This window comes from Cibotium barometz, chromosome 47 (assembly GCF_041138505.1).
Source record: "Cibotium barometz isolate CiBa-2024 chromosome 47, ASM4113850v1, whole genome shotgun sequence".
Taxonomy (NCBI): Eukaryota; Viridiplantae; Streptophyta; class Polypodiopsida; order Cyatheales; family Cibotiaceae; genus Cibotium; species Cibotium barometz.
In genome coordinates this window covers 19,270,305-19,414,483 of record NC_141092.1, presented here as the reverse complement: position 1 = coordinate 19,414,483, position 144,179 = coordinate 19,270,305, and the positions used below count along the sequence as shown (strand labels likewise).

The 144,179-nt window shown below is 42.6% G+C and overlaps 4 protein-coding genes across 6 annotated transcripts; all 4 read left to right on the top strand.

Annotated features, from left to right (window-relative positions):
- The first annotated feature begins 17,952 nt into the window (after positions 1–17,952).
- On the top strand, positions 17,953–18,770 carry LOC147611474 (uncharacterized). The gene is made up of 2 exons (XM_086784562.1): positions 17,953–18,277; positions 18,430–18,770. The coding sequence occupies exons 1-2, from the start codon at positions 18,075–18,077 to the stop codon at positions 18,668–18,670; spliced, it is 444 nt and encodes a 147-aa protein (XP_086640688.1). The 5' UTR covers positions 17,953–18,074; the 3' UTR covers positions 18,671–18,770.
- A 3,685-nt stretch (positions 18,771–22,455) lies between these two features.
- On the top strand, positions 22,456–23,162 carry LOC147611473 (uncharacterized). The gene is made up of 2 exons (XM_086784561.1): positions 22,456–22,768; positions 22,921–23,162. Exons 1-2 carry the CDS (start codon positions 22,566–22,568, stop codon positions 23,159–23,161), a joined length of 444 nt encoding a protein of 147 aa, XP_086640687.1. The 5' UTR covers positions 22,456–22,565; the 3' UTR covers position 23,162.
- A 3,804-nt stretch (positions 23,163–26,966) lies between these two features.
- On the top strand, positions 26,967–90,944 carry RH1 (RNA helicase 1). 3 transcript variants are annotated; one of them, XM_086784560.1, is made up of 10 exons: positions 27,146–27,259; positions 27,412–27,726; positions 49,067–49,301; positions 67,154–67,411; positions 67,948–68,054; positions 68,145–68,328; positions 87,380–87,567; positions 88,153–88,357; positions 88,505–88,610; positions 90,048–90,944. In XM_086784560.1, exons 3-10 carry the CDS (start codon positions 49,230–49,232, stop codon positions 90,104–90,106), a joined length of 1,179 nt encoding a protein of 392 aa, XP_086640686.1. In that variant the 5' UTR covers positions 27,146–27,259; positions 27,412–27,726; positions 49,067–49,229; the 3' UTR covers positions 90,107–90,944. The 3 variants fall into 3 exon arrangements, with proteins under 3 accessions (XP_086640684.1, XP_086640685.1, XP_086640686.1); XM_086784558.1 differs by lacking the exon at positions 27,412–27,726 and having other exon boundaries at positions 26,967–27,259; XM_086784559.1 differs by lacking the exons at positions 27,412–27,726; positions 67,154–67,411 and having other exon boundaries at positions 26,967–27,259.
- Positions 90,945–108,574: 17,630 nt separating this feature from the next.
- LOC147611471 (ras-related protein Rab7-like) lies at positions 108,575–111,107 on the top strand. Its single transcript, XM_086784557.1, has 7 exons — positions 108,575–108,776; positions 108,906–108,932; positions 109,018–109,114; positions 109,247–109,393; positions 110,296–110,382; positions 110,478–110,605; positions 110,695–111,107. Exons 1-7 carry the CDS (start codon positions 108,718–108,720, stop codon positions 110,783–110,785), a joined length of 636 nt encoding a protein of 211 aa, XP_086640683.1. The 5' UTR covers positions 108,575–108,717; the 3' UTR covers positions 110,786–111,107.
- Positions 111,108–144,179: the final 33,072 nt, after the last annotated feature.

Genomic DNA, 144,179 nt, shown 5'->3' with positions numbered 1-144,179 from the left:
TGAGAAACTACGAGTCCAATCAGCATCTGTGTATCCATGTACACATATCTCTGTCCCAGTTTCATAAAATAGTCCACAATGCAAAGTAGACCTCACATACCTCAGTATGCATCTCAATGCATCCAAATACGGCTTTCGAGGAACCTGCATAAATTGACTCACCAACCCAATAGCATAGCTCAAATCTAGCCTGGTGATCGTCATGTAGATCAAGCTTCCTACTACTATGCGCCTATACATAATAGGATCCTCCAAAATCTCTCCTGAATTTGCACTCAACTTGCCATTCTGATCCAATGGCACTGAGATAGGCTTACAGCCTGTCATACCATACTTGGAAAACATGTCCAAGCCATACTGTCTCTGTAGTAATCCAATATCATGTGGTGACCTAATCACCTCAATGCCCAAGAAATATCTAAGCTCCCCCAGATCCTTCATCCCAAACTTCTGTCTAAGCAAGATCTTTACATCAAAGATCTCTGCATCATGGTCCCCCGTAATGATCAGGTCATCTACATAGATGACAACAAGCACAACCCCTCTATCACTGTGTCTCACATACAGCGAGAAATTTGCATTGGCTACATGAAAGCCAATAGTGAAAAGATATTCAGAAATCTTGTCAGACCATGCTCTTGGTGCTTGTTTTAAGCCATACAAGGCTTTCTTCAACCTGCAAACATGCTAGGGGTGACTCGCATCCTCATAACTAGGTGGCTGCAACATATACACCTCTTCCTGCAAATCCCCATGCAAGAATGCATTCTTTACATCCATCTGATGTAAAGACCATTTCTTTGACGCAGCCACTGCTATCACAACTCTCACTATTGCCATCTTAGCAACTAGGATGAAAGTTTCCTCATAATCAATGCCATATGTCTACGCATATCCTTTGGCTACCAATCTAACCTTGTACCTCCTTATGCTTCCATCACTGTTATGTTTTACTTTGTACACCCACTTGCATCTAATGGCTTTCTTGCCTTCAGGCAATTGCACTAAATCCCAAGTCTCATTTCCATATAGTGCATCCATCCCATAGCTTTCTCCCAACACACATTTCCAACAGCCTCATCAATGCATGTGGGCTCTACAACCTATACAACTTTTGCCATGTATGCGTAGTGATGTGCCACATAACCATCATATAGGTAAACCTCTGCACAGGATTCTTCACTCTCCCAGATCTTCGCAGCTTTGCATTCATGGCTTCCATAGCCTTCTTTACACCAGGTGTTCTCATAGCTGGTATCCCAAGATCCTCATCAAGGCTCATCTCTCAGCCACTAGACTGTCCATCAACATGAGAATGCCCTGCAGAAATGTCAGGCATACTAAGGGACTCAACCACTTTCTCTTTGCCTTTATGTGATGTACTAATCACATTTGCAGGACTGGTATTATGACGCGGCCTGCCACTCCATGGTTTATCAACTGAACCACTAGATGAGGACTCTCCTAGTCCACTCAAAGACTGTGATTGCTGACTTGCATTCTGTGCAACCACATTTCCACTCACATCAGCCCCAACAGCTTCTTTTTCAGTAGCATAGCAACTGCTCATCTCATAAAAAACAACATCCCTGGTTACCCTTAACTCACGTGTAGCAGGGTTATAACTTCTGTATCCCTTTTGCTCAAGGGAATACCCAGTAAACACACATTTTCCAGCTTTTGGATCTAGCTTAGTTCTCAGCTCATCTGGCACATGCACATATGCAATGCATCCAAAGACTTTCAGCAGATGAGACAAATTAGGTTTTCTGCCAGTAAACCTCTCCTCTAGAGTTACATCATCTATGGCTGCAGTTGGAGTCTTGTTCATGATGTAAACTGCTGTAGAAACAGCCTCAGCCCAATAGCTATGCGGCATATTCTTCTCTCCCATCAATGCTCGTGCAATCTCAGCAATGTGCCTGTTTTTCGCTCTCAGCAACTCCATTTAGCTGCGGAGTGTATCTGCATGTAAACTATCTCCGAATACCATTCTTCTTCAAAAATTCAGAGAACTCATTGGAGAGGTACTCTCCCCCTCCATCTGACCTTAGGCACTTTACATATCTCCCTGTTCACTTTTTAACCATAACTCCGAAATTCTGAAAATGAGTGAACACCTCACCCTTCTCCTTCATGAAGTATACTACATTTCTGCTCACATTTCTGTCACATGGAATTACATGCTTTGTTTGCTTTCCAAATTGGCATGCTTCACATATTTTCTACATACCTTCAACTTTAAACTTTGGCAACCCTGTCACAATTCCTTTAGTCTGCATAGACTTCATTCTCTACATATTCACATGTCCAATTCTTTTATGCCAAATGTCTATGTCTGCAACAATTCCTGAACCATTTGCAAACATCACAGCACTCACCTCAGGCATGTTTATATTCAATGTAAACATTCTGCCCACTCTGTTGCCTTTTGCAACCAACCTGCACTTATCTTTAAAGTCTTCAACATAACAACCATCAGGATTAAACCGAACCTACAAACCCTTCTCAATCATCTAGCCAATTGAAACCAAATTCTTTGTTATGTTTGGAACATGAAGTACATCTGCAAGGTACTTCACTTTGCCATCCTACAGCATAGAGAATGGCACATCTCCAACATGGGCAATTGGATGAGCAGTGTCATCTCCTGTTTCCACAAAACCTGGTCTTTCAAGGTTTTTCATCTCCTTGAACCACTCCCCATGACTTGTCATGTGGTTCGAAGCACCTGAATCAACGTACCATACATCATCTTTATGTGCTACTTCAACATTTTCAGACATGGCATTAATGACACGCTGCATAACAAACAACCTTTCATTATCCTCATTATTTCTACTCGAGAATGCATAGTTGTTTTGCTGCAATTTTTCATTTTGCATGTCAGCCTGCTTCTTATAACAATCTGCTTGCACATGTCTAGGCTTACCGCAATAAAAGCATCCACGTGTATTATTATGCTGCCTTTGCCAATTTTTCCACGACCTCTTTGACTCCCCCTGCCTCTGAATTGGCCTCTTTCACCTGTGTGTTGTTGTTGTTGTGAATTCTGGGACTGTTGTTGTTGCTGCTACTGGCCATAATTCTGATTACCTATTCGGCCACCTCCTTGGCCGCGTCCACGGCCTCCTTTACCTCGTCCTCTTCCTTAACTTGTGTAGAAGGCCTGTTGCTCTGAACTGTTTTTGTTTTGTGAAGACTGTTGGTCTTCACCCAAGCTCTTCTCTTCTATAATCAACATAGACACCAAATCTGTGAAATTAGGAATGTTTTCCCGAGTCTGAATACACGTCTTGAATGCCTTGTATTGTGGCCCGAGACCACGTAGACAGAATTCCACCTTATCATCATCATCTACTGAAACGCCAATAGATGCAAGGGGAATGATATCCACAATACCCTTGATCTTCAATGCATAGTCATTCATAGTCATACTCTTTTTCTCCATAGTATGAAGTTCATTCTTCAACTGTATCTTTCGTGCCTTGGTATTCGTTTTATAGAGTTTTACCAAGGTGTCCCCCACGCCTCCTTGGGGGACTTGGCATCCTGTATGTGCCAAACCATGTGGTGTCCTGTATGTGCCAAACCATGTGGTGTCCTGTATACTGATAGAGAGCCAATACATAACTTTTCTAGCTCCTTGGTTCCAATCCTTGAACTCCTACACATCTGCAGCAGTCGGATTGATCTCCAGTATCTCCGATGCCTCTTCATGCTCACCTTCTATATAGTCCGAGTAACCCTTTCCCATCAGGAAATTTGTCAGCTTGAACCTCCAATCATGGAAGTTGTTCTTATCAAGCTTCTCAGCAACAATCTAGTTTATGCCATCATTTGACATCTTGCCAGACACACAAATTTACCAAAAATAACACTCTAGTTTGTCCTACACAAATTGCTGTATTTTTTGCAGCGGTACTGTACTACACTCAAATGTCACAACCAGTGACCTCAATGTGTATACATACACCTAATGGCAACTGTTGACCTCCTAGCACACACAATGTCTGCACAACCAATCTGCCTTCCTACAGTTCTTAAAACAGAGTTCTACAAAGAATCGATGACTTACTCGTCTCGCAGTGCTCGAAATCACGTGCTTTCTGAAAAACGGAGGTTGTAACGCGCTCGAAACGCGTTTTCGGTCCAAAAAATGTAGTCCGATAGGACAATACATTTGCCCTATAGCTTTACTCTCGCAAAGAAAGCTCCTCAATCAGAGATCGTTTGCCGGTGCCTCCCTTAGAGCTCCTGACAAGGGTGTAGGCCAACACAAATAGGGAAGAGTAGATGAAGCTCTTACCCTCGTACCGCTTCCTGTGCTTCTCTTGCTTGTAGCTCAGCCCTTAGCATGAACCAGGCTCTAATACCATAAAAAGATGCAGGGGAGAAGAGAGCTTGAGCTCTTGCAAGTACACACACACTCACAAAACCCTAAAAGAGAACACACAAGGTGAGAGGCTGAAAATCTTCTTCTTCTTCACTCAACACTCAACACACCATATACAAAGATAAGAGTACACACTATATGAAAACGTACTCAACCAAATACATACTAGGGTTCTCTATAGTGTGAACCCAACTAAATGAGCTAGTGCTATAACTATGCCAGTCTCTAGAATGGCTGTTACATAGCCTGTCATCCCACTGGCCGCATATCACCCATGATCTCACCAACCATGCTAGTGGTGTAAGTGTGGGGCCTATCGCCCAGGCGGGTCATCAGTGTCCACCGCCTCACTAGATGAGCTCGATATCTCAACATTGGACACATAGAGAGAGAGAGAGAGAGAGAGAGAGAGAGAGAGAGAGAGAGAGAGAGAGAGAGAGAGAGAGAGAGAGAGAGAGAGAGAGAGTCAAGGGCTATGAGTTTAGCGACTTGAGGCACTGGTCGCAGACTACCAAGTAAGAGGGAAACTTGGTATAGGGTCCAGGTGTGCTAGGATTATTCACTTGAGGGGAGGTGTTGAAATATACAAGTGAATAGGGTGTGTGTGGGAACAAGCCCTTAGCAAGAGGCTGTAAAAGAGAATCTGTAAATGAGAGAGAAGCTGTGAAAAGGTGAGAAGTATCTATTGGGAGAGAATAAAGGGTAGCATGAGAAGATTTAGGAGGTGTGGAGATATTCTGGGAAGAGGTGGAGAGAATCAAGCAAAAGAGGTGGAGTGAATCAAGGAGAGATCAGTGGGATTAAATGCTTGGATGTAAACTCTATAAATTGAGGCATTGGCCTAATGAGAATTTGCTGGTTGAATATTATCCATGCCTACATTAAGCTATCAGTTAATTGCTCACTAATCACATCTTAATTATTGCTAATGATGTTGATTCTTGCATTTGATCCACCACCATAGCTCATCACATTGCTGCAAATTTAACACTTGTATGGTTGTGTAGAGGAGTGAGAGAGAGATGGCCTGTATGGTGGTGCGAGCGACTCTACGATGACAATGTGGAGGTGGATCTTAGAGGATTGGAGCTTCTCGAAGTGAGCTTGGAGACCTCAAGGGACATGAGCTCGAAGCATTGGTAAGTTTCCTATGACGGTTGTGATCTATTGCTTCTTCCAATGATGAATGCTTAGAGTTCCTTCTTGGGAGGTGTGGTAGCCCATAACAGTAGGCGATGGCATTGGTCAAGCAGAATGGCATATTAGGATACACATAGGTTCCCCATTCCATAGCAAATGAGGTCATGTATTGATAGATTGGGTCAATCATCACATGGTTGTAGCTAGAGAAGCCATCCAAGAACCATGCACCATGGTGGCATTTACCTTTTCAAGGTTAACACGCACTCTAAGCTATATGAAGCATGTGGCTCTCCACCTGAGCTTCTTTGAGCCTTCACATTGTGTACCACGTTGTCTCCACGCTATCCTTAATGTTGTAGGACTTAAAGTACTTAGGTCTTCCTCTCTTGAGCTTTTTTCCTTTTTTACCCTCGGCCTTAACTTTATTGATCTTGCGTCATGCAACTCGGCCATCTAACTCAGTAGAACTTGGCTTGATCAAAGCTTGTGAGCTCCTCATCACCTTTATAGACCAATATCTTAGCATGTATGATGACCTTGTTTAGGTCATCTTCCCACTGTCTCGCGAGTGTAGGTTTCATGTGAATCTGCGGACTCAACATAGCAAAGCAATTGAAGATACATCTCCATGGGGAGAAGATACTTCTTAGGATTTCTATATGGTTTTCTTCTTCTTGGTCAAGTGACTATGGGTAATGCAAAAGTTGATCCTTTTATAGAGGATTTCTCACTACATGAATTACTAGATACTCTTGGCTTGAAGTCATTGTTGGCCTCTCAAAATGGATGCTACACTAAGAAGCATGAACATGGAGGTTATTTCCATCGCATCCAATCATGTAAACCTTGTTCCAAGCTTCTTTGAAAGAGTGTCCATGGTTACCAAGACATGGACCCAATCCTCATAGTCGTTAGGCTATTGGAGAGGCTCACAGTCCTAGTTCTCATCTTCAATATCCAACAACTTGTTTGCAACATTTACTTATATTGATGACCGGAGCGGTTTGGATAGCACTTTTAGACCCATTGGTGAGAATGCCTTGACCCATGGGATGATTATTGTTTATCTTCACGTTTATCTTTAAGGATTGGTTACCTTTATGTATATAAATATGATTGATTTCCTAATCATAAACCAACCTTGCTTCTCTCAAGTTTATCTTTAAGACTGGTTTCCTGAGGGTTTTCTTTATGTATATAAATGTGATTCATTTCCCAATCATAAAACCAACCTTGCCTCTATCATGTAAAGCCTTTGGAGGATCATCCTAATTGGTTTCCCAATCATAAACCATACTTGCTTCTCTCATGTAAGGCCTTCTGAGGATCATCATGTTTGACCCTCTTCTTTAAAAATCCATTACCATGAATATGTGGTGGAAGCTTAGTTTGAAGGTCTTGATCTTTGAATATTGTAGGATGCCTAAGGTTTTTGTTTGCAAGCTCAAGGCTCCTGCTGCCTATAAGTGGTGGGTTGCCCCAAGCCTTTCAACAATCCTTGGGATTATGTTGATACTAGCACCACCATCTAGATTACAAAGATCGTAAGTCCCTTCTTGTACACCATGGCATTAACCCCTACCCTATGGTCAACATAATCCCAAGCCTTTCAACAATCCTTGGGATTATGTTGATGCTAGCACCACCATCTAGATTACAAAGATCGTAAGTCCCTTCTTGTACACCATGGCATTAACCCCTACCCTATGGTCAAGGAAACTTGTACCACAAGTCTCTACAACCACACCAACAAAAGTCAAACCAAAGATCGATTGGAGACCTAATGTTATGCCTCTGACACTACCCCAAAGTTTAAGCACGAATGGAGAGCAATGGCTACCTTAATTCATGAGCTGACACCACCTCCGAGAAAGTCAAAAGCTTTAGTGGCACCAAGTAGGAGCAACTATGCCCATGTGATGTGGTTGTATACCTAACTCTGTTCCCATCAAAGAAGGGCCACCTAGGTGTGATATCAAGGCTCAAGGTGATCAGCACGGTTCCTAAACACTCCCACGTGCTATGCCATAACACCAACTTGCTAGTTGGATCTGGAAGGGTAAAACTTAATCAAGCGCACCAGTGATGCCAAATCTTCTGTTATGCATGAGCAAGGGGGTTTTTCCTTCACTCATTGAGCTCACAAGGTAAGATGAAAACCTTAAAACCCACTTATATGCATATATAAGTGGTTTTCCACCTTTGCTCATTAAGCTCACAAGGTAAGCTAAAAAACTTAAACCCCAATTGTACACACCTTGCTCATTGAACTAACGAGGTAAGCCATACAACTTAAACCCTAGTTGTACACACATGTAACATAGCACCTCCTATCAATTTTGCATATACTTGGAAACAATGGAGAAAACTTTTATTTAAAAAAAAACAAAACCAAAACACTCCCCTCTATCCAACCACAACTACGCGCACATGTACACCCGCTCTCGACACACATACATTTAAACCTTAAACCCCAATTGTATGTACATATGTAACATAGCACCTCCTATCAATTGTACAAAAACCTTAAACCCTAATTGTGTGTACATATGTAGCATAACACCTCCTATCAGTTGTATAGAAACCTTAAACCCTAGTTGTGTAACGTAGCACATCCGATCAAACCCCAGTTGTATATACATATAGAACATAGCACCTCCTATTAATTATACAGAAGCCTTAAACCCCAGTTGTGTAACTTAGCACATCCTAGTTGTATGTACATATGTAACGTAGCACCTCCTATTAATTGCACATAAACCTTAAACCCCAGTTGTGTAACATAGCACATCCTATCAAATGTATAGACACATGTACTTGGGAATGATGGAGAAAACTTAAAAAAAAACAACGTTGCACATCCTATTAAATGCACATGCACATGTACTTGGGAATGATGGAGAAAACTTATTTAAAAAAAAAAACCAAAAACACCCCCCTTTGTCTAAACACAAACACTGCTTGTACACACTCTCTTCACACACTTACTTGCACACACACACACACACACACATTTTGAAACAATGCATATAAAAATTAACCCCCTTATAAAACTCCCCCCCACACACATGCAGGTGCGTGTATACAAATTTTGGAAACAACAAACCCCCCCTTTAATTTTCACCCCCTCTCTCTTTTAAATTAAGCCCCCCACCATGAAACTAGAATAAGATAGAAAGTAGAAAACAGGGAAGCAAAGGAGAAAGAAAAGGAGCAAAGAAGAAGAGCCAAGAATGAAAGAGAAAGAGAAGAATACACACAAAAGGGGGAAGCAAAGGAGCAAAGGCTGAAAGAGTAGGAGAAGAATACACATAAAAGGCAAGAAGTGGAAGAAAAAGAAGAGAGAGCTTTCCACGCACCATTGAAACGGATTCTAATAAAGCCAAGGGCACATGATGACAACCCAAGTAAGAAAAGGATAACAAGAAGAGTCAAGAGCTCAAAAGTCCCCCACCATCAATCAAGCGAGCTAACATGCAAAAGATTCCAAAGCACGCATCCCAAGATCACTCTCACACTCGATAATTCCAAGAACCAAGGTAGGCCGCAAACCACCATCAAGTAATAAAGCTTCCAAAGTGCACATCCCCTAGATCACTCACATTCCATAATTCCAAGAACCTTGGTAGGCTACAATTTCCAAAGTATGGGCTCACCCAAATCACCTTCATAGCCACCATTCGAGATTTGCTCAATTGCCTCATCTTCGGCATTCAACAAAGTACAAAACAACAATTCAAGCACAATGGAGATTAAATTTTTAACCCTACTCTCATGCCGTCAATAAGCTGGTGCTCAAGCTGCCATCCAACAGTGCTACTTTCACCTCGTTTTTACTCATGTCCCTTTATAGTGTCATTGTTTATGCTTGAGTCTACCCGCTTCTCCCCACTGAGTACTTCACACAAATCACATGAGCACACACCTCATACAAGGAGAGGAATACAATAGATGTAAGAAGATTCTCAATCAAGCTCACTTTAAAAAGAAGCCACGATATTCCACAACTAGGAGGCTAACCAAAGAACATGGTCGCACACTTAAAGCTAAAGTGCTACAAAGGGTGCAACCATTCAAGTATATTTCTTAATGGGGGGGATGTGGTGGGTAAAAGCATGGTCCATGGTATGACTCATTGCCTAGATTTATTTAAAAGGTGCAAGCCCGAGGGGTTGTTCTCACTAGTATTTTGGATAACCCACATGGTCACAGCGAACCAACCCCTCAAAAGACAAACCTTGGCATCAAAAAGCCCTTCATTTTTCCCTCACCCAAAGTGAAAAAATGTCCAATAAAGTAGAAAGAAGAGTCACAAGCAAAAGGTAGCAAGTTCAATCTTTTTACATGAAGAAAAACACACAAGAGCACACCTTCAGCCCTCATAGATTTACCATGAGATCTTGAAATCCTCACGTGGTGTTACAACCAAACAATTCTCGACCACCATCAACCATTGCTAATCAAATAAATGTGGTCTTAGCACAAGAATCCACAAAGCAAAGCTGCAAGCCATCCTTCTTTATATGGGCTCAAACAAATCACTTCGCCGAAGATGACACCTTGCATCGTAACTTTGAAGATGAGGCCTTGCATCAAGCCTTTTTTACATCCACATTACACCACATATAGCCTTGACATGATTCCTACTTAAGGGCTCATCAAACTCTATCTGTAATTGGCCCCAAAACACGTGGATTGGTCTTGTCACGCTGACTACATCTTTGACCACCAATAACTCTCCGAAATCGATAATATCTTCACCACCCAAGCTTTGGTGACACAAGGACATTGTCACCATTAGGAAGGGAGCTCTCATTCACCAGTTAACATACCTACCATAAGGTATATGCCTTACCATCTTTGTAGAGCAAAAGCCTATCTCTTGCAAGACGATGCCAGACTTTGTAAAACGAGCTTACCTTGAGCTTAATGTCAAATAGATATGTAAGGATAGAAGTAGTGGCCCATGACTATTTTTAAATTATAACCGACCAAGTATGAAGATTAGCCATTTGTATGTAAGTATTTTTTAACATTGAGCAATACACATTCATTGCCTTGCAAGATAATACTTGTGAGGTCTCCCTAACCTCTTGCTTATGTTCTATTGAATCTTACTTGCTTGATGGATGTTTGCTTAGATAGGTTTGATTATAGGATCTCTTTTATATGAGCTTCTCCTCTTTATTCACCTCTTGTGTGATTGATCCATAGTGTAGGTACAACCTTCTACTCACTCCATCAATTTGATTAAAGGCTACCTTCACCCCCATAGGAAAGGAAGTCGTGTGACAATGAAGTGATTAAAGGCTACCTTCACCCCCATAGCAAAGGAAGTGGTGTGACAATGGAGTGGCAACATGATGAATGAGATAGCACACCCACATTGGGAAGTTATATTTATGGCTCTAAGGCAAAGACCAAACGTTACTTATTTTTGGCAAAGGCTAAGGTAAGCTCTTGAACAATCATAATATGTAGGATACATGACAATTGGTGTGCATGCAAACAATCCATGGCTTTCATACTACTGGAAAGATCTCTTAACACATTTTGATTCTAGAATCAATGAAAACTAAACAATGATTGGTTTAAGTGTATCTCTTCAATATGTTTTCATTTATTCTAAAAGCAATGAAAGCTATGGGTTGGTCAAAATGTCTCTCTTCAATATGTTTAAAAATAATGCCAAAGTAATGAAGCCAACACAAAGTTGCACACCTCACAAAGTAAGATGTGCTAGGATAATAACATAAGTGACAAAAGTCCACAATCTACATCAATGGATTCAATAATTAATTTCAAGGAGTTGTGCAATCTTATGACATGTGCCACTTGCCTAGCAATAAAACTTAGTTTCAAGACATCCAGATATGTAAATGGCAACTTAAAAATAAGCATAAACACCTTGGTTATTCACTTGTAAGCTCAAATAGCATGCTTTCTTATTAAAAATATGCTAAAGTTTTAGCAATAACTTGTTATTACAAGAAGGATTATAAAAGAGATCCTGAGCAAAGATGGGCATCATGAATGATGAGATAGACACATTGCTATATAGTGTATAAGGGTTATAAGCTTAACAATTATTGAGTATAAAAATTATCGATATTTCAACATATGCTATACCTCTTATATAAAAAGAGTGACATGAAAGCAACACACTTCTTGTTAGCTTATAGAATGGAGCCAGACTCACACACAATGTTCAAAGACAAGAACATAGAGGTGTAGAGTGTGAGAGAGACTAGCAAGCTCAAAGGAGATAGATGAAGCTCTCTTTATAAGTATAAAGAGAAAGTACAAATGAGCAACAACCCTAAACTAAGGATGAGGTTGCTTATATACTAGCTAACCCTAAGGTGCCCGTTTACATCTGGATAGCCATAGAAAAACACATTGGGACAAAAGTACGCATGGCATAAGTACATGGCCTCACATTATAGTACTACCATAAATCTAACAACTCCCCCCTATATAGTACAAATGTGAGGTTTATGGAGATTTCAGATAAGTCTTTGAAAGGGAAGTGGCCCAAAGCTTTGCAGAAGGCCTCAAACTTTTCACGTGATAAGACTAGAGTGAAAAGATCCGCCATATTATCATGTGTACTATTATAGATCTCTCTGGCATGGAGCCTCTCTCTGGCATAGTGGTAATGTTCTTCAATGTGCTTAGTCTTAGCATGAAAGACATGATTCTTTGTAGCTTTGCCATTACGCTCTGACTATCAGTGTGGTGAGAATATGAGTTGGGGTGTCTGAAGGACACAAAGATCCTCTATCAATCTTCTTAACCATACACATTCAACTGCATAGTGAATGTTACTCTATATTCAACTTCACAAGATGATGTTGCCATAGTTGGTTCTTCTTATTGAGCCAAGATATGTATGAATTATTGATAAAGAAGCAATTTTCCACATGTGTTGTCATATATCGTAATTGCCTGCCCACAATTAGAATCACTGAAGGTATGCAATTTTAAATAACCACTTAGCATAGAACAATCCAAGAGCTCGAGTACCTTACAAGTATCTAAAGATACGTTTGATTGCCTACCAATGCTTAGTGCCTAGACAATGCATGAACTTTGAAAATCTATGGCACACCATATTGGATGTGTGGCCATGAGTTGCACAAATAGATTAGTCATCCAATAACTTGATTATAAGTGGTTATATTGAATGGTTCATCAACATCTTGTAGACTAAGCTTTACACCAGGTTCCCTTGCTATAGAGATTGGTTTGTAACTTTCCATATTGGAATTTGGACCTCTTGAGTAGCACTTTAATTGCTTAATGATTGTATCATAGTCTTGCTATATAAATTGCATACCTAAGTGGTAATGTAAAACACCAAGACCTCACTTCTCAAAATTTGAGGCAGGGTCACCCTTGAAAGCTGTAATGAAATCCTCATTGGTTCCTATCACTAGCATGTCATCTACATAGATAATGACAACAAGAAAGTCAACTTGTCCTTTTTCACCTATAAAGTTCTTTTCATAGGACTATTTTGAAATCCCTTTTGAGTCAAATAAGCATGAATATTTTGATACCAAAGCTCCGAGATCTTGTTTCAAATCATATAAAGCTTTATTAAGCCTACACATACCTTCTATTCTTGACCACGTTGGACAAAATCAGCTGCTGCTATGGTTGACTCACATAAACTTCTTCCTATAAGTCACCATTCAAGAATATTGTTTTAATGTCCAATTGGTGCACTTCCCATCCATGATGGCTGCCAAAGCAATAACAAATTCGATAGTGGTCATACGGGAAGTGGAAGCAAAAGTTTCATCATAATAATCAATCCCTTTCTATTGGGCATAACCTTTTGTAAATCTGACCTTAAATGTGTCAATGGATCCATTAGCCTTTCTTTTGATTTTGAAAACCCACTTAGTACCAATAGCTTTCTTGCCAAGCGATAGATCCATAAGTATCGTTTTTTTTGAATGGCATGAATTTCATCATGCATGGATTTTACCCATTTTGGATATTCTTAAGCCTCTTCAAAAGACTCAGGTTCATCCACGTTATGTAAAGAATTAAGAAATATAAACTCAGGAATATCTATTGAAGAAGTGGTTCTAGTATCATCTAGCTATTATGAAGTTGGTGCATCAAATCCTTGAGCATTTTCCCCTTGCAACAAACAAGGATCAGTAGGCAATATCTGTTGACAATCAACAAACACTAGCACATGTAATAACCCATCAAACATGTTTGGAGAATCAACATAGGAATGCTTATTAAATTTCATCATGGGATAGATAAAATCCTTTACAAAAGTGGCATCTCTACTAACAATAATCTTCTTTGTGAGAGGATGGATAGACAAAAAACCTCTACAACAACAACATCCCTATTAACAATATTCTTATTTGTGAGAGAATGGTAGAGACAATAACCTTTGCTTTCAAAACTATAACTAATAAAAATGTATTTCATTACCTTGTTGTCATTATGCTTAGTGGTTCTGCTTTGTGCTGGGCCACATGTACATATGCCAGGCAACCAAAAATGTGCATGTATTCAACCTTAGGTTTTGGATTGAACTAAGCCTCATAAGGAGTTGTAATTTTCAAAGATTTCATGGGGCACGTGTTCAACACATAGATAGCACAAAGAATTGCTTCCATCCAAAACTTATATGGAAGCTGCTGACATTTAACCATTCGTCGTCTAGCCATCTCCATGAGAGTCCTGTCTCTTCTCTTAGCAACACCATTTTATTATGCTATATAAGGAGTTGTACACTGATTCTTAATGCCTTTTTGTGATAAAAAATCTTTGAATGCATTAGACATGTATTTCCCTCCTTTGTTTGAATGGCAAGTTTAAACTTTTAAGCATGTTTCATCCAGTTTCATTTTCAAACATAGCAATAAAGTGTTGAAAACAAGAAAATACCTCTAATTTTTGCTTCATAGTGGTAAGACTAGTTGTACTTTGCTGTAGTCATCATCAATGAATGTAACAAAGTGTTTCCTCCCAAAGACGTAGTCCTCATTGGACCGCACACATCATTGTGTGCAATTTGTGACCAAGCTCTATTTGCTATATTCTTTGGAAAAATTTGGTAAGAAAGTTTGGCAAGGATGCATCTTGGTGGTGGATCAAGTTGAGGAAGATCCTTTAACATCTTATGTTTCTACAAAAGCATCAAACTTGCAATAGAAGTGTAGCTAAACCTAGCATGCCACAACTCGGAATTTTTTATTGCATTAGAAATGTCTACTAGACAAGCAATATCACACTTGTCATATTTGTCCAATTTGTCCAAACCAGAGGCAAAACTGTTGGAACCCTCGTTGATTCCTTTTCCTTCTTTTACTTATGTTGAAGTTCAATTTCATGGTTGGGCTTCTTGTATTACCACTAAGTCACCTTCGTTGGTATTTTGAAATCACCCTTGGTGTCAGAAGTTATGTTTGAATTGGTCCTCCATTAAAATTTATTGCCCTTATCCTTGATTGCTAGAGCCTAATGCTAGAACTCTCAAAGGCATTCTTTCTACACTATTTCTCTTGCAATAATAAGCTAACAAGCTCCTGATAGGTAAGAGGGGATGCATCGCCTCTCAAAGAAAGATGGGGGGAAGTATTGAAACCCTGACAGGTAAGGGGCTGCATTGCTTCTCAAAGAAAGATGAAGGGAAGTATTGAAACCTTGATAAGATTCATGCAAAGAGTTAAGAGTGATGTTAACCATTTGTCAGGAATGATCTCATCAATGTTGAGAAGCTGTTGTCTTAAGTCCTGCAACTTGGTTGTGTTTATTCATGGACCCTTTTCCTACATTTTCTCATTATCAAGTTGCCTTTTGAGAAAAGCAACACATGCATCATTTTTAGCCTGATACATAGTTTCTAGAGTGTTTCGAGCAAGCATGGATTTTTTACACGAGAGAATGTGCAGAACAATAGACCTTTTAACTAACAAGATAATCAATATACCTTTTAACTAACACGATAATCAATAGACCATTTAACTGCTAAGGCAATCAATGCCAAAGCTTAAGTATCATGTGAATCCCATCTTCTTTGAACAGCAGCAGTTTAAGGAACCTAAGGCTAGGTTTGATGGCCCTAACCCCTTTGACGAGTAGTAGGGCAGCTCATCACCACTAAGACTGGGTAAACCCTTTATAACATGGACATTTCTAACCATAAAACTCCATAGGGAGTAATTTGACTCACCTAATTTATCCTCTTTGGAAAGAATACCGAGCAAATCATTTATAGAGTTATTAGCCATACCTGCTGGTGGTGAATTTGTTGAGAAGGTCAGATGTGAAAAGTAAGCTCAAACTGAAGTTAGTAGTACTGCTGAAAAATCACAGAAACTATCAGGATCTTATGACATCTTGGAGAAGAATTACTCAAAATCAAACAAAAAAATTAATAAAACACAAACTTTGCACAAATTGAAGACCAAAACCTTATGTAAACAATTCAACAAAACAACATAAACCATGAAAGCTTGAAAATAGAGAAGCGACACAAGGTTGGGTTCAATCTCTCCTGGGTGAGTGTGGCCCATTGTATTGCTCACCCATATTTAAATATATTGATGCTTGCTTTTATAAAAATATACTAAAAAAATAAAGCCTAATAGCTTTTTGAGTCTTTGAGCGGCGTACAAACTCCTTCCAAAAATATAGCAAGCCTAATTATAGAGTCTTGGGCCTACCAAAAGTATAAAACACTATTTGGTATGTACAAAGGTTTGAGACTAAGGCCTTCCAAAAAATATAAATGCCAAATATGAAAACCTAAGAAGTGATTAGATGTCTTCCAAGATTTCTCATTATGGTCCAACACATGTTCCATGCGTGACTAACACATAGTCCACCACTCAATCATTGCCTACACCAAAATAACATTAGTAAGCACAACACATTAATCCTAGAAAATGATATAAATAAAAGGCACATCCCATACAAAAATATTGACCCGATCTACATACTTCACATATGAAATTAAAATAATGGCATCACCCACATTAATATATGAAAGTAATGATTGCATGGGCGTCCCCACTTGATCATAGAGTTCACGACTAATAAAAACAATCAGAAAATGCTAAAAATTAACAGTAGAATCGTCGATTGGAGTTTTGGATTGTTGATGGATCCGATGATCCGACTCGGATCGTTGATTGATTGGGTGATCCAACTTGGAAATTAGAGGATTAAAGAAGTAGGCTCGAACGAGTGGAATCAATCGATTGGAGAAAGTGGAATTGAATGATCCAAAAAGGTGAAATTGGTCATTGATCCAAAAAAGTGGAATCGTTCGATCATAGAAAGTAGAATCGTTAAAGTAGGATTGCTGTGACGATCCGACTTTTGAAATTGATTAGTCTTTTGAAATCGTTGACGATTGTAAATAGGAATCATTGATGTAAAAACAATTATAGAATCGAGTGATTGCACATGAAAATGATTGTAGAATTGGGCAATTCTATCTACCATGCAGTAACTGCTGTGGTGAACTAGTCTCCTTCACTGTTGAGAGAGAGAAGCCTCCTAGGAAGTTATGAAAGCTTGAATAAGAAAGCTTCAAACACCAACCGTTGATGATGAAGAGCTGCAAATTGATAGAAAACCAAAAAGAAAAAACAAGGCTATGGAAAGCTTGGAAGCACCACTCTTAGCTCATAGAATGGAGCTGGACACAGACAAACACACTGCTCAAAGACAAGAACCCAGAGGTGTAAAGTGTGAGAGAGATGAAGCTCTCTACAAGTACAAAGCAAAAATACAAATGAGCAGTAACCCTAAACTGAGGATGATGTTGCTTATATACTAGGTAACCCTAAGGTGCCCGTTCACACTTGGATGGCCATGGAAAAAACCCCAGTGGGACAAAAGTGCCCATGGTATAAGTATATGGCGTCACAGTACAATACTACCATAAATCTAATACTTCTCTAATAGTTTTCATGGATGAGTTCAACCATGGACATGATGCAACCCGATCAATAATAATAATAGAGAAAATTACATGAGCCTTTAATAAGGAGCTATACAACCAACATCAATGATCCTTTAACAAAAATAGATAACCACGATTGCAATATGTTATAAATCTGTCACAAGGCACCTGCGTAAGGATATAAGAAGCAAGACATAATTTATAGCATCACTTGTGTGCCAAATAGAAGAAAATACATTAGGGTACATGATAGGCTTGCCAAAAAGAATCACATAACACAGTAACTTACCGCCATAAAAAATTGATCGAGGACGTAAAAAATGCAAGCCCTTCTGTGATGTTTAACAAGTCACAATTTTTGATACAACTAGACAACATAGACAAGGCAATAGCACTTGAATAGTTATACACAAGAATGAAGGGCCAACCTTGGGGAATTACACCCTGAAGAGTACAAGAATCTATCTATTGTTGATCAAAGGTTCTTAGAGTACAATTTTTATAGACTGAAATATATTCCTCGACTGTGAGTGACAGTAAGGTCAGCTGCCCCAGCCCCGAACGTCGACTTAGTGAGAGTTACCGATGGGGAAGCGGGCGCGAGAAGAGGTTTCCACAAACAAGCAAGAGCAGGACCCTCCTCCTCCTGATGTAAAACTAGAAGCAGCAGAGGGCTCTGCTCGTGCAGCTACACGTGCCTTACCTGCTTTGCCGTGGATGCGAAACCCTATCGACATTGACTCCTTTCCTACCCTGCCCCTCGAGCAAGTTGCTGGATTGGACCCCAGGTATGTCTGTCGATCCATATCAGGTTCTGCCTTCAAAGAAGATGGTCACTATGCTCCATGCAATCTGTCGATCCATATCAAGTTCTGCCTTCAAAGAAGCATCGTGCGTTGGAAGACTGAAACGTTCTGTTGCTATACTTTGTGGAGTGTAGGCAAAGATGGCCTGGGGTAGAAGACACCTTCCTGGGTGCCATGAGGGGCGTCGGGGCATTAAATGCAGATTTTTCGTCTCTGCTCCGAGACAGCCAGACCGTGAGCATGAGTGCTAATTTGTCGGGATCTGAGGACGGAGGGGTTGGGTTTGTTAACAGCTCCTATTCAAAGGGTAGAACGAGCATTTGGGGTCCCCGAGGCTGTTTGCTGCACACTTGGGTGGGGACTGGAGTTTTGTAAAGCTATGCCACTCTTTTCCTACAAGGATGACTCAGGCAGAATAAGTTTTTGGTATGGCTTGACTTATTTCAAAGGTATGGCCACCTACCCTTTAACTTAAACCAAAGCAAAATGTAACATTATGTCTACCTGGAGCAAATGTGTGCATAGCATTGCTTCAGAATACTCCATACGGGATGGGTGGTTGTACTACAAGGATTGACTTTGTGTCGTCAAGGGTGGTGGTTTCTGCCAAGTGCTTCTACACGAGGCAGATGATGTTCCCCACCGTGGTGAGGGGCCGACATTGGAGAAGTTATCCCATCTTTTCTTTTGGCCTCACATGAAGCAAGATGTTCATCATAACGTACAGTTCTGCCAGGTTTGTCATAAGTCAAAGCTAGACACCAAGAATGCTACCGGTAAGCTTCACCCATTGCCAATTCCAAAGTTGCCATGGGAGGGACTTTGCTGAAGAGCTAGAGCTCCTAGAATGATTGTATTCTTACAATTGTTGATCGGCTAAGTAAGCAACCCTACCTTATTCCTTGCAAGTCAGACGCAGATGCTTAGGAGGTGGCTAGGCTTTTCATTTGGGAAGGATGTTCGAAGAGGATTATGATCCAAAATTCACTGGAGGTTTTTGGAGGGTCTTGTTCTATGGGTTGGGGACGAAGTTATAGTTCAGTACCAGCCTTCATTCCTAGGTAGATGGCCAGACCGAGAGCATGAACAAGACTATGATTACGATGGTGTGGTGTTATTGGCAGGAGCACCAAACTCTTTGGGAGGAGTTCTTGCCATTGCTGGAGCATGCCATCAATGATATAGTGGAGGCAATGACCAAAAAGACTCTCTTTGAGGTAGTATGTGGACATCCGGATATTAACCTGATCAAGTTTTCGAAACTTCCCCAGGAAACTATGGCGCATACCAAGTGGTTTAGGATTCGGACTAGCTATTGCAACAGGTTCGAGAAGAAATACTGAAGGCGCAGACAAAGCAAGTCCGCGAGGTTGACAAATTGTTAGAATATTGTGCATCTTGGTGTATTGGGAATTGTGCCTTTTATTGGGGTTTTATGCATTTTTCAATGATACAGTGGAGGCAACGAGCAAAAAGACTCTTTGAGGTGGTATGTGGACATCCAAATATTAACCTGATCGAGTTTTTGAAACTTTAACAGGAAACTATGGCGCATACCAAGTGGTTTAGGATTCGGACTAGCTATTGCAACAGGTTCGAGAAGAAATACGGAAGGTGCAGACAAAGACCTTTTAACTAACAAGATAATCAATATACCTTTTAACTAACACGATAATCAATAGACCATTTAACTGCTAAGGCAATCAATGCCAAAGCTTAAGTATCATGTGAATCCCATCTTCTTTGAACAGCAGCAGTTTAAGGAACCTAAGGCTAGGTTTGATGGCCCTAACCCCTTTGACGAGTAGTAGGGCAGCTCATCACCACTAAGACTGGGTAAACCCTTTATAACATGGACATTTCTAACCATAAAACTCCATAGGGAGTAATTTGACTCACCTAATTTATCCTCTTTGGAAAGAATACCGAGCAAATCATTTATAGAGTTATTAGCCATACCTGCTGGTGGTGAATTTGTTGAGAAGGTCAGATGTGAAAAGTAAGCTCAAACTGAAGTTAGTAGTACTGCTGAAAAATCACAGAAACTATCAGGATCTTATGACATCTTGGAGAAGAATTACTCAAAATCAAACAAAAAAATTAATAAAACACAAACTTTGCACAAATTGAAGACCAAAACCTTATGTAAACAATTCAACAAAACAACATAAACCATGAAAGCTTGAAAATAGAGAAGCGACACAAGGTTGGGTTCAATCTCTCCTGGGTGAGTGTGGCCCATTGTATTGCTCACCCATATTTAAATATATTGATGCTTGCTTTTATAAAAATATACTAAAAAAATAAAGCCTAATAGCTTTTTGAGTCTTTGAGCGGCGTACAAACTCCTTCCAAAAATATAGCAAGCCTAATTATAGAGTCTTGGGCCTACCAAAAGTATAAAACACTATTTGGTATGTACAAAGGTTTGAGACTAAGGCCTTCCAAAAAATATAAATGCCAAATATGAAAACCTAAGAAGTGATTAGATGTCTTCCAAGATTTCTCATTATGGTCCAACACATGTTCCATGCGTGACTAACACATAGTCCACCACTCAATCATTGCCTACACCAAAATAACATTAGTAAGCACAACACATTAATCCTAACTATTTCACACCAGTGGACATAGCTAATTAAACACATTAATCCTAGAAAATGATATAAATAAAAGGCACATCCCATACAAAAATATTGACCCGATCTACATACTTCACATATGAAATTAAAATAATGGCATCACCCACATTAATATATGAAAGTAATGATTGCATGGGCGTCCCCACTTGATCATAGAGTTCACGACTAATAAAAACAATCAGAAAATGCTAAAAATTAACAGTAGAATCGTCGATTGGAGTTTTGGATTGTTGATGGATCCGATGATCCGACTCGGATCGTTGATTGATTGGGTGATCCAACTTGGAAATTAGAGGATTAAAGAAGTAGGCTCGAACGAGTGGAATCAATCGATTGGAGAAAGTGGAATTGAATGATCCAAAAAGGTGAAATTGGTCATTGATCCAAAAAAGTGGAATCGTTCGATCATAGAAAGTAGAATCGTTAAAGTAGGATTGCTGTGACGATCCGACTTTTGAAATTGATTAGTCTTTTGAAATCGTTGACGATTGTAAATAGGAATCATTGATGTAAAAACAATTATAGAATCGAGTGATTGCACATGAAAATGATTGTAGAATTGGGCAATTCTATCTACCATGCAGTAACTGCTGTGGTGAACTAGTCTCCTTCACTGTTGAGAGAGAGAAGCCTCCTAGGAAGTTATGAAAGCTTGAATAAGAAAGCTTCAAACACCAACCGTTGATGATGAAGAGCTGCAAATTGATAGAAAACCAAAAAGAAAAAACAAGGCTATGGAAAGCTTGGAAGCACCACTCTTAGCTCATAGAATGGAGCTGGACACAGACAAACACACTGCTCAAAGACAAGAACCCAGAGGTGTAAAGTGTGAGAGAGATGAAGCTCTCTACAAGTACAAAGCAAAAATACAAATGAGCAGTAACCCTAAACTGAGGATGATGTTGCTTATATACTAGGTAACCCTAAGGTGCCCGTTCACACTTGGATGGCCATGGAAAAAACCCCAGTGGGACAAAAGTGCCCATGGTATAAGTATATGGCGTCACAGTACAATACTACCATAAATCTAATACTTCTCTAATAGTTTTCATGGATGAGTTCAACCATGGACATGATGCAACCCGATCAATAATAATAATAGAGAAAATTACATGAGCCTTTAATAAGGAGCTATACAACCAACATCAATGATCCTTTAACAAAAATAGATAACCACGATTGCAATATGTTATAAATCTGTCACAAGGCACCTGCGTAAGGATATAAGAAGCAAGACATAATTTATAGCATCACTTGTGTGCCAAATAGAAGAAAATACATTAGGGTACATGATAGGCTTGCCAAAAAGAATCACATAACACAGTAACTTACCGCCATAAAAAATTGATCGAGGACGTAAAAAATGCAAGCCCTTCTGTGATGTTTAACAAGTCACAATTTTTGATACAACTAGACAACATAGACAAGGCAATAGCACTTGAATAGTTATACACAAGAATGAAGGGCCAACCTTGGGGAATTACACCCTGAAGAGTACAAGAATCTATCTATTGTTGATCAAAGGTTCTTAGAGTACAATTTTTATAGACTGAAATATATTCCTCGACTGTGAGTGACAGTAAGGTCAGCTGCCCCAGCCCCGAACGTCGACTTAGTGAGAGTTACCGATGGGGAAGCGGGCGCGAGAAGAGGTTTCCACAAACAAGCAAGAGCAGGACCCTCCTCCTCCTGATGTAAAACTAGAAGCAGCAGAGGGCTCTGCTCGTGCAGCTACACGTGCCTTACCTGCTTTGCCGTGGATGCGAAACCCTATCGACATTGACTCCTTTCCTACCCTGCCCCTCGAGCAAGTTGCTGGATTGGACCCCAGGTATGTCTGTCGATCCATATCAGGTTCTGCCTTCAAAGAAGATGGTCACTATGCTCCATGCAATCTGTCGATCCATATCAAGTTCTGCCTTCAAAGAAGCATCGTGCGTTGGAAGACTGAAACGTTCTGTTGCTATACTTTGTGGAGTGTAGGCAAAGATGGCCTGGGGTAGAAGACACCTTCCTGGGTGCCATGAGGGGCGTCGGGGCATTAAATGCAGATTTTTCGTCTCTGCTCCGAGACAGCCAGACCGTGAGCATGAGTGCTAATTTGTCGGGATCTGAGGACGGAGGGGTTGGGTTTGTTAACAGCTCCTATTCAAAGGGTAGAACGAGCATTTGGGGTCCCCGAGGCTGTTTGCTGCACACTTGGGTGGGGACTGGAGTTTTGTAAAGCTATGCCACTCTTTTCCTACAAGGATGACTTAGGCAGAATAAGTTTTTGGTATGGCTTGACTTATTTCAAAGGTATGGCCACCTACCCTTTAACTTAAACCAAAGCAAAATGTAACATTATGTCTACCTGGAGCAAATGTGTGCATAGCATTGCTTCAGAATACTCCATACGGGATGGGTGGTTGTACTACAAGGATTGACTTTGTGTCGTCAAGGGTGGTGGTTTCTGCCAAGTGCTTCTACACGAGGCAGATGATGTTCCCCACCGTGGTGAGGGGCCGACATTGGAGAAGTTATCCCATCTTTTCTTTTGGCCTCACATGAAGCAAGATGTTCATCATAACGTACAGTTCTGCCAGGTTTGTCATAAGTCAAAGCTAGACACCAAGAATGCTACCGGTAAGCTTCACCCATTGCCAATTCCAAAGTTGCCATGGGAGGGACTTTGCTGAAGAGCTAGAGCTCCTAGAATGATTGTATTCTTACAATTGTTGATCGGCTAAGTAAGCAACCCTACCTTATTCCTTGCAAGTCAGACGCAGATGCTTAGGAGGTGGCTAGGCTTTTCATTTGGGAAGGATGTTCGAAGAGGATTATGATCCAAAATTCACTGGAGGTTTTTGGAGGGTCTTGTTCTATGGGTTGGGGACGAAGTTATAGTTCAGTACCAGCCTTCATTCCTAGGTAGATGGCCAGACCGAGAGCATGAACAAGACTATGATTACGATGGTGTGGTGTTATTGGCAGGAGCACCAAACTCTTTGGGAGGAGTTCTTGCCATTGCTGGAGCATGCCATCAATGATATAGTGGAGGCAATGACCAAAAAGACTCTCTTTGAGGTAGTATGTGGACATCCGGATATTAACCTGATCAAGTTTTCGAAACTTCCCCAGGAAACTATGGCGCATACCAAGTGGTTTAGGATTCGGACTAGCTATTGCAACAGGTTCGAGAAGAAATACTGAAGGCGCAGACAAAGCAAGTCCGCGAGGTTGACAAATTGTTAGAATATTGTGCATCTTGGTGTATTGGGAATTGTGCCTTTTATTGGGGTTTTATGCATTTTTCAATGATACAGTGGAGGCAACGAGCAAAAAGACTCTTTGAGGTGGTATGTGGACATCCAAATATTAACCTGATCGAGTTTTTGAAACTTTAACAGGAAACTATGGCGCATACCAAGTGGTTTAGGATTCGGACTAGCTATTGCAACAGGTTCGAGAAGAAATACGGAAGGTGCAGACAAAGACCTTTTAACTAACAAGATAATCAATATACCTTTTAACTAACACGATAATCAATAGACCATTTAACTGCTAAGGCAATCAATGCCAAAGCTTAAGTATCATGTGAATCCCATCTTCTTTGAACAGCAGCAGTTTAAGGAACCTAAGGCTAGGTTTGATGGCCCTAACCCCTTTGACGAGTAGTAGGGCAGCTCATCACCACTAAGACTGGGTAAACCCTTTATAACATGGACATTTCTAACCATAAAACTCCATAGGGAGTAATTTGACTCACCTAATTTATCCTCTTTGGAAAGAATACCGAGCAAATCATTTATAGAGTTATTAGCCATACCTGCTGGTGGTGAATTTGTTGAGAAGGTCAGATGTGAAAAGTAAGCTCAAACTGAAGTTAGTAGTACTGCTGAAAAATCACAGAAACTATCAGGATCTTATGACATCTTGGAGAAGAATTACTCAAAATCAAACAAAAAAATTAATAAAACACAAACTTTGCACAAATTGAAGACCAAAACCTTATGTAAACAATTCAACAAAACAACATAAACCATGAAAGCTTGAAAATAGAGAAGCGACACAAGGTTGGGTTCAATCTCTCCTGGGTGAGTGTGGCCCATTGTATTGCTCACCCATATTTAAATATATTGATGCTTGCTTTTATAAAAATATACTAAAAAAATAAAGCCTAATAGCTTTTTGAGTCTTTGAGCGGCGTACAAACTCCTTCCAAAAATATAGCAAGCCTAATTATAGAGTCTTGGGCCTACCAAAAGTATAAAACACTATTTGGTATGTACAAAGGTTTGAGACTAAGGCCTTCCAAAAAATATAAATGCCAAATATGAAAACCTAAGAAGTGATTAGATGTCTTCCAAGATTTCTCATTATGGTCCAACACATGTTCCATGCGTGACTAACACATAGTCCACCACTCAATCATTGCCTACACCAAAATAACATTAGTAAGCACAACACATTAATCCTAACTATTTCACACCAGTGGACATAGCTAATTAAACACATTAATCCTAGAAAATGATATAAATAAAAGGCACATCCCATACAAAAATATTGACCCGATCTACATACTTCACATATGAAATTAAAATAATGGCATCACCCACATTAATATATGAAAGTAATGATTGCATGGGCGTCCCCACTTGATCATAGAGTTCACGACTAATAAAAACAATCAGAAAATGCTAAAAATTAACAGTAGAATCGTCGATTGGAGTTTTGGATTGTTGATGGATCCGATGATCCGACTCGGATCGTTGATTGATTGGGTGATCCAACTTGGAAATTAGAGGATTAAAGAAGTAGGCTCGAACGAGTGGAATCAATCGATTGGAGAAAGTGGAATTGAATGATCCAAAAAGGTGAAATTGGTCATTGATCCAAAAAAGTGGAATCGTTCGATCATAGAAAGTAGAATCGTTAAAGTAGGATTGCTGTGACGATCCGACTTTTGAAATTGATTAGTCTTTTGAAATCGTTGACGATTGTAAATAGGAATCATTGATGTAAAAACAATTATAGAATCGAGTGATTGCACATGAAAATGATTGTAGAATTGGGCAATTCTATCTACCATGCAGTAACTGCTGTGGTGAACTAGTCTCCTTCACTGTTGAGAGAGAGAAGCCTCCTAGGAAGTTATGAAAGCTTGAATAAGAAAGCTTCAAACACCAACCGTTGATGATGAAGAGCTGCAAATTGATAGAAAACCAAAAAGAAAAAACAAGGCTATGGAAAGCTTGGAAGCACCACTCTTAGCTCATAGAATGGAGCTGGACACAGACAAACACACTGCTCAAAGACAAGAACCCAGAGGTGTAAAGTGTGAGAGAGATGAAGCTCTCTACAAGTACAAAGCAAAAATACAAATGAGCAGTAACCCTAAACTGAGGATGATGTTGCTTATATACTAGGTAACCCTAAGGTGCCCGTTCACACTTGGATGGCCATGGAAAAAACCCCAGTGGGACAAAAGTGCCCATGGTATAAGTATATGGCGTCACAGTACAATACTACCATAAATCTAATACTTCTCTAATAGTTTTCATGGATGAGTTCAACCATGGACATGATGCAACCCGATCAATAATAATAATAGAGAAAATTACATGAGCCTTTAATAAGGAGCTATACAACCAACATCAATGATCCTTTAACAAAAATAGATAACCACGATTGCAATATGTTATAAATCTGTCACAAGGCACCTGCGTAAGGATATAAGAAGCAAGACATAATTTATAGCATCACTTGTGTGCCAAATAGAAGAAAATACATTAGGGTACATGATAGGCTTGCCAAAAAGAATCACATAACACAGTAACTTACCGCCATAAAAAATTGATCGAGGACGTAAAAAATGCAAGCCCTTCTGTGATGTTTAACAAGTCACAATTTTTGATACAACTAGACAACATAGACAAGGCAATAGCACTTGAATAGTTATACACAAGAATGAAGGGCCAACCTTGGGGAATTACACCCTGAAGAGTACAAGAATCTATCTATTGTTGATCAAAGGTTCTTAGAGTACAATTTTTATAGACTGAAATATATTCCTCGACTGTGAGTGACAGTAAGGTCAGCTGCCCCAGCCCCGAACGTCGACTTAGTGAGAGTTACCGATGGGGAAGCGGGCGCGAGAAGAGGTTTCCACAAACAAGCAAGAGCAGGACCCTCCTCCTCCTGATGTAAAACTAGAAGCAGCAGAGGGCTCTGCTCGTGCAGCTACACGTGCCTTACCTGCTTTGCCGTGGATGCGAAACCCTATCGACATTGACTCCTTTCCTACCCTGCCCCTCGAGCAAGTTGCTGGATTGGACCCCAGGTATGTCTGTCGATCCATATCAGGTTCTGCCTTCAAAGAAGATGGTCACTATGCTCCATGCAATCTGTCGATCCATATCAAGTTCTGCCTTCAAAGAAGCATCGTGCGTTGGAAGACTGAAACGTTCTGTTGCTATACTTTGTGGAGTGTAGGCAAAGATGGCCTGGGGTAGAAGACACCTTCCTGGGTGCCATGAGGGGCGTCGGGGCATTAAATGCAGATTTTTCGTCTCTGCTCCGAGACAGCCAGACCGTGAGCATGAGTGCTAATTTGTCGGGATCTGAGGACGGAGGGGTTGGGTTTGTTAACAGCTCCTATTCAAAGGGTAGAACGAGCATTTGGGGTCCCCGAGGCTGTTTGCTGCACACTTGGGTGGGGACTGGAGTTTTGTAAAGCTATGCCACTCTTTTCCTACAAGGATGACTCAGGCAGAATAAGTTTTTGGTATGGCTTGACTTATTTCAAAGGTATGGCCACCTACCCTTTAACTTAAACCAAAGCAAAATGTAACATTATGTCTACCTGGAGCAAATGTGTGCATAGCATTGCTTCAGAATACTCCATACGGGATGGGTGGTTGTACTACAAGGATTGACTTTGTGTCGTCAAGGGTGGTGGTTTCTGCCAAGTGCTTCTACACGAGGCAGATGATGTTCCCCACCGTGGTGAGGGGCCGACATTGGAGAAGTTATCCCATCTTTTCTTTTGGCCTCACATGAAGCAAGATGTTCATCATAACGTACAGTTCTGCCAGGTTTGTCATAAGTCAAAGCTAGACACCAAGAATGCTACCGGTAAGCTTCACCCATTGCCAATTCCAAAGTTGCCATGGGAGGGACTTTGCTGAAGAGCTAGAGCTCCTAGAATGATTGTATTCTTACAATTGTTGATCGGCTAAGTAAGCAACCCTACCTTATTCCTTGCAAGTCAGACGCAGATGCTTAGGAGGTGGCTAGGCTTTTCATTTGGGAAGGATGTTCGAAGAGGATTATGATCCAAAATTCACTGGAGGTTTTTGGAGGGTCTTGTTCTATGGGTTGGGGACGAAGTTATAGTTCAGTACCAGCCTTCATTCCTAGGTAGATGGCCAGACCGAGAGCATGAACAAGACTATGATTACGATGGTGTGGTGTTATTGGCAGGAGCACCAAACTCTTTGGGAGGAGTTCTTGCCATTGCTGGAGCATGCCATCAATGATATAGTGGAGGCAATGACCAAAAAGACTCTCTTTGAGGTAGTATGTGGACATCCGGATATTAACCTGATCAAGTTTTCGAAACTTCCCCAGGAAACTATGGCGCATACCAAGTGGTTTAGGATTCGGACTAGCTATTGCAACAGGTTCGAGAAGAAATACTGAAGGCGCAGACAAAGCAAGTCCGCGAGGTTGACAAATTGTTAGAATATTGTGCATCTTGGTGTATTGGGAATTGTGCCTTTTATTGGGGTTTTATGCATTTTTCAATGATACAGTGGAGGCAACGAGCAAAAAGACTCTTTGAGGTGGTATGTGGACATCCAAATATTAACCTGATCGAGTTTTTGAAACTTTAACAGGAAACTATGGCGCATACCAAGTGGTTTAGGATTCGGACTAGCTATTGCAACAGGTTCGAGAAGAAATACGGAAGGTGCAGACAAAGCAAGTCCGCGAGGTTGACAAACTGTTAGAATATTGTGCATCTCAATGTATTGGGAACTGTGCCTTTTATTGGGGTTTTATGCATTTTTCACATGTTTTATGGGTTATGGGGGGCCAGTCAGCCAACTTTATCATCATGCAGTCAGCTAGCTTTTGGCCTCCCTATATAAAGGGCCTCCCTCATCACACTTGCTGTATCCAATCCTTGCACATTGTAATGCCTATTTGTTGGCTATTGCCATTGTAAAAGTCTCTTGCTTAATAAAGGTGATCTTGTCAACATTTCCTCTCTCTCCTTTTCTCTCTCTCTTTCTCTCTTTTCTTGTCTATGCTTCCACTTGTGCATACTGCAACACAGTATCCGACGACTAGGTCCCGGCTGCCCATCTACCTTTTGATCCCCTTCTCTCTCCCGTGTTTTTGAATTCAGTCGGTGGCTGTGTTTTCTGCTGAACTTGCGTTTTCTGCCTCTCCACATCGTAGTCACCAGAAACGATAAATGGGAACAGAAACGTTGGAGGAATGGAAACGGGGAAATGAGTTTTTAGGGGTGGAAACGTAGTCACCAGAAAGGGAGAAACGGGTTTCTAGGGGTTGAAACGGCCGTATCGTGTGACTCTGCTCCACATCAGCATTTTTCTCCTGGAGGTGCTCCTGCCCTGTGCAAGTCCAAGGTGGCTGCGTTTTGCTTTTTCTAAGCATTTTCTGCAGTGGCTGCTGGTGTAGTGGCTATTTTTACAGTCATGACAGCTTATGGAGGAGGTTTATTCGCGTGTGGTGCAACTTGGCAACCAGCCCTGACAACCCTACTTTCCCTGCTTCCCCTCCCTCCGGTTGGGTGTTTCTAGTGCGTTGCGGTGAACTGTTTTGCTGTTGTCTAGCTCCTTTCTCTTTTAGATTTGAGAGGGGGCTGATTGGTCCTTGTGCTTCACTCTGTTCGAAAGTGCTCGAGAGGAGTCTTGGAGTGCTGAGATTTGTGTTTTTGCAGTGTACTTTGTTGCTGTGGATATGGCTCCCCCCTTACGAACAAGGAGGACAAGTTGGACGGAAACAACTATGCTCATTGGAAGCTGAATAAGCGGATCTGGTTCATCCATAAGAGATTGTGGGAGATTGTTCAGGGTAGTGAAAGAAGCCCAAGCGCCCTCAGAACTCTGGCGTTGGACACAGGTTCAGGAGGATGAATTTCTTGTGGACTTACAAGATTGGGAGGATCGTGATTCGAAGGTGCACTCAGTGCTTGTGCGGACCATTACGAAGGAGGTCTCACCGGCCGTGCAAACTCTTGCCTGTGCACATTAAGTTCGGTGCAAGTTGGAGGATCTCTGTGCTTGAGATTCATTGATGAGGGCAGTCACTTTGCAAAGGCAACTCTACAGTCTGGCATTTCTTATTGGTAGTTCTATACAGTCATTCCTTATAAAGGCCAAGGTTATCCATGACCAGTTAGTTACTGGCAATGGGTGTTGCCTCGTCCACAAGTCAATTGGATTTTGATGATCTCAGCTCCCTTTTCTTGGAAAAAGAGTCCGTCCTTGTTTTTGAGGGTAAGATCAAAGTCCTGATCAAGCACTTGCTTCAATACAAAAGAAAGGTCGCAATAGTTGCTCTCGTGTGGGAAGAGAGGACATTTGTCTAAGAACTGCATGTCCAAGAAGAAGGACAAGGGCAAGGGCAAGTCTTCATCTCAGAAGAAGGGCAAAGACACAACATAAGACAGTGATACAGATACTTCTAGTGGCTCATCTAGGGCTCCCATGGCGCCTCCGGCTTGGGAGGACCAGGATGGTGTTCTTCTCTAGTTATACAGATGGTTTCCCCCCTTGTGCTTCCAGCCAGAGGAGGCTTGTGGGCGGAAGAGGGTGTTGTTAACAGCTCCATTTTTTGGTGCATGGGAACCGTGAGTCGAAGTTCCAAGCATTAAAAATCTGGCAGGACAAGGTCAGCTTTGGTGTACCAGGACAAGGTCAGCTTTGGTGTAGCAGAGACTATGGACAAGACATGTTCCGAGTTCATTGTTCGAGGTTTTGGGACATGATGTGTTCACAGTGCAGTGTTGGGGGATTATGGGCATGGTTTGTCCGACAGCTCATCATTCTATATACTTGGAGTTCACTGCACACTGGTGTGGGAATTTGGAGCCAAGTAGATTTCTTTGCTGTTCTCAGGGTGGCATTTCTGTTTCGAGGAGCCAGATTGGCATATGCTCTTTCCGCCGAGGTGTATCCGGTACTGTGCAATACTGGAGTGTCCATGGTTGTATCTTCATCAACTTATCTTCTTTAGACTTTGTTAAATACTCCCAATAAATATATCATATATTGAGGGGGGGGTCGGCCCGTTCCGGCCCCAGTGCTGGTGCCCATCTTTCCATTTCATTTCATTTCAATTTCAAGTTATATTAAGTCGTCCATTTCAAATTGTGGTTTTAAAGTTGTGCTATTACGCGTGTGGGTGTCCAACAGAGTCTTCCCACTTGACGGGATCGGTTTCATTGGTATCAGAGAACGGTTGTTTTCCTCTTTCTAGTGGGGAAACGAACCTGTGTACTGGACATCCCGCTTTTAGCACACTTAAACACAATGGACAGCCAAGGCAACCCTTTGAAAGTGCCAAATTCGAGGGGTCCATCTAGTGCTTCTCGTGATTCTGATGCTCTGCGAGGAAGGCACAAGCCCCTTGAAAGGGTTAATGATAGTGAATCAAAGGGTCAACTGTCTCCAGGAAAGACAGTCATGCTTGAACAAGAGCCTGATGCTATGAGGGCTGAAATGGAACATATGAGAAAACTTCTGCAGGCTCAAGAGCAAGAGTTAAAGTTTTTGCATGAAGATCCCCATGTGCAAAGTGCCATTGAAGCCAGGAAGGCTGATGCAATGGTAGATGTAACTTTTGAGTCTATGGCACGGGAAGTGGGCAAGAAACCAAGGGAGTTGGCACTTGCCTACCTCCTCCGCAAAGGTGACATCAAAGAGGGGAACGACGGAGAGCTGAAATTCAGAAATCCACCTCGTTTGAAGCATGGAGATCCTGCATCTCAAAGGCTGAAATCTTTTATGCAAAAGGAAGAGGTGACAGTCACCTCTCGACATCCATCTTCTCCAGAAGGCACTAAGCCTGACAGATATATGTATGCCAGTGCTTATGGAGGGCATGAAAGTCACATGCATGCAAGAGATGTATCCCATGGTAAGGGTGACAGGTCTGCTTCTAGAAAAATTTTGCCTTCTGAGTTGTCTCATGGAGAGACATTGCCATATACAGGTAAGTCACATGCATCTGAGTTTCAAGTTCGTTGAGCACATGCTACCGTGCCTCATGAAACTTCTATGACGGCCCATGGAGCCCATGCAGATAGGGCTGCCCCGTTGGATAAGGGGAAAAGAAAAAGAGAAGACCATGAGCCTCATGCCAGGAAGCTCAAGGAATTTAAAGCAGGTGACAAATCTGTGAAGTTCGATGTCTATCATGGTGAACATGATGCTTCTAAAGTGTTAGCATTTGTGGCACAGTTCGACATTGCTTTTAGCGATGAGGACTTCATAGAAAAGTCAAAAGTACGCCATGCTAGCATGTTTTTGAAAGGGACTGCTGCTCATTGGTGGATCACTGAAAAAATCACCAAGGATCCCATCTGCACCTGGAAGGAATTTAAGGATAGATTCTATGCTTAGTTTTTGCCACCGAATGCGGAGCAAACTCTCACTCAAAAGTGGGACAGGCTGGAGCAAAGAGATCATGAAAGCGTGCAATAGTATGTTAACAAGTTCTGGAAAGTGTTGCTGGAAGTAACTCCCTTTATGCAAATCACCGAGGATGAAAGAAAAAGGAAGTTTCGCTCTGGACCAACATATCGTTTGGGCATTGAATTGCACCCGAAACATACTTTGCAACAGCTCACAGCTTCTGCTCTTGCCACGGAGCAATTGGTGCTCAAGATTAAACAGGATCAAGGAGGTTCAAAGGGGAAAGACAAGGCTGTCCCAAATCTGCAAAAGGGTGGACAGCCACCTAAAAAGAACTTCCGGGACACCTACAAGGGTGGTAAAGCTGAAAATAACACATCTAAAGATCAGGACCCAAGGAAGAACAAATTCGGCTTAACCCCGGAGCAAAGAGAGCAATATGCCAAGGATGGAAAATGCTTTTCTTGTGGTAGCAAAGACCACATGTTTCGACAATGCCCAGATCGCAAACCTAAGCACGAGGACAAGCAGACCAAGGCTAATGTACATGCAGTTCCTGATGTGCAAGGAAATACAAGTCATGATGCAAAAGAGCGAATGGTTTGCAAGGCTTGGGAGCAAATCAAGGATCAGCCCGCACTATTCATGTTTGATGACTGTGCAACTGATAACTTCATCTCTATGCAAATGGCAGCTGCATTGGGTATTGAGGTTGAGAACATGGGACCTCAGATTGAAGCCGAAGCTGCATTTATTGGTAAAGAGGTGCAGGTTACCCCATTGATAGGGAAGTTGCGCATCCATATACAGGGCTACCTTGATAATGAACATTTCCTAGTTGCTCCACTAAATGGATGTGATGTATTGTTGGGCAAGCCATGGCACCATAGGCTTGAACCCCACAAAGACTACAAGTCCAATATGATTTCTTTTATGCTTAAAGGCTGCATGCATTTTATTGATGCTGGCAAAGAAGGGGATTCCATCCCACTTGTATCACACATCCAAATTAATAAAGCAATCAAAAAGAGTCTTTCTGCGTACTTGGTTTTTGTGCGAGATAGCCTTGTGCCAAATCATCAAAATGTGGATGCTATGTCTAATGATAGGCTGAATTTTCTTTATGCATTCAATGACTGTTTTGCTGATACTTTGCCAGGGGAATTACCTTCCCAAAGGCCCGAAGATCACCGCATAGATCTTGTGCCAGGTAGTTCTCCACCCAACAAACCCGCATACTGAGTGAGTGCTGCACAACAAGAAGAAATCATGAAGCAGGTAAACGAGCTTTTAGAGAAAGGTTTGGTTCAGCCCAGTTCCTCACCTTATTGCTCTCCTGTGCTTCTTGTTCAAAAGAAGGACGGATCATTCTGTATGTGTGGACTATAGAGCTTTGAACAAGCTTACCATCAAGAACAGATTCCCAATTCCGCGAATTGATGATATTTTGGATAAGCTTGATGGTTCAACTTGCTTTAGCAGACTTGATTTGAAGAGTGGTTATCACCAAATACGTGTGGTACCACAAGATGTCCATAAGACTGCATTCAGGACATCCTTTGGACTATATGAATTCTTGGTAATGCCTTTTGGTCTCACCAATGCTCTTGCTACGTTTAATCGTATGATGGATAGGATATTCCGACCCCATCGCAAATTCACAGGAGTTTTCTTTGATGATATCTTGGTTTTCTCTAAGAATGAGCAGGAACACAGAACTCATTTGGTCACAGTGTTCGAAGAGTTGCGGAAGCATAAGCTTTTCATCAATGCCAAGAAAAGTGAGTTTTTCCTTTCAGAGATTCATTATTTGGGTCATATTGTATCCAAAGATGGAGTTACAATGGATCCCGCAAAGATAGAGACCATTCGGAATTGGCCCGAATTGCAAAACGTACATCAAGTACGTAGTTTTTTGGGATTATGTTCGTATTACAGGCGTTTCATAAGGCATTTTGCTATGTTGCCACTCCTCTACATGATCTCACAAAGAAGAAAATCACTTTCAAATGGACTTCAAAGGAACAGGATACTTTCTTGCAGCTCAAGCATGCTATCATATGTGGTCCAGTATTGATTGTTCCTGACTTGCATAAGTCATTCGTAGTTGAATGTGATGCTTGTGGTGATTGCATAGGAGCTATCCTAAATCAAGAAGGGCATGCAGTTGCATATGAGAGCTGTCGTTTGCATGATGCCGAGCTTCATATGGATATCTATGAGAAAGAGCTCTTGGCTGTAATTCACGCCTTAAAGATATGGAAACATTATCTTCTTGGGACTGAATTTGTAGTCAAGACAGATCATCAAAGCTTGAGATACTTTTTATCTCAAACAAAGCTTTCAGAGAAGCAGATGAGAATGGCAAACTTTCTTTCCATGTTTCATTTTCAGATTGTGCATACTCGAGGAAAGAAAAATGTAGTGGCCGATGCACTATCCAGGAGGCCTTATCTAGCTGCAGTCTCAGTGGCCTCTCATGGCGACTTATCTGCTATGCGAGATTTGTACCATTTGGATGCTGATTTTTGCCATATATGGACTGATTTGATGGCTGGTCATTCACATGCCTCTTATGTTATCAATGAGGGTTATCTTATGAAGGATAATTGCCTATGTGTGGTGAAGGATTTGCATCCAAAGGTTATGGACGAATGTCACGCTCCACCTTATGCTGGTCATAGAGGTATCATGCCTACTACACGCATGATTCAGAGGTATTTCTTTTGGCCAAGCATGCGTAAAGACATTGAGGCTTATGTGCGTGCATGTATTACTTGTCAAAAGGTGAATTTTGACAGGCAAAAACCTCTAGGTTTGCTTCAGCCATTGCCTATTCCCTCGCAACCTTGGGAAAGTATTACTATGGATTTTATCATGGACTTGCCTAGATCCCAGCATGGGAATGATGCTATTTGGACCATTGTGGACAGGTTTAGCAAGCAAGCTCATTTCTTGCCCGTCAAGAAAACCATTAAAGCTTATCATATGGTAAAGCTTTTTCTTGCTAATATTTTCAAGCATCATGGTATGCCTAAATCCATTGTTGGGGATAGAGATCCTAGGACTACAAGCCTATTGTGGAGGGCTTTATTTGATAATATGGGTACTAAGCTTGAGTTTTCATTAGCTTATCATCCCCAAACGGATGGCCAAAGGGAAGCTGCAAATTCAGCCGTGTTGGATTTATTGAAGTGTTATGTGGCAGATCAAAAGACTGCATGGGAGAAGTATCTTCCACTTGTTGAGTTTGCCTACAACAATACGATCCATGCCTCCACGGGAAAGGCTCCATTTGAAATTATTTATGGTCGTATGGATGGGAGCCAGACTTGTGCCACCCGTGTATGACCTGGACTGTGTTCGACCCATGGGATTGTCACGCCATGGAAGAGCCAGTATTCGTGCCGTGTTTTGCCTATGGGACTGTCACACCATAGGGAGACTCGTGCCTGGAACTGTGTCTTACCTATGGGACTGTCACTCCATAGGAAGACCAGGTTTTTATGTTTTACGTCGTGCCAGTTTTGTGCCGACAGATATTTTGTACTTGTTCCATGAACGGGAGATATATCCATGATACTATTTGCACATGCACTCATGTTCTGCATGTTTGAAACTGTTTTCGCATGACATGTATTTTTGTGTTTGCCTGCTTGACGTGTTACTTACTGAGCGGGGACGCCTGCCAGTGAGTCGTGAAGTCTGTTCTGTATTCTGACGAGTTTTGGTGCATGTGAACAGGTGGGAAGTATATGGCACATGTTAGTTTAATACTTTTATTTCTAACCTTTTGATTTATAAGGGTACTTGTTCACACCCACTTAAAAGTGGGCACCCCCTTTGGGCACCCACTTAGGGGCCAAGGTGGGGAGCCCCACTTAAGTGTGTGTGGGGGTGGGTGACCCAACCCACCTTGGAACTGGCCACCCACATGCAAACGTGGGGAGCCAGCCAATACTAAGGTTTTAACTCCACTTTATTTTTAATAAAAAAGCCTTCACCTCCATCGTAGTCTCACCCGGCGATTGGCTTCCATCGTCTTTCGTAAAAGAAAAACAATCCGGCGACCACCTCTTGCGCTTGTTTTCCCAGGCGGCTGGCTGCCCTATCCTCTGCACTACAGGCTGCAGCCCAAGCACCTCCCCATGCTCCCAGGCGTCTGCTGAACTATATATGCTTCTGCTCCAAGGTGGTTGGCTGTCAGGCTGCGCATACTTCTTTCTCCAACAGTCGGCTGCCTCTTCTACAGTAGGCTGCATCAAAACTGCTGCGCATGCTGTCAGGCTGCGCTACTCATTCTCCCAGGCGGTTGTGCGCTCCACCTGCCTATTCCATACAGGCTGCGCATGCTGCCTCTCCCACAGTGCATGCTGCCTCTCTCCGACAGGCTGCTCCTACAGCCAGTCGGCTCTCTGCAGCCAGGCGACTCTTACAAACCAGGGCGGCTGTTTCTGTTCTTTTACAGTTGGCTGCTTCCCCACGTCTCTTCCTTCTGCAGGCGCCAGTATACTATCCTCTGCTGGTGGCTGTACACTCTGTTGTGGGCTGCGCAGGTTGTCCAGTGGGCTGCCCACCACACAAGCAGGTAGCTGCGTAGGTTGCAGCCAGGTATTATATCGCCTACGGGCACTGTTTCTTCTGTCTACTGCGGGCGCCTCCATTTTCTCTCAACAGGGCGGTTGTATGCTGTGTGTCCTCTCCATACGGCAGCTGCTCTTCTCGACATGCTGTTGCATCCTGGTGTTTTTCTCAAGTAACTGCGTACCAACACCATGAGTATTGGACTTCCATCTGCCATTTTCAAGTAAGTGAATTTTCAGATTTAAATAAAGTATTTTGTGATAAATCTGTTAAGGGACTCTCTCTCCACGGCAACACCCGTTCGGTGCCGGGTAGTCCAAGCTCTATTGGAGAACCTCGATCCAAAGGTGCTGAGATCGGGAGAGCCAGGCGTTAGTACGAGAGCGCTTGTTTGTGCGTGGTCTCGGAACACCAGTGAGGCGCTCTCCGCGGAGTCCAGTGAAAGCACAGGACCGTAGAGACTGGACCACGTTAGTGGTCATTCTGCTTCGAACTTCTACTTCGATCGTCGACTTCGAGCCTATTTGTTTGGTACTGTTTTCATATGTACATGGACATCATCTGGTTCTTTGAACCCATGGAGCATGGTATTTGTTAAATACTCCCAACAAATATATCATATATTGAGGGGGGGGTCGGCCCGTTCCGGCCCCAGTGCTGGTGTCCATCTTTCCATTTCATTTCATTTCAATTTCAAGTTGTATTAAGTTGTCCATTTCAAATTGTGGTTTTAAAGTTGTGCTATTACGCGTGCGGGTGTCCAACGGAGTCTTCCCACTTGACGGGATCGGTTTCAGGGGTTCTCATCGAAAGAAGCTCTGATATCTCCTCAAGCACAAGGGCTACCCAATCCAACAAGCAGTCTAGTTTGATGAGGATCAGTTCACGGACGAGACTCGCCCGTTTTTGATAGCTTATCAAGAGGCCATGCCATTGAGGACGGTTGCAATGCAATTAGGGAGAATGTGACAACTACGAGTATGCAGGGCACATCAGGATATCAGATAGCATCTGATAGGCATTGAAATCTGCGGGTCCTCAGCATACATTGCCTTCATCGGCATGAAATAATCACTATGGAAACTTTCCACGGTGTGCACTAGATGTGGCCTTTGACTGAAAAGTGTCAGCTACCACATTCTCCTTATTGAAAGGTAAACTAAGAAAGAAAATGCCACCACATTCTCCTTATTGAAAGGTAATCTGAGAGAGAAAATGCCACCACTGTAATTGGTGGGGAGACAAGTCTTGTTGTGACCGTGTCAACAAATATCTGAGAGACTGATGATCCGTATGGATCCGGAACTCCGAAGCAATCAAATAGTGGCGCCACTTCTGAAGGGTGTGCATCACTGTAAGCAACTTCTTGGTCATATGTGGAATACTGCAACTCAACACCACGGAGCTGTCAACCCTCATAGGCAACCAAGTGCCCATGCCGCTACAACATTACTCAAGGCCGTCTTTATTAGCGTTGCAAAAAACTGTTAAGGGCTCATCCGAATCCGGTAATAACCGGAGAACAAGAGTAGATGACATAATAACTTTGAGCTTCTCAAAACAGGACTACTCAATCGGAGTCCAACAAAATATCCGATCCTCCTTTCGGGGGATTGGTCTCTCGGGCATAATGCTCCACAAAACACCGATAAAAGACTATATGGTCGTACATTTTTTGGTATGGGCCACAAAACAATGGCCTCAATCTTATTCCATCCTCGGAGATGACATGTCCCAAAAATGAAATTTCGACCATGAAAAACTCAGTCTTTGAGGGTGAAGCCACAACATATGGGCATCAATCAACCACAAGGTCGTCTCCAAATGCTTTCCATGCTCATCTTTAGTCTCGCTAAAGACCAAGATATGATACAAGATGACAATGATGAATATCCCATGGAAAGGTTGGAAGATCCGAGACATCATCCTGCTGAAGGTAGCCGGAGGCTCTGCACGAGGAATAAGATCAATGTGGTGGTCCTCCGGCCATGATGGAGGTGACTCCTTGAGCAAATCGGCATTGATTAAGTGTCCATGCCCGTCCAAAATGCGCCATCTATGCGCCGCTAAATCCTCCAAGTTGTCTAGTTGAAGAGCCCGGACTACCTGTTTTGGGTATTATATGTATTTTTCCTTGTAGAGTGAGTCATGAGTTGGTCGGCCTGTTCCAGAGGCAGTCGACTAGGTCACATCCTCACTATATATATAAGGCTGGTCCTCATATTCACTTTCTCATCCATTCCTTTGCACAAGTTCAACATCCCTTGCTGGCTAATTGCCATTGTAAAGCTTATTGCTATTATAAAACGTGATCTTGTCCACAAGCTCTCTCTACTCTCTCTCTTGTTTAGTTTATGGTTCCTCCTGTGAATTCTCCAACATGGTATCACTCGTTTAGGTTCAGGCTGCTCCACTATTCTGCGAATCTGCCCGTCATCTCTTTCTAGTGCCTTGTGTTTTCTTCCATAACTCCTCCTGGCTGCAGATCAGTCCCTAACAGTAGCTGCGTTTCACTACTTTGCTGTTGGGTTTTATGCTGTGTATGCACCCAGGGGAGTGCTAGTGATCATCAGTAGGTTACTGGGGCACTTTTTACTTCAGTTAGTGGAGGTTTTTTCCCCAGTTTAGCTTAGTTTCACTTATAGCGGTTTATAAGTGGTTTGGTCCACCTGGCACAGTTTATGGCCGGACCATGTGAACACACGTTAGGTCACATCTTTTATATGTGGCTATCGTACTCTTTTTATAATTATCAATATATGAGCAAACGTGTTTCTCTCTCTCTCTCTCTCTCTCATGCTTCCTGTTGGTGTGCCTTCCAAAACCCTAACCCTAACAACTCTTTCCTACACTTTGGTATCAGAGCAGCCTCGCTTTCCCTGTCCGTACAGCTCGCCATCAGCTGCCCGTACAGGCCCTCGCCATCAGCTGCTGCAGCCACTCATCTGCCCGATCTCCAGCTCACGTACAGTCCTGCACAGACAACCGTACAGTCCTGCTGCCTGTCCATACAGGCGCCGGTTGTTCCGTACAGCTATTCCGTACAAACGTCGTATTGCTGCCTGCCGTACAGCCTGATCTACTGTTTTGTACAGTCCGTACAACGTACAGTCTGCTCCGTATAGCAGACAGCAGACGATGAGCACCTGCAAAATCACACGGGTAAAATTTAAAGCTTTACATGTTTTGAAATTTGGGCGTTTTTTCTGTGAGAGTTTTTCTGGCAGATACAGAGGTTTTCTTGCAAAGAAACCTCTACAGGCTTTTGCAAGGCTTTGGGTGCAGAAATTTTGGGCATTTTGGCACTGTGTGAGCCACTTTTGTTGCTCTACTAGTCTCAGACTCTCAGTGGTGCATTGTTTTGCACATTCAGAGGATTGAGAGTGCAAGCATATTTGGGTCAGTTGTACTCAGTGGAGTACAGTTGCTTTCAGGGTTGTTGTTTTTGGGTTTTTTGATACACAGGTACAACCTTGTGCACTGGCATAATGGCAAATCAACAGCAGAGTGATGTGTTCACGTACTTGTCTAAGGAAGACAAGTTGGATGGCACGAATTACTCCTTGTGGAGTTTCATGCTGAGAAATGTGCTCGTGGCAAAAGGTCTTTGGGATTTTGTTAGTGGTGATGAACCACGTCCAGGTCCATTGGCTCTTGAGACTCCTCCTCAAGGGGGTGCTCGTGGAAGAGGACAACAGGCACAGGCACCGGTTCAGCCACAGTCTGTTCAAAGAACAAATGCCCAGAAGACATGGGATGCCAAAGATGCACAAGCCTTATCACTTATTGCATTGTCAGTACAGAGGTCTATTATACCTCATATTCGTTCAGCTGGCTCTTCACGGAATGCATGGGTGACTTTGGAGTAGATGTATGCTGCTCGTAATGAGGCACGGATCTCATTTTTGAAAAGAGAGCTGGAAAACTAGAAGATGCATGAAGGAGATGATATGTCTAGCCACTTGAACAAGCTGCAGGATTTGAGAGAGCAACTCATCAATGTGGATGAGATTATTCCTGAGACAGCTTGTATCCACCATCTTAAACTCTTTGCCAAGATCCTACTTGGCTTTTCATACCTCTTTGAACCTTAGCATGAGGAATGCTATTGAGCCCCTAAAGTATCAGGAACTTGTTGCTCTCTTGTTACAGGAAGAGCAAATCAGGAAGAACATGAACATGAACACGAACACAAGTGCTGAACAAGCATTTGTGACAGGTCAAAAAGGGAAAGGCAAGTTTCAGCCAAAGAGTTCAAATCAGAATTCAGGTGATGGTGGTTCATCTCAGGATACCAAGAAAGGTGATGGACAGCCCAAGAAGAAGGGCAAATGCCATTACTGTAAGAAGCCAGGTCACTACATCACAGAGTGTAGGAAGAGGATTGCCAAAGAGAAGGAGGAGGAGTCTGGGATGTCTATAAAAGATGCCTCTGAAGCTCCTCCGGAGACTGCTTCCTTTGTTGTAGACAGGGATTACTGTTTCTACACATGCAGTTATGATGCCTCTTGGTCTTCACAGGCACTCAGTGTGACTGAGCATGCATGTACTTGGTATTTTGATAGTGGTGCTTCAAAGCATATTACATCTCGCAGGGATTTGTTTTGTAATGTATGCCCTGCCCCTGTTGGCAAGTCCGTTCAGTGTGCCAATAATGCTTCATATCCAGTTCGTGGCATTGGGGAGATTCAGCTCACAGCCATTGATGGCTCTATTCTTCGCCTTACAGATGCCTTATATGTACCAGGGATAAAGAAGAATCTGTTGTCCATTTCTTCTTTAGCATAGTGTGGTATGCAAGTCAACTTTGATGATGACAAATGCATGGTCAGAGACAAAGCTAATGCTTTGACCTTGATGCTTACTGGTACATTATGTCATGGACTCTATCAGTTGGATGCATTTCAGCCAGTGGATCAGTTCGCTTATCATGCATTCACTCTTACTCCAGCTATGGTTGATGCGAAATTATGGCATGCGCACATGGGGCATGTAAATTTTGGTAGTCTTATGCTTATGCAACGACATAACATGTTGACAGACCTACCTCTTATGGAGAAGCCTCCAGATCACATATGTGAAGGATGTATTTTGGGAAAAATGCATCGGTTTTCCTTTCCACGTGATCAGGCTCTACGAGCAACTGCAAAGTTGCAGCTTATACACAGTGATCTTTGTGGTCCCATGCAGACGAAGTCATTAGGAGGTTGCTTCTATTTTGCTACATTTATTGATGACTTCTCTCGTATATGCTGGGTCTATCCGTTGACACGGAAATCACAGGTATATGATGCATTTTTGGCCTTTGTAGCACTTGCTGAAACAGAGTCAGGATGCAAGGTTAAGACCCTCCGTTCTGACCGAGGGGGGGAATATCTGTCACACATGTTGAATTCCTTTCTTGAGAGTACAGGTATCAAGCATCAGTATACTACTGCTTATACTCCACAGCAAAATGGGGTTGCAGAAAGGAAGAATCGGTCACTCATGGAGATGGCCAGATGTATGTTATGGGGAAAGAAGCTACCACATGTCTTTTGGGTGGAAGCTGTTATGTGTGCTTGTCATATTTTGAATCGATGGCCCACAAAGGCATTGGTTTCCATTACTCCTTTTTATGCTTGGCATGGCCGCAAGCCTTCGGTATCACACTTTCGTACTTTTGGGTGTCTTGCATATGCACACATACCCAAAGAGTTGAGGAGGAAGTTGGATGATAAAGCCACAAAATGTATTTTTGTTGGGTACAGCGGTGAGAGCAGGGGCTACCGGTTATATGACCCACTGTCCAAGAAGATATTCACTAGTCGGGATGTGATTTTTGATGAAAAATCAGAATTATCCATGGCTAGTTATGATGCAAATCAGGCTGAAAATGATGTGTTTGAAGGCCTACTACCTATGGAGTTTCATTCCACAGTTGGTGATCCAACCCATGAGGGTGCAGGGCAGCCAGCTAATCATGAAGGTGGTGCAGAAATTCAGCAGGAGATTGAGCCAGAAGTTGAGCCAAATATGGGGCAACAGGCTCCACAAGTCAGACATATACCTAGATGGTATTTGAGGACATTACAGGACAGCCATCTAGATGCTCCTCTTGCTGGCCGTACTCGTAGGGAGACACGGACCAATGAGCATGCACACATCATGGATTTAAATATGGTTATGGCAGCTAGTTTACAGGATGATGATGAGCCTGATTCATTTGTGGATGCACGAGACAATGTGCATTGGAACAAAGCCATGCAGGATGAACTTGATTCTATTAAAAAGAATCAAACATGGGATTTGGTTGATTTGCCCAAAGGCAAGAAAGCCATTGGTACTAAGTGGGTCTATAAGTTGAAAAGACATGCAGATGGATCCATTGACAGGTACAAAGCCCGTCTAGTTGCAAAGGGCTATGCACGGAAGAAGGGCATCGATTATGAGGAGACATTTGCTCCTACATCCCGTATGTCGACACTTAGGAGTGTCATTGCATTGGCTGCACATCGTGGTTGGGTTGTTCATCAGTTGGACATCAAGACTGCTTTCCTACATGGGGACCTCGAGGAGGAAGTTTATGTATATCAGCCCATAGGTTTTTCAGAACATGGTTATGAAGGGAAAGTATGCAGGCTGAAAAAGGCCTTGTATGGTTTGAAACAAGCTCCACGAGCTTGGTATGCAAAGATAGATGCTTTCCTGCTCACTCAAGGCTTTGTGAACAGTCCATCAGAAGCCACTTTGTATGTAAAGAAAGAAGAGAAAGATCTGCTGGTCATCAGTCTTTATGTAGATGATCTTTTGCTCACGGGATCAAATGATGACAAAATTGCAGCTTTTAAAGAGATTCTACAACAGACATTTGCCATGTCTGATTTGGGGCTCGTACACTACTATTTGGGCATACAGTTTGTGCAGGATAACAGAGGCATTGGGTTGTTGCAATCTCGGTATGTTGCTAAACTTCTGGAGAAGTTCAAATTTCAGGATTGCAAGCCTATCAGCACTCCTATGGAGCCTGGGATGAAACTGTCGCTACAAGATGACAGTATTTTATTTGATGCCACTATATATGCTCAGGCTGTTGGGTGCCTTATTTACTTGTGTACTACATGGCCAGATATTCAGTATGCCGTATCTCAGTTGAGTAGATTCATGCACAGCCCGTGAAGCGTGTATTTCGGTATTTGCAGGATACCTTGTCTCTTAGATTGCTTTATCCTGAGGGGGGTGACATGCAGCTATATGCTTACAGCGATTCAGATTGGGTTGGTGATTTTGATACCAGACATTCCACTAGTGGAATGTGTTTCTTTCTTGGGTCTTCATGTATTTCTTGGCTAAGCAAGAAACAAACCACAGTGGCCACTTCGTCTTGTGAGGCAGAGTACAGAGCAGCCTACACTACTACCGTTGAGTGTGTATGGCTGCGTCGTCTTATGACTGATATGGATATTTCAGTGGAGGAGCCTACACCTATCTATACTGATAGTCAGAGTGCCATTGCCGTGGCCAGGAATCCTGTGTTTCATGCTCGCACGAAACTCATTGAGATTCACTCTCATTTTGTTCGGGAGAGACTCCAGGCAGGTGATATCAGTCTGATTTACTGCCCTACAGATCAGAATGTGGCAGACATCTTCACCAAGGCACTACCACGTCCGAAATTCGAAGCATTCCGCACTGCTTTGAATTTGTTTCCTTTTGGTGGATGATGTACAGTGATCACATATCACTCTAGGGGGGTTTGTTGGGTTTTATGCTGTGTGTATGCACCCAAGGGAGTGCTAGTGATCATCAGTAGGTTACTGGGGCACTTTTTACTTCAGTAGTGGAGGTTTTTTCCCCCCAGTTTAGCTTAGTTTCACTTATAGCGGTTTATAAGTGGTTTGGTCCACCTGGCAGAGTTTATGGCCGGACCATGTGAACACACTTTAGGTCACATCTTTTATATGTGGCTATCGTACTCTTTTTATAATTATCAATATATGAGCAAACGTGTTTCTCTCTCTCTCTCTCACGCTTCCTATTGGTGTGCCTTCCAAAACCCTAACCTTAACAACTCTTTCCTACATTTGCTGGGTTTTCTGGTCCAGCCAGCCCTTTGTTTGCTGTCGGCCAGTCTGCTTGGCTGCATTTTCTTCTACAGAGGCAAGATGTGAAGGTTCTTGGCTCGTTTTCTTCTATAGCGGCAAGCGTTGGAGTTGTGGCTGTGTTTTCTACTCTGGCATCAGTTGTTGGTGAGTTCTCTTGCATATGTTGTTGCCAGACTAGTGGCACTACATTTTTCTTCTTGCTTCATGAGTCCCCGCCCTTCCGGTAGGAGGTTCCCGGTGGTTTTTGGATTGTTTTGCTGCTGTCCAGCCTATGTCTCTCTCAGGTTTGAGAGGGGGCTGATTGGTTCTGGAGCCTCGCTTCGTTGGAAAGCACTTGAGAGGAGTCTTGGAGAGCTGAGATTTGTGTTCTTTGTTGTTGTGGATACGGCTCCCCCCTTACAAACAGGGATGACAAGTTGAAAGGACCCAACTATGCCCATTGGAAGCTTCAAATGTGGATCTGGTTCATCCACAAGGGTTTATGGGATATTGTTTAGGGCACTAAGAGGAAGCTTGAGCGTTCTTAGAACTCTACGAGGTGGACTCAGGATCAAGAGGATGAATTCGTTGCGGAATTGCAAGACTGGGAGAATCGGGATTCGAAGGCACATTCAGTGCTTGTGCGGACCATCACAGAGGAGGTCTCACCGGCTGTGCAAACTCTCACCAGTGCTCATCAGGTATGGTCTAAATTGGAGGATCTCTTTGCTCGAGATTCGTCGATGAGGGCAGTTACCTTGCAAGGGCAACTCTACGGTTTGTTATTCCCTGCAGGGAGTTCCATGCAGTCGTTCCTCATGAAGGCCAATGTTATCCATGACCAGTTACTGGCTATGGGTGCTGCTTTGTCCTCTGCTTAGCTGGCTGCACTTATCCTTACCAAGCTTCCCCCAGATGATGATGTGATTTCTTGATCTTTGCGGTGCCAGGTCACATCCACTCAGTTGAATTTTGATGATCTTAGCTCCCTACTCTTGGAGGAAGAGTTGGTCCTTGTTTCATAGGGTAAGTTGAAGGTGTCTCTCAACAGTTGTGACTAGGCACTTTCTACCATTCAGAAGAAAGGTCGGAGTCGTTGCTTCTCTTGCGGGAAGAGGAGACATCTATCCAAGGAATGTTTGTCCAAGAAGAAGAACAAGACCAAGGGAAAGTCTTCATCTCAGAGAAAGGACAAAGACACGACACACGACAGTGGTACAGATTCTTTGAGTACCACTTCTAGGGCTCCCAAGGCGCTTCCGGCTCAGGAGGGGCCCAGATGGTGTACTTCTCTAGTATACATGCAATTTCGCCCATATGCATATGCATTGTGGGCGGGGGAGGGGGTTGATTACAGCTCCACTTACTGGTGCATGATAACTGTGATCTGGAGTTCCGAGCATTAGACATCTGGCAAGACATGGTTATCTTTTGTGTAGCAGAGATTATGAACTGGATTTGTTTGGAGTTCATTGTTCGAGGCTTTTGGGACGTGATGTGTTTTCCGTCCACTGTTGGAGATTATGGGCGCGGTGTGGGAATTCGTAGCCAAGCAAAGTTCCTTGCTGTTCCTGGTGGCATTTCATTTCGAGGAAACAGGTTGGCGGGTGCTCCCTCCTAGGTGATTCTAGTATTCGTGGTGCTGGAGGGTCCATGGTTGCATCTTCATCAACTTATCTTCTTTCAGACTCTTGCACACTATGAGCTGTAGAGGGGGTGTTAGAACTAGTGCATCTCAGTGTATTTGGGCAGTACCTATTTTTGGGTATTATATGTATTTTTTCCTTGTAGAGTGAGTCATGAGCTGGTGGCGTGTTCTAGAGGAAGTCGATTAGGTCACATCCTCACTATATAAGGCTGGTTCTCATATTCACTTTCTCATCCATTCCTTTGCACAAGCTTAACATCCCTTGCTGGCTGATTGCCATTGTAAAGCTTATTGCTAATATAAAAGGTGATCTTGTCCACAAGCTCTCTCTACTCTCTCTCTTGTTCAGTTTATGCTTCCGTCTGTACATTCTCCAATACGTGTCTTGAGGGTTGTAGCAAGAAACTGCATATGAAAGATCATGGGGCCGATGTGCGCAAATGTTTACGTGTAAAGATGATTTTAAACCATCCACAAATTGCTCAACCTGCTCTGACCGCCGAACGGTCCTTGGGAGCATGAGCAAAAGCTTCCAAAAACGAGTGATATAAAAGTTTTGCCACTTCGTCCTCAGAATCATCCAACACTTGCTCTGAAGCACAAGCCCTTGTAGATTCCAGATCCAGAATACTAGGTACTTGAGGTGATGACTCCATCATGTGGAGACGGGCAGATATAGCTTCCATTTTAGCCACTTGCATGTTCATGGATGCCTCCATGCTGAGAAGCAAATTAGTGAGTTTGTGAATCCATCACAAATATCAAGTGATCAAGGACCAGGTGAGGGATTTGAGCCCTACGCGATGAGGTAAGGGTTTGGTGGGGCAATGAAGGGAATCCAAATATTCACTTTCCCCAAACCCGAACTTGTGCACTCTTGGAATCTAAGTGCTCTACCCTATCCAAACAGTCAACGACATGGGTGCCAGAAAAGGAAAAAATTTACAGGTTCCCTAGGCTATCAAGTAGAACACTTGTGCCTATGTGCTAGGGGTTTTCCAGAGATAGATAGAAGAGTGATGTGGAATCACACATACAACACACACAAGAGTCCTAAACTACTACTTAGTATTATGTACAAAAAAGAAGTAATACAATTGAAGTTCAAGTACAAGATATGGCGAGAATGAAGAAGTCAAATCACAACCCTCCGACCTACTGTACACTTTTGGCTAACACTTCGCCTATAGAAAAATGCTCTGTGAAGTCCAACATTGAGGAAAACAGGTGAATATGATGATTTGGCTACCCATGCATATGTATGCACCAATGCTCCTAGTTAGCCAATAGTATTGCTGTTGACCACTTGTACCTGACTGCCACATCACCACCACCGCCACATCATCATTGCCACGTGGTAGTGCCTTGTGTCACCTGCAATGTCGACTGTTTGTCGGCTACTATTTGATGTCTGGTTGTGCCCTGCATGCTTGTAGGTGAATTACATAACAGGTGGCCAGAACACACCTAGTCTATTCTGAACATGTCCTGGCACATGTGAGGCCTGATGCATTTGACATCTCCTTGTGCTTATCTGCGAATAGTGTCGCTTTTGACTCTGCTGGGGGTTTGGGATCTTCTTGGCAACTTTTCAGTGGAGTAGTCAGTGGCATTTGGATTAACACCATCCATACATTGCACAGCAGCTTCCATGCTGCTGAGGAGAGTAGGATAGCCATCCTTAGCATTCGTATTTGCAGTGATATCGACTACCCTTTTGTGGCTTCCTTCCTGCTCAACCTTCTTGGTTTTATTACACATGATTTGGAGGGCTTCTTAATGTGTACTGCATTTTGCCATTGGATGGGTCTATTTCTTGGAAAGTTCTAATTTTCCTTGTGAGAACACTCATTTAACTCCATAAGAAAATGAATGAAATAAAGGACATACTAGTACAAACAAAGCTTTAGAAGCAATACAAATGGTTTTTTTGAAAGCGCACAAAGCCCCATAAAACATTGCCACAAAACAATTTTCTTATTTTTGACTAGTTGATAAGAATCTATGGTAGGTAGATGAACGGAGCCCCCTAGCATTAAAAAATCCAAGCTCTCAAACCATTGGTAAGGTAATGTGTAGGAACCTATCGATAGTCTAGTCTCTTTAAATAAATTTTTGCATCATGTTTCAATAGCAATACTCAATTGATCTAGCTGGAACTGACCCAATTTCTTTATTCGCAGGCTTGTTTCAGCACTCCATAAAAGTGGGGTTCAAGCTCTTTTTCCTGTCCAAGTAGCTGTTTGGCGACAAACTGTTGGACCGGGAGGAGGAGAACGAGATCTATGTATATGCTCCCCGACAGGTAGTGGGAAAACACTAGCATATGCATTGCCAATAGCCCAGATGCTATCATCACGTGTTGTAAGAAGATTACGTGCCCTTATTGTTCTACCAACACGTGACCTCGCTATCCAGGTATTTTTGCACTTTAGTAACACCTTTTTGGTGGATGAATGCATTAGTGACTTGATAAGTACCAGCAGTCAATTGTGCAGTCAGTGTAAGCTATGTACTTGTGCATATGAGTCCTGGAATCAACCATATCATGGTCATGTTTAGCTTACATTCTTGTGTAGAGAAAGAAAGATGTTATTAAGGTCTATGAAAGACTCGAAGGGTGTATGAGACTGAAAAGATGTTACATGTGATCACTAGATGTCAAGACAACATGAAAAATGAAAAACTAGCTGCTGAACGAAAAAAATCAGGGCCAACGTACTATGTAGGCCCTAAGTAAAAATGTAGTGGGCAGTCGAAAAGCCTCATGTGTCTGAACTCCTAAAGTGTCATCCTCCTCATGGACCGAGTATCTGGCCTTGATGTCCACTACCTATGGGAGTGCATCTATGTGCTGCTGAAGCAAGTCCTGGAATTGGAGCTGTAGGGTCTGGGTCTCTGGAACCACGGAGGTGTTGCTCTCTAGAGGACGTGCTGGTCGGTGCTCTTGGTCGGGGGCGCCTGTGGCACGGAAGATGGAGCAGGCTTGCTCACTCGAGACTCCTTTGGGATGCAAATATGGCCCATGTGTATGGCTGGTATGTAGAACACTTGTGCCTATTTACAAGGGTTTATAGAGATAGAAGGAAGAGTGCGGCGGAATCACATAGAGCACAAATAAGAGTCCTAAACTACTGTTTATATTATGTACAAGAAAGAAGTAATACAACTGAATTTCTAGTACAATGGATATGGCTGAGTGAAAACGTCAACTGCAGCCATGACCTATTGTACACTCCTGGCTAGCACTTCGCCTATCGGAGAAACGCTTTGTGAAGTCCAACACTGAGGAAAGTAGATGATTATAACGATTTGCCTACCCACATATATATATGCATCCATATACTGGTCGGTTTGTTTTACTGTTGTTGGCTAGGTCCACAACATGCCACATCATCATTTGGCGCTTGGCACCTGCACTTGCCCAAGGGTGTGCACATGCTATCTTTTGTGTGTTGGAGTATGCACAGGTGGAAGCATAGACAAGGAAAGAGAGAGAGCATGATGACAAGATCACCTTTTATTATAGCATGAAGCTTATTACAATGGCAATAGCCAGCAAGAGAAGCGTTGCACTGTGCTTGGATTGGATGCTACAAGTGAATTTGAGGAGCTGCTATATATAATGAAGCAGGGAATTGACCGACTGCCCCTAGGAGCTGGCCGATTGCTCCATAACCTACTAAACAAGGAGAAAATGGATAAAACCTAATAAATAGGAAAAAACCCCAATACACTGCGATGCACAATATTCTACCATCCCCTTTGCAGGCTGCAGCTCAGTGTGCAAGAGTTTGAAGAAGATAAGCTGATGAAGATGCAACCATGGACCCTCTAGTACTGTAGATACCGGAATCACCTCAGAGAGAGCACCCGCCAACCTTCTTCCTTGAAACACAATGCCACCACGAACAACAAAGAACTTTGCTTGGCTCCGAATTCCCACACCAATGTGCAGTGAACTCCAAGAATAAGATGATGAGTTGCTGGACACATTGCACCTATTATCCCCCAACAGTGGGCTGTAAACACATCACGTTCCAAAACCTCGAACGATGAACTTGGAACAGATCCTGTCCATAGTCTCTGCTACACCAAAGATGACCTTGTCCTGCAAGATTTTTAATGCTTGGAACTCACGGTTCCCATGCACCAGAAAATGGAGCTGCTACCAACCCCTCTCCCGCCCACAAGCCTCCTCTAGCTGGAAGCACATGGGGAAAACATCATGTACACCAGAGAAGAACACTATCTTGGTCCTCCCGAGCCGGAAGCGCCCTGGGAGCCCTAGACGAGTTACAAGAAGTATCTGAATCACTGTCCTGTGTCGTGTCTTTGTCCTTCTTCTAAGATGAGGACTTGCCCTTGGTCTTGTCCTTCTTGGACAAACAATCCTTAGACAAATGTCCTCTCTTCCCACACAAGAAGCAATGACTCCGACCTTTCTTTTGAGCTGAAGTGCGTGCTTGATCTGAACTGTTAAGAGACACCTTGATCTTACCCTGAGAAACGAGGATGGACTCTTCTTCCAAGAGAAGGGAGCTAAGGTAATCAAAATCCAATTGAGTGGTTGTGACCTGGCATCTCAAAGCTCGAGAAACCACATCATACTCCGGGGGAAGCTTGGTGAGGATAAGTGCAGCCAACTGAGCAAAGGACAAGCAGCACCCATTGCGAGTAACTGGTCATGGATAACCTTGGCCTTCATGAGGAATGATTGCATAGAACTGCTAGCAGGAAATAACAGACCGTAGAGTTACCCTTGCAAAGTAACTACTCGCATCGATGAATCTTGAGCAAAGAGATCCTCCAATTTGGACCATACTTGATGTGCATTGGTAAGAGTTTGCATGGCCGGTGAGACCTCCTTTGTAATGGTCTGCACAAGCACTGAATGCGCCTTCTAATCACGATTCTCCTAGTCTTTTAATTCTGCAAGGAATTCATCCTCTTGAACTTGGGTCCACCTCCTCAAGTTCTGAGGATGCTCGGGCTTCTTCTCACTGCCCTGAACAATCTCCCATAAACCCTTATGGATGAACTAGATCCGCATATTCAACTTTCAATGGGCATAGTTGGTTCCGCCCAACTTGTCATCCTTGTTCGTACAGGGGGGAGCCATATCCATAGCAACAAAGTACTCACATCTCAAAGATCATTCGGATGCCACACTTTTCTTTCAATATTTTTGAACAGCTAAGTATGGTGTTATTTGCTCTCAACTTTTTAGATTCTCTCGTCTTTGCTCTATTAAATTTGCCTTTATCTCTCAATCATGCCATCTTATTTTGCTACTTATCGAAAAAGGTTATAGTTTCTTTCATGAATCGTAGTAAGTTTATCTTTGGTATTTCAGCTTTTGGAATGTTTAAAATGATAAGGAGTAAGTTTTATAGATGTGGGGAGCTGAAAAGCCCACTTAATTCATAATTCAATGCTCTTTTTTGTAAAAGTGGCTTATTCTAGCTTAGAGTAGGGTTTGTTGTTTTAACTTAGAGTAGGTCGTGTTTAGTCTTTTTGTAATTTTTTCTCGCTCTAGCTTATATAGACTTAGTTTGGTTCTTTCCTATGTTTTGTGATTCTTTGTTGTTATACCTTAGAGCAGACTTTGAGTGCTAGTCTCTATCATGGCTGAGTATGCCCATCACCTCCGAAGAGTGATAGAAACTCAGTTCGTTGGTTTCATAAAGCATGTTCTTTTGGACTAACCTTATACAAACTTGTACCTACTCTTGGGCATTGATGACGTGAGTAGGGATGTCATAGCTTGTTGTCCACGCTATGCTTGATAGAGTTGATGAACCTACACTTCATGTTCGGACAGACATTGGAGTTAATGGTTGCACTTTTGAGTCAATTTTTTTTAAAAAAAGTTTAGCTTAATGTTTTTTTGTTTGTTTGTTTGTTTTTTGTTAATGTCTTAATTAAAAGTCTTCGTTTGATATTATCTTTTGATTTCCTCTCCTTAGTAGCTAGGTCTGTTAGTTTATTTATTTTTGATCTTTCAAATTTTTTGTTTTTGTCTTTGTCCTTCTTCACTATTATTTCTTTCTCAAATCTCTCAATTCGTAAGTTCAGATTTTTCTGACCTTATGAAGGTATACATATCAAATCTCAGCACTCCAAGACTCCTCTCGAGCACTTTCCAACATAGCGAGGCACGAGGACCAATCAGTCCCCTCTCAAAGAGAGAGAAAGAAAGAAAGAAAGAAAGAAAGCTGTATTAACGTCTAGAGGCCGAACTCGACCTATGAGACAAATCAATGTATAACTGTCAATGTCTTCTGGATGTCCAGAAAAAAAAAGGACAAAATGAACATGAAATAAACTATGAAAGTACTCAGCGGGTGTGATGGATGGAGCACTACTGCTAGAGGCTCAGTATGCAAACTATATGCGTAGGGTATACAAGAATGCAATGCAGATCTATCTAGCTCCAACCAGTACCATAATGGGGGTGTAATATGTGATACATAGGCGATGGCGAGGCAAAAATACCTCGGAGCATGATCTCCGGGTGTGAGTGTAAGTGAGCTAGCCGCTCCTGGATATGGTGCTGATGTCGAGCCCGTATCTCTATGATCTCCCTCTGATGTAGTCTGGGAGTCTAGTAGCCTGGTGCTCTCGGTCTCCGTCTGGCTCGGAGGTCCGCAGCAGCGCGCTGAAGTGTAACCCCCTCCTGTGTCAGGGTAGGCACTGGGATAGATCTCTGGAAGAAATCAGTGAGCTGGAGCTGTCGCCCACCCCTCCCTGTGGTATGAGTCTGTAGCAGTGTCTCTCTGTGGCGTTGTGTTTCTAGCAAGAACTGGCCAAATCTGCGCTGGTCTGCGGACTTCATGATCTGGCGGAGTGAGGGATGTCCACTGAAGATGGTGGCGTATCTCTCTCTAATGACACCATATGCTCTGCATCTGCATACATAATGTTCCTCACTCTCAACCTCCTCCTGGCATAATCTGCATATCCTCTCTGCTCTAGGGATTCGTGCTGCCCTACTTGCCTCAATCTCAAGCTGGTGTGATGACACTCTGAGCTGGCCAATCACCACTCGGGCACTGTGAGGCATGTACACATCCATGTATTCAGGTCTCTGTATGAATCCATCCGCTGAGATACACATAAAGTGATCTCTGTAGTATAGCATCTTCGGCGGTAGAGGCTGACTGTGTGTAATCCAAGTCTCTTGAGTGTATCGCTGCCATAAATCCTGCCGAAGGACTCTGTTCCTCTCACTGTGAGAGAGCTGGATGTGTGGTGCATGTATATCATACTGGAGAGAGAGAGAGAGAGAGAGAGAGAGAGAGAGAGAGAGAGAGAGAGAGAGAGAGAGAGAGAACAAAGGAGAGAGAGAGAGAGAGCTTGATGACAAGATCACCTTTTATCATAGCATGAAGCTTATTACAATGGCAATAGCCAACAAGAGAAGTGTTGCACTGTGCTTGGATTGGATGCTACAAGTGAATTTGAGGTATTGCCTAGTCCATACTATGCATGATGGAGTTGATGGTTTATTGTCTTGTGGATGACTACAATGAGGTTATAAATTGCACTTTCTTATAAGGTGAATTTGGGCATGTTCTTGGATTCATCTAGTTATATCTTTATGCTGTATTAGCGGACATGCAAATTTCACATTGTGAAGTTTTCGTCCAAGTTGCAGCGAGTTGATATAGTGTTAATTCTTTCTATCTTTAGTAGTGCGTATGTCCTATCAACTACCTTTTTTGTTGTAATAATTCTTTCTATTTGTTATGATCCTTAGTGCTAGGCAAGGTGGTTACAAATGTAGTGAACGATACGTTTAGTGCTTTTGAAAAACGTGCTGAAAAGATTCCAAACGTAGTAAACGCTACCCCCGATATATATATATATATACAAAATTTATAGTTTACTTATAAAATTTTGAAATATGAAGTTTGAAGATTCATCAATGAACATTAAAGCACTTACTAATACTATACAACCTTTAGTTTCAATTTTGCGGGGGGGGGGGGGGGGAGAGAGAGAGAGAGAGAGAGAGAGAGAGAGAGAGAGAGAGACTTCAGCGCCGCATAGAGACGCCTTTTTAAACCTATAAAGTCAAAAGTGCACGTTCACTACGTTTCCAAACGTTAGTGAACGTTCCGAACGTTTGCAACATTTGGATTACATCCAAATGTAGTTTGGATGCAACTATGGTGCTAGGCTTCATTATGGCTGAGTTTGCCCTGTATCTCCGGAGCTCTGACAGAAACTCAGTACACAGACCTTTGTGTGAATGTATGGTCTTATGTGTGTAGGTGTGTGCGCGCGCGTGCGTGTGGGGTGTGTGTGTGTGTGGGGGGGGGGGGGGAGGGAGCATATATTGATACCAAGTTCTACTCCCACTATTGGGCACTGATGACGTTAGTGGGGATGTCGTAGTATCTAGTCCATACTATGCATGATAGAGTTGATGGCTTATTGTCTTGTGGATGACTACCATGAGGTTATAAATTGCACTTTCTTATAAGGTGAATTTGGGTATGTTCTTGGATTCATCTTGGTATAGCTGAGTATTTAGTATATTCATATAGTACAAAAAGGTATACAAATCTTGTAGCCCTCGGTTGCCTTCTTGAAAAGGTGTAAATCTAATCTATACCTATATCTATGACCTAGTCTAATGCTGGACCGAATGACAAACAAGAACTCATCCCATGCTATTTATAGCCAAGAAAAAGCCCAATTAGAATGGCCAACTTGCTGTCAGCCAGGTCCCTAGACAAAGCCGAATCACATGTTGCAGCAGCCGACTGAGATAAAGTTCCCTTACAGCTGGCCGACAGCTTCCTGGGTCCCTCTAGTGTCTTCCCTGACCACACCTAACTACTGAAGTTCCTGAATCAGGTCCAAAATCTTGCTCTTTGTCTTGTTGCCCCTTAAGGATTAGTTTTGGGTTAAGCCTGCACATGTCTTGCACATGACATCCCCCTCTGCTAAACTTGATGACGGAATTCCAAATCTCTGTTCTTGGAGGACTGCCATCATCCCATTGTTTATTCACGGAGTCCCAACCTATCATCCTTCCCTTCCTGGTAGCCTCTTCACTGAAAACTTTGCGCGGTCTCCAAATCCACTCCAACTCTGATGAAGATCTGTGCATCTGTTCCATCTTGTCCCCTTTCCATTCCTTCCATGTTCTTGAACACTTTCTTGGTCTTCTTTCCTAAGTATTGAGTCTGGCACTCACTCCACCCCCTGGAGGATCATCCTCCCCTGGAACTGTTGCTTGAAAGCCTTTCCTGGTGTGCCCCAAGTGACACTCGTCTCTCAGGACTGCCATTCCCTTGGGTTTTGTGGAACACCACCAACCAACCTCTTGGGAATTCTTCCATGTCTTATGTTCCTTTCCTTGGGCCTTGTACCTGTGCACTTTCCTGTACCTTGGACGTGCACACCTTCATTTGGGACTCAATCATTGTTTAGCCTTGCTGAGCGTGATGTTGAAACAATGTTGCTTGGTTCCCACACCACCAAAAGATCAAGACACGGGCGATGGTTTCATCCATGCACGATGCAGTAAGGAAGGGTGGGTGCATGCATTGGTGGGTGCGTTGGTCGGTGGCTAAGTGGCTGGGACATAGGCAGCAACAATATCTTTGAACCAGCCTGAAGCTCTGATACCAATGTCACATGCGGAAGCTTTGGGAGTCTTCTTTCAGCCGTAAACACCATTCTGGATCATGCTTGATGCAAAACGCATACAAAAGCGACAGAAGAGAGAGAGAGAGAGAGAGAGAGAGAGAGAGAGAGAGAGAGCTGAGTATTCGTATATTCATATGGTACAAAAGGTATACAAATCTTGCAGCCCTTGAAAAGGTGTAAACCCAATCTATACCTATATCTATGACCTAGCCCAATGTTGGTTGCCTTCTTGAAAAGGTGTAAACCCAATCTATACCTATATCTATGACCTAGCCCAATGTTGGACTAAATGACAAACAAGAACTCAGCCCATGCTATTTATAGCCAAGAAAAAGCCCAACTGGACTGGCCGACCTGCTGTCAGCCAGGTCCCTCGACAAACCCCAATCACATGTTGCAGCTGACTCAGATAAAGTTCCCTTACAATTGGCCTATAGCCTTGTGGGTCCCTCCAGTGCCTTCCGTGAGCACACCTAGCTGCTGCGGTTCCTGAATTAGGTTCGAAATCTTGCTCTTTGTCTTGCTGCCCCTTAAGGATTAGTTCTGGGTTAAGCCTGCACATGTCTTGCACATGACACTCGGTTTGGCCATTTGAGCTATCAACTACTTCAACGAACTTCAAAGGATGTGTTGGTTGAGGGTTTACCGACCATCAAGACTCGTGCTTTCATATGTTCCAAGGGAAGCAACATCGAGCCGCCTTTCCGAAGGAGGCGACACAGAGATCTTCGACATCACTTGCTCTTGTTCATGGAGACTTATGTGGTCCGATGAGTACCGTGTCTTTGAGGAATGGGTTGTACATGCTTTTGAAGACCAAGGATGAGGCCTTTCAGCACTTTCGTGATTGGAGGACTGAGGTGAAAAAAGAGACATGCTCTTCGGTCAAGGGTCTCAGTACTAATAGAGGGGGTGACTTTACATCCTAGGAGTTGAGCAGAATTGCAAGGATTAGGGCATTTGAAGATAGCTTACTACAACACACACTCCATCACAGAATGGAATTGCAAAGAGGAAGAATTGGACTATCATGGAGATGGCCCGTGCTATGCTTGAGCACTCCTCTTTACCTTGACGTTTCTGGGTGAGGCGGCTTCTATTGCTAGCAGTCTATATTCAAAACAGGTCTCCTGCAGCAGCTGCTCTTTCAGATAAAACACCATATGAGGCTTTCCATGGTGAGAAGCCCTCTGTTCATTTGCGAGTATTTGGCTGTTCGGTGTATATGCATGTGCCCAAGGAGAATTGCTTCAAGTTGGACTCGAAGTCTCAACGGATGACTTTTCTTGGATATAGTTATGTGTCCAAGGCATATTGTCTTTATGATCAGTAGGCCAGCAAAGAAGTTGTGAGCTGTGATGTAGTGTTTAACGAGACTCCTGCATCTTCAGAGGGGGGTGGTGAGCTTCTTCTTCCTCCTCCTCCTCCTCCTCCCCCTGCTTTTGTTACACCTCTAGCTGTGGATTCTCATTCGGATGATAATGATGATTTTGGTCTTCCTCGAGCGAGCTCGAGTAGATTGGTGCTTGGATTTTCAGACAGTTCGTGATTCTGGGTTGAGAGAGCTTCCTTTTGCTCCTCTATGTGGTGCTCTTAGGCGCTCTTCCAGAGTTACAAAAAAAACAAATTCATGAGGGCAATGTTTTTGTTAACTATGCTCTTATGTCCTCTATTATTCATGGTCCTTCTGTTCCCACTTCTGTAGACGAGGCTCTTTTCCATGAGCCTTGGCGTTGTGCTATGCAGGCAAAGCTGGATGCTATAGAACGGAATGGCACTTGGATTTTGGTGTCTAGGCCATAACAGAGTAAGGTGATTGGTGTGCTGTGGATCTTCAAAATGAAGTACAAAGCTGATGGTAGCTTGGACAAGCACAAGGTGAGGTTGGTTTGCCAAGGGCTATGCTCAAAGCCCTGGGGTCGACTTCGATGAGACCTTTGCTCCGACGGCTAGGATGACTACCATTCGCACCGTTCTTGCTCTTGCAGGACATCATAGATGGCCTGTATCCCAGATGGACGCCAATTTGGCTTTCCTGAATGGAGAGCTTACACAAGAAGTGTATGTTGATCAGCCATCGGGATTTGAGATTCCTGGCAGACAGGACTAGGTGTATCGGCTAAAGAAAGCCTTGTATGGTTTGAAGCAAGCTCCGCGGGCTTGGTCTAGTTGATTGATGAGTTCTTTCAGAAGCTTGGCTTGCACTGTTCTCATGCAGATTCGAATATCCTCCTTGAGAGGGGGTTCATTGTTATCATTGTGGTCTATGTTGATGACCTTATTTTTACAGGTTCTTGTTCTGTGAGGATCCGTTTAGTCATGGATGCTTTGGAGAAAGAATTTGAGATGACGGATCTTGGCCTTTTGCATTACTTTCTTGGCTTTGAGTTTTGGCAGACCCCTTGGGGAATTTTCTTTTCTCAACAATAGTACACACGGGAGATTCTTGACAAGTTTCAGATGAGTGGGTGTAGACTAGTATCTTTTCCTATGGATACTAGTGAGAAGCTTTCTCTTCTTGATGCTTCTCCAGGGATTGATTTGGACAGTATCGGGTTCTCATCGTGTCATGTGCATGACATGCTCATGTACATTCTCGGGCTAATCCAGAAGGGGCAGCCAAGAAAAACATCATTAGAGCCAGGACATGGAGCACAGAGTGCTATTGGCAGTTGGTTGGATCTGGAGCATGGCTGGGAGGATTTGGAAGGCTCAGTCGTCTGCAAGTGGAGTCGGCTGTACCAGACGTGGTCGTATGCAGCAGGCGCTTCAATTCATGGAGAGGCGCAGCCCGATCAGCACTTATGGATGTCCAAGCCCAGTCGGCTGGTCCGACAACAGTCGGCCAGCGTTTCAGTGGTCTAGCATGCCTATAAAAGGGCCAGATTGCTCATTGTGTAATTCATTCAATTCTTTATGAGTTGGATCCTTAGGGTCCTCAGAGTAGGGCAGATTTTGGTGATGTTCACCCTTTTTACAAGGCAGCCTAGGGCTGTGGACTGAGTACCTTTTTGTACCATATGAAATATACTGAATTTCCAGCATATCTCTCTCTCTCTACTCTCTCTTCATGACTGCGTTTTGCATCAGCATGTTTCCAGTAGTGTTTAGGGCTGAAAGAAGACCCCCAGAGCTTCTGCGTGTTACATTGGTATCAGAGCATCAGGCTCAGCGAAGCTAAACACTGATTCAATCCCATATGATGGTGTACAGGTCCAAGTGTACAGGTCCAAGGTATAGGAAAGTACACGGATACGAAGCCCAAGGCAAGGAGCACAGGAACGGGAAGAGCTCCCAGGAGGCTTGTTGGTGGTGTTCCACAAAGCCAGAGGGGATGACAGTCCTGTGAGCCAAATAGGTTCTCGGGCAACGGTCCCAAGGGAGGATTATCCTCCAAGGGGTGATGTGAGAGTGCCAGACTCATTTCTTAGGAATGAAGACCAAGACAGTGTTCAAAGTCAGGGCAAGAATGGATTGGGGAGTGGAGGGAACAGATGCATAGATCTTATTCAGAGACAGAGTGGTTTTGGAGACCGGGTTGGGATTTCAGAGAAAAGGGTTGCCAGGGATGGATGGATGGATGACAGAGGGACTTCGGGAAAAGATTGGGATGATGATAGTCATCCAAGGAACAAGTTGGAATCCCGTCATCAAGTTTAGTAGAGGGGGATGTCATGTGCATGACATGCTCATGTACATTCTCAGGGCTAATCCAGAAGGGGTAGCCAAGAAAAACATCATTAGAGACAGGACATGGAGCACAGAGTGCTATTGGCAGTTGGTTGGATCTGGAGCATGGCTGGGAGGATTTGGAAGGCTCAGTCGTCTGCAAGTGGAGTCGGCTGTACTAGACATGGTCGTATGCAGCAGGCGCTTCAATTCATGGAGAGGCGCAGCCCGACCAGCACTTATGGATGTCCAAGCCCAGTCGGCTGGTCCGACAACAGTCGGCCAGCGTTTCAGTGGTCTAGCATGCCTATAAAAGGGCCAGATTGCTCATTGTGTAATTCATTCAATTCTTTATGAGGTGGATCCTTAGGGTCCTTCGAGTAGGACAGATTTGGGTGATGTTCACCCTTTTTACAAGGCAGCCTAGGACTGTGGACTGAGTACCTTTTTGTACCATATAAAATATACTGAATTTCCAGCATATCTATAATGACCATGATGTAACTTTTGGTCTCATAGGTCATTATGGCCTTTTGAAGACGTTAATATAACATTTCATTTCATTTCATTTTCTACTCTCTCTTGATGACTGCGTTTTGCATCAGCATGTTTCCAGTAGTGTTTAGGGCTGAAAGAAGACCCCCAGAGCTTCTGCGTGTTACATTGGTATCAGAGCATCAGGCTCAGCAAAGCTAAACACTGATTCAATCCCATATGATGGTGTACAGGTCCAAGGTATAGGAAAGTACACGGATACGACGCCCAAGGCAAGGAGCACAGGAACGGGAAGAGCTCCCAGGAGGCTTGTTGGTGGTGTTCCACAAAGCCAGAGGGGATGACAGTCCTGTGAGCCAAATAGGTTCTCGGGCAACGGTCCCAAGGGAGGATTATCCTCCAAGGGGTGATGTGAGAGTGCCAGACTCATTTCTTAGGAATGAAGACCAAGACAGTGTGCAAAGTCAGGGCAAGAATGGATTGGGGACTGGAGGGAACAGATGCATAGATCTTATTCAGAGACAGAGTGGTTTTGGAGACCGGGTTAGGATTTCAGAGAAAAGGGTTGCCAGGGATGGATGGATGGATGGCAGAGGGACTTCGGGAAAAGATTGGGATGATGACAATCATCCAAGGAACAAGTTGGAATCCCGTCATCAAGTTTAGTAGAGGGGGATGTCATGTGCATGACATGCTCATGTACATTCTCAGGGCGAATCCAGAAGGGGTAGCCAAGAAAAACATCATTAGAGACAGGACATGGAGCACAGAGTGCTATTGGCAGTTGGTTGGATCTGGAGCATGGCTGGGAGGATTTGGAAGGCTTAGTCGTCTGCAAGTGGAGTTGGCTGTACCAGACGTGGTCGGGTGTAGCAGGCGCTTCAATTCATGGAGAGGCGCAGTCCGACTAGCACTTATAGATGTCCAAGCCCAGTTGGCTGGTCCGACAGCAGTCGGCCAGCGTTTCAGTGGTTTTGCATGCCTATAAAAGGGCCAGATTGCTCATTGTGTAATTCATTCAATTCTTTATGAGTTGGATCCTTAGGGTCCTTCGAGTAGGGCAGATTTGGGTGATGTTCACCCTTTTTACAAGGCAGCCTAGGAATGTGGACTGAGTACCTTTTTGTACCATATAAAATATACTGAATTTCCAGCATATCTCTCTCTCTCTCTACTCTCTCTTCATGACTGCGTTTTGCATCAGCATGTTTCTAGTAGTGTTTAGGGCTGAAAGAAGACCCCCAGAGCTTCCGCGTGTTACACATCGATTGTTTGGTATGGTTGACCTACTCCTTATTAGACGTTTGATTCACAGTCAGTCTATTGAGTTCTTTCACATCCAAGCCCCGTCAGCAGCACTAGCGGTGTGCTCTCAAGGTGCTTCGGTACTTTGGATTTTGGCATATTTTATGGCGAAGGGTGCACTCTTCTTGGATGGGTTGATTTAGATTGGGCTGGAGATCCGGATACTTGGCGTTCGACCACTGGTTGTGTTTTCTCACTCGGGTTGGGAGCCATTTCATAGAGCATAAAAAGTAGTCTACTGTGGTGCTTTCCTCTCCAGAGGTGGAGTATCGAGCAACTTGCTATGCTGCATGTGAGACGATTTGGTTGTGGAGATTGTGTGTGTGTGTGTGTGGAGTGCGCGTGTGAGCATTTCTTGATACAGATATCTACACCCACTATTGGGCACTGATGACGTTAGTGGGGATGTCGTAGTATCTAGTCCATACTATGCATAATGGAGTTGATAGTTATATAGTCTTGTGGGTTGACTACCATGAGTATATAACATGCACGTTCCTAAAAGGTGAATTTGGGCATGTTCCTGGATTCATCTAGGTATATATTATTGGGAGAATTTGGCTTTCCTCGTGCCGGATCTACTCTTCTTTGGTGTGACAATTAGAGTTGCATTGCCATCGCCAAGAACCTTGTGTTTCATGCTCGTACGAAACACATTGAGATCCAATATCACTATGTTCATGAACGGATTCTTGCAAGAGATTTGCGTTTGGAGTACTGTCTTTCAATAGAGAATGCAACAGATTCGCTCCTCATCTTCGGCTTTTTAGAGTTTGTTTAGCATCCGGTGGTGAGAGGGGGTGTTAGCATTTCATCCTTGTACGCTGCCCATATTTTTGCCCATATTTGTTCCCTTTTATGGCCCTTGATTGTGGGCTGGCCACGCCTATTTTCCCCTTTTTCTTGGCATTTTTCCCATGCATCTTGCACTTGGACATATTTGTATAGAAGGTGCAGGACCTGGAGTGGAAGTTGGTGTAACACGCGGAAGCTCTGGAGGTCTTCTTTCAGCCCTAAACACTACTGGAAACATGTTGATGCAAAACACAGACATGAAGAGAGAGTAAAGAGAGAGAGATATGGCTGGAAGTTCAGTATATTCATATAGTACAAAAAGGTACTCAGTCCACAGCCCTAGGCTGCCTCATACAAAAGGTGTACATCACCCAAAATCAGGTCCTAATGCTGGACCCTAAGGACCCAACTCTTATGGAGTTGAATGACTAACACAATGAGCATCTTATGCTATTTATAGGCTCTTGAATAATGGAGGAGCTGGCCGATTGCTGTCGGACCAGCCGACTTGGCTTGAATTCAATAAAACGCTGGTCGGGCTGCACCCCTCCATGGACTGAAGCACCTGCTGCAGCCGACCTCATCTGGTACAGCCGACTCCAGTTTCCTTGCAGCCGACTGAGCCCTCTAAGTCCTCCAAGTCTTGTTCCTCAAGTCCACACTATCCACTTCTGTATCTTGTGCTCCAAGTCCTAGCTCTAATGGTCTTTTTCTGGCTGCCCCTTCTGGATTAGCCCTGAGAATGTACATGAGCATGTCATGCACATGACAGTTGGTCCCTTGTGAGCCCGAGTCCGGGAGGAGTTAGCCATGTGGACATATCTGTCCAACAGGTGCAGGACTTGGAGTGGAAGTTGGTCCCTTGCGAGTCCCAATCCGGGATGAGTCAGCCAGGGTTCCACTCTAAGTGTCCAAGGTCAAGTGTTCAAGTCCCGTACATGGTCTTGGTCAGGTGTGCAAGTCCTACACATGAAGCAGTGCCAATTTGTATTGTGAGTCACCCTCTGGAATGATGACATGTGTTCTGAGCATTGATAAGCTTGTAGCCAGATGCAAGGCACCTGATGAATCATGTAGAAGTGCATAGAGTGTGTTGGAAGTTGGTCCCTTGCGAGTCCCAATCCGGGATGAGTCAGCCAGGGTTCCACTCTAAGTGTCCAAGGTCAAGTGTACAAGTCCTGTACATGGTCTTGGTCAGGTGTGCAAGTCCTACACATGAAGCAGTGCCAATTTGTATTGTGAGTCACCCTTTGGAATGATGACATGTGTTCGGAGCATTGATAAGCTTGTAGCCAGATGCAAGGCACCTGATGAATCATGTAGAAGTGCATAGAGTGAGGGCAAATGATGCCCCACACTTGGACTACCTAAGGCAGCCCATGGGCCATGACATTGGCCCACTAGAAGCTCTAAGCATTGTGGCCAGCCCTTATGGGGCATAGGCCTTGTTGGCCAGTCTCTAGGAGGCAAGGGCCTAGTCGGCCAGCCCCTAGAGGGCATGGACTGGCTGTTGGTGAGTCCTAGAAGGCCTGGGCAGCGAGTCAGCCAGGCCATGTAGGGCCAGCATATAGGCGGCCAGCATATTGGAAAAGGCACCTATTAATGGGCTGACCAAAACAGGTCTTGGAGCATAAATAAACAAGCCGACATGTTTATGAGCAAACTGACCAGCCCTTTGGGAAGTATAAAAGCGTAGGCTTGTCTAGGCATTCATTCATCTCATATTCACAAAGTGGTGAAGGTATTCAAGGGCCAGGACAGCCAAGGGAATTCCCAAGCAAAGGTGAACTAAAAGGTCAAGAGTCAGGTATCTCAGGCTGCAGATTTACAACCAAGGTGTGCCTACAGATTTCAGTCTTTCTCTCATCATTCAATAAAGCAAATACACCAGTGCGCGCGCGCGCGCGCGCGCGCGAGAGAGAGAGAGAGAGAGAGAGAGAGAGAGAGAGAGAGAGAGAGGAACAATAAAGACAATGTACACCCGATTGGGTCCCAAATATCCTCTGAAGGGCCCCACCAAGGATTCTCTCTCTCTCTCTCTCCCCCCCCCTCTCTCTTGCACTCTTATCTTTGCTACATTTTGCAATCGTGAGGAACTGAGGTGCTTAATATTCATTATCAAAGTATAATCCTGTTTGTAAGCTTCTGCACGTTACAGACTCATCATCAGTGCCATAATTGTACAGAAGTAGTACCTTTTTTAGGTTTATTTGTCATACGCCATGACCCCATTGTGAGCCCTAGTCCAGGGACATGTCAGGCACGAGTTACGTAGGTCTTTCCACGCCTTAGGTGTTAAGAGTCTGCCACTTAACCCACTTGGAGAACATGCAGTGCATATAGGTCACCTTAGCATAGCAAGCATTTAGAAGATGTTCAGGAAAAGGATTAAAGGCTCTAGGCCAGACCTATGGCCAGCCTATGAAGCCTTGCATGTGGGCCACCATAGGCCACACTTACAGGGGGCATACAAGAACCCAACATCCAGTCGGCAGCCTTTTAGAGGATTGGACAGTAGTTGGCCAGGTTCAGAGCAAGTCGGCCAGCAGCCAGGACAAGCCTGAATCACACGTGTGAAGCGATTACTAGAAAAGATGGCATTTAATGCCTATTTTCAGCTGTCATGAACATTATCAACAGGCCGACTGCAGCCTAGTTGACGGACCATCAGCACGAGTCCATATATAAGAAGCCCTCGGTCCATTTCATAAACCATCTCATTCTTCATAGGAGTAAGCAGTAGAAGATTGCAGAAAGTACGTGTGCTTGAGACTTTAGTCTTGTGCATACATTGATTCAGCCAAGCACTCTTGTGCTACAGTCCACGGCAGTCCGAAGCTATCTTTAGCATTCAGCCTTCGGTATTGCATCTCCCTCAGCAGATTTGGGTGTGCGTAAGGCTCTCCAAAGTGGCTTCACAGTTGTCTTTGACCCGTTTGATGGTTCAGCAAACGTTTGGTCTACATTGTCCTTGCATTTGGCATTCCTCCATCAATCATCTATGGCATGTTTTCTACATTGTAAAAGAAGTTATCCAAAGCAATAAAGTAAATACTCCTCCTTGCAGGAGGGGCCCCTTAAATGTCTAGATTGGGACCCAATCTGGTGTCATCTCTACATTCTCTCTCTTCAGCTCTATCTCGTGTGAATAAAGATTAAAGTGGATTGCTTCATGCTGGCTAACAATGGTGTAAAGAATGTCTTGCTGTGCGCTACACTACATTCTCTCTCTTCAGCTCTAGCTCGTGTGAATAAAGATTAAAGTGGATTGCTTCATGCTCACTAACATAATGGTGTAAAGAATGTCTTGTTGTGCGCTACACGATTATACTGGTTGCAAGTTGGAGTGCTAGCCCGGCGAGCCTATCTTTGTCCAATATGTAGATGCGGAAGGTCACTATCTGGAACCAAGGGGGCCACTCCAAACTTTGCAAGAATAATGGATTGGGGCACTGAGGGCTCATTCCGAATCATCTATGAAAACATCATGACCTGCAATCTCTCTGGTCTGGTCCCCAAAAGGAGGCACTATACATCACAGAAGGTGTCACAAGTTTGTCGAAAACTCACCCCTGGGTGTCAGGTGCTTGAAAGTGAGCTTGGAAGCTTTGTTGCTCCAACCAAGCCAAAGCCGCATACCCTCTCATCAAATCCCGAGCCTGGGCCGCTGGGCACATAGTGAAGAAGGGTGACTCCCAAGTAGACATAAGATGAGACAATGTCTACCTAGATCCCTTGCATATGTAAAGCTCAATCTGGAAGCCACCAAGTATTATAACCTTGGTCTTGCCAAAGTTAATTGTGACGTTCCGCTGCTCGCAAAAGGCGTGCAATTTTATCAAGTGTCTTTGTAGCCCCTCTGCTGAATCTGAGGTCAGTAATATGTCGCGTCTGCATAAAGCAAATTGGGTAGTGATGTCTGGCCCACCAAGTCTATCAGTGAATTTAGAGATCTCATCTATGTAAAGGCCAAAGGGTGCGGGAGAGAGAGGGCATCCCTGCTTCACCCCTATGGTGATCATATCTGACATGCCTCCTCGTGCCTCGACTCTTCCTGTCAATGACTCATACAATGCCGTGACTCCCCATATCATCTCCAGTGGAAGGGCCAACTCCTGAAGGTGTCTAAGAAGACATGCTTGGGTTGTAGTATCAAAGGCCTTGCCGAAGTCCACAAAGCAGCAATAGACCTTTTGCCAGAGAGAGAGAGAGAGCTTTTGTTTTTGATTACTAAGCATTTATATTATGAGAGAGAGAGAGAGAGAGAGAGAGAGAGAGAGAGAGAGAGAGAGCTTTTGTTTTTGATTAATAAGCATTTATATTAATTTTTTATGTGGAAGGTCAAGGGAGTATTAGACACTATTGCACCAGCAATGGGTTTATTTGTGGGGTTGGCCATTGGACAAACACAAATGGCTAGTGAAGCTGCCAAGCTTGTTAGACTTCCGAGGAAGTGTGCACACAGCTTTAGTAAATCAGAGGCTGAATTGTTAGACTTTGTTGAGAGTCGTGTAGATATTCTTGTGGCAACACCAGGACGCTTGATGGATCATATCTCAAGCACAGAAGGATTCACGCTTGAACATTTGAACTATCTTGTAAGCTTCATACTTTTTTGCAAGTAGCTTAATCATGATTGGTTGTCTACTTAACAAATGCAAGCTTGTAGAATGGTCATATTTCTGATGATTTGAGACAATGGTAATTTACCAAAAATACATTTATCATGCACAAGATGTAATGAAAATGACTCAAATTGATAAATACAAAGAAAGTTATGTTAACACTAAAGAAAAGACAAGTAGGGTGTTTGAGACAGCGGTTGTCCACTGTAATACAACCATAATAATATGCGCTGTGTGTGTGTGTGTGTGCGTGCGCATGTGTTGCATGCGGCCGTGCGTGCATGAGCAAAGGCAAGTCAATGATGAGAGCATCACTTGTTTGAGTAGTTGCTGAATCATGAATGTCATCAAAATGGAATCTTTTTTCTGGTGTGAAGTAATCTATTTTGTGTTGTTCCGTAAGCACTTTGGTCTTGCCTTTCAAATAATTATGCTGCCTAAGTAAATTCACCACCTCCACATTTTAGTTTTCCTATATTCTCACATTATTGTGTGCTTTCTATTTACAGGTAATTGATGAGACTGACAGGCTTTTAAGGCAGGCTTATCAAGACTGGCTCCCAAATACCTTGGATAGAATACATGCAAAAAGTCAAGTCAAAGGCTTATTCCTGAAGTAAGCCTCTTAGCAAGTCGTATGTGGTTAAACAATATTTTTTAAAAGCCTTAAAAGAATGACCTTGTTTTCAACTTTTCTGATACTTAGGGGCCTTGAAAGAGGGTTTAGTGGTATCAACCATCATCGTGCAATGAAGATGGTTTTGTCAGCAACTTTGACGAGGGATCCGGCCAAGATATCACAAATCAAATTGTGCTACCCGATATTCATATCTGCAAGTGCTGAAGATAAGTGGTATCAGTTACCTGAGCAATTGCAGTCATACAAATTGGTACTATTTTTTCATCTGATCTGCTTGTCCTCTGCAACTGTTTTGTGTGTGTGTGTGTGTGTGTGTATGCTTGTGTGCATTTGTTTGGGGGGTTGATGTATGAATTTGCAATGGGCATCATAGGTGGATGTGTGCAATGTGTTGCAAGCCTGGGAAAACCTCTCCTGGTTTAGAGAACTAGGTCACCATTTCTACCTACTACTGCTACTGCAAACTTGACTGATGGAGGCTCTTCAGAAGGGCATTGGACATGAGAGATATAGTGCAAGAGGAAGTGCGCAAGAGGAAGATGGGCCTTTCACCTCCACAGTGGCTGCAGTAAGACATATAGGATTTTGCAGGCCCATATCCTTATCAAAAGGCCAACTCTCCTGATTACTTATGGCTAGTGGTGGCATGTAGGATGCTTACACCAGATGCAGATTAGCTGCCTTGGAGAGGAGGAGGTCACCCATACTAGTTGTGTTCACGCCAATGCACGCAACTGGGATTTCCACAAATTGGTCTAGCCATCCAGACCCCAAAACCCAAGGCCATCCACACCAAGGTTGTTGCCGCACGTACGTACGGATCCATACAGTACGGTACCGTACTGTATGGATCCGTACGGAATCATTTAAAAAAAAATAAAAAATGTGTGGAGTGTGGCTCTCTTCAGAAGACTCATTATCTTCATCTGATGATGAGATTTGAGAGGCTTGCACCTGCCGTTGCTCCTGCCGTTTTTGGCCGTTGCACCTGCCTGTTTTCTAGCCGTTTATGGCTGTTGGGCCTTGGCTCTTCTAGCCGTTTATGGCTGTTGGAGACAGTAGTAAGAGAGACAGTATGAGAGACGATTTTGAGCCGGCCCCCCTTGGATCCCCCCGGCGGCAGAAATTTAGAGAGACTATTTTTTGAGTGCCGTTCCCTCCCCTGTCCCCGTTCCCTACTTATGGCCGTCCCCCGTCCCCGTCCCCCGTCACCGTCCCCCGTCCCTTGTGACTATGCTCTAGAGTCTAGACAACTGTAGTGTTTCATTGTTTTGCTTTTTGCACTTGTGGACCAGGACATGTGCTGTAGACATGATATTTGTACTCTCTTTTATCATCTATGACTTTCATGGTTCTTGCTTATATCACTATGACTGTTGACATGAGGTATTGTGTAATGGGCTTGGTAACTGATAATTGATTTAAACTTTAAGTAATGAGGTTCAGTCTTTATTTTAATTATTTTGGTTGCTATGTCTACAAAATATTCAGGTTTCTAGGACTGCTTACAAATGGTACGTACTGTTTACGTACCTTAAAATTTGTTCCGTACAGAAGTACGTTCCGTACGTACTGATAGCGTACCGTACACTACGTACCTTTCCACCTTGATCCACACCCCAAAACCCCTCCACTTGGCCCCCCATCTCCAGACCAATTTGTGGAAACCTCTAGTTAAGTGCGCATTGGCGTGAGCACAACTGGGATGGTTGACCTCCCAGGACTTGGGCCCCCACCCAATTTCCAACATGGTATCAGAGCCCTGGATTGAAGTGTAACCTTTGAGCCACTAGAGAAGCCAAGTTGAGCCTATGAGCCATGAAAACATGGACAAAGTTCAACCTCTGAGCTTAAGAAAAAAGTGGACAAGTTGGCACCAAGGGGTGGTGTTGAGAAAAGTGGTGCCAACGTGAAGCGCTAGGAGATTTCCACAAAATGGATAGACCGGAGATCCTCCATCACCTTAAGGTTTTAGGGTCTAGATAGCTAGACCAATTTGTGGAAACCTCTAGTTATGCACGCATTGGCGTAAATACAATTGGGATGGGTGACTTCCTGGGACTTGGCCCCCCACCCAATTTCCAACATTGTGATGCATAGGTGGTTGCACACTTCTGAACTGAAGTGAAAAGTAGCTGCAACGGGCCCAAGCTCCGCAAGAGATCCATTTATTTACTAAAACAGCTCTAATGCAAAGATAAATAAAAAACACACAATGGTACCATCATGCAATATAAAATCAAAAACGCTGGCCATCCCCAAGGTTATTTTTTATTCTATAGGAACTAAAGCCATTTCTTGGAGTAGATGACCCACCAAGCCAGAGGAACTTTTTTTTTTTCCAAGAAAAAGATCCTTCTGTTAGTTAATGAAAAACAACCACGATGGGCCAAATACAACCACGAAGGGCTAGATACAACCTCGCCTCATGTACAAGGTGGGGATCAAATAATCAAAAGGGTGGAGAAAGATGCACTTCCCCTCTGGCTGGCCACTCTGTGAGGAGAAGGCTATCTCATATAGGGGGAAAGGGGGGAGAATAGCCACACAGGTGGTCTGTAATGCAGCCAGAGGAACTTCTTAGGCATATACAATAGAAGATCGGGTAACCGATAAGCAAAAATCCTTTCTTTTTTCCTACTGCTAAGGAAACATGCTGTTATGGTCCGTTCAGCTCTATTTAGAACTCCCTCGTTCATAGACAAAGGGCACAAAATCTGGGAACTTACCTTGCCTCCAAGCTCGGGTCTGTTGAAGCCATCCAAGCTTGATCGGTGATTGCAAACTCCTTTCCTTCAAGCTCTCTCTTCCTTATTGTCACTAAGAAAGATGCTTCACCTTCGTGCAAGAGCGTACTCCTCTTACTATCTACTCGATAGGAACATGAACTAAGGAGCAAACTAATCTCTACTCTCAACTCTCTCTCAGAGCAAAGAGCAAGTAAAAGACTTAGAAACTAGTTTAGCACAAAAGGGGATGTTCATTCATTCTCTTAAGTTAACTATTTGAGTTTGGGTGTGGCCAGCTTTCTCATAAAGGTTACAACTATTATAGTGCCTTTTCATGATACTTATTCCTCACTATCATGTATTGGGGAGAGCGTCTAGTTAACTCAAAATGGGGTTAACATTCCCCCCTACCTAATGCAGATTTCGTCCTTGGAATCTGACTATGGCCTATAAGCCTCACCACTGAGTTTGTAGCGGTAGTGATTGTGGTGTGCCTGGAGCCTCTTGATTGTACGCGTGAAGTATGGGTATGGTGTTCATAAGCCGATGTCAGCCATGTCATCAAAAGTCTGACGCATATATGAAGGCAAACATTGAAGAGAATGATAGTAGTACATCATGAACTCTTTTGTTGGGCCCTTGTTCATGTCCAAGCAAGGAATTTCGGGTCGTAGCCTTCACACCTTTCCTTTCTTTGGTTGATAAGAACCACAATTAGCTTCATAAATCTCTACGTTGCAACCACATTGGGTATCCTTAGTAACATCTGCTGCCTCTTGTGACATGCACGGAAGCTCTATCTCTTCTTTCAGCCTGAAACACCTTTCCATAGGAACATGTAGATGCAAAACGCAAAGAAGAGATGTAGAGAAGAGAGAGAGAGATAGCTGTATTTTGAGTATATTCATAATTTACAAAAAGGTAATTGGTGGCCTAATGCATACCCTAAAGGTGATTTCTGACTATGCTAGTCCTAATCAATGATCCTTTTCCAAAAGGGAACTTGATGAATAATAATAAACACGACTTGTGCTTGTACAATATTTTTTGAGAGTTGGTTGGCCAACTACAGCTGTTGGCTAGTTTTTTTTCCTCTAAAAATCATCATGGCTATCTTTGCTTTTCAAATGTGTAGTAGTCTACTGCTTGGCCGCCGTGTCGACTGTTGTCCATGCCTTTTAGAAGGTTGTCGACCTGCTGTCCATGTTGAAGAAGCCGTAACTGGTCTCTTTATCTACTACCCTTTAGGGATTAGCCTTGGGATGAGCATGTCCATGTGCATGCACATGACATCCCCTTTTGCTAAACTTGACGACGGGATCCCAACTTCTGACCCTGGATGACTGTCATCATCCCTTTGTCTCCACATGGACTCCCCAACTTGTCATCCTTCTCTTCTTGGCAACCTTTTCACTGAAAACCTTGCCCTGTCTCCAATTCCACTCCAAATCTGATGCAGATTTGTGCATCTGTTCCACTTTGTTCCCTTTCCTTCTTGCCCTTTCCCTGAACACAAACATGAATCCTTCTTCTTGAAGAGTCTGTGAGATTGCCTTCCTTGAATTGAAATCTGCTTGGAAGGAGCCCCTTCCAAGCAAGCGGCCATCAATAAAATGCGAGGCAAGCTCCGTGGGAAGTGCGGCTATTATCCAATCTCTAGCCTGAGAGTGGGAAGGATGAGACCCTAAAATCCTTCCAATGAGTGTGGTCTTGACTTCTTTATCAAAATCTGCCTATAAGGTCCTAAGCTCGTCTTCGGAAAAAAGGGATTGTTATCCCGGCTGGTGGGGGTGGAGGATGATTGGCTTGGTAAGAAGCCATAATGCCAATCAAAGGGGGGTGGCCAACTTGAACATTGTAAAAACTTTTCCGTATGTTGATGCAAGCAAAGAGGTAGGAGGTAAAAGAAGTTTTATTCAAGAGCACTGCAATTAGGGTTTCATCGGGCTGCTCACTGTGGATCCAGCTCCTGGTTCCGTCTGTTTGTAAGGTTTTGTAGCCTTGTTTCACGTGTCTTTTTGGCTGTAGTCTGGCCTGCACTCCTTCCTTGCTGGGTTAAGCAATGTCCTGTGATTTAAGCTGAACACGAGGAAGGAACTTGCTAATCTGAGCAAGCATTGTGCTGGAGTAGCTTGCCTTCTGTGCGTTGGACGTCAAGATTCCTGTGTAGTAGAACTGAAGCAAAACGTTGATTACATGTGCTTCCTTGCCGAAGAAGATTTCTGAATGGCCCTCACGGGTCTGGGATGATTTAGTGTGGAAGAGGAGGGGTCTTCATATAGGGCAACTTTACCCATGAATTACAGGTCTGTGATTTTCTTCCCCTTCTGTTGCCTATGGCAAGCCACTTGCTGGCTGAAACAAAGATCGCAAGATTTCACTGACAGGCCTCTGGGCTTTGCATTGGCATTATAGCAGCATAATAGTGATTTTTACTACTACATGGCCCTGATCAAGAGACATGAGATTCTCTCTTAAGAGAGGGCTATCAGACACAGGATATCTTCCTTACAGAGGGAGCAAGAGAAACACTCCGCTGATAAGTGGACTTCAAAGGCACTGTACACAAGGCACTGACACTTGTGTACAATCAGATTCTAGCTTAATCAGACAGGTTGCCAGAGATTATTACTCTCAGCTGCTTACAACCAACCCTTGTACCCCTAAGAGATTATTACTCTCAGCTGCTTGCAACCAACCTTTGTACCCCTAAGAGAGACAAATTGTAGTGGAGAGTATGGGCTCAATTCCAAAGGAGACGAGAGCAAAGGAGCTAAGGTTGCCCATACTTAGGAGAGGTCTAGTGTATAGCAAGAGAGCAACCGACATGGTAGAGGAGACTAGTGTGCAGCAAGAGAGAGCCTCCTCCAAATGAAGAGGGAGGGCTCCAATTTATAGATTTGGGCCTCCCATGAGTGAAAATGGCAAGAGAAGGCTATAATGACAAGTGGAGAGTCACACAATTTTCTCACTTTGATCCACTTGCTTGCAACACGTGCCAATCTAAGAGATGGGTCCTCTCATAATCTTTACCTTTAAAAATATCCCAACTGGTAGACCATTTGTCATAGTTACTTTGGCAACTCTTGGTATTTGCTCGATTCCAGAAGTAATGACGTGAACATAATTTCCATGGGAGTCGGGCCAAAAATAGCAACTTTCCTAAATTTTAGGATTGTGATCCTTTGTATTCAAGTATAATCCCCCATTCTTAAAGCTTGTACTTTCCAAATATTTAGATGTCTTGGAGTCCACCAGACCCCTTTCATACTAGGAAATGTCTAGGCTGGTGACACGACAACTGCCTAAACAGGCAAACACGGGAACACTTTGGGACCTCTAGAATGGTACATTTTGACATCTATGGTGTGTGTAAAGGTCTATTCACCTCATACAAAGGATTTGTCAAAAGTCAATTTTCCTACCTCACAGCCCGGCACATGTTTAGGTTCTGGTTAGCTCGCCTCTGTAAGAAGTTAGAACCCCACAAATGAATTTAGCATCCAAGATTAGGGTGGATGGCTGTAGCAACGGGGAGGGTGCAAGGAGTGTCTTTGGGTGCTGGGAAAACCTGGAACAGATCCCCCTGGGGAAAGGTTGTCAACTCCCCACGGGATCTCCTTGTGATCGTTCCTGGTTCAAGACTCGAAACCTGCAAACAAACAAACAAACAAGAAGGGGGTGCAGGCCTGACTCACCTCCCAACCATGACAGCCGTGGGCAAGCCCACAGTCTTGGCTGTCCTCACCGAGCCACGAGCTGAGCTAACTAGGTTGACGTACCGACCTGTCTCTACCTCGTGACGTCCCATACCGCCACGAAGCTACTCTCGCGGGCCTCGAGACTGCTGCCGGCCTCGGCTGCATAAAGGAGGTGCACGTCTGCACTAGATCCAGGCTCCAGACCATAGAGCTCTCACAAACTCGCGAGACTCTCTATATCCCTAATGACTAACCTTGGCCACCCTTTTATAGGCTCTTGGCCGGTCATCGGGCATCCACACTTGGGCGCCCGCCCGTCCATACTTGCCCGTTAGTCTATCCCTAACTCAGCTCGCCAATCAGCCTGCCTAGCTCCAAGCTTCCCCAAACCTCGAAGCTAGTCTTGCGTGCGTGTAGCACACGGTAGATACACACTGTGCACATGACATACTCCCCTTCCTCAAAAGAGCTCGCTCTTGAGCTCACTAAAAAGCCAGGGTAATCTCTCTGAAGAGTAGTCAATGTCTCCCATGTAGCGTCCTCCTCAACACGATCCTTCTACTTGATCTTGTATTCCGTGATAAGTGTATTACGCAATCTTCTTTCACGAAATCTAAGAATCTTTTCAGGTTCGTGCGGAACAAATGTCATGTCCTCGACATCTATAATTTCTTGAGGAATAACTAACTGATCTGTTCCACCCAGTACTTCCTTAAGTCTACTGACATGAAATACATGATGAACTTTCACATGAGAAGGCAAATCCAATTCAGCAACTGAACCAATCCGTCGTGTAATACGAAATGGTCCACAGTATCTAGGGGATAATTTCGGAGATCGACCTGTCCGTAAAGTCTCGGAATCTTTCAGAACTCGCAAATACACCATCGTTCCTTCAGAGAACTCTCTGGGTGAATGATATCTATTAGAATAAAATCTGTCTCGGTCTTGAGCACTTCTAATACATTCCTTCGCAACTTGTAACATTTCTTGCATATCTTGCAAAAAATTACGTGCTGCATCATGCTGAAGTCCTGAGAATCCTACTGTAAGAGGTGATCTAGGTTGAAAACCATACATAAGCATGAAAGGACTAAAACCTGTACTCGTATGCTTAGTTCTGTTAGTTATATGCAAATTCTAACATAGGAAGATAATCCTCCCATGAACTCTGTCTTTTGGATACATATGCTCGAAGCATATCCTCCAAAATCTGATTCACTCTTTCAGTCTGGCCATCAGATTGAGGATAATCAGAGGAACTCAAATTCAAAGTTGTTTCCAACTTCTCAAAAACAAGTTTCCAAAAATCACTCGTAAACTTAGAGTCCCTATCATTGACTATGTCCTGCGGTAACCCGTACAGTCTAAACAATTGCTCGATAAACTGCCGTGCTAAGTGCGTAGCTGTAATAGTCTTCCGAGTCGGTAAAAATCTAGCCATTTTTGTCAAGCGATCTACCACAACCCAAATAGAATCGTGGCCTTGATGTGTTCTTGGCAATCCGGTAATAAAATCCATGGAAATACTTTCCCATTTATTACCTGGGATTTGCAAAGGATGCAACAACCCAGCCTGTCTAAAGCGTTCAGCTTTATTTGCCTGATAAATTTGACACTTGAGAACATAATCTTCTACATACTCTTTCATCTTTGGCCAATAAAAAGTGTGTTTCACTAATGATAGTGTCCTGTGTACCCCAGGGTGTCCAGCAGAAGGGGCGTCGTGACACTCCTTAAGAATCTTGGACCTAATGTCCGGGATCTGTGGTACACAAATTTTGTCATTACGGAATAGTAAGCTATTCCGAATCATCCACTGGCCTCCTGCTGCAGCCTGAATGGTAGACTGCTCAGTCATTGAGTCTTGGTCAATCAATGAGCTCCCGTCCTGGATCTTCTGCCAAAATGGACCAAAATAACTATCAGTCTTGCAAAGCCCTCTCAATGACTGAAATATGTCAGTAGAAATCTCGGTGAACGACAAAGTATTCACCTCTCTAATTCGACTAAGCGCATCTGCCACATTATTCATGGACCCTTTCCGATAACGAATCTCAAAATCAAAATCTTGCATTAACTCAGTCCAACGAGCTTTCCTTCCTCTCAAATCATCCGCATCACACACATACTTGATTGACTGATGATCAGTCCAATACCACAAACTTGGAGCCATATAAATAATGTCTCTAAACCTTGAGAGCATGAATCACAGCATAAAGCTCTTTCTCAAGGGTTGCCAACGAGATTGAGTGTCGTCTAGCTTTTTACTTTCAAAAGCAACCGGTCTACCATCTTGAAATAGAGCAGTCCCGATAGCATAGTCACTGGCATCAGTTTCAAGAACATAAGGCCGACTAGGATCAGGTAATGCTAAGATAGGTGCTTCCTTGACTTTATCTTTCAAAAGTCTGAAGGCCATATCCAAATCGTTATTCCAAGTGATAGGCTGATTTGACTTACGTCCACGACCTTTCAACAAGTCGGTCATCGGTAGTGTGAGCTGAGAGTACTCCTGTACTACAGATTTCCGAAGAAAAACAACAAAATCGAGAAAAGAACGAAGTTGTTTCACTGTTCGCGGTATAGGCCAGTCCAGAACCTTCCGAACTCGGTCATAGTCAATGCTCAATCCATCTCTGGTGATCTTATGTCCCAAGTAAATGATGTCTGTCATAAAAAACTCACATTTACTTAATTTAGCATATAGTCGTTTGTGTCTTAAAATAGATAAGACAATCGTGAGGTGTCTAACATGATCCTCAAGAGTATGACTATATATCAAAATATCATCCAGGAACACCACCACAAATTTTCCCAAATGTTCACGAAAAAGATCGTTCATCATTTGCTGGAAAGTGGTTGGAGCATTGGTTTTTTTTTTTTTTGGGAAAAACGATCCTTCTATTAGTTAATGAGAAGACGTCATAAGGCTACAAAGCTCACCTACCTGGGCTGGGCCGGAGCTCAACGGGCCCCACGACACATGAGATCGCGATCCAACCATATGACCACTGGGAAGTCGGATCAAGGGGTTCCAGATCAATGGCTGCCTCAGGCGCTCCTCATCGGTGCCCGGGGGAGTCTGGAAGAGTGACGGCCTCAGATGCTCCCAGGCCCTCAGAAGGCTAGCTGCAAAACGCTCCTCGAAACCAAGGCCCACTCCTCTGGATCGCTGCTCTGTAAAGATCCACCTGATGCTGGGGGTCCAGGGGCCTCTAAGAGAAGGAGTGCGGCTGAGAATCCTGGAAACAAGAAACTCCTTCCACGGCTCAGCGCGCCTGGTAGGAGGCCACGAACCACCAACTTGCCAAGCAAAGCTCGGCTCTGACAAATAGGATCAACTATGCCCAGGCCGCCTCTCTCTCTCGGCTGAGTGATCACAGCCCATGCCACCTTGGCCCTGGCGGGCCGCCCGTCGCCACCGGACCAAAGAAAGTTCCTGATGAGCCTCTGTACCTGGCCAATGCACGCCCGAGAGAAGGCCCAGCAAGAAGTGATGTACCACATGGTAGCAAGCAGAACCTGGTTGGCCACAACCACTCGGCCAGCCAGAGATAAACGAGCGGTACTCCAATACAGAAGCTTCTTCCGAATGCTCAGAAGAAGGGGGGCTATCTGTTGCTCCGGAGATATGTCAATGCCCACATAGCATCCCAAATAGCGCACTGTAGTGCCGGGGGCCAGCCACTGAAACCCATCAACTGGCCTCCAAGTCGGGGGGGGGGGGGGGGGGGGGGGGGGGGGGCACAGAACTGACCCACAACCCACACGACTTGTGCCAGTTGATCAAAGCGCCCGAAGCTCTGCAAAACCTGTCCATGGCTGAGGCGAAGCGGCGGAGGTTCTCCTCCCCTCCCTGAAGATAGATAGCAGTGTCATCCGCAAACTCCGAGTCTAGGAGCTCCTCCGAGGTGCGGATGGGGAGCTGGAGGCCCCGCAAACCTGTATCATGTGCCGTCAAGAAAGTGCTCATGGTCTCCGCCACAAAAAGAAAAAGAAAGGGCGCCAAGGGGCACCCCTGCTGCACCGAGCGCGAGAGCTGGAACCTCTCTCCGCGCACGCCCTGTATCAGCACCTGGCTATGAGCCGATGTGTAGAGTGCAGAGACCCCACGGATCCACTGAGGGGGGAAGCCCATCCTCTCCATAGTGCCTTCCAAGAAGGCCCAGTCCACCCGATCATATGCCTTCTCGAAGTCGAGAAGGAGCACTTCCAGATCCTCCTGCCGAAATCTAGCCAAAGCCGTAGCCTCCCAGAAAGAGAAGATGTTATCCAAGATGCTCCTATCCTGGATGAAGCCTGTCTGCGTGGAGTGGATGATGTCCGAAAGGTGAGGCTGAAGCCGCCTGCTGATCGCCTTAGCTAGGACCTTGTAGGCCGTGCCTAGCAAGGTGATCGGTCTCCACTGTCTAATCTCTAGTCTGTCTCCTCCCTCTTTGGGGATCAAGTGAATCAACCCCTCTGCCATGCTGTCCGGCATGTCTCCCGACTCCATGATCTCCTGGAATGCCAATATGAAACCCCTATGCAAGAGACCCCAGTACCTCTGGAAGAAAGCCACTGAGAGACCGTCCTCTCCTGGGCATTTGCCCCGAGGAAGTGCCTGAAGAGCCGCCTCCAGTTCCGCATCCGAGAAGGGGGAGAGAAGGGAGTGCTGCAAATGGGCCGGCACAACCGGTCTCGTGAAGCTCCAGACTGCCTCCCGAGCCTCTCTCACCCTGTCATCTGCTGGCTCAGCAGAGAGCAGATCCCTGTAAAAATCTGTGGCGATCGCCCGAACCCTGGGGGGATCCACCACTACCTGGCCATCAGCCTGCCGAAGACGCCTGAGACCCTCTCGTCTGAAGCGAGGCCCTGTCACCTCAAAGAAATCCCGAGTCACTCTGTCTCCAGCCTGTGTCCAAAAAGATGCCCGAGCATGGAATCGGAACTCCACCCTCCTCTCCTCGATGGATCTGATCTCTGTGCGAGCTGACTCCATCTGCTCTGAAATCCAAGGGCTCGTAGGATCCCTCTCCTGAAGTCTCTGACTCTCCTGCTCTCTGAAAGCCTCCAGACGGTCCAGGGCAGCCTGTCTGAGCATCCTACTGATCTCCTGCAAACCCTTGTCAAGATCGCTGGCTGCCGATCCTCTCCTGAACTGAAGCTCCCGCCAGACCTGCTCAACTCTGGTCGCAATCTCGGGCTCCTCTATGAGACAATCTGGAATCCGGACGCTCTGGCCTCGCTCTCCTCTCGTAGGGTCCTCGAACTGGAGAAGCACTGGAAAGTGGTCTGAAAAAGAAGAGCCTGCAAGTATACCCACAGTGCCACCTCTATCGCAAGCCCACTCATCAATGTAAAACCTATCGATGCGGGAAAGGTTAACTCCTGTGGGCCGTCTATCCGAGCGCGAGAAAGATAAACTCCCCTGCATCCTGCCAAGCTCCGAGAGAGTCCACGGATCCTGGCCTCTCACTTGCAGCACTAGCTCCTCCCAGGCAGCGAGCTCCGGCCCATGAATGGTCTCCTGGCTGCCCCCCATCCTGTCCTCTGCATCCTCCAGCATGTTGCAATCCCCCCCTAGGCACCAATGGTCTGCCATGGGGAGGGACTGCCTAATGGTGCTCCAGAACTCAGCTCTCCCGGTCGCCCCATTAGGGGCGTAGAAGTTGAGGAAGCCAATGCGGTCTTCCCCAACCCGAAGGATGATCCACTGCGCTCGACCCTGAACCAGAGTGCCAGAATCCACAACCTCGGATAGAAGCTGCTCGCTGACTGAGATGCATACTCCACCCTGGTTCCCCTGGGAGCCATATGCCGGTGACCAAAAAGTGTGACTCCTGCCTGGCAAGATCTTCCCGCAGGTGCGGGTGTGCCCGGCAGAAAGGTGGTGCTCCTGGATGAAAAGGATATCTATGGGCCCTCCAACGAGAGCCCTCTGGATCTCCTGGCGAAGTCTGCCCCGACCAATGTAGCAGCGAGGTCCACCAAGACCCTGGATGTTCCATGAGAGGATCCTCATGGATGAGCTATGGCAAGTGAAGCAGCCGCCACTGGCTCACCCCTCTCAGCCGGCCCGGATGAGCTGCCCTCCAATCTGAGAGTCTTGGGCACCGGCTTGGAGGGAGAATAGTCACTGTCTGTCCGGGTGCGGAGTCTCTCCAAAAAAAGGGTGACCTGTCTCTGTGTCCAGCCCCACTCCACCTTCGCCCTGTCAAAGGCATAGGCGTGAGACCAATCCTCTGCATATATGTATCTAAAGGTAGGCTGCATCCTCGGGGCGGCGTGGAGGAGAATCAGCAGCACCGCCTCAACTGAGGTGTGGACCGGATCCGCCCGCCAATCTCCTATACCAAACAAGCTCATGCGGGCTGAGTGTAATCGGGTCTGCAATAGGTCCGTGAGCCCCAAGTCACTGAAGTGGTGAGAAAACTACAGTATCTGATCACGCAAAACTTCCTCTACAGAGTTGCAATCCCATGCTGTGTCTGGGGCAACACTGAGAGGAAAGGAGAAGGCCACCATGCTGCTCACCACTGAAGGAGAACGAGATGGATGGCACACCACGCATACTCGCAAGGGCGCGACCAGTGTCTCGAACGGGCCAGCATCTAGCTGGAGACACCTGAAGAAACCGTAATCCACTGGGAGCCCCATCACTCGCGGGGGTCCCCCAAGGGAGGCTGGAGAGAACTCTGTGGCGGGCGAAGCTAGGATCGCCATCTCCACCGGCCCGGAGTGGCGGTGGAACAGCCGTTGAACTGAACTCTGGCCTACCCAGCTGCGCTGCCCCGGGGCAGTGGGTGGTCTGGAGGAGTATCCTGGAGAGGCCGAGGGAGGGATGGTGGCTCGCGGAGAGGAGGGGGGAGAGCGAGGAGAGGATGGAGAGGCATCTGCCAGAGGAGAGGTGTCAGGGGGGCCGCCGGGGGAGGCGGGGGGGGGGGGCTGGGGGGGGGGAGAGGGGGGGGGGTGGAAGGAGTGCTCTCCGAGTGAGGGGAAAAGGGGCCGGGGGTCGAGGAGTGCGGCCCGGGATCCTCAGGAATTTGCTCCATGGAGGGGGCAGGGCCCCCCGCGGGGGGAGGCAGGAGCGGGGTCTCCACATGGGGGGCTCCACCGGCGGCCTCAACAGGCACTGAGACTGAATCCTCGTCCATCGGGGTGGGACCTGCTGGCCGCCTATCCCTGACTGGAGCATAAGTGCGGGTAGGTGCCTGGACGCCAGCCGGAGTCGCCTGTCCGCTAGCCTGTGCTGCCTGCTGGCGTCTGCGACGGTCCCTGCGGGCTGGGCGTTTTCGCCGGTGAACCTCCTGCCATCCGCCAGCCTCCTGGGTCTGCGCGGCATCCTCCGCCGGGGGGGCCTGCTCGTCAGATGATGGCGCGTGCTGAGACGAGCTAGGGATGTCCGGTCTCTGAGGTGGATGGCCACCCCTCGGGCCTCCTGAAGGGGGTCCAGAGGCGCAGAACGTGAAGGATGAACCCCCTTGCGGGGACAGGCGCGTGCGAGGTGGCCCATCTCCCGACAGATGTAGCACTGGCCGGGGAGGCCCGAATACTCCAAGCGCTGTATCAGATGTCCTCCAGAAAGACAAGGGAGGAGGATCGTCTTCGGGAGGGACTCCGGTGACGGAACCACAACACGAATGGCCGGGAGTCCTGCTGCCCGAGCTATCACTGAAGCCGCTGTCTGAGGTGTCTCCACCACCTGCCCGAACGCCTTGCCAATGGATGACAAGAGGGGCAAGTACTCCCTGCGGAGTCCAGGAAAGCAGATAGTGATGGGGAAACCTGTCGCGCCTGCTAGCGGGTCAGAAGCGGGGTCGAAACGGTGAGTCCATCGCACCAGGAACGCTCGGGATGAGCGGAGGGCAATGGGGCTCCGAGCTAGAGCTGCCTGGGGGGACTCGAAATCCACCTGGTAGTAGCCACGTCCCAAAAAATCGACGCTGACGATCTTGGCAGGCACGCCAACGAGGCTGCCTTGCAGAAGGTCGCGAAGCTCTCTCCGCATCGGACGGCTACCCACTATCTTGCAGACCAAGGAGGAGGCCTCAAGAGCGGATACTGTGGAAACAAACAACTGATGATCTGCATCTGTGAACTCCAGACGGAGACCGGAATCGGCAAGGGTAGTCGGAGCGGCTTCCATGGAGTCCTCCATAGGGAAAAGGCCAGAGACCGGGGTCACCAACGGGAGGGACACAGCCCTACGAGGAAACGGCGAGGCGGAAGGAGAGAGGATAGCGGGGGCGGAGCGGGGGCGGAGCGGGGGGGGGGAGGGGGGAGCTGAGGCGGGGGAGGAGAAGGGCTTGCACACACACCAGTATAGCAGGCGGAGAGAGGGGGAGGGAAGGGCTGGGGGAGAGGGAGGGGCAGGTGACAGGCAGCGAGGGGGTGGGGGGGGCATGCGCAGGCTGAGAGAAGGTGGTGGGGATGGCGCAGTGAGGAGGAGGGAGGGGCTAGCGCAGCTGCACAAAAAGGAGAGGGAGCGAAGGAAAGGCAGGAGCTGGGGGCGCAAGGAGGCGAGGTTGGTAGGCAGGCCACGGCTGGAGCATTGGTTAACCCAAAAGGTAATACGAGAAACTCGTAATGGCCATACCTAGTCCGAAAGGCGGTTCTTTCGACATGCCTTTCATGAATACGTATCTGGTGATAGTCAGTACGTAAATCTATCTTCGTGAAATATTTCGCTCCTGCTTACCGGTCAATCTGGTCATCTGATCTAGGGAGAGGATAACGGTTCTTAATTGTCAGCTTGTTCAATCTCTTGTAATCTATACACATTCTCCAGGTGTTGTCCTTCTTTCTCCTAAGCAACACAGGTACATCCCAAGGTGATTTACTTGGACGGATCTGGCCCATTCTCAGATAATCTTCGAGTTGTTTAGCCAACTCATCTTCCTCAGCTTGGCTCATCCTGTAAGGTGGAATACTGACAGGATGAGCACCAGGGATCAAGTCAATATGATGATCTACTGCCCGTTCAGGTGGTAAACCCGATGGCAGTCTCTTAGGAAATACGTCTTGAAACGAATCAAGTATCTTCTGTAATTCTTTGCTTTCAAACACACTTAGTTCATTGACATCCATGGAAGATATGAGAAATGAAGAAAGTGGAATCAATACACAATGGAAAGCGGTATACAAAGAAGAATCCATTATATTTCCGAAATCAATTGTATTTACAAGAGGTCCCTGAGAGGGATGAATACAATCACCTAAAATACTATACTGGATGTCCCTATGCTGAAAAGAAAAAATATGACTAGACCAATCTATCTAGACTTGAAGAGTCTTAAACCACTCAATCCCTAATAACAAGTCTACATTTTCTAGGTACATAATATAGCAGTCTAGAGTATCTTTGTAGTCTTGAATCTGGATTGGAAGCCATCTTCACCTTTCGATCCCATACTTGCCTTCCCGCAGGTAGGCGTACCTCATAGGTATGATCGCTGGGTGTCATATCAAGACTTAATTTTTGCACAAGTTTGTAGTTAACAAAGTTGTGTGAGCTGCCAGGGTCTAGAAGAATGTGAATCTTATGGCCATTCACTTCTCCAAAAACGCGGAGAAGATCATGCAAACCAAATACTTTAGAGTTGAACAGACAATCAGAACATGTACTAGGGCGAGAAAGTACAGTAATTGACGTACCTGTCAAAGACAACTGATTAGTTGCCTTTGGTTTGGGTCCCACGTTGGTCTCTGCACCCTTTTGCTTCGGGCACTCGTTACGTATGTGTCCTTTTTCTTCGCAGATAAAACAACGTTCCTCCTTCTTGAGCTTTAAAGCCCCGAGGAGTCGTTTCTTCTTCGATGGAGTCGAATTTGAATTCTTCGAAGGTTGGTCCGAAGACTTGCCTTCAATCGTGTTAGCCATAGGTGCGGAGAACTTTCTTTTATGCTTGTTCCCCTGCTCGGTAACGGGTTTAGACTTGGAAGAAACCATTGTATCATCATAGATACGAGTTGAATGAATGGCTTCGTCCAATGTTTTGCATTTGTTATTTTTAACCTGTAAACAGTATGAGTCTGGTAAACGAGCTACGAAGAATCCCAAAAGAGTAGTGGGATCCATCTTTGTGGCTTTCATCTGCAAGTCCCTAAACTTCTGGAGGTAGACCTCATAAGTGAGGTGCTGCGAGGTCATGGTCAAAGTCGTAAACCGGGCAACAACATCATAATCATCCTCTTTCTTGAGGAATTCCTTCTTGAAGACGTCTTCGAATTGTGCCCAAGTCGTTGGCTTAGGGTTGAGTTCCTTCCACCAAAGCAAAGCTTTGCCTGAGAGGAAACCTGCTGCTAACTGGATCTTTTTTCCATCATCATATGGATGAAACTGAAAGTGAACTTGCCACTTATGTAGCCAAGTGCCCACGATCTCCTTGGTACGCTACTTATGCTCGCCCCTGAACTGTTCCGGAGTAATATTGGGGCCTAAAGCAGAGGCTAAGGTATCCATACCCGATAGAGTAGAGAGGGTAGTGGTCAAGAGAGCGATGGAGTTTTGCAAAACTTGCATCTGGGCTGCGATTTGTGCCTGACGTTCCGACGAAGAAGCTTTGAGAGCTACTTTGTACTCTTGGAAATCTGATTTTGACACATAATCGTCAAAAAGATCGGCATCGGTATCTTCCGTAGCCGGCAAGCCTTTGCGTTCAACAAGGGGCTCCAACTCCGATTCTTGGGTCGACATCTTGAAGAGGGCGAGCGGAGAGAAAATTCGGTCTTGCACAAAAAAATGCGAGTGAACTTGAGAGCTTGAGAGCTTGAAAACTTGAGAGATGTGTGGCAAGAAGCCCACTTAAGGGGTTTATATAGCCTGCCCCAAAAGCTACTTGAGCTTTTGCTTTTGTGTTAAAATATATATATATATATATAAGTTTTGTTTTCTTAAAAAAAAAAACATGTTGAACCATAGGGACCTTTAAACTTTTGTAAAAAAAAAGTTTAATAAAAACCAAAAAAAAACAAAAGCGCTGAATCGAGCGGATGCTTTCGCTATTTTTTTCCTGGCCCCTCGAAAATAACGCCGCCGCCGTCTGAGTGCGTCGCCAGCTTCGCTGCGTGCGGGTGTACCTGGCTGTATGCTGGAGCCTACGCCAGCCCCGCCTAGGCTTGGCCGCCTGCCAACGTAGGCCTGGCCACCTATGGCCGGCTGCCAGCGTAGCTTGGGCGCCGGCCTGCCTGGCCAAGGCGCCTACCTTTGTAGTCCTGAGCGCCGGCCTACGTAGGCTTGGCCGACTGCATAGCCTCCTGCCTGCATGTCTGCCCGCCTGCAACACTTCACGACCAGCAGCTCCAAAACAATCGCATCTCTCTTCTCTCATTCTCTCTCGCGTTCAACAAAAAGCTACGTGCTTTTTCTGTTTTTCTCACCCGACTCATGCATACTACTGCACAAGCGTCTTCAACCTACTTCTTGCAAAGCAATCAACCCTTTCTAGACCACTATCTCCATCATCCTGGGTTTCTTTGACAGAAAAAGCACATACTTTCTGAAAAATCAGCAGCATGTATAACAAAACAGCAAGCTTCTTGAACACATACCTTTCTTCGACCTCATCTTCTCTACCTACCGACTTGCTCGTTCACGAGGTACGCTCTGATACCACTGTCAACTCCCCACGGGATCTCCTCGTGATCGCTCCTGGTTTGAGACTCGAAACCTGCAAACAAACAAACAAGAAGGGGGTGCAGGCCTGACTCACCTCCCAACCATGACAGCCGTGGGCAAGCCCACAGTCTTGGCTGTCCCCACCGAGCCACGAGCTGAGCTAACTAGGTTGACGTACCGACCAGCCTCTACCTCGTGACGTCCCATACCGCCATGAAGCTACCCTCGCGGGCCTTGAGACTGCTGGCTGCATAAAGCAGGTGCACGTCTGCACTAGATCCAGGCTCTAGACCATAGAGCTCTCACAAACTCGCAAGACTCTCTATATCCCTAATGACTAACCTTGGCCACCCTTTTATAGGCTCTTGGCCGGTCATCGGGCGTCCACACTTGGGTGCCCGCCCATCCATACTTGGGTGCCCGCCCGTTAGTCTATCCCTAACTCAGCTCGCCAATCAGCTTGCCTAGCTCCAAGCTTCCCCAAACCTCGAAGCTAGTCTTGCGTGCGTGTAGCACACGATAGATACACACTGTGCACATGACAAAGGTGCCCAGATTATCACCCATTGTTAGGCTGGCCAACAAGCCAACGTGCAGTTGTTCTAAGGTAGCAGGCCTGAAGTGGACCAGGGTTGACCAGCTGCAGGCCTGTTCAGGCTGCTTCTGTGGCCTATTTAAAGGTCCTTCCCCTCACATATGTTCTCATGTCATCCTCCCAACACCACTCTGCATTACAAGGAGCCATCCTGACCTTTCCAATAGGTGGAGATGTCCAATTTACGCGAGTTCTCAGTTAAATTTTAATCCATCAAAGATCCGGTCTTTGGAGCGTGTGATTTAAAAAAGCTAGCTGACAACTGATGTTCTGTTATTACATCTATCTATTGTGTGTTTATGCATAAAATGTGCATGCAAAGATTCTTTTTTCTGGTTACAAAGTGGTTGCACCCCGTTTGGTAAGCATTGAAGGGGGATTGTTCCCCATGTGCAATGCCTGGCCTTGTCATCATTTATAGGCAGCCCATGCTTAGCTGGTCTGCCATGTTGTGCGTGCAGCTTCCAATCTCCACCCGGAAATGTGTAAATGTGCTCAACACAAGCTGTAGCACTGAGATTTGGGCAGCAGAGGCTGATGCCTTCTTTCCTCTCTTTCACAATAACTTTCAAGAAGGTTTTTTCCATAGGTTACATAAACTGTTGCTGCTAGATGCAGATAAATGTGGTAAGTGGATGGTTGCATTGATGATTTTTTGTATGTGTCTGTCACAGGTTAGTGATGCTGATATGAAGCCATTGCATTTAATAGCACTTCTTCAGCTTTTAAAGGATCAGAAGACCATAGTCTTTACTGCATCAGTGGTTTCAACTCACCGCTTGTTTGTGTTACTAAATTGTTTTGAGACGGAGTCTTTGAAAGTTGTTGAGTATTCTAGTTTACAGCACCAGCACAGTCGAAGGTAATCTAAAGTTGTCTGTAAGCACTCTTTATGCATCTTGTGTATGTGGAATTCTATGTTTCCCTGGAAGCTTGGCAACGTGCGTTAGTCTTGGATTTTCTTGTAGGCTTATGATCCTAAATAGAGTAAGCAAATACCTCCAAACATTTGAAACCTTAGGGGCCCTTCAGCCTTCCCACCTGTCCGTGGACAGGCGAAGCTCCCAACCAATCTAGGTCAAATAGGGGTAGCCATGTGGAGTTGTCCGTCTTCTCTTTCAAAAGAGCGGACGGACACACATTATAAAGTAAAGCTTTACCACCACAGGTGGTGGGCCAAGTGATTAAGAACTTTGCCCTGAGAGGCTTAGGTTGCAAGTTTAAATCCAGTTATAGCCCACACGCTGCATTGGCTGCATGGCCATTTTGTCAAAGACGGACGTGCTTTGATTGATCGTTGTCTGTGATTAGGCAGCCAAGGCAGGCCCATGCCTCAAGTAAGGTTGTGCCATGTAGGCAGGAATGGTGTCTGGGCGGATGCTTGTGAATATTATCTTTCCTTTTCTATGTCACAGTACTGCTTACACTCATGCGTATCTTAATGCAGCAAGGCTTTGGCGGCATTCCGAAGAGGGGATGCCCAAGTGCTTGTTGCGTCTGATGCTATGACCCGTGGGATGGATGTGGAAGGTGTGATGAATGTTATCAATTATGATGTGCCGGTTTATGCCAAGACCTATGTTCATCGTGTTGGCCGCACTGCTCGTGCTGGAAGACCGGGCTCTTCATATACATTGCTTCGCAAAGAGGAGGTGAATTATGAAGCCTAACTTTGTCTAATTATTAGATTAACTTTTATTACTATGACAGGTCTTGTCTACCAGTCAAGGGTATTTACTTGTAAGCTTGGTGCTCCTCGGACTGTAGAGATCAAGCAATTTTTCTTTTTGTTTTTGCAGGTGAGACACTTCAAAGAGATCTTGCAAAAGGTAGACAACAGCAAGTGCAAGAGGTTCAAATTGCCAGCTCCAATGATTGAAAAACTATATCCTTTGTATCTTGAAGGTTAGCTTCTAAATTGTCTTAATCTTGTAGGGTTTCTATATCAATTTGTGTGCTTTGTGTTCTGCGCACGAAGCAGCCCAAAATGAAAATTTTCTTCCAAAGCATTTCCCTTTTGATTGTGATTATGTTAACCAGTTCTGTTCTAAGGATGCGACTTGTTTTCATGTTTGGCATGCAATCATTATAGATCATATGTTTTTGTGTAAGATCAGTCCACACTGCACTGCAAATGTCAAGTTCAAGTGTTTTGTCCCATGTCACACCTCATATAACAAAAGAAGCTCTATGTGTGCTGTGTAATCCACCTGTCTTCAGTTTGCAGAAACTTGCAGCCAGCTCTAAATAGGGATACACAGCCTGTGAGATCACTATGGGTCTGTGATGGCCTACTTTGGCCTGCATCAGGAAATTTCATGGAATCCTTTAAGGGCTACGATGTTGCCTTATACATAGAGACTCACCAAAGCCCAGAGCGGGAATCATGGAAGCCTTCCCTTCTCCTTCCCTTCTCTTCTCCTTCTCCTTCCCTTCTCTCCTCCTCCTTCTCCTTCTCCTTCCTTTTCCTTTGAATTTTCATCTCCTATCTCCTGAGTCTCTTCTCTCCAAAATCTTCAACATCTCTGGGTCTTCCTATTCTATTTTATTTCTAATTTCCATTATGCCTCGTCAGAATTTAGAAGTTTGCACTCTGCATATAAGTTTATGGTTCAAGTTTTAAACGTTCAAAGTTTCAAGCTTTTAAATTCATGAATCATTATGTCTTTTGGTCATCCATATGCAATGTGCATTGTATATATAATGGTCTCTAAATGCTCTAATTATATTCATAAAATAATTAATATTTTGATTTCTCGAAACGTATCGGTTTTTTAATTTCGGGCTGAAATGTTTCTAGATGAAACTTCTAAGACCTCGAAACAAAAAAAAAACAATTGAAACATGTCTTGTGACTATGGAGGAAATTTGCTTGTGTCTAGGGTTACACTTGGCACTCATTTTATAGAGAAGAGACATGTATATGAGGGCTAGCCATGCTTGACAAATCGCACTTAAGTCAGATATTCTCAGTAGTGCAGGAAGATACACACGTGCTTTCATTACATAGGCAGTGCAAGATGTATTTATATAATTTTGTTTTTCCATCCAAGAGAAGTCAACATACTCGAAGGATATCTCGAAAATGGAACTAAGGCCCCCTTTCATACTTGTAGGACATAGTTGTTGGGATGAAAATTGAGTATGGTATTGACAAAGTTCTCTGGTATTGCATGATTTCAAGCTCATCCAGTGTGCAGTGCATCTTAGAGGATAAGAAACTTATGTTATGTGCTTTTTGTCCTTAAGTTTTGATTCACCATGCTTTGAAAGGTTTCTTGGCTTTTGTTGTAAATGGCATCGGTATCTTTAGTCACTTGATTGATTGCTTATTCTTTGCAGGCCTAGAAAAATTGAAAGAAGTGACCGCTTTGGAGGCTGTTAAAACTGCAGGTTCTTAAGGAAGACTGAAAAACCTCAAATGAGAATTATCTCATTTAATCCCATCAGATCACCAACTGGACATATGTCCAAGGAAAGACACCAAGGAGGAACACACCAGAGTAGTGCAACCTGCTCAAGTACATCAAGGAAAGACAAATTACTGAGAATTTCACAATAGAATTGTTTTGGCATCAGAAAGCTTAGCTTTGATTGGTGGTAGTGGTGTGGGTGTCAAAGGTTATGGAAGGCGTGTGGACATTCTAGGAAGACTCTAGCTGGCATCAGAGTGCAAGCTGGGCAATAGAAGAGTAAGGGGACCTAAAGCTTAGAGCAGGACACACAGGCTTCTAAAGGCAATTTATGGGAGAAATCACCAAGGATGGCATTCTTTAAAGAAAGCCTTTGTTCCCTTACAATGGTTGTGCGCTGCAGGAAGCTTCATTTAATCTCATCACAAAAAAAAAAACTTAGTTGTTATTTGAAGTGCTTACAGTAATTTTGCAGTTCTCTCTGTGTGCGTGCGTCTAGTAGGAGATGGTTGTGTTTGTAACTACAAGCAAAAGTTTTGTAACTAAGAACAAGAATTACTAATCAAAGTAGGTACGAATATCTAGGTGTTCATATTGTATGGGATTTGTTGAGTGATGCTTGGAGCTAGCAATGGGAATGTAGCTTGATAACCAAGATGGGCACAGGGCTTGGAGGGATGAAGTTATCACACAAAAGAATTTATTGTGTTGTAAGACTGGTGTGGACACAATAATGTAAAAGGCAAGATAGTCAGTGTCTATTGAGGTAAATGTTCTCTGTTGAGGTAGAGAGACCTCAAATGTTCAGAGTCCCATTTCAAGGTTTCATATGTGCATGGTCCCTTGGCCTATTCTACCAAGTTCTGCTCATTTTCTCTTTATTGAAAGGGCGGGCTTCTGAAGTGGCACTACAGGCTTTTTGTGAGCAGAGGAAGGTGATGCTTTGAACGTGGACAATTTTATCATACGCCATAAGAGGTGGACTTGAATGGGTTTTATTTTTGCCCCATGCTTTACCATGAGAAAGCTTGCTAAGGATATCAAAGTCACCTTGAGGGGTCTATTTTCTTTTTTTGATGTTCTATAAAGTCTCTTACACAATATTTTTATAAGAAAGTAGAATGTCTACAATGCTACACGTTAAATGTCGAGGCATTATTTGGAATGTGAGACTTATCTCTCTTTAGGTTATAAAGCACTTGGAGCATCTGCTAGCTATGCGAGACATGGGATATATGATGGAGTACTCTTGTTTAGATGGTTGTTTACTATAGGACTCTATGAGTATCATTGCTTACAGCTTCTATCACACCACATTCATTACCCCATCAACCAATTTCATTATTGCCTCCTCCAATTGAAGCAAGTCCAACAAAGAGTGACCTTAGCCATACATGGCTTGTTACCTCCTTAGTGTATATGATAACAAAAGCACCTTTTGGTGACATACTTGATCTTTGAGTGGGAGAATGCTTGCCGCATGTAGACTTTTTTCAAAGTAGCTCCCAGCTACCCATCAAAGTAAGAAAAGATGATCATGATGGGTCCAAGTTCAAAGCGAGTGTCCACCTACAATGAAGTATTCACAAATTGTCATGACCAAAAAAAAATAGAGGACATGCAAGTGTTCCCATGATGTGAACTTGTTCCAAATAACATTTTTGTCGAGGCCCATGAGGAGATGGTATGTGATTATATCTAGGGGTTGTCCTTATCGATACACACAATTTAGATTTCTATCGATGGGTTTTGCAAACGTAGTATACAAGAGCTACTATGCCCAATGATGGGTTTTGGCAAATATAGTGAAGCCTCACACAAGGTTGCCAACTTGATCGTCCTAAACCCATAGATGGATTTTAGTGCTCGGTTGACTAGCCTCATTCAAATTGAGGTTGTTCTTGTATTGTGTCGTTGATATGAAAAAAAAAAGCATCTTCTTTGCTCACACATTTTTATGTCTCAAAATAGTAGAAATGACAATTGTATTTCAATGAAGGATTTTATAAGGTGAGGATTTTGCCTATGGAGAAATAATTGGATAAGGATCAACTGCTTTATTGTAAATACCAAGGTTATATTTTAAATACCTTGGCAATGAAAAGAGCAAAGATGATGCTTATCTACTTAAAGTGGTTCCCTTGCACTCGTGTTTAAAAGAACAAATGCATGTGGTGCATTGTCGCAAATAAACATGTTATTGAAAAAAATCTTTCTAGAAGTCTTGTGATGTGTAAAAGGCCAATCTCTGTTCAGTATACAAAGGGAATTTAATTTGATTGCAAGGTTGTCTCATTTGAAATGTTCATGTTGAAACATGGGCATTTCCATGGCGGCGATCAATGGGCATCAAGCAAAAGATGTTAGTATGCTTGCATAATGTATTCATGAGCAAGGTTGTCGATGGATAGGTTGAAGCACAAGGGGCAAAAAGGAAACAAGAAGATAGATTAAAGATGGCCAACATAACATAAAGGTTTGCCACTGGAGAATGGTACTTGTATCTTGAGTTAGGTCAAGAAATGTAGTCTAATGACATGGTGTAAGTCGACATGCACTTTTCAGTTGAACTAGAAAGAAATGACATTGTTGTTCTATCATAGTGAGAGGAGCATTCTTAGCCAAGAGTCCTAGAGTTTCCATGGATCTCTCAAGAGCAAGTGACGTTACTCGAGCATTGAGTGAAGCATATGTGAATCACACCAAGAACAAAATTCATGTCTAAGCAACACGATGTTGAGACATATTCAAGCAAAATTAACTTGTAGAGTAGAAGTGGAGAGAAGAGCATCAAATGTAAAGGAAAGAGCTTTGCAAGAGCCTAAAAGGACAAGGTAAATGCTTGTAACCGGTTAAAAATTACAAACTTCTAGAGACACAGGGGCACGCGAAAGAGTTCTAGCCCTTCTATCTCCTCGAGTTCATGAGAGAGTGGCAAGGATGCAAACGGTTAATGGGGGATTAAACTTCATAATGAAATCTTTTATGAGCTGCTCTTGTAGATGCTTGTAGTAACTTGGATGAGTTTGGAATCATCTATGAATATCTAAATGTAATTTCTCTCTACCAAATTGGTAGTTATGTCCTAGTCTTGTTTCTCTTAATCTCAAATTTATCCCAATTTGGTTAGGTTAAAAAGGCTTACATGTAGTGAAATGTTGATTGCATGAGACATCACAATGATGATTAGATTTTTTATTTTTGACACCAATCAATTCTTTACACTAACTAATATGAAACTTCACTAGGGGAGATTTGTAATAAAGAAGGGCCTTGTAATAAAAGAGAGATAATTAGGACTAATCTAAAAGATTGACTTATATGACTTGGGGGGTTTGGGGGGTGGAGGGCGGGAGAGGATTGGTGGGAGCCATGCTTTTGATAGGTCTTTTTTATTAGAAGAAACACAGGTTAACTCTTCACCTCTCCCCAACCCTCTCTCACTTTTTTCCCCACACTCTCCTACATACCTTTGCCATCTACCCCTCAACCTTTTGGAATTTTGTAGACTTGTTTTTGTGTAGGGCCCAAAAATTGACATTGTGTTTCCTTTCAAAAATATACCCCATTTCATTACTATTCAAGATCCTTTGTTTTCATGTAGATTAGAGCTTCCATAGTTGTGTACTCTTCAAAAGGCTCACGCAAGATTTGCCTATCCACAATCTTCCATATTTATCTTTACAATGGCTTCAACCTCCATCCAACTCCAACCAAAAGATTACATCAATGATTATGTTCTTCATAACATAAAAATTGAAGCCGGTGAATGGGTTAAGAAAGATTTCAAGGTGGGCTCTTGGTCCATGTAACCACCATCACGAGTTGGGACCACGCAAAGTTTGCGAGGGGATTATTTAATAAGCATTGATGGAAAATGGTGGTTTGTGAACAATGTGTAAGCATTGGTAAGCTATTATATCCAAGAAATCCACTAAAATTTCTTGCTCTTGATGGTATTATCTTCTACACCTCAACATACATAACATCATCACATGGAGAGGTTTTAGGAGCCTCATAGAGAAGCACACCTTTCTTTTTATAGTATTGGAATGGCCTATACTTGATCGTTGAGGTAGGGATGTCTTGTGAATGAAATGGTTCAAGATATCCATGATTTAATGAGGTTTTCTAGGGGATCTATAATGTTGGTTTGAGTTAATTTGCACCAATTCACATTGTTGTAGTTTTTTTTTCTTTTAATGAGCCAAGAAGAACATTAACAATGTTTATTTACAACCTAAACAATATCTATAAGTATTTTTTTTTGTAAAAGATAAATTTCAAATTTAATGTATAAATGCATAAGGGAGAGTATCATTTTTATGTTCTTGATTGTAGAATCAACATTGAATAGGTGTTTTACTCATCAAAGGTGAATGTTTGAGATTGAAACCGTTGTGGAGTTGTATGTCCCCTTTCTATATGGAAGCAATGAGACAATCTTTTGCAAATCCTTTGTGGAGACTTTGTGACTTTTGAGAGCATCTATAATAATTGAATCTAATTTCCCAACGCTTTGTTATCCATGCATCATAAAAAAATTGTTGCAGACAATCTTAGCTTAGAACATAACTATGTGAAGGAAGCTGAAACATTATAGGGATGGGGGGGCATAGGAATATATGAACTCAAATAGCATAAGAAAATTCATGCTCTCCCACCACAATATATTACCCATAAGCATATACATGAACATTCAACATATGAAAAAAAATAAGAAAATCCCCATAAAGATCTGCATGCCTCGTTACCCATCATAGGCAACAAGATGAATATATCTCCCACTTGCCTTGGAATAAGATCAAAGAAACCAATAAAATCTTCTTCAATTTGATATAGCACTTCATCTTCCATATAATCATATAAATCGGAATATGATGCAATGGGCAACCATAAGTGCATCCAAGAGTATGCCAAAATGGCTGGTGCAAACATAATAGGATAGAAAATTAGCTACTCTTTTGCCTAGCAAGACACGTGTGTGTTCTCATCATGCATCTTATTCTTTTGTGGATCATGCTCTCATTACTAGTATATGCAATGAAGAGGAACATGTTTCCTTTGAGAAAGCACAAGAAAATGATCATTGGATGATGCAGGCCATGTAGGATGAGTATGACTCAATCCTTAAAAATGACACTTGGTATTTGAAAAATTTGCCTTATGGTAAAAGGGCCATTGGTATGAAGTGGGTTTATAAGCTTAAGTGTAAAGCTGATGTGCTAACGTTGGATCGTTGTGGCAAAGGCTTGTTGGCAAAGGGTTATGATCAAGAGATTCTGATGAAACCTTTGTCCTCCCGTTCTCGTATGACTTCAATCCGGTATGCTATTGCATTGGTAGCATATCATGGATGGAATGTACATTACTAGATATATCAAGATTGCCTTCTTGAGTGGTGATTTGCATGAAGTGGTTTATGTATCTTAGCCTCATAGTTTTGTTCAAAAGTGACAGGAGTCTAAAGTATGCACGTTAAGAAAAGCTTTATATGGCCTTAATTAGGCTCTCCCAGAGCATGGTAGGAGAATATAAATGCATACTTGGTTTCAAATGGTTTTTGTAAACAGTCTAACTGAGAGTACCCTCTATGTAAAGAGGAGTAAGAATTGTTTTATGATCATTATTTTATGTTGATGGCATGCTTCGCTTAGGCCCTATAATGATTATAAGATTTTAACTTTCAAGATTGAATTAGATCATTTGAGATAGTAGATTTGGGCTCATTGCATTATTATTCAGGCATACAGTTTATGCACTATGATGTTGGTATTGCAGTGTTTCCAGTTAAAGTACATATAGAGATTGCTTACATGGTTTGGTTTTAAAGACTATAAGCCTATTGGTACGGTTTGGTATTAGAGACTATAAGATAGTGGAGACACGTGTTAGGATCAACCTCTCTAGGATGCAGGTGAACCATTTGATGCATCACTTTATTAGCACGCTATTGGGTGCCTCATTTATCTATATAATACGAGGCCATACATTCAATTTTGGTTCTCCCAATTGAGCAGGTTTATGACCAATCCCAAAAGTAGGCATTGGTAGGCTATTAGGCAAGTATTTCGATACTTACATGGCACTTAGTCCCTTGGGCTATTTTGTGCTAAGGGAGGTGATATTGAACTGCATGCTTTTGATGATTTCGATTGGGCTGGTGTTATGACGACCTGTGAGTGTCCCACTAGTGGATTTTGCTTTCATCTTATGATTTATGTATATCATGGATTAGCAAGAAGTAGCTGATGATGGCCACTGTAGCTGTGAAGCTCAATATAGGGGAGCTTTTTCAACGAGATGACTATGGAGTATATATATGGCTCAAATGCCTTTTGGTAGCTCTTCGTGTTGGACATAGTAGTCCCCCACCTCCATCTTCATTGTTGATAGCCGGAGTGCATTAGCAGATCCCAACGTTTCATGCTTGCACAAAGCACATTAAGGTGCATTATTACATTGTCAGGGAGAGGTTCATTGTAGGAGAGATTAGCTTAGCTTAGCACATTAAGGTGCATTATTATTATGTCAGGGAGAGGTTCATTGTAGGAGAGATTAGCTTAGCTTATGTCTCTACACACGACAATGTGGCTAATATGTTCACGAAGGTCTCTCGCACAAGAAGTTTGAAGCTTTTTGTAAAGCTTTTGGACTTATTGCAATTTGAAGATTAATTAGCCACCACACGATCCCTGTGCAAGAGAGATCATTAGTAATAATCTAAAATATTGACTAATATGACTTGGGGGGTTGGGGGTTTGGGGGGTGGAAGGTGGGAGAGGATTGGTGTGGGAGCCATGCTTTTGATAGGTATTTTTTTATTAGAAGAAACATGGGTTAACTCTTCACCTCTCCCCAACCATCTCTCACTTTTTCCCCACACACTCCTACATACCTTTGCCATCTACTCCTCACCCTTTGGGAATTTTGTAGACTCATTTTTGTGTAGGGCCCAAATATTGACATTGTGTTTCCTTTCAAAAATATACTCCATTCCAAGATCCTTTGTTTTCATGTAGATTAGAGCCTCCATAGTTGTGTACTCTTCAAAAGGCTCACGCAAGATTTGTCCATCCTTAATCTTCCATATTTATCTTTACAATGGCTTCAACCTCCATGCAACTCCAACCAAACAATTACATCAATGATTATGTTCTTCACAACATAAAAATTAAAGTTGGTGAATGGGTGAAGAAAGATTTTTAAGGTGGACTCTTGGGTCTTCATGTAATCATCATCACCAATTTTTAGGATCACATAGAGTTTGTGAGAGGGGATTATTGAATAGGCATTGAAAAGGTGGTTTCAAGAAAATGGTGGTTTGTGAACAGTGTGTATACACATGGATGAGGATATGTCCCTTCATCCTAGCAAGGAGATGATTTTTTTTTTAATGAGCCAAGAAGAACACCAACAATGTTTGTTTATTTACAACTTGAAAAATATCCGTAAGTTTTTTTTTGTTTTTTGCAAAAGATAATTTCAAATTTAACGTATAAATGCATAAGTGAGATTATGAGTGTAACTGAGTGCCCCAACTATCACTTTTATGGTCTTAATTATAGAATCAACATTGTATACATGTTTTACTTATCAAAGGTGAATGTTTGAGTTAAACCATTTACATCTTAGAATGAGATTGAAACCATTGTGGAGTTGTATGTCCCATTTCTATCACTTTTATGTTCTTAATTATAGAATCAACATTGTATACATGTTTTACTTATCAAAGGTGAATGTTTAAGAGTTAAACCATTTACATCTTAGAATGAGATTGAAACCATTGTGGAGTTGTATGTCCCCTTTCTATATGGAAGCAATTTACAAATCCTTTTTGGAGCCTTTGTGACTTTTGAGAGCATCTATAAAAATTGAATCTAATTTCCCGACACTTTTTTATCTATGCATCATAAAAATATTATTGAGGTTTGGAGACAATCTTAGCTTATAACATAACTATGTGAAGGAAGTTGCAAGGATTATAGGGATGGTGGGACGTAGGAACTCATTTTATTAGCATCAAACAATATAAACACATAGAACCATGATTGTATAATATCCACATGTCAATAGCATAAGGAAATCCATGCTCTCCCGCCACAATATATAACCCATAAAGCATATTCATGAACATTCAGCATATGAAAAAGCATAGGAAAATCCCCATAAAGATCTGCATGCCTTCTTACCCATCGTTGGCAATAAGCTGAATATATCTTCCACTTGCCTTGGAATAAGATCAAAGAAACCAATAAAATCTCCTTCAATTTGACATAACACCATCTTCCATATCATAATATAAATAAGCATAAATGAATATGAAAGATCATAAGTCATAAGGTTCTAAGAGTGAGTTTACATGGGATTAGATAAGTGGGGTTCACAAAAGCTAAATGGAGAGTGAGTGCACATAGACAACATTTGATTGGAGGCAATTATATGTCACTTCTGTGCTAAACAAATGCCCCATCAAGGCATTACAATTACTCGTTATAAATTTTGGATGAGAAGAAGCCCTTGCCTTGCTTATGCTCTTGTGCTTGAGCAACAACGCAATAATAAGCTAGATAATAAGGTAGTAAAATATATTTTTGATGCCACTCAGAAAGCAAAGGGTATAAACTCTATTATCCGGCCACTATAAGGTAAATTTTTGTGAGTACAGGAGATGTCTTTGTTGAGAACTTAGTTCAACCCATGATTTTATGCAAAAAACAACAAAATGTACACTCCTACCTCTGTGGAATGCCATACATTCCATATGTGGAGCAAATGAATCCTCAACAAGGTACTGCAAATCAGTCCATACCACTTGAAAATCAGCTCAAATTTTTACCCAGAGATCAACCTATTGATGAGGTAATTGTGGATGATGATGCAATGGGCAACCATAAGTGCATCCAAGAGTATACCAAAATGGCTGGTGCAAACATCATAGGATAGCAAACTAGCTACTCCTTTGCCTAGCAAGACATGTGTAGGTTCTCATCATGCATCTTATACTTTTGTGGATCTTGCTCTCATTACTAGTATATAGAATGAAGAGGAACGTGTTTTCTTTGAGAAAGCACAAGAAAATGATCCTTGGATGATGCAGGTCATGTAGGATGTGTATGGCTTAATTTAAAAAAATGACACTTGGTATTTGGTAAATTTTTCTTATTGTAAAAAGGCCATTGGTATGAAGTGGGTTTATAAGCTTAGGTGTAAAGCTGATGGTAATGTTGGATTTCTATATAAGGCAAGACTTGTTGCAAAGGGTTAAGATCAGGAGATTATGATGAAACTTTTTCCCTCACATCTTGTATCACTTTAATCCGCTGTGCTATTGCATTGGAAGCATATCATGGATGGAATATACATTAGTAGACATATTAAGATTACCTTTGATATATCAAGATTGCCTTCGTGAGTGGTGATTTATGTGAGGCGGTTTATATATCTCAACCTCATGGTTTTGTTCAAAAGTGATTATGATGGAGACCATGCTCATTTGGTATTTAGTTAAACATGAGAAGTCCATGGTTAAGATTCTTTAAATAGTGTGAATGGGTGGTGGAATATTCTATCTCCACAAGAATAACCAATGCTTTATAAGAAATTTGTGAAATGTGTTAGAAGTTTTAGTAATGGACGTTGTGAGGTTGAGATGAAGCATGTCATTGTATTTTATTACACATGAATAAGGTCTAAATTGCCTTAGTTTTAAGGTTATTTATTTAGTTTGGTGGACGAAAAAAGGTGAAAATGTGTAGAGATTCCATATGTTATGATGATGTACGTTATGTCATGGTTCGCATGGCCCGACACATGGAAAGTGCTAGTCGCATATGGAGTTTCTCTTTGAGCTATATAAGCATGTGGTTAAAGACCTATCGGTGTTATCAGTTGTTCTGATATGTTAAACATGTAGCTGACCTAGCATTACACACCGATGGATTTCATGTACCTTTGAGCTATATAAGCATGTAGTTAAAGACCACCTATAACCTAACTTGGTGTTGGGTAACCTAACTTGATGGACTCCAACCAATGAGTCTTCTTCTTGATGATACACTATGACACGTGTGCTTGTTTTTGTGCAAACTTCTTCTTCAGTCTCATTTAGAAGTAGCTAAAAATTTCAAGGGATGTGAAGTTGCCAATGGGTGGGTGCACACATGTGTACACAGATTGCCTTTTACATGTTGCCGAATTCACTTTTGCGTGACCATGATAGAGAAATTTTGGGTCTCTTCTGTGCACATCATGAAGTGTTGAGGGCTCCATTTTGAAGAGTGGTGGGTCTTCCATATAGAAGTAGCTAAAAATTTCAAGGGATGTGAAGTTGCCAATGTAGATGAGTGGGTGGGCGCACACACGTGTACGCAGATTGCCTTTTACTTGTTGTCGAATTCACTTTTGCGTGACCATGATAGAGAAATTTTGGGTCTCTTATGTGCACATCATGAAGTGTTGAGGGCTCCATTTTGAAGAGTGGTGGGTCTTCCATATAGAGACTCAGAGGTCTAGGGATAGGTGCCAATAGAGCTTGACCACCTATGACTTTCATTTACATCAATCTACTCAAAGGTCAACCTCCCCTTGATCAAAATACCGGTAAATTAAAGTACTTAAGCCTTTTATAACACAAGGTGGTGCAAACACATAAAATTGACACGAGAAAAACATACGAGAGATTATTACATCTTACATCTCGCACAGAGAATCCTAGATGCTCACATATATAAAATCAAATACAAATAGATTAAAAGTCGGGGTAGAATCCCCCCTTGATCAGGGAAGCAAAATATAAATGAGCCCTTATCTTCCTAAGGTTTTAAGCCTTTAGGACTTTTACCCTAAAATAACAGAAACCTTATCTTTTTGTGGTGGCTGCGTTGGAGAGATGACGGCTGCAGAGACGAGGGACTGACAGTCCGAGGCGGCGCCGCTGTGGGCGCACGGCGGAGGCGGTGCAAATGGCCTGCCTAATAGGTGGCATGAGGCGGGGTAGCGCTGCAAGGGAGGAGGCTACGACGGCAACGCTACAGGCAGCGCCGGCGTGGGGTTGATGGGTTGCTAAAAGCACAGGCAACTCTGGCGCAGAGGGAGCAGGACAGCAGTAGGGTGGAGGTAAGAGGCTGCTGGCGTTAGTGGAGTGGGAGTAGCAGAGGGGCTGCAGGCAGGGCAAAAACCCTAAGAAGAAGAAACCCTAAAATTTCCTTTTTGGGGGGGGGGGGGGACGAGAAACACCGGTTTACATACACTACTCACACACCCAACTCCGGACGCGCAACACCGTAGATGAACCCGCACCAACGGATAGGACTTCATCCGCTTTAACTACTCCACTACAGCCGTGTTCGCAACCCTAGAATTTTCGAAACCCTAAAAGGCTCCCATACCATTTGTTGCATTCTAAGGTTAAGTTGATAGCCAATAGCTATGGAGGTTCAAATTGATACATGGTGATGTGTAGTAAAGAGAGAAGGGTAGAGAGAGATGATGCGTAGTAAAGAGAGAAGGGTAGGTTAAGAGACACTATTTGCATGTACAATGTAATACTTTATATTGATTGTTATGAAAGTCATAAGGTACAATGCTTTTATAGGCAGAATGCCTCTCAACACTCTACTCACTGGGGCAGTGACACTTGGATATCAATGCTTACATACACAAACACTTAATTGGCTATAAGAGGTGGTTCACATGTACTAACTAACTTACTCACATAAGTGAGTGTTCACACACACAAACAAGGGTTGTTTACACACATATACAAGCAAGTACACAAACGAGGGTACACATACACAATGGGTATACACACGGAGACTCCGAATACCCAACAAATAGTGGGTCATTCACCATACAGCTTGCCCATGTAATTCGGCCGTCGGATAAAGTAAACTAGGTCGAGTAAACTAGGTTACTAAGTGATTCTTAGTTTACTAAATGGGCATAGTTTACTTTCTAGTTTACTAAGCGATCATAGTTTACTTCTTAGTTTACTAAGCAGGCATAGTTTACTTCCTACTTTACTCAGCAAATCATAGTTTACTTCGTAGTTTACATCATGGGATGAGGGTGAATTTGGGTTTAGGACTTAGAAATTTTTGGAGCAAGATGTTTTAGGCAAAAGAGGATTTGAACTCGAGACCTTGGGTCACCATAGGAAACATCTTATCACTATAGTATACCTTCAAGCAATGAAACCATGTGGTATTCTATGTTTTTCACCCCTAGTTTACTCGGCCTAGTTTACTTTATTTGATGGTGCAAAAAAAGCATCGCGATTTTGATTAATGCCATCCATTGATGTCACCTGACAAGGGTCTTTAAGACGTGGCACCTAGTCTTGAGGATATGGCAACCTTCACTATGCTTTTTTAAAAAGATAAAGCTCTTTTTTTAAAAAAAACCTTAGGATTTCTATATGTAAAAAAGAAACCCTAAATACTATGTTGTAAAGGGATTCTTAAACTTTAAAGCCTATTAGATCATTCACATGCACTTCAAGCTATAATAGAGAAAAGTTATTCCTTGTGCAAGTTTGGTCTCTAAAATGCTATTAACATTTCAAAACTATTGTATTCCATGTAACATTGACATTAACTCTTTGTTTCTAGCCAAACGTTTGTGATAATCTTTGTACTTAGAACCCAAGCATTGCAAAAAGACTAATTCTAGAAAATCCTCCCACATGCAAAAACATGAAGAAGGAGATGAGAGCTCTTAAAAAAATAGATAAAAACCCTAGCATGGCATACTATGTTAAACCACCTAACCATATATATACTAGTAACTCCGGCATCATCCACTGTGTGTGCCTTATCGAGAATACATCATACTTATAAGCCTCGTGTGTCCAGTTGTTGGTACACCTGCGTTACACACTACTAGGTCTTTAGGTCAATAGTTGTCACTAAAGGACCTTATCAACCGAGGATAAATGTTCACACTTAATTACCTAACTCGTGATGTATCATTGCCATATGCTGCCAATGGGTGTGTACTTGTAGGGTCGTGACATTCTCTTCTCTTTTTAGGAAACATTTTCCTTAATGACAAACATGTTGCTATTCACACTTTGAGCTTTTCAAGTTACCTCTCTCAAGGACTAATTTCACAAAATAGAAGAGAATGATATCACAACTATCCTACTCGTTGTTCTAAAATTAGACATAGTTCATAATTAACTTGATCTACTACAAAGCCAATCAATCTATTTTCAATCGCTTTTATGTCTCTAGGATTTTCAATCTATTTTCAATCGCTTTTATGTCTCTAGGATTTTCAATCGCTTTTATGTCTCTAGGATTTTCTTTGAGCCTCAAAATCATCTCAATCCTTTTCAACCTTAGAGTAAGTGACATATGTATCCCATTCTACCTATGTACACCAATCTGGTGATTTTTTTCCTAAGTAGTTCACTTCATCTTTCAAGCGAATTCCCCCGACTATCACGAGTGGACTAAAATTGTTGTTCACCCTATAGAAGTGCTTAATAGACTTTTTTAAGTTAGCATCCGTAGAACTCATAGTCCTTACATAAACCACTTCAGACATACTCCTTGTGAATAAAAATGCTCACCCTATAGAAGTGCTCAATAGACTTTTTAAAGCTAGCATCCCTTCCCTAGAACTCATAGTCCTTACATTAACCACTTTAGACATACTCCTTTGTGAATAAAAGTGAAGTTGTTGGTGCGATTCATAGAAACATTCTAGTTTCTTTTTCCTTTGTCACAAGTCTTGTTACTACGTAAAACCTTCAACAAGTACAACTTGACACCAACATATAACATGATTCTTGTACTCTACTTCTCTACTAGAAGTGTATGCAATTACAATGATACCGAATTCACTTGCATCTCTTCTCAAACAAAGGAATGAAGTGTGCACTTACCAAGAACAAGCTCTTAATCATACTAGGTCTTTTCCATTACACAATTGAAGGTGTCTTCACAAATCACCCTATGTGAATTCACTTAACATTTACTGGTCTCCTCCACCTCCAAAGCCTTACCAAATTAACACATTATTGTCCCACAACACATGGACAGTCATAAAAAACATGGTTGATTTTAGTTGACCACATAGATCTTTTGATCATAAGGAGCACATGTACTCATCATCATTAGCATGATGAATCAAAGCAATGTTGACTCCTCACCCATTTAACAAAACATGCCCCACTCAATAAAAAATGATGAATCGAAGCACTCCTCACCCCCATTTAACAAAACATGCAACTACACATAAGCTTCCTCAGTTCCTCACATGAAATGTTAGTTCTTAAACCACTCTCAGATGTTTTCTTAGCTCCTTTAGATCGCTTGTAACCTAGTAAACATTTGGACCAATAGTATAATTGTCAATATGGCTAGGCTAAAGCTTTAAGTTTGATGAAGGTTGTAGTGTGAAGAGCTTTAGTTTTATGCACCTCAGTTACTCGCATGCTTGCTCACAAATCACTTGCATATTGCCTTGATTCTTTCTAATGTTGTGTTTTCTTGTTTGTATTACGTACTTCACTAAACCATTATTTATCCATAGGCTTCACAATAATGTGAATCCGATGTATATCTTTTAATCATGCATATATGTAAAGAAATTTTCTTTTTGCAATTAATACTAGTTGTCTTGCTTATAGACACCAACCACATTCAGACCTTTAAAATGGTTTTCTCTCTAAAAGGAATAAGAAGGGCTTTTTATGCATCAATTTGACAACCATCTTTGTTTCAAAGTCAAACTCTCCTCCTTCATCCATTTTATTCCATGCCTTAAAGTGATTTGGGCCTCTCCAACTCTCAAGGGAGAAAGACATAAGGGAAAAACACCTACCACATAACATCTTTGCTTTTTAAAATCAACATCACCATCCTTTAAACTGATATGCCAACCGTTCACAAATTTTGAATGTAAGGACCCAAGATACTTTCTAAGTGTACACGTGTGCATATTTGTACTCCATTTTCTTTGAAGACTGGGGATTGAAGATCTTGCCATTAATCTTGCTACATGTGAACACACCACGATGTCACAAAGAAAAGCCACAAGAGGCAAACTAGGACCTCATCCACACTTTTCTATCAATGGCTTACAAGAAAACCATTTATGTCGATGCTCCACCCATGCAAGGGCTCCATGCCCTTGCTGAGTAACCTGCAACTTCAAAAGAGGCACCACCTCTTCATCTAGGCGCAAGCGTGCCATTCTTAACACCAGGCTTATTGACATTCTTTGCCTTCTTAAACTAAAGGGGCAGTTAATCTTTAATGTTGGCGAGATTTGTACTGTTGGTGAATTAATTTTTGTGCAAGATACTCATGCTCAAAATTAGTGTTTCCTTAATGCACACCTTAATAATTTGATGTCAGAGGGGTGGGGAGAAATAGCCAGCAGGGTAGAGGGATTAGAGATTATGCTAAGGTCTTTGGGAAATTGTTTATGTACATGGTGACCATGAACATGCCTATAATGAGGAATTACGAGAAGCTCTTATGTAGGCTGCATAGATAGAAGACCAAGCCCCCAAATATCTTTCATATACAAGATCTTCCCTTGGGCTAGAAATATTGAGCATCTCGGTCACTAAATATTAGAATTTAGAACCTAAACATTGCATGAAATCCCCTTAGAAAATGAACCCATATGCAAAAACATGTAAAGAAGGAGATAAGAGCCCTCCAAAGATAAGAGCCCTCCAAAGATAGATGAAAACCTTAGCATGGCATACTATATTATATATATATATGTTCATGATTTTGGGCATGCACAGTGCGTACCCACACACCATAGTCACCATCCACCACTAGGTCTTTAGGCCTATAATCATCACCCAAGAAACTCATCAACTATGGAGAAATGTTTACACTTTATTTCCTAAGTGGTGATGTATCATTGTATGCCCTCAATGGGTCCCCCATGCTTTGCCAACATATACTTATAGGGGTCATAATATTTGTTGTAAATGGCTAAGATGAACCTTTTGAAATGCATACAATTGTGAACTTTGTGTGTTAAAGGCAAGTATATGCTCTCATGTTTGCCAAATGTGAGTGAATAAGTGATTAAGGGCATGGCTTCACCCCTTGTGTCCCGATGTCTTGATAACTATTGTGAGGGTCACCAAGATTTAGAGAAGGCCCAGCCTTTAAAAGAAATCAATCAATATTTCTCAAGCCAAGATGGTTAGAGTATAGGGACAAACAAGCATGGAGTGTCAAGAAACTCCATCATTAAGGGGTAGTGTTAGAAATTGTGGTGATGGGCCTCGTGTTCAAGGGAGTATAGTGCATTTATTTGGTTACACATGTGTAAGGTTTAACTGGCATTGGATCAAAGGAAATTAGTCAAGTTTTCTCAAGACAAGATTCTTAGAGTATAGGAGAAACAAGCATGCAATGTCAAGAAACTCCATCCTTTAGAAATTGTGGTGATGGAGATGTGTTCAAGAGGGAGCATAGTCTATGTATTTGGTTGCACATGTGTAAGGTTTAAATGGAATTGGTTCAAAGGTTAATTTTTGAGTTCAGTGAGTGTAAATAAATGAGAAAATGTGAAAAGTATATATATTCCATAAACATGGATGATTGAAGTCGATGGGTCACATCGACACATGAAAAGTGCGTCACATGGGTAGTGTTTGGATCACATGGATTGCATAATCACATGGAGAGTGTGTATGATTAATGCTCTCTAAGCTATATAAAGACGTACTTGGGCTATCATTTCAAGAGAGAATTTGATGAATAAATTGAAAGTGATTTGTATTTTTAATATTTTTATTGAAGTGACCTGTGATCCCTTTTTAACTAAGCTTTTAATTATTTTCATTATTCAATCATACGGTTGTTTATTTGGTTTGATCCTCTCTAGCTACCATAATTTCTAACACAAGAGAAATGAAGTTATTTTGCAAAGATATGAGCACTCATGCACTTGTTGTAAGGAGGACTAGAATTTGATGAATAAATTAATGTGATTTGTGATTATTTTCATTATTCAATCATAAGGTTGATTATTTGTACTTGACACGCACTTGTTGTAAGAAGGACTAAAATTTGATGAATAAATTGATGTGATTTGTGCTGTCTTTTTAACTAAGTTCTTTAATATTTTCATAAGGTTGATTATTTGGTTTGATCCTCCCTAGCTACCATAATTTCCATCAAAAGAGAAATGAAAAACTATTTTGCAAAGATATAAGCACTTTTACACTTGTTTTGTAGGGAGGCCTAAGATGTACATGTAAAAATTGTCTTGTAATTTATTTAAGGGTTAAGAAATCCTCACATTAACTTATACCCCAAATAATATCAATCGAATTCCATTGGATTCTTATTATTATTTATTGCATCCCTAATTTTTTGGTATATGAAACACCTTTTCACCACGCATACTTTTCGAAGTGTCTTCACCAACACGTGATATAGTGTATGCATGCAACCCCCATTTAGCACTTTTTATAAATTTGTTACACTTTTTCAAATCTATTTCTTTTTATCTAGGATATTATCTCCTTGTTTAGTTGAGTTTGATAGTTTTTCATATAGGACTCATGATGCTATCATTATTTTTATTAATTCTTGCTCGTGTTATAGCATGTTAATGATAAAGTGACTCATCTCATTACATTAGTGAAGAGTGTATTTGTGGATTTAAATGAAGCTTTCTTTGAGATCATGTTTCTACATATCACTACTTCAAAAAAATCAATCTTGATAGTCTCTACATTTGTTTGAGATCTCTACATATCACTACTTTGGAAAAATCAATCTTGATACTGTTTAATAATTTTATGAAAGTCTTCCTCTTATTACCAATGTCTTTTATTATTAAGAGTAACATAGAGAAAAATCTATTACTAGATCCTCATAATATAATTGGACCAACAAATAAATTATAAACAAATTAAGTCAATAGAAGGGCTAATGAATGAAGAAGAAATCATGTGTAGTTATGTTTTTTTGGGGGGGTGAAATAATCATTGATCAAAGAACTCCAAAATCATCAAGATAAAAAAATATGATAGAACACTTGGTTGATTCCTTACAATCACATCTTAAAAGTCATTCTTTTATAAGAATTCTACTTTTTAAAAGGTGTAAGAGTGGGTTTTGAAATCAGATGTCATTAAGGTAGATGCTTACCCCGTATCTCCACTTTGGGAGGTGTGGCGGGCTATAGCCAAAGACGCTTGGAGTCTGTAAGAAATTATTCTCTATGCTATGTTGCACCATCACATGAAGTTTCCAAGAGGCTACGAAAGCTCAAAATTTCATCCCCCCTCCACCCCAAAAGAAGAAGAAGAAGAAAGGATTAGTGTAAAAAAAGGGGGGGGGAAAGTGAGCTTTGATAAGACATCACAAGGGCATTTTTGCCACATGTTACCCAATATCAAAGCAATGATGAAGGGAACTATGATAATAACATGGGCAAGAATAACATTACAAAGTAACATGGGCAAGAATAACATTACAAAGTTAAGGGTTGAAGAAATCAAATAAAATGTGCTTGCTCTTTACTCCATATGTGCAATGAGATGCTCATAGCCTCTTGCTGTATAAACATCATTTTGTGTAATTTTTTTCAAGCACTTCATAGCCATGGCTATGGCACCCCCTAATAAAGTAAAGCTCAAGATCATCCTCCTTGGAGACTTTGGGTAAACAAATCATTACCTGTACTTCATTCCATGAAATTCATTATTAATTTGGCTTCAAATTGATTCAAACCTAAAGTTGTGATGATCAAAACATTTGACTTTTTGTTTTGTGGGTTCTTAATTTAACAGGGTTGGGAAAACTTCACTTATAAACCGGTATCCCTTTGCAAAAATGTGTAAGGTTTGGTGTGGATTAATTACGGTTGTGTCATTAATGAAATCCTTGACGGAATTAACTTAGATTTGTGCATAAGAATTTCGGTGATCACAAGGGAGAAGATCCTGTGGATATTATCAATAAGGAGGTAACATTTGGAGGCAATGAAGCAACATTGCAGGTGAGAGGGGCTTAATTGCAGAGTAAGATAATGGTAATGTGTTAGCTTAGGATAATGCGCAGGCTGATTAGTAATTAGTTGAAGAGATTAAGCAGGTGTGATGGTTAATTAGTGTGTTTTTTCCTGCATCAGATATGGGATACACTCGGGCAAGAGAGTTTTCAAGGCCTTGCACCTCGCTTCTACAGGGGTGCTGATTGTTGCATCCTTGTTTTTGATGTGAATGAGATGAAGTCTTTCGAGAGCTTGGAGGGTTGGCGCGACGAGTTTATCACCCAGGTGATGAAAGATACCTCTCCCCCTCCCCCCCTTGTTTTCACCGTTTTTTACACCTAAGCCTCCTCCTCCTCCTCCTCCTCCTCCTCAAGTGTATTTACAACACTAAGCCCTTTGTTCCTCAATTTTTAAGTACTTCAAGTTTTCAAAGTCTAAGTCCTTTGTCTTCCAATTTAAGTACTTTGAATCCTTGTTTTACCCGGTGTGCCCACGTGGGCATGTACATGAGTGAGTGAGTGAGTGAGTGAGTGAGAGAGAGAGAGAGAGAAGAAGAAGAAGAACTATTTCAACGTCGTATACGAAACTATCTCAAGAACCCTTGAAGGGATTACCTAAAAGCTAGATTCGACTCAAATGGATCCATGCCTTTGTGTGTGTGTGTGTGTGTGTGTGTGTGTGTGTGTGTGAGAGAGAGAGAGAGAGAGAGAGAGAGAGAGAGAGAGAGAGAGAGCATATCCATATGACATCATTGAAGTGGAGAGAATGGGCCTTGAACCCAATAAGGACAATGTCTCTGTTAATGTAGGTTTGACTTCCTCTTAAAAATCAGCTGCGAGCCTATATTATAAAGGTAGACATAGTGATAGTGTTGAGTGGTGCAAGCAAGACTTTCCAAACTTTGTGGGTGGGGCTATGAACCTTTGGGGTGCTCCTATGACATGGAAACATATTTTCTAGAATTTTAGTATGGATTCTAGAGATGCCTATGAACCTTGGGGTGCTCATATGACATGGTAACCTATTTTTTCCTACTATTTTAGTATGGATCCTAGCTTATAAATTCTGTTTTCTTCTTATAATTATTGTGGGTTTTTAGTTTCAAAGCTTAGATATACTTTACATATATGGAATTGGTGTGGCATACATGAAGTTACTCCATTAACCAACCTTGCATTGGATTGCAGGGCATTCCACCAAATGGCGACCCACACAAGTTCCCTTTCATTGTGCTTGGAAACAAAATAGATTTAGATGGTGGGAAGAAGAGAATGGTATGACAAGATCTCAAATTTGCATGATGCTTTCAACCTATGTCAAGAACTTGGCATCTAGTAAGTATTGATATCCTAAGCTTGTTTTTACATAGGTACATGAGTCAATGGTAAAACAATGGTGTGCAAAGAATGGAAACATTCCTTATTTTGAAACTTCTGCAAAAGAGGGAAAAAATGTGGATGCAGCCATTGATAGTATTGTCCAGCTTGTTTTGAAGAAGTAAGCAAATAAATCAACATTTTTTTCAAAATATGCTTTCATTCAAGTGGATTAAGTTGGACTCTAACTTTTTTGTTTCTCTTTTTAAGTTTTCCTCCTCCACAAAACCAAGCTATTACGATAGTGCCAATAAAATCCCAGCCTCCTCCCCAACAATCAGGTGGATGTTGTGGTGGTTAAGGTTTAGATGCAATCTTTCCTATTTTTAAAATTCAAAGTTTACAAGGAGGCAACACAAAGGGAGAAAAGTTTACAAGGAGGCAACATAAAGGGAGCAAAGTTTCATGATCACTTCCGTTACTCTCCACATTTGGGTACCCTTAGTTTATAAGTTTCGATTTGTCTTGGATGAGGTTTTATTTTTTATTAAATATGTAAAACTTGCCCATAACATGGATTGTATTGTATAAGCATAATTTGACACTCAAGCAATATGTGGACTCCATAAAATAACTATGGTGGCAAGGCAACCAATGGCCACTCATCATCAGTGGCTTTCTAATGCAGGTGTTCATCCTACTTTACATCACTAGACATAACATATAGGTAGCCTCTTTATATGCCTCTTCAAGTGGTCAAAACACACATCCTAGTACCACACTCCATACAAAAATGTAGTTATATGCATGACCTTGTTTATTTTATCTTGTTAAATATACGTATATATACATATATTTAACAAGATAAAATAAACAAAATTCTATGAATATATGCACACTATACACACACACACACACACACACACACACACACACACATGCATGCATGCATACATGCATACATACATACATACATATTGTAATGAAATAGATTTGGTTGCACATGCACATGGGGGATGTGGCCTAGGCACTTGGGCTTAGAGTCATTTACATGTGTATTTTTGGGAACCTTGGGCTATATTACACATAGGGCTCATGGGCATTATATAACCTTTTGATCATTTTGACTTTACCTTTCTTGGAGCCCTTATGCCCAAGCTTCTATGGTGTTCTTCTCCCTTAGAGATTAAGTTGGGGACTACACCCATGTTATCTACTCCATGTCTTGAGTGGGTCTTTTTCTTTCTTACACATACATATATATGTATGTATGTATATAGATATATTTGTGTATGTGTGTGTGTGCGTGTATGTATTCATATATGTATACATATGTGTATATGTATATATATTATATTATACATATAATATAATATATATACATATATTATATTATATGTATATATATTATAATATATATATACATATATATTATAATATATATACATATATTATAAAACCCAACAGGAATCTATCAGTGAAGACAACTCAGAGTTCTGTGTTTTTCTTTGTTTTTCTTGAAGCCCCAAGTCTCAAAGATGGAGGAGGGATGTTGAGAGTGTTTGTTTGGTTTTAATGGAGGATATAATGTGTTGAGCCTGAGTTCTTTGTGGGTTGATGAGTTTTAGTGTTGTGGAGATTTATTTGTGTTGTTTTGATTGAGATGATTGAGGAGGTACCCCACTGAAGAGGACATATCTATTGTCTATTGTGGCAGTTCCGAGTTAGTCAGTGTTAGTTAAGAAGCTGGAGTGAGACCGAGTCAGATGAGTGTCAGATCTTGTCAGTTGTGTGTAGTAGAGAGGATGAGTATTGGTCTATCTGGGTTAATTGGAGCCTCGTCTGATAGTCTGGGGACTGTCAACTGTCAGCAATCAAAAGGGCTAGAGGACTGGGATACACATGTACATACATATATATTATACACATATATACATGTATATATATGTGCGTGTGTGTGTGTGTGTATGTGTATATGTACGTATGCATGTATTTATATATATATGTATATATATAAACATATATATTTATGTATATATATATATACACATATATATATATGTATATATGTATATATATGTATATATATGTGTGTGTGTGTGTGTGTGTGTGTGTATGTATATGCATGCCAAAAGTAAGGAGACACTCAGCTCTTAGGTGTGTCTACCAACTCTATAATATCCTTTTTAAATCACATTCAAATAAGTACACCACTTTACACCTATGGAAGGAAAAAATCTATTTTCATCATTTTACACATATATATCCCATGCAAAATTAGTTGATAAGTTACTAGATAAGCATGTAATCCATTTAAAGGTTACCAGACGAGCATATATATATATATCCCATGCAAAATTAGTTGATAAGTTACTAGATAAGCATGTAATCCATTTAAAGGTTACCAGACGAGCATATATTCCACTAGTTAATGTTAATGCTTTTATTGGCTTTGTAGTTGAGCCATGGCTTACTTCTTAATTCTCTTGACCTTGATGAATGGCCCATCTCTGGTAGTTTCTTTCTAATGGTTGAGCTCTCTACAACAAGTGTTGATCGTTTTGATGTTGCATGCTGGGAGGTGTTGGCCACATCTTCCTCATGTTGGTTCTCGGGCTCAACATTGCCATTAAAGTACATCTTCTTCATGTGCACTAACCTATTCTTTTGGAATTCTTTCAACACAAAAGACAATGAAGTTAGTTATTTGTGTGGACATTTAATCATACAAAATTGAGTACATGTAGCATCGTTCCATTACCCTCAAATCGTTCTTGCTCAATGGAATGCCACTTGCCTAACGGGTAGTCCAACCACCAAGGACACACATTAATTTCCAAAATAGTAATGCCTTTTTTTAGCCCACATCGATGGGTATATACTCCCATCTTTTTCCAGCCCTCTCCATGCCACCAACTCATCCCGCATCCTCGATAGCACCTCACTTGCAAATCAATGTACATATTCATCTGTAAGGTGGATGTAAATTGGAGTGCATAAATACAAGGACAAACACACTAAATCCATAGTGGGTGGATAAATCTATCACGTGTATATGAGGAACTTGGAAGACTCTTGCATCAACTTCCAATGTTGGCTTTATATCCTTCCATAGATGTGGGAAGGCATTAAGGAGATGATGATGCCTTTGCTCTTTAATAAACACATCAAACCCAATTGAGAGATCCAAACCATCTCTGTGTAACTGCTCAATGATGGCAATCCCCTGCTCAAGCATGTATTGCTAATATATCTCCTTTCTTCTCACATATAGCCTACATTTGTTGAGAGCATCTCCAAACTTTTTTGGTGCAACCTTATCCTTGTTGGGATTATGTGTCATCATTTAATGCAAAATCTCTTTCTTTCTAAAATAGTACAAGGTTACTATCCCATCAAAAAGCTAGAGAAAATACCAATGAAAGTAGATATATTTCACAATGCATGAACTCATTACCTACTATCAAGATTTGAGCCAAGATGATGCAAGGATTTGGACCTTCCCCTCTAACAAGGCTCCCTTCTGATTCTAATTGTACCCAAAGATAAGTTGGAAGAAACCATCCCTATTGGCACGATTAGCCACAGACACCATTTTGAATACACAATCACAAAAATTCCCCTCCACACCCTTCACAAATTTTGTATACTTGCTCTTGAACTCCTAAACGCTTATCTTTGAGCGATCAAGGTTGGCAGTGGCTTTCTTGCTGCATGAGTGAACTCTTCCTATAAAACATGACCATGGTCTAATGTAGCTTTCTGGTCTAAAAAACTACACAAGTAATGCAAGTTGTTATATAACATGGTAATCAAGGTAGTTTTTTACCTTCTAGACAAGCTGTCGACTATGGTTGGTGCTACAGAGTACCATGGGTTGCTATTTTTTTCTCTCAATGGCCATATCCACTTCAACCCACCTCATATCTATTAGAGTTAGCAGATCCAAAAGAGCGCTTTTATATGCCAAGCTAAACTTTTGAAAAAGAAAGACCTCATGGCCAAATGACGGTTCCACATATGCTCGAACTAGTCTATACACAGCCACAAGTTATGTGTAATTATGGGAACATTCTATAAAGTGAGTAATTGAAGAAGAAAATGAAAATAATATCATACTCTCATTGGGTCGACTTCAATAATGCAAGTAGTATCTGAAAAGATGCAGGGGAGAAGAGAGCTTGAGCTCTTGCAAGCACACACACACTCACAAAACCCTAAAAGAGAACACACAAGGTGAGAGGCTGAAAATCTTCTTCTTCTTCACACAACACTCAACACACGATATACAAAGAAAAGAGTACACACAATATGAAAAGATACTCAACCAAATACATACTAGGGTTCTCTATAGTGTGAACCCAACTAAATAAGCTGGCGCTATAACTATGCCAGTCTGTAGAATGGCTATCACACAGCCTGTCATCCCACTGGCCGCATATCACCCATGGTCTCACCAACCATGCCAGTCGTGTAAGTGTGGGGCCTATCCCCCAGGCGGGTCATCAGTGTCCACCGCCTCACTAGATGAGCTCGATATCTCAACACTCCCCCTCGAGCTCAACTCCATCTCATGTACACCAAGCGAAGCCCTGAATCTACGGAGCTTCTCTATACCCAATGCTTTGGTGAAGATGTTAGCAACCTGATCTTGTGTGCTGACACAAACAAGGTCAACATCTCCTGCTAAAACCTTCTCTCTGACAAAATGGTAGTGGACGTCTATATGCTTCGTGCGAGCATGAAAAACTGGGCTCCTGGCCAACTGTATACTGCTAATGTTGTCACAAAAAATGACAACTTGTCTATCCACTAATAGACCCAAATCTGCAAGTAGCTTTCTCAACCAAGCTACCTCACATGCTGCCATAATAGTAGCACCTCTGTACTCGGCCTCTGTACTGGATAGAGCAACCGCAGGCTGCTTCTTGTTGCTCCAAGTCATAGCAGCACTCCCCAAAGAAAACATGAAGCCACTAGTAGATCTTCTATCTGAGGTACTACCAGCCCAATCAGCATCTGTGTACCCATGTACACATATCTTTGTCCCAGTTTCATAAAATAGTCCACAATGCAAAGTAGACCTCACATACCTTAGTATGCATCTCAATGCATCCAAATGCGGCTTCCAAGGAACCTGCATAAACTAACTCACCAACCCAACAACATAGCTCAAATCTGGCCTGGTGATCGTCATGTAGATCAAGCTTCCTACTATACGCCTATACATAGTAGAATCCTCCCAAAATCTCTCCTAAATCTGCATTCAACTTGCCATTCTGATTCGATGGCACTGAGATGGGCTTACAGCCTGTCATACCATACTTGGACAACATGTCCAAGCCATACTGTCTCTGCAGTAATCCAATACCATGTGGTGACCTAATCACCTCAATGCCCAAGAAATATCTGAGCTCCCCCAGATCCTTCATCTCAAACTTCTATCTAAGTAAGATCTTTACATCAAAGATCTCTGCATCATGGTCCCCCGTAATGATTAGGTCATCTACATAGATGACAACAAGCACAACCCCTCTATCACTGTGTCTCACATACATCGAGAAATCTGCATTGGCTACATGCAAGCCAATAGTGATAAGATATTCAAAAATCTTGTCAGACCATGCTCTTGGTGCTTGTTTTAAGCCATACAAGGCTTTCTTCAACCTGCAAACATGCTCGGGGTGACTCACATCCTCATAACCAGGTGGCTGCAACATATACACCTCTTCCTGCAAATCCCCATGCAAGAATGCATTCTTTACATCCATCTGATGTAAAGACCATTGCTTTGACGCAGCCACTGCTATCACAACTCTCACTGTTACCATCTTGGCAACTGGGCTGAAAGTTTCCTCATAATCAATGCCATATGTTTGCGCATATCCTTTGGCTTCCAATCTAGCCTTGTACCTGCTTATGCTTTCATCACTGTTATGTTTTACTTTGTACACCCACTTGCATCTAATGGCTTTCTTGCCTTTAGGCAATTGCACTAAATCATCCCAAGTCTCATTTCTATATAGTGCATCCATCTCCTCATCCATAGCTTTCTCCCAACACATTTCCAAGAGCCTCATCAATGCATGTGGGCTCTACAACCTGTACAACTTTTGCCATGTATGCATAGTGATGTGCCACATAACCACCATAGGTAAACCTTTGCACAGGATTCTTCACTCTCCCATATCTTCGCAACTTTGCATTCATGGCTTCCATAGCCTTCTTTACACCAGGTGTTCTCATAGCTGGTATCCCAAGATCCTCATCAAGGCTCATCTCTGAGAGCCGCTAGACTCTCCATCATTATGAGAATGCCCTGCAGAAATGTCAGGCATACTAAGGGGCTCAACCGCTTTCTCTTTGCCTTTATGTGATGTACTAATCACATTTGCAGGACTGGTATTATGATGCAGCCTGCCACTCCATGGTCTATCAACAACTGAACCACTAGATGAGGACTCTCCTGGTCCACTCAAAGACTGTGATTACTGACTTGCATTGTGTGCAACCACATTTCCACTCACATGAGCCCCAACAGCTTCTTTTTCAGCAGCATACCATAGCTGATCATCTCATAAAATCCAACATCCCTACTTACCCTCAACTCACGTGTAGCAGGGTTATAACACCTGTATCCCTTTTGCTCAAGGGAATACCCAATAAACACACATTTTTCAGCTTTTGGATCCAGCTTAGTTCTCAACTCATCTGGCACATGCACATATGCAATGCATCCAAAGACTTTCATATGAGACAAATCAGGTTTTCTGCCAGTAAACCTCTCCTCTGGAGTTACATCATGTATTGCTGCGGAGTCTTGTTCATGATGTAAACTGCTGTAGAAACAGCCTCAGCCCAATAGCTATGCAGCATATTCTTCTCTCCCATCAATGCTTGCGCAATCTCAACAATGTGCCTGTTTTTCCGCTCAGCAACTCCATTTTGCTGCGGAGTGTATCTGCATGTAAACTATCTCCGAATACCATTCTTCTTCAAAAATTTAGAGAACTCATTGGAGAAGTACTCTCCCTCTCCATCTGACCTTAGGCACTTTACATATTTCCCTGTTTGCTTTTCAACCATAACTCTGAAATTCTGACAATGAGTGAACACCTCACCCTTCTCCTTCATGAAGTATACCCACACTTTCCTTGTGTGGTCATCATCAATAAATGTCACGTAATACCTGCAGCCTCCCATAGACATGGTCTTCGTAGGACCCCATACATCTGAATGCACAACATCTAGTGCATTTCTGCTCACATTTCTGTCACGTGGAAATACATGCTTTGTTTGCTTTCCAAATTGGCATGCTTCACATATTTTCTGCATACCTTCAACTTTAAATTTTGGCAGTCTTGTCACAATTCCTTTAGTCTGCATAGACTTCATTCTCTGCACATTCACATGTCCAATTCTTTTATGCCAAATGTCTGTGTCTGCAACAATTCCTAAACCATTTGTAAACATCGCAGCACTCACTTCAGGCATGTTTACATTCAATGTAAACATTTTGCCCACTTTGTTGCCTTTTGCAACCAACCTGCACTTGTCTTTAAAGTCTTTAGCATAACAGCCATAAGGGTTAAACCGAACGTGCAAACCCTACTCAATCATCTGGCCAATTGAAACCAGATTCTTTATTATGTTCGAAACATGAAGTACATCTGCAATTGGATGAGCAGTGTCATCCCTTGTTTCCACAAAACCTGGTCTTTCAAGTTTTTTCATCTCCTTGAACCACTCTCCATGACTTGTCATGTGGTTCGAAGCACCTAAATCAACATACCATACATCATCTTTATGTGATGCTTCAATATTTTCAGACATGGCATTAACAACATGCTGCAATGCTGCATAACAAACAACCTTTCATTATCCTCATTGTTTCTGCTCGAGGATGCATAGTTGTTTTGCTATAATTTCCCATTTTGCATGTCAGCCTGCTTCTTATAACAATCTGCCTGCACATGTCCAGGCTTACCGCAATAAAAGCATCCACGTGTATCAATATACTGCCTTTGCCAATTTCCACGACCTCTTTGACTCCCCCTGCCTTTGAATTGCCTCTTCCACCTGCATGTTGTTGTTGTTGTGGACTGTTGTTGTTGCTGCTGCTGCTGGCCATAATTTTGATTACCTGTTCGGCCACCTCCTTGGCCGCGTCCATGGCCTCCTCTATCTCGTCCTCTTTCTGAACTTGTGTAGAAGGCCTGTTGCTCTGAACTGTTTCTGTTTTGTGAAGACCAACGGTCTTCACCCAAGCTCTTCTCTTCTATAATCAACATAGACACCAAATCTGTGAAATTGGGAATGTTTTCCTGATTCTGAATAGACATCTTGAACGCCTTGTATTGTGGCCCGAGACCACGTAGATAGACTTCCACCTTATTATCATCATCTACTGAAACGCCAATAGATGCAAGGAATTCCACAATACCCTTGATCTTCAATGCATAGTCATTCATAGACATACTCTTTTTCTCCATAGTATGAAGTTCATTCTTCAACTGTATCTTTCGTGTCTAGGTATTCGTTTCATAGAGTTTTACCAAGGTATCCCATGCCTCCTTGGGGGACTTGGCATCCTGTATGTGCCCAATCATGGTGTCTTGTATACTGATAGAGAGCCAATACATAACTTTTGTGGCTCCTTGGTTCCAATCCTTGAACTCTTTCACATCTGCAGTAATCGGATTGATCCTGCTCACCTTCTATGTAGTCCTAGGCAGTAACCCTCTTCATGCTCACCTTTTATGTAGTCCTAGGCAGTAACCCTTTCCCATCAGGAAATTTGTCAACCTGAACCTCCAAGCATGGAAGTTGTTCTTGTCAAGCTTCTCAGTAACAATATGGTATATGGTTTATGCCATCATTTGACATCTTGCCAGGCACACACACATATTTACCAGCCCCTTAGCATGAACCAGGCTCTAATACCATGAAAAGATGCAGGGGAGAAGAGAGCTTGAGCTCTTGCAACAAGCACACACACACTCACAAAACCCTAAAAGAGAATACACAAGGTGAGAGGCTGAAAATCTTCTTCTTCTTCACACAACACTCAACACACCATATACAAAGATAAGAGTACACACAATATGAAAAGGTACTCAACCAAATACATACTAGGGTTCTCTATAGTGTGAACCCAACTAAATGAGCTGGCGCTACAACTATGCCAGTCTCTAGAATGGCTGTCACATAGCCTGTCATCCCACTGGCCACATATCACCCATGATCTCACCAACCATGCCAGTGGTGTAAGTGTGGGGCCTATCCCCCAGGCGGGTCATCAGTGTCCACCGCCTCACTAGATGAGCTCGGTATCTCAACAGTATCTCTCCCCCTCAAGGTTTCTCTACAACTATGAACTAACACTTGGTGTCTAGTTTCCATAATCGCATAACCTATAAATGCAAAAAGATTCACCCTATAAGGTACACACCAATAGATAACATAATTGAAATGTAATAGACACATGTGACATAACTAACTTTCCAAAAGCCTTACCCTCTCTAATTCTTGAAAACCATGCCTTCAAGCGATGGAAAATTTTCCCCTTCAAATCTGCCACTCCTCATTTAATTTATTGTCAAATTCATCACTCTTTAAGTTCCAAATTAGCCCCCATTCTTGATGATTAAGGTCAATGACATATAAGAAGTGGTCATTGCCTGGCCTTCGCATAGGAAATGAGGATGTGGAAACCATCAAGCACCTCTTGTAGGAGGCCAATGGATAGCTCTTTGCCAAGGGCTCTTGGATGAGCTGATTCCTTTTCCTTGCTTCTCCTTGCCTTGCATGGTAACATTAGGGGTCTCACCCTACTCCTCTCCATGTTCCTCTCCTTGTTCTTCCTTTATTTCACCATTCCCGCCATGCCCTTGATGCTCTCCTTGTCCTTGTACCTCTACTTATTCTTCTTGAACCCCTACTCCAAGATCCTTCTCTTGAGTGACAATGGCCATTGTGTGTGTTTATGTTGGATGCTGAGGAGTACGAGATGTTGCCTCCTCATTCGCATCCTACTATTGTTGCTCTTCCCCATAACCCATAACTTTTGATAATTGCAAATGAAAATGAGATCACATTTAGTCAACACATTACATAAAATTCTATGCCAAAATACTTTTAGATTAACCTTTAGTGTAGCCATATTTGGTAGTGATGTATGTGAACACACTAGGACCAGCCGAGGCCTTTTTCCCTCTTTATTAGGAGGGTTTTTCCCTCGTGCTAGTATACACCCCCGTCTTGGGGTAGACTTATCATCTTTGTACATCACACTTCATTATCTATCTGTCATCTCATTGTGTGCTCCCTTGAGCTTCTCCCCCACTCTGTGTGTGTGTGTGTGCGCGTGCGCACGCATTCCTGCAATCCTATTTCCAATATTTAGTATTAGAGCATACGCTCCTGGCCCCTATGCTGCTGCCTACCCTTTACCTCGAGTCATATGTCTTCTTAAAAAAATTTCGGGGGCCGTGCGTGGTTTTCAAATTTTTGCAGACATTTACACTATTCTTCATTAGATTCTAGAGTATTTTTGTCAGTTCTACTACAAACCGGTGTGCAGATACACGAGAAAGCATCAAACAGACATTCACTGCATCTTGTCTCCTACGAGCTACACTTCAGTGACATCAATATCTACATCTTACATGTAAAATTTCTACTCACTTTACTTTACTTTTCTTTCATACACCCTGCAAGGCTCCATTGTGAACAACCTTATTAGTAGCCACCTTGCTTGCATCAAAGTGGCACTTAGCACTTTATAGGTTGTATGATTACTTACTTGGGCATTATTAGAAATGGTAGATAATGATGTATTTTGGATGTTATCCACCGTTGAGGATAAGCTGAATGGAAACCAAGTATCCATTATGGTCCTATATGATGTGGCATGTATTGGTAGCCAAAGGGATGTGGAATGTTGTGGTTGGTACTGAGAAATGTCCTGGTTCCTCTAATGAACAATGATGCATGAGGCACATCTATAGACATGGACTCAGTTTTACATGGTGCATTACCACAACATAGCATACCTCCTACAAAGGAACAAAAAAAGTAGGATGGAAGAGATACACAAGCATATGCATTGCTTGCTTTATCAATCATGAGAAGTATCATTCCTTACATTTGATTATGTAGGACTGCTAAATATGCTTGGGATGCACTTGCATCATTGTACCAAAGTACTTAATGAAGCCATACGCAAGCAATTAGAGTCAGAGCACATGTTGCTTATATACGCAAGCAATTAGAGTCAGAGCACATGTTGCTTATATACGCAAGCAATTAGAGTCAGAGCACATGGATAAGGAAGACTCCATGGACAGTTTCCTTACAAAAATCAAGGATTTTAAAGAGCAATTGGCTAGTGCTAATGAACTATATCCTAACAGTTCATTGGTGCCTATTGTCTTGAATGTGTTGCCAGACTCATATCAAAGTTTTGCTTCTACCATCAAACTCATGAATGAAAGGCAATGCAAATGCCTTGAAGTTTGAGGATTTGGTTTCTGTGCTCTTTCAAGAAGAGCAATCCAGGCAAAATAGATCTATCATGCATACAAGAGATCAGGCTTTTGCTGCCAATCAACAAAGAGATGTCAATCGCCAAATGATAATTTCTAAATGTTTATAAGATATTTGTACTCCTAAGATCCATAAAACTTTAAAATTTTATGGCAAAGGTAAATCCTTTCCTCAGGGTAGTTATAAGCCAAAATCAGAGTCATTTGGGCAAGCCTATAGACAAGGAAGGTGACAAGCCAAAGAAAAAGAGCAAAGGCAACTATTGCAAGAAAACATGGTCACTACATTAATGAGTGTAGGAAGTAACTAGAGAAGGAGAAAATGAAAGAATTAGGAGAAAAGGAAGCCAATATCTAATGCAAAAACAAAGAATTTGCAAACTATGCACATGATGATTAGGCTTTCATTGTGCAATGCAATTATGACCCTTCACATAATAAGGATGTATAGAGGGCTATTATAGATGTACATGTTTGGTATTTTAATAATTGTGCTAGTAAGCACATTACTTCTCATCGGATTTTGTTCTCATCACTTGAATCTTCTCCACAAGGAAACACTGTAACATGTGCAAACATAGTAACATTACTTCTTCTCATCGCACTTTGTTCTCATCACTTGAATCTGCTCCATAGGGAAGCATTGTAATATGTGAAAACAACTCCTCGTATCATGTTAAAGGAGTTGGTAAAATTATTCTGACTGATGTAAATGGTGGAACAATCATGCTTTTAGATGTATTATATGTACTAAGAATCAAGAAGAACGTGTTATCTATCTTTGCCCACTACTAAGGCTGGCTTAGTGGTTTAGTTTGTGGATGACAGATGTATTGTTCATGACGTAGTGATGGCAAGATAATTATTGCTTTTGGTACTTTGTCTCATGGCCTTTACAGGCTAAAGGCATGTTGTATGTATAGTTTTTGCCACAAAGGCAATGGGTGATGCTAAGCTATGGCATGCATACTTTGGTCACTTGAACTTTGGCAGTTTGCTACATTTACATAAACATGACATGGTGTATGAGATGCCACATCTTGAACTCCCTATCAAACATGTTTGTGAGGGTTGTATTCTTGGAAAAATGAAGCGGGCATCATTTCCCAAAGATGGTTCAATTAGAGTTGTCCAAAAATTGGATCTTATACACAGTGATGTATGTGGTCCTATGAGGACACCATCTATTGGGAGCTGCCACTATTTTGTCACATTCATTGATAATTATTTTAGACGTACCTGGGTATATCTATTAAAATAGAAATCCGATGTTTTATGTGCTTCAAGAACTTTGCTGCTATGGTTGAAAATGATTTTGCATGTAAGATTGGAACCCTATGTACTAATCGAGGGGGGGAGTATATGTCTAAGGAGTTTCATGCATACATGGTTGATCATGGGATAAAACACCAATGTACTATGTCCTATACACCTTAGAAAAATGATGTACTGAACACAAAAATAGGTCTCTCATGGAGATGGCACGATGTATGGTTAAAAGTCATAAGTTACCTCGTGGTTTCTAGCTAGAAGCAGTCATGTGTAGACCATGTGGACTATCATTGTATTTGTGGCACATAAAGGTTGGAATGTACATTAGTTGGATATCAAAAGTGCTTTCTTGAATGGATATTTGCATGAGGAGGTCTATGTATCTTAGCCTCATGGTTTTGTTCAAAAAAGTCCGAGATTATAAGTATGTAGATTGAAGAAAGCTTTATATAGTCTTAAGTAGGCTCCCAGATCATGGTACGAAAAGATACATGCATACTTGGTTACACAGGGTTTTATAATAGCTAAGCAGAGATAGTACCATATATATTATGAGAACTAAGGATGTTTTATTGGTCATCATGTTATATGTTGATGACATGCTGCTCATAGGCCCTAATGATGATCATATTTCAGTTTTTTATAGCTAATTTAAAGGTATCTTTTGAGATGTCTAATCTTGGATGGTTGCACTATTATTTGGGCATTGAGTTTTGGTAGCATAATAATGGCATTATTATGCTATAGAGGAAATACATAGATGTGAAGAGGTTCAATCCTGAAGACTGTACACCTATGGAGCTAGGTTTACAAGACGACTAAGTCTTGAAGATGCAGGGGACCCTTTTTGATGTTGGCTTGTATCAAGAAGCTATTGGATGCCTTATCTTCTTATGTAACGCTAGACTTAACATTCAGTATGTGGTCTCAATATTGAGCAGAGTTAAGAATAGCCTAGTCATAAAAAGCATTGGTAGTTTGTCAAACGGGTGTTCCATTACCTAAAGGGCATCAAGCACTTTGGGTTATTTTATCCCAAGGGGGGTGAATCACAACTGCATGCATTACAGAATTAGATTGGGCTAGATGTTATATTGCAGCCACTTCTAGATGTGAAGCTGAGCACAGGAGGGTAGCATTTATAGCTACAATTGAGTGTGTTTTGCTTAGGCCTCTTTATTGTTGATTTGGGTATGGCGAGTCCTTAGCCACAATACCATCTTCATTGACAGTCAGAGCACTATGGCAGTTGTGAGGAATCCATTTTTTCATACTTATATAAAGCACATTGAGGTGCACTATCATTATGTTAGGGAGAGATGCTCTATAAGGGAAACCAGCTTGGCTTTAGTTTTTGTGAGGCATCCATTTTTTCATACTTGCACAACAAAGCACATTGAGGTGCACTATCATTATGTTAGGGAGAGATGCTCTGTATAGGGGAAATCAGCTTGGCTTATGTGCCAACACATGACAACTTGGAAGATTTGTTCACGAAGGCTCTCCCACCATGAGAAGGGACTAGTCTAGGCTCCCTATCATAGTCCAAAGAGCCTGGCACATCTTTGTACTTCTAGTGCTAGCTCACCCCTTGTTCACATCATCACTCCAAGGGGGATTTGTAGCCATATTTGATAGTGATGTGTGTGAACACACTAGAACCAGACGGGCCACTTTTTCCCTCTTTAGGAGGTTTTTCCTCTGTGCTAGTATACACCTATCTTGGGGTATACTTATCATATTTGTATATCCATCATCTCATTATGTGGTCGCTTTAGCTTCTCTACTCTATTTGTGTGTGTGTGTGTGTACATGTGTGCATTCCTGCAACCCTATTTCTAACATTTAGATCACATCTAGTCAACACATTACCTTTCTTTCTTCCTCTTGGTGCCATTTGCAAGGTTAGATCAACTCTAATGATATACCTGCATTTGAGCAAGCATATACGATCTCTCTCTCTCTCTCTCTCTCTCTCTCTCTCTCTCTCTCTCTCTCTCTCTCTCTTAGTAGAAACAATTGGAAAGAGGGAACATGTTAGTGGAGTTAGCCTAAGCAAACTCATGAGCTACACAATGGTTGCTTGTTGGGAGAAGATTTGCAAGGAGAAAAAATTTAAAGACTATGACTTAAAAGCTAGTTCAAAGGTTGTCACTTAGTACATGAATAATAGGATGAAGGGGTTTTAGATGCTTCTAGATTATGCACCTTTTTTAGATGGGCTTGTATTGATGACATAGATGATACAAGAGTGGTAGTCATGGATACAAGAAACCCAGGGAATTCATTGAGTACATGAATATTGGGCTAAAAGGGTTTTAGATGCTTTTAGATTATGCACCTTTTCTCGGCAGACTTGTATTGACCACATAGATGATACAAGAGTGGAAGTCATGGTGGATGTAAGAAACCTGGGAAATTCACTTTCCATAGAAAGGGGACGTCACTTGCGTGCATGAAACTCATAAAAACTCCCTATTTAAGTTTCTCTAAAAAATAAACTATACCTCTTTCTAAGCACGTGAGTCCCAATTATGAAATTTAGGTATCCCCTATTTAAGGTTTAAAAATCAAATAGCAGATATTGATGTTACACATGTGACAAGTTGCAGTCCATATAAGTAGCATGGATGTAAGCACAAAGATCTACATGTACTCTCTAGAAATTGTTTCATGTGTGGTTAGCTTAAAAGAGTAGTAACTAATCATGTTTTCAAAATACACCACTAGATCACATATTGTAAACTACAAGAAGAAATGAAACCCCTACTTTCATTCTCCCCTACTCCCTTGTCCCCCCCCCCACCACCATAAATCCTCGTCACACCCTGACTTATAAGCTTACCCCCCACCCTCCCCCCCCTTTCCAAAAATATCCCTCCCTTGCATTCACGTGATACCATAAGATATGACTTATGAATCCCTCAGGGCAAGAAAGGACCCAAAGGTGCAAGTTTTTCACTTTGAGGGAGATCAAGGAGCTCGATCATTGGCCTATCAAGCTTAATGTCCATTTTTTAGCTTCTATGTTGATTTTAGAGGGATCGAAGATCCTTAAAAATATTTTCAGCACAAAGGAAATCCAAGCATCAACAAAGCTATCCTGGGAGTCACAAAGTGGGCTAATAACATATACAGAGGTGATCAAAGTAACGGGTTAAGCTATACCAAGCAACTCCATATATCTCTCTTAAATGGGCTTGTAAAGTAACGGGTTAAGCTATACCAAGCAGCTCCATATATCTCTCTTAAACGGGTGATCAAAGTAACGGGTTAAGCTATACCAAGCAGCTCCATATATCTCTCTTAAATGGGCTTGTAAAGCAGCACCTAGAGGGAGGCAAGTTTCCCATGCAAGAGTAGCACCGTCATCGTGGTCATCAATTTGCGAGTGTCTATACTGATATCTAGTCACCGATTGTTCGTGTGTGTGTGTGTAGCTACATAGTACATCGGCATTGATTCAAAAGTAGGTGGTGTTTGGGAGCGAGGTACTTCACCCAATGAGTGTCCATGACTACTGCATTGACATCATGCCCAAAGACACGTGGCATTAGCTACCATTGATTTTTCATATCTTGGTTGTTACATGTGCATGCATAGCCATGTGTTGGTAGGGTTTGAGTGGGATTTGAGTTCTCATGCCTCCCATGTGCATTCAGGAGTATACGAGCAAGTGAGGGCATGTTCTAGTGTAGTTTGGGAACAATTTAGCGATGATGCAACTCATTTTCTTGCCATTGCTCTTAGGGGATCAAAAAATTAATTTTGAAAGCAAACTTGGAGAGCGGTCAGGTTTGTAATTTTAAAGTTTTCATATTAAAAAAAAAGTTGTGGGAGTTGTAAAGCCCACTGGCTTTTATGTAAGCATACACGGATGTTAGTTTCCATTATCAAGATGATGGATATCAACCCCTTGCGCATTGTATTTATTCGGAGAAGGTTTTATAGCCCTGATATCCTTGGAAGAGGAGGAAGGGGATAAGGGATACGAAACCACCATATATAAACCCCTTATGTTGACCATGCAAGACCAATCCCTAGAAACCAAGCATGCCTTGCAATGAGGCGAGTAATGGATCGTGGTGTTCCACCACCTGGTCAATCATTATGTTGTGCCACCAAGGGTTGCACCTCCAATAATACTCCCTACTACGTAGAGATTGCACCTAATGATCTTTTGGGAATGGCAAGAGAAGTAGTAAGGGGATAACTATAGTAAGAGATTTGAGAACTAATAAAGTGAAACCAGTTTACATTGTCAAACTAATGACCAAATTCATAGGTGGTGGTGACCCCGTCCAACATTTGGAAATGTTTGAGCAAATTTGTGAGACCCATGGGAATCTCGACAACCTTACCAAGATTTGTGCCTTTAGTCTAACCTTAGATAGAAGTGTTGGACAATGGTATCGTGGCCTTAGACCGGAAGAAAAAGGTAACTTCCGTGTTTTGAAGTTTCTTTTGTACAAGGGTTCACACAGGGTGCACATTAGAGTGTAGCACCACTCCCCTTTCTATAGCTTGTGCTAAGCTCGCAATGTCAATTTGGGGATCAAGGGGAGGTGGTACATGGGTGGGGGGGTCGAAATAGATCCGTGGTTCTAGAAGGAGACACATGGGTGTGTGCGGGGCATTTACTCATGTCGAGGTAAATGTATGGAGGTGCACCATTAGATGAGGGCTCTTCATAAATCAATTTTACCTCAATGGCCAAATGTGTTTGGCATGGCAACCACATGTGAATGTACCGTGGCCGGGGTGCCGCCACAAAATGGAGGCACTTGGGGCATGCAACCATGATCAAAAGTTGTCCATGGTGTGCGTTGAGGCTTCGAAAAGCTTCAACAATGCACGCATGGATCCAAAATAGAGGTTTTAGCTCTCTTTTTCCTTGTGCATGAATAGAACGCACCCTTAAGGTGACAAAGGTATTTTTAGGTGTTTTGTGTGTGTAAAAACTACCCTACTGAGTCGGGGAGGTAGACCTTAAGAACCTCTAAAGATTTGGAAATTTTTAAAATTTTTTCCTTTTTTTAAAAGGAAGGTACGCCCATACGCTTATGAGCAAACATCCGTGGTTTTAGGAAGGAACGACCATGGCTAAGTCTTTTTTAATTTTTTTCCCATTTTTTTTTCAAGAAGGTATGCCTGTACGATTATGAGTGAATGGCTGTGGATTTGGGAAGGAACGGCCGTGGCTTAGGTGTGAACAGCCCTGGCTATTTTTTTTCCAAGATTTTTTTTCGGGAAGGTATGCATGTATGCTTATGAGTGAATGACTGTGGCTTTAGGAGTGAATGGTCATGGATTAGGTGTGAATAGCTGTGGCTTAGGATTTTTTTTCAAGATTTTTTTTTGAAAAGGTACACCTGTATACTTATGTTAACCACTCCAGTTAACATTATTTTTCAAGCGTATCTACTCTCCTTGTATCTTATATTTTTGTAACCGTGCAAAGCGCTGAATGATAAAAGAGACATGGGATGACTAAGCTGACGGCTTGTGTAATGCCATTCATAGGAAAGAGATGTAGATAGAGCTAGAAAGCTAGTTTTGGGCCCCGAAATTGTAAATGGGTGGCCGACCATTGTAAAATGAGAGCTATTGTATATAAGACATTTTATGAAATATGAAAGGGACAATTCCATTAGTCTCATTTGAGTTTTTCCTCTCTCTCTCTCTCTCTCTCTCTCTCATTCTCTTGAGCTTGTGATACATGCTTGTATTGTGGATGCTTGTATGTTTGATTGTGGTTGTATATTCTTGTAGGGATTGTGATGATTTAGCTTCTCCTCTCCTCTCCCCTCTCTTATCTCTCTACCAAGGTCCATCTTTCATGCATGTGGCATGGAGTGAGGGTTGATCTTTCCATAGCTCTCTCCTTCTTGCTCTTCACCTAGCTCTTGGATATCCACTTGGGTGACACAAGTGGTGGTGGAGTGAGCCCGGCCTCACAAAGGGGATTTAACCCTCATTAGGGTTGTCTAAGTGCACATCTCCGACTTGGCCCTTGTATGGTTGCTTCTTCTTCTTTCCCTCTCTTGTGTGCAAGGTTGTATGTTTGGATTAACATCTGCATTGAGGTCTTCACCAAGTGTGGGAGACACAAGTGTTCAATCTTTGCCCTTGACATTCACACACTTTTTGATTATTTTTTCATCTTTCATTAATCTTGCATCATAGTTTAATTATCAAATTAATCTTAATTTATTAGGTTTCTTTATGCATTCTAGGCATCAACAGCAGCTAGATACTAGTTCTAGCTCCTATCAAAACAAAAATCCAAAAAAACATTGGGAAGATACATGAATTTGCAAAAATCAAAGGAGGAAACAAGTCAAAAATACCATTCTAGATGATTCTTTGAGAAGCAAATGGCCATTCCATTCATAGGACACAGACGTGGCAAATGTGCCACGCCCATATCATTCCTCTTGGGAAAATCTTTAGTCTTTAATTTAGCAATTAGCATTAAAAAAAGAGAATATTTGCATTAAGTTAACTAAGCGGTACAACTGCACTATTAGAGAATATTGTAGGTGGCAGTTAGACTTGCAGCCTTAAATTCTTTGAAATGCCCATTCCATTTGTGCCACAGCCGTGTTTTTCAGGAAGCATATGCCCGTTCCAACTTGCTCCTTTCACTTGCCATGCCCGTGTTAGTTTTGCCACGTCCGTGTCATTCTCTTTTGCCCCGGCTCTAGCAAGCGTACATCTGTGCCATTTGTACCACGCCCGTACCATTTATCTTTTCTAAAGCATACGCCCTTGGCAAACTTGCCACGCTTGTACCATCTGCTTGCCACACCTATACCTTCTCCATCCAAAGGCACACGCCCATTCCTTCTTGAAGCCACGCTTGTGTCTTTCAAAAAGCATACACTCATGCCATCTTCTTCTTGAGAAGCATACGCCCATTCCCTTCACAAGCGTACTCCCATACCATCTCCAAGCATATGGCCCATACCATTCCCAAAAAAAAAAGAATGTTCACAGGGGTGTTCTACATAGTAGTTCCACACACTCATGCACCTATGTTCGAGTAAATTGGTGCTGTTGGTAAAAGCATAATGAGTGATAATGCAAGCTTAATGTGGGCAAGGGATGATAAATGAGCTATGGTGGTTCAAGATAAACCATGGTGGTCACATGAGCAAAAAGGTAATTAACTAGCACTTAATCAAGGATTAAGGGAACACAATGGCAGCATAATAAGGAGCTTCACATAGCATAGAAATTCGTGTTTTTCTCATTAGGAGGGCCATCATTTTATAGACAAAGTGTACAAGGTTGAGTGACATCATTGCTTACATATCATCAAGGGCATCCAAGGCCTCTCCCCCCACATGGCTCCCTAGAATATAGCCTCCAGAGCATCTTCTAAAACTCGCCTATTCCAAGTGGGGGTTTACCCTTCATTCACCTAGATTCTCTTCATATTACATGGTCCTTTTACATTTCATTGTGTGCCTTAACCTTAGGCCATGACATTGATCACATATTCCACACCCTCCCTTGATCATGGCATGGTATATTGCCCTCCCTTGATCCAAACATTACATGAAAGAAAAGAAGCTTAACTCATAAGGAGTATAGCTCTACAGTACATAAAAGAAGTTAGCATAGCTCATAGGGAGCATGGCTTCTACATTGCGAAAAGAAAATAGCATGACATGAAAACATTCCTCTCCCATACCCCATCATCATCATATCCATGGGCATCATCATCATTTGTTGGTCATGGAGACCCAACTCCCCATCAATCCCCCCTTGAGGGCTACATGGCCTACTGAGAGATATTGTGGGCATCATAAAAATAACACATAACCTACATCATCGGTGGTTAGAGGTGTCCATACATAAACATTTGGGTAAGAGAGGGCATAAACATTGTTGGCTTTAGAAAGCCCAATCTGCATCTATCGCTTCATCAAAAGAGGTAGTGACATTGTTACATGCTTGAATTGCTTCTTCGGAATCATTCGAAGTGCTTGCCATATTTGCTTGGTTGGTGTAGCATTTGTCAGCGAGGTGACCTGGCTTTCCACATTTGGTGGACATTCGTCGCGTTGGCTTGTCTTTGTGGTAGCAATTCTTGAGAAGATGGCCTGTCCTTCCACAATGTGTACATTGGAGTGGTTTGCCGGCTTGCTTTTGAACAAGGTATGCCTGGGTTGAGACAAGATCAATGGCCCTACCTTTCAACTTCTTCTCTTCTTCCAAGAGAACACTCTCTATTCCCTCCAAAGTGGGATCTTGCATGTACTTTAAGGTCGGCATGAGTGTATCATACTCGGATGGCATTGACTTTAGGAGGATGGCTATGGCATCACTCTCCTTGACTGGTTCATTGATGGCTTCGAGCTGGGCCATCAAGCTCTTCATGGTGTTGATGTGAGATGCAAGTGTCTCATCAACCTTGAACTCTAGACTGTAAAAGTCTACTTTAAGACTGATTTTGATGTGGAGGCCTTGAGCACCAAAGGATTTATCCAATGAATTCCAAGCAATTTGTGAAGATGTTCCATTACCAATGTAATGTATATAACTATCTTCAACTCCAAGGGCAATGAGAGCTAATGCTTTCTCATCCTTGGTTTGCCAAGAGACTTCTCCTTCTCGTGTGGCAGGTTTAGGTATAGTACCATTGACTATGCCCCAAACTCCTTCTTTCATTAGTAAGAACCTCATTTTGACTTGCCAAGTGTGGAAGTCATGACTGTTGAATTTCTTGATGAAAGAGGATGATATGTAAGTTGAATCCATGATTGGAATTGAACAATGCAAAGTATTAAAAGCTAGAATCCCCCTTCACCATATAGATGCATGATATTACTCAAGAATTTCCCAAACCCATAAGCCTTTGCATAGTAATAATAACTGGGCCTAGACTTGATTTTCATCCTAGGTTTTCTAATTTTGCTTTTGGGTTTCAATGATTTCTTGATATAAGCTTCATTAGATGATTCCGCATCCGAAGGCATGATTGCAAAGAGGTATTCAACTCAATATGCATATTAAAATGTCATCTCAATAGATAATTACTATTAAGTACATGATGATTAGTGGAGGTGATTAATTCAAAGAGGGAAAACTGCCCCAAAAAACAGAGTGAGCTTTGAGCAATTGAATGAAGCTCTTCCCAAATGAGAAACATAAAATGCTTTAAACCAAGTGAAAACCAAGGTGTTGGCTTTAAACTCAGCACTCAAACATGTCAAGATGCTACTTCAATCTCTGGAAATCTTCTCTGCAACACAGCATGTACTGCTACTACTGATAAATTAGTTCAAACAGCAGCTACAGTGGACCATTGCTCATGAAAATCAACACGTGGGGGCTTCATAGCATCAACATTATGCTCACAAGAGGAATTAGCAAACCATTCACCGTACAACGTGAATTAGATGAATTTCGCTAGAAAGCAGCGTGCTATTGCAGAGTTGATTGCGCCGCGTAGAGTGCGTGGGAGCTCACATGGAGCTAGGCATCGATGGAGCCGGCTGCTAGCTTTCTTTTGAATCAAGAAGCTTGTGATTTGATGGATTATAGAGCCCGTATGAAGCAAAAAACCAGCAGGGGGTGAGTTGGAGCTTTAATGGAAAGCTTGCAAAAATGAGAAATATGATTAATGTGGTTAATTACTATGCCTAAGGATAACCAAGGCTCTGATACCATGTTGGTAAAAGCATAATGAGTGATAATGCAAGCTTAATGTGGGCAAGGGATGATAAATGAGCTATGGTGGTTCAAGATAAACCATGGTGGTCACATGAGCAAAAAGGTAATTAACTAGCACTTAATCAAGGATTAAGGGAACACAATGGCAGCATAATAAGGAGCTTCACATAGCATAGAAATTCGTGTTTTTCTCATTAGGAGGGCCATCATTTTATAGACAAAGTGTACAAGGTTGAGTGACATCATTGCTTACATATCATCAAGGGCATCCAAGGCCTCTCCCCCCACATGGCTCCCTAGAATATAGCCTCCAGAGCATCTTCTAAAACTCGCCTATTCCAAGTGGGGGTTTACCCTTCATTCACCTAGATTCTCTTCATATTACATGGTCCTTTTACATTTCATTGTGTGCCTTAACCTTAGGCCATGACATTGATCACATATTCCAACAAGTGCAAAACAACCCTCTCTTCAACGACATAAAATCTCCTGAAGCTCCCTTGCTGATAACGTCAGACCCATCAATCAATACCGCTTGGAGCCCAACGGTGCTCATCTTTAACAACACCAGTGAGAGCGAAGACCATTCCAGCACTGGACAAGAAAGTACTAACCTTAAAACAGGAGAACCTAATGCTTAGTGTATGGATAGACCACCTATCCAAGAGTAAGACCCTACCTCTCCCATACATTCATAGAGAAGCCTTGCTTTGAGGCTTTGCAACTTTATCCTAGGAAACGCATAGTCGGAAGAGGCATAGCCCAAGGCGAGAGGTATGGAACATCAGTAGGAAAGGGACCCCATGCCATCTCTAGATCCTAGAGAGAAAATAGGGGAAGGCAAGAGCCATCAGACCTAGACTCACACTAGTCTGGAGAGCCATGCATGTCTCATCAAGGGTGGCCGATTTTACAGGGCCCAAATACCCATACTAAGCCCAGGGCTAGATCCATCTTCCTCCCAAGGGAATGAAACATTGTACCAAAGGGAAAGGGCCTACCTAGCCCCTTCACATCAGTCTAGTCCACCTGTATAGCAACAATACCCACCACAGGGAGCATACCCACCAGGATACCACATGGGGCCACATGGGGCACAACCCAACCCACCCATGAGACAAGGGTCTCCAATGGTCTATTATCTGCCTAGCCCCCCGCTCCTCCACCAACATCCATGCCTAGCCCCCTGCTCCAATGGTCTATCATCTGCCTAGCTCCCCGCTCCTCCACCAACAACCATGCCCCAACTAGCACTCGCTCCCAACCATGGCAGGGCTAGCACCAGAAATATTAAGATTAGCAATGGAAATAGGGAGGGGGGTGACGGCGGGCATCATGCCCCTAGCCTCGACTCAACCAGCACTAGGACCCAGATTATGAGAGGAACAAACATGCAAACATCTCAAAGCTAATCACTAAGTTTGATAGGACTGGAGACCCCATCCTGCACTTAGAGATGTTTAACCAGATCTGTGAAGACTTTGGTCATGTGGAAGATCAAGTTAAGGTGAGTGCATTCAGCCTCACCCTAGGCGGTAAAGCTGGCCTCACCCTAGGCGGTAAGTTAAGATCAAGTTAAGGTGAGTGCATTTGGCCTCACCCTAGGCGATAAAGCTGGCTAATGGTTTAGGTCCTTGAAAATTGAGGACAAGACCACCCTTGAAGCCTTGAAAGAGGCCTTTAAGGTAGGATATTCTCATCAAGGGTCCAGATGGAGTCCTGTTGAGCATCTACACAATGTTAGACAGAAGGATGGTGAAACCATCCAAGACTACATCAACAGAGTCAGATATCTCCACTCCTGCTGTAGAGCCAGAGATAAGTTCTATGATGAAAGGTTAATAGGGAGATTTCTGCAAGGTCTGGGTGACGTACCCCTACACAATTCCTTGTATTCTTTGGCCCATACCTCCTTTGAGCAATGTTGTAGGAGTGATATGGACTTTGAAGACAACTTCTAGGGAACACATTCTTGAGAACTCCATGAGGGTACATTAGAAGCTTCATTCAAGACCACTAGCACTAAATTTGATGGAAAGAGCAAGGAGTCCACTTCTAGACAACAAGTTAAGCAATTGGCCCTGCATTTATGCAGCAAGTGATCCAATATTGGAGAACCAGCCAAGGCCGGGATCGGGTTGGCCAACCCCATCTCTATGCGAAGAGGGAGCTAGTATCATTGCCCGATCCATCAAGCTAGCCATACCAGCACGGAGTGTCCACATTTGCGACCCCGTCCCACCCTCTATTTCACATATTGCCAAAGATGGGGCAATCATGAAGTCATGAACTGCTAATAGCAAAGGGTTGCTCAAGTCACGCTCTACCTCTAGCCTTGCTTGCAAACCCAAGGCAACCACTGGCTTTGCCAGCACTTGCTCTTCACAATGTACCTCAACCAGGCCAAGAAGTGCCAAGAAGTGGCCCAAAGAGGAATTCTTAGGGTACGTGAAATGCCATTACCACCCCCAGTTCTCCCATCTTAACCCCCATTACCACGAGTTACACCTGTTCGTCTCATTAGCTAACCCTGACGAAATTTTTTGAAGAAGGGGACAAAGGGGAAGTTCGTGAAGTTCTTACCTACGAATCTCTTGAGCCAACTAGTCCACCCTCTCAAACCCTAAGCCACTATGTGATGGAGGGTGACCAAATGTACCCAGTGTACTTACCTGCCCCAATGCCACGAGGTCGCGACATGAATACAATGGCAAAACGACCACCCATGTAATGCTATCATTGTGGAGGACCTCACCGAGTGGTTGAGTGTCTAATCAAGAAAGGGATGGCAAGTACCTTTGTAGGTGCTTCCAGATTAACTCCTTTATGTGTTGGGTGTGGGATAGACTATATATATAAGGATTGTCTGCTGAGACCTGGGATGACATGAAAAGATTGTGAGCTAATCCTAGCACCATCATTAACTTGTTGAGTGTAAGAGACGACTTCATCCACACGGTCCCTCTCAACGCCATAACTAGATTGCAAAACAGAGAGAGGGCCGCAGCTCATGCTACAGAGCAAAGGCATCGACCTCGCAAGACCAAGGACAAGCAAAAGAGGAAGATGGCACAACCACACATGCATCGACCTCTTCATCAGAAGAGGAAGATCTGCTATGCTTAGCCACCCGAGCCAGGGTACCAATTGACACTAACCAGCTCCCTAAAAATCTTGTCGAATACCCTAACCCCATAGAGGAGAAGGAAAGACTCTTGGCAGCCCAAGAATTGGTCAGGGACTGCCAAGCCAAGATGGAAGATGAGCCTCCAACTGCTTACCTCGATCCATGCCCTTCAGTCTCCAACATGAGGCGACCCACTGATGAAGCTCATGTATATACTAGAGAGCTCCTAGACCAGTCACCCCCACATAGGCCAACATAAGCAATAGCACACCCACTACAAGAGCTACCCCCCACACCAGGGAAATCGGGTAGGTGAATATCTCAAAAATCTGGGGGATGAACCATCTTAAAAGAATGGACACAGAGATCCTAGACCAGTCACCCCCACATAGGCCAACATAAACAATAGCACACCCACTACAAGAGCTACCCCCCACACCAGGGAAACTTGGTAGGTGAATATCTCAAAAATCTGGGGGATGAACCATCTTAAAAGAATGGACACAGAGATCCCCATCCAAATACCATTACACATAAGAGCTTAAGAACAAGCCAAGGTGACCTTCCTCATGGAACAGCCTCTATTCCTAGAGACATTGCTGGTCTCTCTTCCTTCCTCTCTTCTTAGATCCAGACCCCTATTGGCACCTTGCTTCAAGGTAGCTCAAGCTTATGGAAAGATCTGAGATTCCTTGAGCCAGAGAACGTTATGTTTTCCCTAACAATTTAGACACCCATTAGCTAAAATATGTTGGGGTGGTTGAAGCACATGACCACTTCAACAAAATATGGCAAAACGAGTTTGTAAATAGCTCCTTTTTGCTCCACACGACTGCCCTAAAGCCAATGGAACCCATTGATCCCAAACCCAAACCCAAAAAGCTTTGCCTGCTGTGCGCACAACTGTGCGCACAACACACAATAAGAAGTTAGCACTACAGAAAAAGAAGCCAAAAAAACTAATAGAAGAAGAAATTCCTAGGGCAGAAGAGACCAAATAAGTGCCCAAACACTTCAAGACCTTCCAGATGGCCCACATATTTTTGCAATATGACTCGGCCCAAAGGTCCCACAACGGACAACTAGGGACCTCATATGATGGTCCAGCCAAGATAAGACAAATTAACTTGACAGGCCCGGGAAAAGACCCGAGGCCAGTAAACATTGGAGATGACCTCTCTACAGAGGAAGAGACTGCGCTCATTGCTCTGCTCACATAATTCCAGGATTGCTTTGCTTGGAAGTACATAGATACAAAAAGTGTACCTCCTGAAGTAGTCAAGCACACCATTCCGATGGGTTGATGGAGAAAGATTGGTCAAACAAAGGGCTTATCCTATGAACCTAAAGTATTCCAAGATGGTCCAAGAAGAAATTGATAGACTCATTGATGTTGGATTCATCTACGCAACATAGCACATAGAGTGGGTATTACCCCCCATCGTGATAGTGCCCAAAAAGAATGGGAAGGTAAGAGTGTGTGTGGACCTCAAAAAGGTCAATGATGCCACCATAAGGGATCATTATCCCTACCCTTCACTGAGCATGTGCTAGAACGAGTCACAAGAAAGGAAGCCTGTATACAGCTTCCTTGATGGATTCTCCGACTACAACCAGGTGTTGATTGACCCCAAGGATTAGCACAAAACAGCCTCTGTCCACAGAATGGGGAACTTACGCATACCGCGTCATGCCTTTTGGGCTAACCAATGCCCTTGGTACCTTCCAACCAATAATGTGCATAGCCTATAAGGAATATCTTCCGAAATTCCTTGAGGTCTTTATGGATGACCTTTGTGTCAAATCCTCATGGAAGGCACACCTTGATTGTTTACATAAGGTGTTAGAACGATGCAGGCTATAACACATTTCACTGAATCCAGTCAAATGCCAGTTTTTGGTTAGGCATGGAGTTATCTTGGGACACATTGTCTCCAGACAAGGAATCTCCATGGACGATAGCAAGGTGCGGCTCATCCTTGAGTTTCCCCCACCCACCAATTTTAAAGGAGTCCAGCGTTTCATGGGACATGTTGGCTATTATCAGCGTTTCATTTTTATGTATGCTAATATAGCTTGACCTCTTTACGGACTCTTGATCCTTTTTTCGAGTAGACGGAGGAATGCTAACAAGCTTATACGACCCTCAAGAAAGGCTTGGATAGTGCTCCTATTCTCAGGTCCCCCAACTAGGACATTATTTTTCATGTCCACATTGATGCCTCCGCCTTTGCTATTGGATGTATGCTAGTCCAATCTAGCAAACACAAGATGGATTTCCCATCAGCTTTGCTAGCCACCAACTCAACGAGGCGGCCGAGAGAAATTATACCATGGCTGAAAGGGAAGGGTTGGCCATGATCTACACAGTTAAGAAGTTTCACCCATTATCTTTTGGCAACCAAATTTGTCTTCTTTGTAGACTATCAAGCTCTTCTATACCTGGTAAACAAGCCTTGTACAACAAGAAGAATCACCAGGTGGTTGCTGATCTTGCTTGAGTTTGACTTCACTACCACAGTGAGGAAAGGCTCACAACATGTCTTGGTGGCAGACCACATGTTAAGAATCCCTAACGACAAGCTGCTCATGGGAGTGGATGATGATTTACCAGATGCCACCCTATTCCAATTATGTCTAATTCTTGAGTGGGGCGAGGAGGTAGCACACTTCTTAGCCAACAGATTACCAGTGTGGAACCCCTCCTAAACAAGGACCATGCTTGATGCCTAATTAAACAAGTAGCCCCCTACCAACTCATTATAGGCAACTCTATAGGTAGGAGAAAGACAAGATTATCAAATGTTGCATCCCTGAAGATGAATTAGCTCACTCTGCCTGGGGGGCACTTTGCAGTAGTAGATATCACTACAAGTAAAGTCTTAATGGCTAATGCAGCAAAATATATCAAGCCCCTAAACCCAATTGTGTCCTTTTGCAACATTTGAAAAGTGGGGAATTGATTGTTGAGAAATGTGGTACCAAAGAGCACAAGGAAAATACGGAGTGAGTGTGAGAAGCCACATCACCAAGTGAGAATTATCCCACATGCAAGAGAAAAGCTAAGTTGTAATCTCCTCATATAAAGAGAGGCCATTTCAAGCATTGGAATACAAGCACAACATTTAAGTCTTTTTATGAGTACAAGTTTCCATCTTGTAACCTAGCAGAACTTGAGTCTAAACTTAATTAGCACACACTCATCACAATGAGTCTCTTTCATTTTTATCCACCTTAGATTAGAAATGTCATTAGAGTAGATTAGTGTTGTGATTCATGTAGGATTAGTTTATCATTAGGTAGATGTCTTGTCATTTAGGAGAGCTCGATCCATACTTTCAACATGGTATCAGAGCTTAGGTCTAGCTCTCATAGCTTAGGTCTAGCATATTAGCAATGATTAGGGTTATGAGTTTTTAGGGTTCTCATCATGAGATTAGGGTTATGAGTTTTTAGGGTTATGAGTTTTTAGGGTTCTCATCATGAGATTAGGGTTTCTTGAGTTTTCTAACTAGGACTAGTTATTTATGGTTATCATCGTCTTCTCTTTGTGAATTTGCTTTATGATGAGAAGACTCCTATTTGGGCATAATAGAGAAGTATAATGTTTTTATCATTATTGTAACCTTTCTAAGTCATTATATGAGCAGGTGTATGTGATTGATAATGAGTCAAAAGATTGTAAAAGCAGCCAAATGAGCATGCTAGTGTGTGTGAAAAGAAAAAATACAATCTTTGTAAAAATGCCGCAACCACATGAGTATGCGAGTATGTGTGTGAAAACTATAAATGGGAAATTGCATCTAGTCCACATCAAAGAAGCTACCCACCTCACTACCAAAAAAATGGAAATCCTACTTCCTACAAAAAGTGTTTGTATCTAGCATATGGGACCGATGATGTACCCAAGCTAGAAATTCATCCCTCACCTAGAGCCAAAGTAGCATTAAGGGGGGGAAGTGTTTGTATCTAGCATATGGGACCGATGATGTACCCAAGCTAGAAATTCATCCCTCACCTAGAGCCAAAGTAGCATTAAGGGGGGAAGTGCCAAAGTAGCACATGGGCCAAATTTGCTCATAGCACATAGGGGAATGTAGAAAGGAAAAATTCAAACAACATTATGTAACCAACATCCAACCACCTTGAGTAGCCCAAAGATTTGGCACCAAGGGGGCGTGTTGAGAAATGTGGTGCCAAAGAGCATAAGGAAAATATGGATTGAGTGTGAAAAGCCACATCACCAAGTGAGAATTATCCCACATGAAAGAGAAAATCTAAGTTATACTCTCCTCATATAAAAAGAGGACATTTCAAGCATAATACAAGCACAACATCTCAAGTCTTTTTATGAGAGTACAAGTTTCCATCTTGTAACCTAACTTGAGTCTAGACTTAATTAGCACACTCTCATTACAATCAGTCTCTTTCATTTTTATCCACCTTAGATTAGAAATGTTATAAGAGTAGATTAGTGTTGTGATTCATGTAGGATTAGTTTATCATTAGGTAGATGTCTTGTCATTAGGAGAGCTCGATCCATAATTTCAACATGGTATCAGAGCTTAGGTCTAGCTCTCATAGCTTAGGTCTAGCATATTAGCAATGATTAGGGTTATGAGTTTTTAGGGTTCTCATGAGATTAGGGTTTCTTGAGTTTTCTAACTAGGACTAGTTATTTATGGTTGTCATCATCTTCTCTTTGTGAATTTGCTTTATGAGAAGACTCCTGTTTGGGCATAATAGAGAAGTATAATGTTTTTATCATTATTGTAACCTTTCTAAGTCATTATATGAGCAAGTGTATGTGATTGATAATGAGTCAAAAGATTGTAAAAGCAGCCAAATGAGCATGCTAGTGTGTGTGAAAAGAAAAAATACAATCTTTGTAAAAATGCCGCAACCACATGAGTATGCGAGTATGCGTGTGAAAACTATAAATGGGAAATTGCATCTAGTCCACATCAAAGAAGCTACCCACCTCACTACCAAAAAAATGGAAATCCTACTTCCTACAAAAAGTGTTTGTATCTAGCCTCTGGGACCGATGATGTACCCAAGCTAGAAATTCATCCCTCACCTAGAGCCAAAGTAGCATTAAGGGGGGTGAAAGATCCCTGGCCCCTCCCCGCAACGGATTCGAGGTTGCTAGCAGCGGAAGTAGCACTCCTTGCGCGGTGCAGGGTCCTCTCACTCGGGGCCTCGCCCATGGATATCCGAACAGGAGACTAATCCCTTGGTTCTTCCAAAACTGAACCCGAAAACACTTGCCTTGCCCGGAAAGCACGGGCAATTCCTCCAGGATATTTTTACTCTAACGTAGTCAAGGTCATTATTACTGACCAAACTAATCCGACCAAACCTAAAGTCACTTGGTCAGATCAAGGAAGAAACTTGCACTTGGATCATAGAGATCAATGCTTTTTTCCCCACCATCGAGAGGCACAGTTGTTGATTCCTTTTTCCATAGAACAATTACTATCCGGGATTTACTTCATCTAGCGTACTACAAAAGAAATTGAGTCTCATTTTTATGGGTCCATCAATCCAACCTAACCCCATCCAATCCCATGGGTTATCCAACTACCCAACCACTGTAGTGATGGGATCCAATTAAGAATTTGGTTAGGTTTTGTCTCGGGTACGAGGAAAAAGAGTCCCCAGGCCCCCTAGCCGGATGTTCATGCAAACTTAAAGCTAGTCACACCACTTACACACCCAATATGAAATTGCTTTCTTCACAGATTCAGCTATCTTTAAAACAATCATTTAATGAAGCCATAGTATCACAGATCACAATCCTCCAAAATATCCGATTGAATCTTAATTTCTTATCATTCCTTCATCGGAGTATCTATGGCATCATTGGCAACCAGAACGCTCACCACCTGTCCACTCTCAGGGGCCTTTTCTATAGTTCCTAGCTCATAGTACCCGGCAATATATTCACTTATAATAAAAATTCAAGATGGAATCTTCGTTGAAGATTAGCAAGATCAACCAACAGATCCATATAAAAGAGCCATGGACTCATCTGTTGAGGACCAGCAAGGTCAATCAACCAGATCCATGCCCGGTTTCAGAAAAACAACTCTTACTCCTTGTTCCGATATCTTCCACGACGCACGTGTGGGTATCTTTAGCGACCCAAAGCCCGAGCACCGTATGGTCAGCACCCTCTAGGATCCTTCGCAGAGGTCACCTAGCGCTTCACTCATAGGCCGCTTCCTTGGTCCCTCATCCACCGTACCGAAAGCTCACCATTTAAATCGAACTGAGGCTGGTCAAGACCTCGGCCGACCTTGCTACACGAGACGTCCTCCGTTGACTCTCCGTCAGCTGTTGCAACTTTATCGGTTAGGCCTCCATGACCTTATTCACAAGATGGTCAAAATGCTTCCCCAGCATTCTTGACATAAAACAATCATTCACAAACAGGTCACAATTACAGTTTCTATAATGAACTCTCATCTTTCCACATTATCCCTCATCAGTCCACATTACTTATTCCACATTCAATTCATATGTGTATCCATTCTCATCCAATCACATCATTTTCCATCTCATCACATCATATTCATTCACATCACATATCATTCATTCACGTCCTGATTCGCATGTCATCACATCTCATCCATTCACTCATATACACATTCGCATTCATTATTCCACATACACATCCACATTCGTACATCCACATCCACATCCATACATCCACATCCACTTCCATACATCCATTTTCACATCCACATTCATACATCCATATCCACATCCACATTCATACATCCACATCCACATCCACATCCACATCCACATCAACATCAACATCCACATTAATACATCCACATCCACATCCACATCCATACATCCATTTCCACATCCACATTCACACATCCACATCCACATCTACATCCATACATCCATATCCACATCCACATTCCATGTCTACATCCATACATCCACATCCACATCTACATTCATATATCCACATCCACATCCACATCCACATTCCATATCATATCCACTTTCACATCCATACATCCACATCCACATTCATACTTTCACATCCACATCCACATCCACATTCATACATCCACATCCACATCCACACGTCCATTTTCACATCCACATTCATACATCCATTTCCACATCCACATTCATACATCCATTTCCACATCCACATTCGTACATCCACATCCACATTCACATTCATACATCCACATCCATACATCCATTTTCACATCCACATCCATACATCCACATCCATATCCACATCCATACATCCACATCCACACATCCATTTTCACATCCACATTCATACATCCATTTTCACATCCACATCCACATTCACATTCATACAACCACATCCATATCCACATCCATACATCTATTTTCACATCCACATTCATACATCCACATCCACATTCTCATTCATACATCCACATCTATACATCCACATCCATACATCTATTTTCACATCCACATTCTCATTCATACATCCACATCCATATCCACATCTATACATCCACATCCACACATCCATTTCCACATCCACATTCATACATCCATTTCCACATCCACATTCGTACATCCACATCCACATTCACATTCATACATCCACATCCATACATCCATTTTCACATCCACATCCATACATCCACATCCATATCCACATCCATACATCCACATCCACACATCCATTTCCACATCCACATTCATACATCCATTTTCACATCCACATCCACATTCACATTCATACAACCACATCCATATCCACATCCATACATCCATTTTCACATCCACATTCATACATCCACATCCACATTCTCATTCATACATCCACATCCATACATCCACATCCATATCCATATCCACATCTATACATCCACATCCACACATCCATTTCCACATCCACACATCCATTTCCACATCCACATTCATACATCCACATCCACATTCACATTCATACATCCACATCCATACATCCATTTTCACATCCACATTCATACATCCACATCCACATTTTCATTCATACATCCACATCCATACATCCACATCCACATCCACATCCATACATCCATTTCCACATCCACATTCATACATTCTTATCCACATTCTCATTCATA

Excerpts from the sequence above, each read along its gene's own strand:
- LOC147611474 (XM_086784562.1), top strand. The coding sequence starts at position 18,075 with ATGGGGAAGCGGGCGCGAGAAGAGGTTTCCACAAACAAGCAAGAGCAG. Across the intron at positions 18,278-18,429 it reads GTTGCTGGATTGGACCCCAG|GCAAAGATGGCCTGGGGTAG; the intron begins GTATGTCTGTCG and ends TGTGGAGTGTAG.
- LOC147611473 (XM_086784561.1), top strand. The coding sequence starts at position 22,566 with ATGGGGAAGCGGGCGCGAGAAGAGGTTTCCACAAACAAGCAAGAGCAG. Across the intron at positions 22,769-22,920 it reads GTTGCTGGATTGGACCCCAG|GCAAAGATGGCCTGGGGTAG; the intron begins GTATGTCTGTCG and ends TGTGGAGTGTAG.
- RH1 (XM_086784558.1), top strand. The coding sequence starts at position 27,057 with ATGGGGAAGCGGGCGCGAGAAGAGGTTTCCACAAACAAGCAAGAGCAG. Across the intron at positions 27,260-49,066 it reads GTTGCTGGATTGGACCCCAG|GCTTGTTTCAGCACTCCATA; the intron begins GTATGTCTGTCG and ends CTTTATTCGCAG. Across the intron at positions 88,611-90,047 it reads ATATCCTTTGTATCTTGAAG|GCCTAGAAAAATTGAAAGAA; the intron begins GTTAGCTTCTAA and ends TATTCTTTGCAG.
- LOC147611471 (XM_086784557.1), top strand. The coding sequence starts at position 108,718 with ATGGCTATGGCACCCCCTAATAAAGTAAAGCTCAAGATCATCCTCCTT. Across the intron at positions 108,777-108,905 it reads ATCCTCCTTGGAGACTTTGG|GGTTGGGAAAACTTCACTTA; the intron begins GTAAACAAATCA and ends TTAATTTAACAG. Across the intron at positions 110,383-110,477 it reads ATGGTGGGAAGAAGAGAATG|GTACATGAGTCAATGGTAAA; the intron begins GTATGACAAGAT and ends GTTTTTACATAG.